Source organism: Erinaceus europaeus, chromosome 17 (assembly GCF_950295315.1).
Source record: "Erinaceus europaeus chromosome 17, mEriEur2.1, whole genome shotgun sequence".
NCBI lineage: Eukaryota > Metazoa > Chordata > Mammalia > Eulipotyphla > Erinaceidae > Erinaceus > Erinaceus europaeus.
In genome coordinates, this window is record NC_080178.1 from 26,718,755 (window position 1) to 26,862,933 (window position 144,179).

Below are 144,179 nucleotides of genomic sequence, written 5' to 3' on the forward strand. Positions count from 1 at the left end.
TCCTCTACTCATGTAATCTCCACTGAACATCATTTTCTCCAACTAAATTTCTAGTGGTTATTGGCGTTAGGGTTATTGGAGTGGTATATACATACATATTAAGGTCATGTAAAATGAATGACTGAGTTTACATGTTAGAGATAAAATATGTGTTAAATATTTATAAGAGAAGCCAGAAGCAAGTAGAAGCTGGTTATAATCAATTATGTGAAAATCTGGTTTCAGTGTTAAGCCTCTGTGGAACTTTGCTCTCAAGTCAAATCCTATACATAATCTTTATAGAAATTTCTGAACCTAATTTCACTTATTTAAATGATAAACTTGGTAACTATATTTCCATGACCTTTGTAAAACAGACACCATGAGCTCCAGGCCTTCTACCTGCAGTGCTACTCAGATTCCCTTAGTGGTAATAACTCAGTAGCTGAGTTTACCGGGGTCCTGGAAAATTGCTCCCCAATTCCCTAGCAACTGCGCACAGATTTGCACTGGGCAAACCACTGAACTTCTCTGTCCCCCAGTGGTTGCAACTACTGATCCTGACTGATAAGGTAGTAAGTATAGAAGATGGGACCCCGGCTGACAGGTGGTCACCACAACGACTGAGCATCTTCTAAATAAAAGTAGAGGTAAGTCCATTTAGCGCTAAACTTGTACAAGACTCAAAGCTATTTCTCAAAAGTAAAATATTCCTTACTACATTTTAATCACTGAGATATTAAATCTCTCATTTTAAGTTTAAATTTCCCAAGTCTTTCATTCAGATATACAAGCTGTAACACTTCAGTATTTCAGGTTAATAACAGTTAACCCACTATGAGAAGAAAATGTACCTAGCACATTCTGGATATATTTACCAGTAGAATATAACAAGAATCACCACAGGGGGAAAAAAAAAACGAATTCAGAGTGGCCATGTACTAAGCTCACTGTAACTAAGAAGTGAAGAAATGCTCTTTGTTAATATGGAATTATATTAGCAAGTAATACAACTTAGTACACCACATTAAGAAAAGCTAGAGCATTTTGGTGGTACACAGACTGAGGTTAAAAAATCCCCCTGCGGCAGTCTGTGTGACATAATCTTGTTCAAATTTTGTATTGCTGAGTTTATTTCCTGATTATACCTCACAATGATGACTGCAAAGTAGGACATGCCCTGTTATAGAAAAGATTAACTAAGATAAGCAACTACTACTGTGGTTAATTTTTGTCCCAGTTATTTCATTTTATAGGTGAATAATTAATTATGCACTGAAGTAAGTTTTTTCCAAGAGTGCAGTGATTTATAATGTGAAAGTGGACCTGAAATATTCCTGTTGTAAATATGCTAACTTGGGAAACAAAGTTATGTATTAAACAACAGTACTTCTATTGAGAAGCATGATAATTTGCTGTCATCCTATATTTTCTGACAACTGCCATTCTTTTTTCTTTAAAGTCTTATTTCTTTATTAGCAACTTAATGATTTATAAGGTTGTAAGATAATAGGATAATAATTCCATACACTTCCCACCACTAGGGTTGCGTGTCCGATCCCCTCCATTGGAAACTTCCCTATTCTTTATCCCTCTGCAAGTATGGACTGAAATTCTTTACGGAAACCAGAAAGAATTCTTTCTGGTTTTTGTAAATGCTTCTCTGCTGGACATGAGAACTGGCAGGTCGATCCATACCCACAGTCTATTTCTATCTTTCCCTAGTGCAGTAGGACTCTGGAGTAGTGAGGTTCTAGTAAGCAACAAATGCTATTCTTTATCAAACATATCACTTATAGATAAGTGACAGTGTGTGAAAGCAAATGTTACATAAGTCAAAGAAATCTAAGGCTGCTCCTAGTAAAAGCTAATCACTTTTCAAAACATCTCTCAGTATTATACTGTCAACTAAATGGCATCTTCAGTATTGTAAATCTAGATAAACCCTACCTGCTGTAATACAACTGTTCTCAAAACCAGTGATCACAGGAAATAAATCTGAAGATTCATGAAACTATTTTAAACTTGTTTGCTCTGTGAAGACTATTGCATTTGCCATTTATACTTAGTTTAAAACACAACATTTGCTTACCTAACTTATCAGAATCCTAAACTTTTGGATGTGAGAGCACCTATTCCATATATTTGTAATATGCTACAGTAATATTCTCCCTTCTTTAAAGCCATCTGACCTAGTGCAAAATCTAATCAACTCACTGTAGCCAAAACACAAGCTTCCAGATGGCTCCAGCTGACTGCCCTCCTCTCTCCCAGTTTTGACCTCCTTTGCATATATTGGCCAGATTAGTCTCAAGTAATACTGCACTTACTCCCTTCTTCAAAAATCAACAAAAGTTCCCATATTTTTAATTAATGATTAATTCTTACCTGCAACACAATGGTTAATTCATTTCTTGAAATTTCCTAAGACAAAGTCCATCAGTGTGTCATCAGAACAAAATTTCCCCTGAAAATCAGGATCTAAATGACATTCTAATTTTTCTTTCATTTGCTAACAATATATTGACACACAGCACCACCTATCTTTCAGAAGGGTAGGAAATTAGATTTACTTCAGCACAACGCTGATAAGCTACCTACACAATTTGCCATGTAATGAAGTCCAATTTAAAAAAAAAGGGGGGGGGGTTGTTGAACCAAAAAATATGTAAATACCCACTAGAAATTGCAACATGTAAAAGCAGAACTGTTCTGATTTATAAATTCCAATATTTACAATATTTTCTTGCCCAACTGTTGATTGGTTAAGTGTATTGAATTTCCCAATATTTTACTCATTTCCCTTGTCGCATGACAAAATAGATAACCGCGTATGAAATTTCATTTTTGTAATATTCTCAGCACCTGCTGGTACTCAAATGTATGTGTTAATAGAGGAGAAAGGAGCCTGCCCAAATAGCAGTGTTTATTCACTATAACAACCCAGACCAAATATTCCACGCACCATTGTGAAGTCAGTGTTCTTTGAGTTTATGGCAAAGTAGAATTCCTTTAGAAATGACAATTTCCTTATACATATGTAATCTGTATAGAAATTAAGCAAAAATGTTTTAGAATGAAATGAGCAATCACATCAACAGTTGGGAAGTTGTGCCAAGAAAAGTCTAACGACAGAAGGAATTGAATACAAAAGAAGTTCTGCTGTGGAGTTCATGAAGAATTAAAATGCTTTCAAATTTATCTAGTATTCCTACTAGGTAGTGCCTAACTCTGTGAAGCAGGCCTGGCAGGTCCAACACGTCGTTTACTTACAGGGAAACAGATGTACTATTGTTTACACACCAGTCTCCAAGCCGAGGCTTTATCTATAGAGGCCTCATATTATATACATGCAGATATGAACATGAGAAAATAAAACCAATAGAAAATCATGCAACTTAAGAAAGGCATTTTGAAGAAAGCAACTGACAACCATTCACTGTGATTGTTAATATGGCAAACGATTTGAAGAATTTTTCTAACTGGCTTGTTAAAAGTTGAATTCTTAAAAAAAAAGCATCTTTCATTTTTATATATGGAAGGCTCCATGAACTTGTATGTCATCTTTGTGTCGTTCACATTTAGTGTAAGTGCTGGGATGCATTGGATCGACCTTCTTGTGGTGCATCCCGTGAGTACCCATTCATTGGGGAAACTGACGATCCTTCCTAGCCGACTGAATCCACATGGATCCCAGTCACTTTCAAAGCCAGCAACAAGCAGACATCAGGCTCAACCTGACGCTGTTGACTGGCTACGGAAGAAGGGCAAACGCTAGAAGAAGAAGTGTAAGTGCTGCTGAACCAAGGACAAATCAAGCATCTTCTTAACAGCCGACATACTGGGGCTCTAATGATTTTAAAAAGGCTCTTTTGTTAGAGTGTAATTCAACAAATTGTACCAGACAACTTGTTCCAGTCTGTTTTTCTGGTGATTCATGCCAACAGACGGAAACACAAATCTTATGCTGACTAGTAAATCACCATCCAGTTTTAGCAGTTATCTCGTCAGCTGTAGCAGAGTTACTATGAGAAATAAGCTTTTCTTCCCTTTTTAAACATTTTTAAAATTATATTTATTTATTTATTTATTGGATAGAGACAGTCAGAAATTGAGAGGGAAGAGGAGGGAGGAGAGGCTGAGAGAAAAGAGACACTTGGCAACACTGCTTCACCACTTGTGAAGCTTTTCCCCCGTCAGCTGGGTCCTTGCACATTGTAACGTGTGCTCAACCAGGTGTGCCACCACTCGGCCCTATACTTAAACTTTTCTAATTTTATTTCTGATAGAGGTGAGAGACACATACACAAAAGGGGGTGGTAGAGAGAGAGAGAGAGGAGAGACACCTGCAGCACTGCTCAACCACTAAGGAGACTTACCCATGCTGCAGGCAAGGACCAGGGGCTTGAACAGATGTCTTTGCGCATGACAACATGTGCATTCTACTGGGTGTGTTACCACCTGGCCCCAGCTCTTCTAACTTTTACACAATTAGTGAAAAGTTCATCTTCCTTATGAAATTAAAGGGGTAGTTCTCACCTGTCCGTAAGACTTCTACTTTTTCCAAAAGTTTTACTTTCTGTATCTGCTATTTTCCTAATGCCATGTCACTTTAAAACTCTTCTTTACTCCAATAGAGGCCCTTAGGGAGATTAATTTACAGTTTCACTAAATTCCTACTTCTAACATTGAAAATACAAAAGAAACTTCTATATTTTCACACACCTTGATATAAAATAACTACATTAGGTCAAAATGTACTAACATTTGTATTTTTAAATATTGGTTTTAACCAGTACTATGTTAAAATGTTCAGTAGGAATTAGTATAATTTATTATATATATTATATATCTATTAGTTATCTAATATATATATATATATCAAATAACTATGAAAGATTTCTGGCAGCTTAGACAGTTTAAGTGAAGTGTATATTGAAACACAACTCTTCTGGTCTCCCTTCATTTTTGAATTTTTTTGCTCTTATAATTTTTTTTATTTTTAAATTTTTTATTTATAAAAAGGAAACTGACAAAACCATAGGATAAGAGGGGTACAGCTTTGCACAATTCCCAGCACCAGAACTCCGTATCCCATCCCCTCCCCTGATAGCTTTCCTATTCTTTAACCCTCTGGGAGTATGGACCCAAGGTCATTGTGGGATGCAGAAGGTGGAAGGTCTGGCTTCTGGAATTGCCTCCCCACTGAACATGGGCGTTGACAGGTCGATCCATACTCCCAGCCTGTCTCTCTCTTTCCCTAGTGGGGAAGGGCTCTGGGGAAGCGGAGCTCCAAGGCACATTGGTGGGACTATCTGTCCAGGGAAGTCTGGTCGCATCCTGCCAGCGTCTGGAATTTGGTGGCTGAAAGGAGAGTTAACTTACAAAGCCAAACAAATTGTTGAACCATTTTTGAATTTTTTAGCCTCCAGGGTTATTGCTGGGGCTCGGTGCCTGCACCATGAATCCACTGCTCTTGGAGGCCATTTCCCCCCCTTTTGTTGCTCTTGTTGTTGTAGCCTTCTTGTGGTTATTATTGTTGTTGTTGATGTCATTTGTTGTTGGGACAGGACAGAAAGAAATGGAGAGAGGAGGGGGAAGACAGAGAGGGGGAGAGAAAGATAGATACCTGCAGACCTGCTTCACCGCTTGTGAAGAGACTCCCCTGTAGGTGGGGAGCCGGGGCTTGGACCTGGATCCTTACGCAGGTCCTTGTGCTTTGCGCCACATGTGCTTAACCCGCTGCCCGACCCCCCATTTTTGAGATTTTTTTAATTCTTCCTCTTTAGAAGGTCAGTGTCATCTACACTAAAAACATGTGGCTTTTATATATAAAAAAAACTCAATGTTGCTACAACCCTATCACAACATGATTCTTATTTATTGATTTGTGTTCAGAATAAATTCTGGTACATAGTAAATTGTTCAAGTATTATCTAGAGCAGTGCTTACAAAAGAGTGAGGCTCCACTGCTGAATTCATAAGCATCTTTCCCTTTGTACACCACTAATTTCACACAATTAAGGAAGAGTTCTAGCACTTTTTTTTTTTAATTTTACAAGTTATCAAACATACTTAAATATTCCAAAGTGCTCAAATAAGCCAATGATAATTTAATTTACATCTAGTTTAACACCTCTTTTAGCACCAGAGGTTAAAAATGGATCTGGCTAACCAAGATTTTACCTTTCTTTTATTAGTTACAGTGTTATCATTTACATAATATTAAATCCAAACTGAAAATGAAGACAACTCAGATCAAACTCTTTTACCTTAAATAGTCGTTTCTTCCACTTCCTACATGAAAATTTAGCTATCTTTCTAGAGTGTGAATGTCTTAGATTGTATTATTATGCTACAAGCCAACTTCTTTGATGATTAAGCAAGTCGGATAGGATTCTCTAGGTTTGCTTTGAAAGTTTCAAGAAACCTCGTAGCGAGTTCATCATCTACCACTCGGCTGTCACTTGACATTGTGACTGTGATGAGATGGTGCTGCTCAAGTTTTTCATTTCCCTCTTCATCCTCAGTGAGTTTCAACACGGGTCGAAATCGTCCAACCGCCAAAATGCAGGCCTGAGGAGGGTTGATCACTGCAGTAAATTCATCGATGCCAAACATCCCCAAGTTGGAAATGCTAGGGGAAAACAAAAAGTTCTGAAATAGATGTGCTTGCTCAATCAAAGAACACTTTCCCAAAACAAATATAGTTACTTTCCTTAAAAAAAAAAAAGTGGCAGAGCCTTATGTTAAACTATTTAAAGATTAAGAATATCATATAAGTATCAAAAGCAAATGTCAACACACAAATATTTAATATCACCTAATCAGTATAGAACTGAATATTCTAGTCAGTGAATAGTGTTAAATTTTTTTTTTAAGGTTCGAGAACAAAAAATGAGAAAAGTCTAACTGTCTTTTTTTCTTTCTCCCCACCAGGGTTACTGCTAGGGCTTGAGACCTGCAGGATGAATCCACTATTCCAGGCAGCTATGTTCTCTTTCTTTCTTTTTTAATAGAAGTGGAGAGGGGAGTGGAAGCTAGAGATCCAGAGAGAAAAAAAGACACCTGCAGCTCTGCTTTACCACCTAAGCATCCTCTGCAGGGAAGGGGTGGGTGTGTATGTGTTGGGGGGGGGGGCAGATAGGGGTGGTCTGAACTCAGGTTCTTGCACATGTTAACGAGTTCACTTTACCTGGTATAGCACTACCTGGCCCTCGTGAAAAATCTTTTTAAAAGCAAAACTGTCTCTTGTTTTTTATAAGCAATTTAATTATTTATTTTTACAAGCGAAACCAGTGTACTATTCAAGTCTGGCATAAGGTGGTATCAGGGATTGAAGATGTAGCTTGTGGGGGCTCAAACTACAGAATAAACTGAATACTCACAAAAAAAGTTCTGTTGTGGAGTTATATGTTTTTACAGGCTGAGCTACTGGCCAACAAGCAGAAAGCACTTTGTTGATTTAACTAGATCTTTCTCTCTCTCTCTCCCTCTCTCTCTATATATAACTAAGATTCTACAAACAAAATAGAAAATGAGTTTATTAGTTGAGATAAAAGGTCATTATAAAACATTTAAAATCTATATATCATATAATTAGAACACAAAATTTATAAGCAATAATAATAATATAAAACAAATATCAAGGAATATATATAATTTATGAATTATATGTATATATGACTTTGACACAGAAAATTACAAAACATAACTGGAAGAAATAAAGAATTGAATAAATAAATGGCACAATATACATATATATCTCAATCAGTGGCTATAAGAATTAATGTTATAAAGATGTCAATTCTCACTAAACTGATCGAAATATTCGATATAATTGGGGGGTCAGGCAGTGGCATACCCAGTTAAGCACACATATCTCTATGCGCAAGGACCTGGATTCAAGTTCCCTCTCCCCACCAGCAAGGGGATGCTCATGAGAGGTGAAGCAGGTTTACAAGTGTCTATCTATCTTTCTCCCTCTCTATCTCTCCTCCTCTTTCAATTTCTCTCTGTCCTATCAAGTATAATAGAGAAGAAAAAAAAAAGAAAGAAAGAAAGAAAAAATAATCCCTGAGAGTAGTGGATTTGTAGTGCCAGCACTGATCCCCAGGGACAACCGTAGAGGCAAAAAAGATTTAACACAGTAAATTTAATTGCAATTAAAATTCCAGCACAACTGGAATGTATGTATGTGTGTGTGTGTTTATCTGTGTACAAAAAAAAAATGACAAAGTGATTCTAAAATTATCTGGAAATACAAAGAGCAAGGAAAGACCTCAACAGTGAATACAATTGGAAGAAATTCATTGCCAGACAGGGAAAAAAAAGTATCACAATTTGTTGGCACTGAACAAAGTATAGATAAATAAGCCAAACGAACAGAAGACACAACACAGAAATAGACTAAACATACAGTATCCCCTCAGTGCCATAGCAGTAGAATAATCTTTATCTAAGTGCCACCGGCCTATTTCATACTCATTAAAGGTAACAAGAATTTGGACCCTTTACATTCATACTATACACAAAAGTGAATGAATTCTACATATTGTTTTCAAATGGAGTTCTGCAGTTAACTAAGGTTCCAAAAAGGTGTTTCACAGAATATGAGTCGTACTCAGAGTAGAATATGTGATCAAGCCTTCAGATTCTTCATTACTGTGCCAGTCAGATCTATATGCTGCCTTATAGGTAGAATTTCTTACACAATATTAATGCAAAAAAAAATCTAATAAAAATGTTCAAAGCTTTCTATAAAAATCTATAAATGAAAAGTTACAAAATATAAAGTATCACAGAAGAATAGCACCTTGTCCTATTCTTAGGCACAAATTCTTAATAAAAATAGTATCCACAGTGAAGAAAAATAGGACTTCAATAGCTGCCTAGGTCAGAAAAAGCAATGCAATTAACTTTTTAAAAACAGACATAAAGAGACCAGGGAAACAGCTCAATTCATGGGATACTGGACTTCTTCACCAAGGATCCCAGTTTTACACCCTGGAAAAACATGTACCAAAGTAATGTTGTGGTTCTCTCCCCATTCTGCATCATGTGAAACTCTCTCTTTTGTAATAATTAAAATATATCTTAAAAAAAAAAAAGACATACATTTTTTCAGAGGTACTTTTATTTGATATGTTACCAGATACCAAAATAACAGGATTTCAACAGTATTCAACACCACTGACCTGATATTTCCTGACCACAGACCAATCAATACTACACAACTCCAGAAACATTAAAATAAAGGGATTCACCTTTAGGCACTGATGAGAATGCTTACATCACATTATATTACAGCACAAACTGAAAATAATATAAATTCCTTACAGAAAAATGGATATCATCTATATGTTTATACAGTATACTGCAATAATAAATAACAGTGTGGCTAATCTGTGATACAGATGTTTATAGAAGCCAGACACTAAAGAATACACATTTCTAGAGAAAGCAAAGCTAACAAAGTAATCAGTAGTGGTAATTTTCAGAATGGTGGTTACTATTGAGAGGTGACAACTGATAAAGGAGGACTTCTGTGATGCTATTAAGGTTTTGTAGCTTGCTTTGTATTTTCACATATCTTTGTATCTAAATAAGGTGTGATATTTAGCTTAAATTTTTCAAAATTAATATGGATTTTGTAAGTCTTATAACTGTCTAATTCTACTACTAATTAAGAGTCAACATTTAGGAGCCGGGCGGTAGCACAGCGGGTTAAGCACAGGAGGCACAAAGCACAAGGACCAGGTAAGGATACCGGTTTGAGCCCCTGGCTCCCCACCTGCAGGGGGGTCACTTCACAGGTGGTGAAGCTAGCCTGCAGGTGTCTATCTTTCTCTCCTCCATTCTGTCTTTCCCTCCTCTCTCCATTTCTCTCTGTCCTGTCCAACAACGACGACATCAATAACAACAACAATAATAACTACAACAACGATAAAACAACAAGGGCAAGAAAAGGGGAAAAAAAAAAAAAGAGTTTACATTTTACCTAAAAGAGCCTCCTTGATATTCTTCAGGTAGCAATTTTCCATCTCTTGCTTTCTTTGATAGAACCTGAGAAAAAAAAAGAGCATGTCAGTGGATTTTGTTACCTGAAAACTCTACATGGTATACATTCATTTCTCATTGATAAGTCTTGACTTTAATGAACTATGTATATGTAAATTTTCTTGTTACATTTACAAATGTAACAAGAGTATGGGTAATTAAGAAGAGAAAGATGTGAGGTTAACTCCAAATACAAATAGAGGGGAAATTGGCTACTTAATGGCACTCTCAAAATGTGTTGTCTCCACTTTTCATAAACCAGTACTGTCAAGAGTGTTAGGAAAGTGCTGTATTTTTATATTCAGTGCGGCAGTGTAAATTGGAATAGCTCATTCAGGAATTGGTTCAATTGTAATATCAAGAACAAAATATATGTACATCCATTTTGTAGTTCTCAGATTCTGTATCTGATATTATATGAAATAATTCAAAAGAAACAAGTAGTAACTCTTGAACAAAAAGTTAAGACAAATGTGATCTTTTGAGTGTAAAGCAGACATTAGAAAACATTAAGGATCATCGCATAGAAGATGCTTGTAATATGGGAAGTGAAATATAAAGTTCCAGTTTTGTTTTTATTACAAATAGCTAGTTCTATACACAGGGTAATCCCAGTATTTGAGGAGTTTTAAAGGGAATTGAGTCTCCTGCAGTTTTGACTTGCATCTTTCTCTTCTTAATTACCCATACTCTTGTTACATTTGTAAATGTAACAAGAAAATTTACATATACATAGAAAGTAAAAAATATGGAGATATTGTAATTTGAATATATGAGATAAATCTGTGGCTTAAAAATATTCTGTATAGTGCCAGGAAGACAGCATAATGGCTCTGCAAAACACTTTCATGCCTGAGACTCTAATGTTTCAGGTTCAGCCCTTAGCACTACCATAAGCCAGAGCCGGCCAGTGTTCTGGGCTCTCTCTGTCTAGTTAAAAAAAAAAAATCTGTATTACACAGCAAACATATACATAGCTAAGGTATGTCCATAAGTAATTTTAAACCATTGGTGATTTAATTCTTGAAAAATAAAACATTCTTTAAAAGTCTAAAAATGATTTCAACATCTCACTGTTTTCACTGCCAACTGAAGCAACATAGATCTATTTGGAAATAGATTCTTATAAAGATATTTGAATCCAACCTGAAAATAGTGACCTTAGTCATGCACAGTTTGTGGCATATCAGAAGTAGAGAAAAACCATCTATAAATGTATTTTCTTTGCCTTAAGCAGAGGCATTTCTGTAAAGGCAGATGATTTTAATATGTACTGATGGGTTACTAAGGGTAAAACAAAAAAAATGTATGTTTAAAAGCCTAGACTCTAAGCACACATAAACATACTTAGAAAATAATCTTTAGGGGGCCAGGTGATGATGGACGTGTTACAATGCGCAAGGCCCTGGTGTTCAAGTCCTTGTTCCCCACCTGCAGGTGGGACAATTCACCAGTGGTAAAGCAGATATATGGGTGTCTGTCTTTCTCCCTCTATATCTGTCCCTCCCCATTTCATTCTGCCCTACCCAATAAAATAGGAAGGAGGTGAGGCCAGGTAGTGGCACACCTGGCTGAGTACACATGTTACAATGTGCAAGGACCCAGGTTCGAACCCCTGGTCTTTACCTGCAAGGGGAAAGCTTTGAGAGTGGTGAACCAATGTTATAGGTGCCTCGATGTTTCTCTCCCTCTCTAGCTCCATCTCCCCTTTCTCAATTTCTGACTGTCTCTAACCAGTAAATAAATAAAAATAATAAAGAAAAGGAAAAAGAAAAAAAAAAAAGAAGAAAGGGGGAAAAAGGGAAGGAAACAATCTCTAGAGACCCTAAATACACCAGTAGGATATACCTATCAGTGAACTCTACTACAAGTTTGGAATGACAGCATTGAATGAATAAGAGCAGATGCCAATGAAGATTACTGGTCCAGAAAAATAAGTCGTGATTCTCAGGGATTTCCTGACAATGTGAACTTAAAACCAAGTAGATTCATGTACTCTGCTGCTGAGCCACCTTACTGATCTAATTCTTTTTTTTCCCCGTTTTAAAAAAAATGCATATTTTTATTATTGGATTAAAACAACAAAAATATAATAGAAAATTGGTAGATAACATAAATAGTACTATTTTTGCCACATATGTGGCATGTAAAGACATCAACATGTAAGAGTGTATTTTTAAAAAATTTTTTAAAATATTTATTTTATTTATTCCCTTTTGTTGCCCTTGTTGTTTTATTGTTGTAGTTATTATTGTTGTTGTCGTTGTTGGATAGGACAGAGAGAAATGGAGAGAGGAGGGGAAGACAGAGAGGAGGAGAGAAAGATAGACACCTGCAGACCTGCTTCACCGCCTGTGAAGCGACTCCCCTGCAGGTGGAGAGCCGGGGTTCGAACCGGGATCCTTATGCCGGTCCTTGTGCTTTGCGCCACCTGCACTTAATCCGCTGCGCTACAGCCCGACTCCCATAAAAGTGTATTTTTTTAAAAAAAAATTTTATTTATAAAAAGGAAACACTGACAAAACCATAGGGGTACAACTTCGCATAATTCCCACCACCAGACCTCCGTATACCAACTCCTCCACTGACAGCTTTCCTACTCTTTAACCCTCTGGGAGTATGGACCCAAGATCCTTGTGGGATGCAGAAAGTTGAAGGATTGACCTAATTCTTGACTTTATAAAATCTGTGTGTGCATGACAGAGAGACGGAGAAAGAGATCAAAGCACCGATGTATTATCCATGGAGTTTCCCTTATCTCTGTCCCAAGGATATTCTTTTTAAACTAGATTAATGTGCATTCATTTGTTTTGGGAAAGAATGTCTGAGATGGTATATTTACAAACTGTCAGCTCCTCAAAGATATTTATCTCTTTTTATCTCCCCTGTAACTTGTTGTACCATACATACATACAACAGGGTCTTGGTGAATGACAACAGAAAATAAATACTTATCTAGAAGAATCTGAATATTTAGTACTAATATTTCAAAATGTGTAACATTTACGCCAAAAAAGGCCTTGAAAATTATAAATTATAAAAATTATAAAAATATAGAAGCTGATGCACTGCTTCTATCCCTTTATTACTCTTGGTAAAATCAAATTCTTTTATTTGGAACTATAAAAACTACTTTTAGGGAATCGGGCAGTAGCGCAGTGAGTTAAGTGCAGGTGGCGCAAAGTGCAAGGACCAGCGTAAGGATCCTGGTTCAAGCCCCCTGCTCCCCATCTGCAGGGGAGTCACTTCCTAAGTGGTGAAGCAGATCTGCAGGTGTCTATAAAAGAAAAAACAAAACAAAACAAACAAAAAAACTATTTTTAAAGAAGCCTAGGAAAAATAACGTAGTTTTGCTCCTGGAATGATAAGTACCCTCAGTGATCTCAATTTTAGAGATGAAATAAATACTCTTCTAAGAATAAAAGACTGGAAAGCTTAAGGGGTGGCACTGTGATGAGAGGTTTGGACTTCAAAGTATGAGGTCCTGAGTTCAATCCCTAGTATGAAGTGTTAATGAGTGATGCTTTGGTTCTTTCTCTCATGTTAATAAAAAACCAAATCTTTAAAAAAAAAAAAAGGGAGTCAGGCGGTAGTGCAGCAGGTTAAGTACATGTGGTGCAAAGCGCAAGGACTGGTGTTAGGGTCCTGGTTCGAGCCCCTGGCTTCCCACTTGCAGGGGAGTTGCTTCACAGTCAGTGAAGCAGGTCTGCAGGTGCCTATCTTTCTCTCCACCTTTCTGTCTTCCCCTCCTCTATCTATTTCTCTCTGTCCTATCCAACAATGACGACATCAGTAACAACAATAATAATTATAGCAACAATGAAAAACAACAAGGGCAACAAAAGGGGGGGAAAGAAGACTAAAGATCAAAAAGAATATTATAGGTTCCTTAGATAGTGCACCTCTTTAACCACGTGGATGATCTAGATTTGAACCTTATTTGAACCCACAATATAATGAGGAAAGTTTCAGTGCTATCTTTTTTCCTCTACCATTCTCCCCCTTGTATCCCCCCCCCTTTGGGGGTGGGGATGGGGGAACCACCCCTGAGCAGTGAAGCCCCTAGAAATAACAAAATAATGGGGAGGAGGAAGAAAGGACTGTTGTAGCTAGGGAGATTATGCATTGGTAGAGTACTGAACTTGCAAACACAAGATTCCAAGTTTGGTCCCTGGTAATGCAAATGTCAGAATAAAGTTCTGGTTTGTTCTTTCTCATAAATCTATTTAAAATATATTTACAGATAAGTTGAATTCTAGCCTACAACTTGAATGCTGTGGGTTCTAATTTACCTGTATATTATTTCTGAATGTTAAATGTCCCTAAGATAGGTCGGACATAGATTACAAATTAAATTTTTTTTATCTATAGTTGTAAAATCATAGTATAAACAGATCACATCAGCATTTTCTCTGCAAGTAAACTTTAGCATTTTGAAAGCAAATTATTTCTTAAGCCATACCTTTACAGAGTCAGCAATTTCCTGTATACCCTTAGCGGCAACATCTTTTATGATCGGGGTAATTAAACCTCTGTCTGTTGCCACAGCCACTGAAATATCAATACAGGGCAGTTGCTTTGGGCCTTCTCCATCCCAGCTTACATTAACACCTGGCATTTGCTAGGAAACAGACATAGAAATAAGTTACTAAAGAAGTAGCTTCAGAGCAAGATGGTTATAGAAAAATTAACATTCTATTGCCTTTATGAAAGTAAGTAACATACCTAGACAGAAGTAAATAAAAATTCACTTTAAGAAATGGTTTAGACATCTATGTCAACTTTTCTGAAGCAAGTTTGCAGAAATTCTGATTGCACCTGTTCTGATTTCTTTTCTGCCTCATGATGACCAACATGACCTTGGGAAGAGGTGAAGGGGCTGGGACAGTGACGGAGAGCCACAACACTTGTTTGGCCTAAAAGAAATATGACTTTTTTTGTTAAGACACAGCACCAGTGGGATATTAGGTGGTCTTAAATAAATAACTCTTTCTCCTTAAATTTCTTAGGTTCAGAAAGGATAAGTAATAGACAACCATATTTAGGCTGAAAACATCCTTAGAAAGATTAAATGTCTGCAAAACAGTATGTATTGACATTGGTGAAAAAAAAAAAACACCAAAAAATGAAACTAAAAAATTTATAAAGTTATTTTTGTTTTACAAAATAACCTCTCAAGATATCATGTAAGTACCATAAATTCACATTTTGTTCCATCTGACCTGCCTGCTTTTTTTCCCTGGCCAGCTAGTTCTATTTGACATTTTTATTTGGTGAACTCTATATAATAAACTACAAGAAATAAAAATCTAATAATGAAGTAGGCACAGAGACTAGAAAGAGGAAAAGTACCCAAATTTACTGTATAAAGCCATTAATATACATGAAAGGAAAACTGAAGAAAGTTAGCATAGTATTGAAATAACAATTATGACCCCTGAATTACTTCATGAATCATGAAATTATGAAAAAAAACAGATATCTAATGGTTAACAGATTCATTTAAAAAAGAATGATTTTCAATTAGAAAATTACAGATTTAATTAACAGTACTATCAGATCAAAAGAAAAAATTATGAATCACCCATCAAAAAAGGTCTGTGTATACCTATGTTCACAGTAGCACAATCTGTAATAGCCAAAACCTGGAAGCAACCCAGGCGTCCAACAATAGATGAGGTGCTGAGAAAGTTGTGGTATATATACACAATGAAAAACTACTCGGCTCGTAAGAATAATGAGCTCACCTTATTCACATTATCTTGGATTGGAGCTCAAAGGAATCATATGAGATAAGCCAAAAAGATGAATATGGGACAGAAGCTGAGAAATAACAACAGAAAAAGGAAACAAAATGTAGAACTTGGACTGGGTTTGGTGTATTGCACCAAAGTAAAGAACTTGGGGCAGGGATGATTCAGGTCCTGGAGTATGATGGTGGAGGAGGACCTACATGTGGGTTTAAAGTTTAAAGTGTCATGCAGAAAACTGAGAAATATTATGTATGCGCCAACTAACTGTATTTACTGTTGACTGTAAACCCCAACACCTGGGGGCCTAGTCAGGGAATCCCTTGGATTCCCCCAGATTCAAGTGGAGAGTCTAAACATTTAATAGACCTCTCTCTCCACCATCACTGGTCACTTCTATAAGGAACAATATTAATCATAAGACTTCTTGTGGACTTCTTCAGGACTGTACCCTCACTATAAATTAGCAATGGTAAAGACTGCCCCACTCTTTGAGTGGAGGTTGCCTCATCCTATTCTGCCACTCCAGGAAGACTGGTCTTGAAATGAGTACAGCTTAGAATGTTCCAAACTGTGTCCATGAATTGCAAGCCCAGACTGACTGGGACTTGGAGGCTGTACAGTTTCCTGTGTTAAACATGAATATATATGGGCCCTGGGTTAGACTGACATGGTAAATAATTACATTTATATGTTTTCTTCAAGTGTAGAAGTTACCATCTGCTCTGATGCAGTTTTCTAGCCCTACTCTCAACTCTGACATCATCTTCCCAGGTAATATTTTTAGACCACTTCCATGTTAGCTATCAAACTACAACAAAAATGACCCAAGTCATGGGCCCTGGGAACATAGCTCAAATAGAATTCCTACCTTTTTTCAACCATAAAAATCTCTATTCCCATCAGTTCTATGCCTACTTTTTGGTTCTTGTTTATTAAACATTTTGTCCTGCTTTATATCTTAACTGCCTTTCAGCCACCAAGTTGCAGAAACCACTATGACTCCATCCTGACCTCCCTGGACAAATGACCTCACCAATGTTTTCCAGAACCCCACCTCTCTAGAGCCCTACCCACCTAGGGAAAGACAGAAACAGGATGATGATATGGAAAGACCTGCCAACACCCATGTCCAGTGGAGAAGCAATTACAGAAGCCAGACCTCTCACTTTTTACACCCTAAAAAGAACTTTGGTCCATACTTCCAGAGAGGTAAATGTTAGGGGAAGATGACCAGTGGGCTCTGAACTCTAATTTCATCAGGACATGGAGAGAGAGAAAGTGAGTGGGCGGGTGAGGAGAAAGGGCACTCAGTAGGTGTGACTTAGAAAGGAAAAGAAAGCAGGACCACAGGGGGAAAAAAAAGGGCAGATATATATATATATATATATATATATATATATATATATATATATATATATAGTTATAGAGATAATGGTCAACCCATATCTGTGATCTTGAGAGACTATGGCAGTTTCTAATAGAGGGAATGGGGACACAGAACTCTAGTGGTGGGAAAGGTGTAGAATTATACCCATCATCTTACAATTTTGTAAATCAACATTAAACCACTAATAATTTTTTTAAGTTGTAAATGTGGAGATACAGAGTGAGAAGACATGCTTGTAATATTCTCTATTATTGTGCTGTTTAAGATATATGAATGCATTCCTTATAAACGTACTTTAAATACAGTACTTAATAAGCAGTGACTGGAAATTATCCTCACTACAGAAGCAGACATTATAGAAAATACTACTCACCAAGTCCATCTCTAACTAGCAGATTCTAGACTAGCAGATTCAGTTTGCCTGACTTCTTGGTGCCTCACCAGGACACAAACTCCTCACCTTCACTACATCTAAAATCAAACTCCAGCTTCCCCGTCTCCAACCTACTCATTTCCCATTTTTGCAATCTTTGTACACTAAGGCCTCCATTTCTGACACTGCTTGGGTCAGATTCTCTGTCGTTTCTCTGTCGCACCCCACAGCAAATCTAAGAAATCCTGTCGGTTACACATTGCTATGTAGCCAAACTCTCCAACACACTCCAGCTCCCCTGCTACTACTACCTTAGCCATCACCAAGAGCCTCACAACAAGACACCCATGCCTGTCCACATGCTGTATTCCATTCAAGTACAGCAGCCTCTCCCTTTTCTTTGTTTTTAACATATGTATTATTTGTTTTATTTTAATGACACAGATACAGAAAGGCCAGAGCATTGCTCATCTCTGGCTTATGGTGGTGAGGGGGACTGAACCTGAGATTCTGGAGACTCAGACACGAAAGTCTTTTAGCATAACCATTATTCTATCTTCTGACCCTTTTCTTTTTAATGTGTGGTATGGATCATATTCATCATCTTCTTAAAACCACCCAAGCCTTTCTTCTCTATCACATGTGAAACCCCTAGTCCTTATCCTGGCCAACAGGGCCTCATGTACAGTGCAAGACACCTACCGAGCATCTTCCTCTTTTAAAATGTTTACTATATGGGTCAGCAAAATAGCTTACTTCATGCGCTGCTTTGCCATGTGTATGACCCAAGTTCAAGACCAGCCTCCATTACAGTGAAAGAAGTTTCAGCACTATGACATCTCTCTCTCTCTTTCTCTCTCTCTCTCACTGTTTGAAAAAGTTAGCCTATAGCAGTGAAACCCTAGAGATGACAACAAATAAAATAAAGTAAAATAAAATAAAATGCTTATTTTCTCCTCTTTAGAGACACTTTGTCCCTGGTGTCAAGTCCTTAAAATATGAATATAATTCACTCCTCAGTCCTTAGATTTGCTGTTCCATCTTTCCAAAGTATTCTCTTCCATCAGGGATCCAAGTAGTTCATTTGCTTTTTTTTTTTTTTTTGGTCTCAATTTATCACTGTGTCACAGATGTCTTCCCTTGTCTAACTCTAGGAAAGCAACATTCTTACTTAATCTTTAACTTGTCTGTATACTTAGCCTGCTTTCATTTTCTTTAATATTTTTGCTATTTGACATGTATTTGTCTCTTCCAGTTAGAACATAGAATATATATGTTCACTATTGTATCTCTAATGTCTAGAATATATTTTGCACAGGTAGGGGGTCAATCAATATTTGTCTAATAGCTTCTACTCTGCTATAGTTGTGAGTTTCTTTGGCTCTCAGTTATTTTATCTATAAAATGTGGAAGTGAGATTAAATGTTAGCCTGTATTTAGTAATAGAGTTGTAAAGATTTTGCAACTTAATGATAAGAGTTCAATTTATTAATATGAAAATTGACATGAGGGTGTTTGAAAAATCAAAATTACCTGGAGTTTGTTACTTACTTTAAGGGTAACTGCTGCTGCCTTAATGATAAAATCATTTACTGATACTTTAATATCTTCTGAAAGAAAAAGAAGCATACTAAAATTAGTCTTTGTAAGTTTGAAAATAGACCATTATTTAAAATTTGTAAATTATGGATTCCAATGACAATGATGAAAAATATGATAGGTTTCTGTTTGTTTAGTCACCAAGGTTCCCTAGTTTCAAAAAAAATTGCAGGATATAATGTCCTACATAAATATTAATACTATTAACCATGATTATAAATGCTTACTTTTAGGTCTCAATTACAGTTCTGCCCAACAGCTTAGATATCATGCACTAGTACATGAAGGATGCATTGTTTCTGTATCTAAAATCATCTCTTAGTCATGAAAGAATCAACTCTTATATTAGCAGAGTGGTGCATGTGGTCATTTAAGATAAACACAGATACTCAGTTGTTCAAAACTTTCCTTTTGAGTCAGAAAGACAGCTCACTCGGATAGCATGCTGCTCTGCTACAGGCACGACCCAGGTTTGAGTCAAGTCCTCACAGCACAGAAGAAGCTTCAGTACTGTGGTCTGCTTCAGTGTTTTTCTTTGTCTCTCTATCTAAGAAACAACACTTTCCTTTTTACTACTGGGGTATACAGTAAGAAACGTTAATATCACTGCATTAAACAAGAGATGCCTTTTAACCAGACAGGATATAGCAAGTGCCAAGGATGAAGCAATGCTGGCTGGCAAAGGTCCTACTGCAATGAGTAAAATGAGATTCACTGTCTAGTTTTATGGTGAATATACTTAAATCAACTTCCTTCTAGTATACACAATGATTTCTAAGATAAAGCTAGTGTTCCCACACTATCCACAGAACTGATCATAACTGAAGAATCTAATTTATATTTTTGCTTTTCCTACTGCATATGAAAGGGTTGGGAAAAAGCAAAGTATACTTGATGTTTTTATTACAAGAGTTTCTAGAAAAAAACTTTAAGATCAAGATCCTGTCAATGGCATGTGGCTGGAAAGACAAATTCTGTTACCACAGTACTGTGGAATTTTCCATAAACAACTCACTGGAAAGGCATGTACAGATTTTAGAAAGGGATTAGATGAATTACCATAAACCTAAATACTGCCAAACTGTCATGCTGTCAGCTGCTGTTCTAATTCAGATTTCCAGAAACCTGTAAACATTATTGTTTGTTTAAAGCTCCTCAAGGAATAGAAATAGAAATGAATTTCCAGTGCTTTGAGATTTTTAATGATAAACACACACAAAATAATTTTTCTGCATAAATTTAAATATGTGGGCATAATAGTTTATGAACTCACTACACTCACCATTCACTGCTCTCTTAGCCTCTTTCTCACTTGAATTTAAGTTGCTTCCCTAAATAAACTTACTCTTATTTCTCCTTTTATTCTTTTATTCTTTTTTTTTTTTTTTTTTTTGCCACCAGGGCTACTGCTGGGAGTCAGTGCTTGGACAATAAATCCACCACTCCAGGCAGCCATTTCTCCCCTCATTTGATAGGACAGAGAGAAACTGCAGTACTTACTTCGTTGCTTGTGAAGCTTCCCCTCTGCAGGTAGAGGTTCCCAAGCATCATAATATATGTTGAACCGGGTGTGACATCACTCTGCCCCCTCTTACTTCTTACAATAAATTTTCTTAACATGCTAGCAGCTTCTGTGCTTAGTGGCCAATCTCATGTTTGGTTAAATCTTTCCACATGAGAAAGAACCTAAACATTCTCATAAAGGGGCCATACATTATTTGATGACAACACCACTCTATAATAACCTTTTGACTTGAAAAATATCTGGGCCACAGGTCAGGCGGTGGCACACCTGGTTAAGTGCACACATTACAGTGCGCAAGGACGTGGGTTCAAGCCCCTGGCCCCTACCTGCAGGGAGGAATCTTCACAAGTGGTGGAGCAGGGCTGTAGGTGTCTCTCTGTCTCTCTCACTAGCTCCCCCCCCCTCTCAATTTCTCTCTGTCCCTATCCGATAAGTAAATAAATTTTTAAAAATAGTTGGGCCATTATAATTCACTGTTTGGAATAGGATGCTTTTCCTCACATTTGATTGTCTCAAAATTCTCACCATTACCAATTTAGCTACATATGCTTATCATTTCTCTCCAAAGAAAGCTGGGTTGGATATATCAGTAACAGGCAAAAGAAGTCTTCCCCTCACCCCAATATATATTTTAATGCCACCAGGCTTATGGTGGGGGATCAGTGCTTGCAAGAAAAATTCACTGTTTCTGGTGGTCATTATCTTTTTTTCCCTTCCTTTCTAGGACAGAGAGAAATTGGGAGGGTAAGAGGAGATATGCATGTGGTGTGGTGTGTGTGTGTGTGTGTGTGTGTGTGTGTTAGGGGCAGGGAGACAGATGCCTAAGGTACTGCTTCCCTCCTCTGCAGGTGGGTCTTGAACTTTCTTTGCACATATGTGTAATGTGTGAGCTCTACCAGGTACACCACCACAGATAAAGAAGTCTTAAGGATAGCTGGCAGGGACATTAAAGGTGGTTTCCACATTTGGAAATTAACCATTATTAACTGATGGATGCAAAGAGAAAAATATTAAATGATGCACAAAATGCATTGGCTAAAATTCAATATCCATCCATGTTTAAAAATTTCACCAAATTAGGCAGAGGAATTACCACAACCTGAAAGAGGAACTCTAGAAAACACCTGTAAGCTAACATTAATGGATGAATAACCCCACCCTTGCCCCAAACAAGGCAAGAATTTCTGATTTACTATTTATATTCATCCCAGCATCATAGGGTGCAGTAAGGCAAGAAACTGAAAAGGCACATGAACTGGAAAGAAAAAAGTAAAACATAAGCTCATACCAATATCTCATGACTTCTGGGTGGAACATTATAAATTCAATACCCTGAACATAACCTTTGAGGAAGAAAGAAAAATTAAAACTTACATAAAGAAACAATTGTTTTCAATACTGCCAACCAGTTTTGTATTTGATAAGTCAACTACTTTTTTTTTCTGACACTAACTCACATAGGTGATAAATTACTACAAAATGTGCATTTTATAAACAGAGGCTTTTATGATACTCAGCATGTGTACTGCATTAATTAAATCTGACTTTACTTACCTCTGACCAGATTTTGTCTAACTTTTAAAACAGCACCAAGGTCACAGTTAGTACTAGCATAGGCATGAGGTACAGTGCTTTTTGATTCTGTTAACCTCTTGGCAATAACTCGTCGAATATTGCTAGCAGGGATTTCAGTGAATGTGCCCTGAAAAGAATAACAATTTGTCCTTCAATTTCTACATGGAACCAAGAAATAAACTTGATATATGAAGTTGAGCCTGCGACTTATGACAATAATTAAAAGTACCATTAAAAACTCCTACACTTAAAAAAAAAAAAAAAAAAACTCCTACTCTATGTAGGAATGTATTTATTTTGAATTAAATATATATATTATATGGGGGGGGTTGGTGGAGCACCTGGTTGAGTGCACATGTTACAATACGCAAGGAACTAGGTTCAAGCCCCTGGTCTCCACTTGCAGGGGGAAAGCTTCAAAAGTGGTGAAGCAGGGATGCAGGTATGTCTCCCCCTTTTTCTCTGAATTTCTGGGTGTCACTATCCAATAAATAAATAAAGATAATTTAAAATTTTAAGAAAATAAAAGACCTTCTTAAAAATATAGTACACATTGCAGAAAATTCATGTTTCAGTTGTAAGTGAATGGGACAGCTCATGCTGCTATATTACAGGTGAATAAAGGAAAATCTGGGTCAGCAAGCTCGCTCACCTGGGAGCACACCTGCTCTGCCATGCGTGTGACCCAGATGTGAACCCCATGCCCATTAGGGCTGGGGAAGCTCTGGTGCCATGGTGTCTCTCCCTCTCTGCCTTTCCCTTCCTATGAGAAAAAAAAAGTAGGCCTGAAGCAGTGAAGTCTTGGCTACAATAACAAGAAGGAAATCTATTGGATACTTATGTTAAGGTGTTCTTGGGCACACAAAGACTGACACCACCTGTAATGTAAGCAACTACTGCTAACAAACATCTTTTTTTAAAAATGAAATTTTTTTATCTTTACTTATTTGCTGGATAGAGACAGTCAGAAATTGAGAGGGAAGGGGGTGATAGAGAAGGACAGAGACAGAGAGACACCTGCAGCACTGTTTCACCACTTGTGAAGCTTTCCCCCTGCAGGTGGGGGCCAGGGGCTTGAACAGAACAAACATCACTTCTTAGTAAGACGTAAAGCAGCCAGTAATAACATCATGCCAGCTAAAAGCAATTCCTACTTATAAAAAAGGCAGGTTCCCGGAAGATGGAGGACTGAGAAGCTGCTAGTGACTTGAGCTCTGATCACATCTTCTGGAAACGGTAGGATTTGGGTTAAGAATTAGAGTAAAGGTGGCACGGACTAGCGGGCGGGCTGCTCCAGACTTCCCAGGCGGCGGTGGGCAAGGCGGGTGCGCCGGGCACTGTCCTCAGCCTGGGAAGGCGGCTCCTCCGCCGGTTGCAGAGCGCTGCTGGGAGGCCGGCAGAGGACCAGGAGGGAGCACTGTAGCTCGGGGCTTTCTCTTGGGAGTCTCCGGGGACCACCGCGACCCCGAGGGCAGATCTGAGGACTTCTTGAGTACAGCTCTCATTGGATCAAAAGGACTTGGAGTTAGTTTTCATTTTTGAGAAATCCTTTAAAAAAGTCTGGAGGGGGGGGGTTTTCCAGGAAGATGGCGGACTGAGAAGCTGCTAGTGGCTGAGCTCCGACCACATCTCCTGGAAACGGTAGGATTTTATGCCTTTAGCAGGCCAGCCAATAAGGGGTCCTAGTGGTGACACCAAGGAGGTGACTATAACTTAATTTGGGTTAAGAATTAGAGTAGGGAAAAAAAGGGGAAAAATTTTTTTTTTTCTTTCTTTTAATTTTCAAGCATACCTCCTTCCCGGCCTCCCCCCAACCCCCATAAGTAGTCCCTGAGGACCAGCTCATAGCAGGATCCCCCATACCACCAAACAGGGTGCTTTTTTGAATTCACTGATACACATTTGGGAATTTCCTTTCACTGCTCTTTAATTACAGCTCTTTTACTTATCTTCTCCCTTTTCTCTCTCTTTCTCTCTCTCTTTTTTTTAATCTTGTCATACACTTCTTCCTCCTTCTTTGCCTTTCTGAATTTGTGAATTATTTTGGGGAAGAAATCTGACTCAGAGTGGACTCTCTATGTGTGTATCTCTGCTCTAGTTCCCTTTCCCCTCTTGTTACCCCTAGAATATACAGTGGATAGTAGATTTGCATAACTGTCTATTCTTGCTATCCTTTCTTTCTTTCTTTTCTCTTTCTTCACTGGGATTTGGTTACTATTTTTTCATGGACTGGAGTACTTCAATACTTACTTCAGTTGCTACTGTAATTCCTGAGGTTGGTGAGTGCAATTGTCATAAAGGTATTTAGTACAGTGTTACTTGTACTCAAGACACAACAACTGAGGAACAACAGAGCATAAAAAAAAAAGAAACACATAAATAAAAAAAATGGGTAGATCAAAAACAAATAAAACTGCTACTCCAATGAATGAAGACAAGAGCCCAGAAGAAACTACAAATCAGCCAGAAGTAACCACAGATAAGAAAAGTATGCAAGCAATAATAAACTTATTAATCACAGAAATGAAAACAACATTGGAGGAAAGGAATGGCAGTATTAGGGAAACAACAGTTGAGACCCCCAAGGAAAATACTGATTATCTTGAGGCAATTAGAGAACTGAAAGCTGAAATAGTTGTAATTAAGAAAGAAGCTGAGGCAAGGGAAAGCAGACTAACAGAAGCAGAGGATGAGTTAGAGAAAAGAAAGAAGTGAAAGAGCTTAAAAAGAGATTGAGAGACACTGAAAACAACAACAGAGACATATGGGATGATCTCAAAAGAAGTAACATTCATATAATTGGCCTGCCAGAGGAAGAGAGGAAGGGGAAGCAAACATTCTAGAAGAAATAATAGAAAACTTCCCAGACCTGAATAACAGAAAGGATATCAAGATTCAAGAGGCCCAGAGAGTACCAAACAGAATCAACCCAGACCTGAAGACACCAAGACACATCATAGTCACAATGAGAAGTAAGGATAAAGAAAGGATCCTAAAGGTTGCAAGAGAGAAACAAAAAGTCACATACAAGGGAAAACCCATAAGATTATCTGCAGACTTCTCCACTCAAACTCTAAAAGCCAGAAGGGAGTGGCAAGATATCTATGGAGCCCTGAATGAAAAAGGGTTTCAACCAAGGATAATATATCTTGCTACACTTTCATTCAAACTAGATGGAGGGATCAAAACCTTCTTAGATAAACAACAGTTAAAGGAGGCAACCATCACCAAGCCGGCCCTGAAAGAGGTTCTAAAAGACCTCTTATAAACAAGAACATTACTATAATACTTGCAATATATCAGAGCAAACAAATTTTTTTTGAACAATGGCACTACAATACATTAAATCCATAATATCAATAAATGTCAATGGCTTAAACTCACCCATCAAAAGGCACAGAGTGGGGGATGGATCAGAAAACATAACCCAACCATATGCTGCTTGCAAGAATCCCATCTGTCACAACAAGATAAACACAGACTTAAAGTGAAAGGATGGAAAACTATCATACAGGCTAACGGACCACAAAAAAGGGCAGGAACAGCCATTTTCATCTCAGACACGATAGATTTTAAATTAAATAAAGTAATAAAAGATAGGCAAGGACATTACATAATGATTAGAGGATCAATCAGCCAAGAAGACTTAACAATTATTAACATCTATGCACCCAACGAGGGACCATCTAAATACATTAAGCACCTACTGAAAGAATTTCAAAAATACATCAATAGTAATACAATAATAGTGGGAGACTTCAAAACCCCACTCTCACACTTCTTCTTCTTGCGTTTGCCCTTCTTCCGTAGCCAGTCAACAGCAAAGCTGTCAGGAGCTGCTTGTTGCTGGCTTTGAAAGTGACTGGGGTCCATGTGGATTCAGTCGGCTAGGAAAGATCGTCAGTTTCCCCAATGAATGGGTACTCACGGGATGCACCACGAGAAGGTCGTTCCTATGCAACTCTCACACTTTGACAGATCAACAAAGCAGAGAACCAATAAAGATACAAGAGAATTAAATGAAGAGATCGACAGACTAGACCTCTTGGACATTTTCAGACTCCTCCAACCAAAAAACTGGAATACACCTTCTTTTCAAATCCACATAACACAAGGATAGACCACATGTTAGGCCACAAAGACAGCATCAATAAATTCAAGAGCACTGAAATCATCCCAAGTATCTTCTCAGACCACAGTGGAGTAAAACTAACATTTAACAACAAACAGAAAATTATAAAGACACAGAATTTGGAAACTAAACAACATGCTCCTTAAGAACCACTGGGTCAGAGACTCACTCAAGCAGGAAATTCAAATGTTCCTGGAAACTCTTGAAAATGAAGACACAACCTATCAAAATATTTGGGACACAGCTAAAGCAGTACTAAGAGGGAAACTTATAGCCATACAATCACGTACTAAACACCAAGAAGAAGCTCAAATGAACGACCTTACTGCACACCTCAAGGACTTAGAGAAAGAGGAACAAAGGAACCAAAAAGCAACCAGAAGGACAGAAATCACTAAAATTAGAGCAGAAATAAACAACATCGAAAATAAGAGATCCATACAAAAGATCAATGAAGCCAAATGTTGGTTCTTTGAAAGATTAAACAAAATTGACAAACCCCTAGCCAGACTCACCAAACAAAAAAGAGAGAAGACTCAAATTAATAGAATTGTAAACGATGGAGGAGATATCACAACTGACACCACAGAAATCCAGAGAATCCTGCGAAACTTCTATAAAGAACTATATGCCACCAAGCTAGAGAATCTGGAAGAAATGGAACAATTCCTAGAAACCAATGCCCTTCCAAAACTGAACCAAGAAGAACTACAAAATCTAAATGCACCAATCACAGACAAAGAAATTGAAACCATTATTAAGAATCTCCCCAACAACAAATGTCCTGGACCAGATGGCCTCACAAACGAATTCTACAAAACTTTCAGGAAACAGTTAATACCCATACTTCTTAAGCTATTCCATAAGATTGAAGAAACAGGAATACTCCCTTCCACCTTCTATGAAGCCAACATCACCCTGATACCAAAAGCTGATAGGGACAGAACAAAAAAGGAAAACTACAGACCAATATCTCTGATGAACATAGATGCCAAAATTTTTTTTTTTTTTTTTTTTTAGATGCCAAAATATTAAACAAGATCTTGGCCAACCGGATACAGCAACATATCAAAAAGATTGATCATCATGACCAAGTGGGATTCATCCCAGGATTGCAAGGCTGGTTCAACATCCATAAGTCAATCAATGTCATTCACCACATCAATAAAAGCAAAGCCAAAAACCACATGATTATCTCAATAGATGCAGAGAAAGCCTTTGACAAAATCCAACACCCGTTCATGCTCAAAACTCTACAAAAAATGGGAATAGATGGGAAATTCCTCAAGATAGTGGAGTCTATATATAGCAAACCTACAGCCAACATCATACTCAATGGACAGAAGCTGAAAGCATTCCCCCTCAGATTGGGGACTAGACAGGGCTGTCCACTGTCACCGTTGCTCTTCAACATAGTATTGGAAGTTCTTGCCATAGCAATCAGGCAAGAGAAAGAAATCAAAGGAATACAGATTGGAAGGGAAGAAGTCAAGCTCTCACTATTTGCAGATGATATGATAGTATACATAGAAAGACCTAAAGAATCCAGCAGAAAATTACTGGAAGTTATTAGGCAATATAGCAAGGTATCAGGCTACAAAATCAATGTACAAAAATCAGTGGCATTTCTTTATGCAAACACTAAATCTGAAGAAGAAGATATCCAAAAATCACTCCCATTTACTGTTTCAGCAAAATCAATCAAATACCTAGGAATACAGTTGACCAAAGAAGTGAAAGACTTGTATGCTGAAAACTATGAGTCGCTACTCAAGGAAATAGAAACTGATACCAAGAAATGGAAAGATATCACATGCTCATGGATTGGAAGAATAAATATCATCAAAATGAATATTCTCCCCAGAGCCATATACAAATTTAATGCAATACCCATCAAAGTTCCACCAAGCTTCTTTAAGAGAATAGAACAAACACTACAATCATTTATCTGGAACCTGAAAACACCTAGAATTGCCAAAACCATCTTGAGGAAAAGAAACAGAAATGGAGGCATCACACTCCCAGACCTTAAACTATATTATAAAGCCATCATCATCAAAACAGTATGGTACTGGAACTAAAATAGGCACAGACCAGTGGAACAGAATTGAAAGCCCATAAATAAATCCCAACACCTATGGGCATCTAATCTTTGATAAGGGGGCCCAAAGGTTTAAATGGAAAAAGGAGGCTCTCTTCAATAAATGGTGCTGGGAAAACTGGGTTGTAACACGCAGAAGAATGAAATTGAACCACTTTATCTCACCAGAAACAAAAATCAACTCCAAATGGATCAAAGACCTAGATGTCAGACCAGAAACAATCAAATACTTAGAGGAAAACATTGGGAAAACACTTTCCCACCTACATCTCAAGGACATCTTTGATGAATCAAACCCAATTGCAAGGAAGACTAAAGCAGAAACAAACCAATGGGACTACATCAAATTGAAAAGCTTCTGCACATCCAAAGAAACTATTAAACAAAGAGACCCATCACAGAATGGGAGAAGATTTTCACATGCCATACATCAGACAAGAAACTAATCACCAAAATATATAAAGAGCTCAGCAAACTTAGCACCAAAAAAGCAAATGACCCCATCCAAAAATGGGCAGAGGATATGAATAAAACATTCACCTCAGAGGAGATCCAAAAGGCTAACAAACATATGAAAAACTTCTCTAGGTCACTGATTGTCAGAGAAATGCAAATTAAGACAACACTAAGATACCACCTCACTCCTGTAAGAATGGCATACATCAAAAAGGACAGCAGCAACAAATGCTGGAGAGGATGTGGGGACAGAGGAACCCTTTTACATTGCTGGTGAGAATGTAAATTGGTACAGCCTCTGTGGAGAGCAGTCTGGAAAACTCTCAGAAGGCTAGACATGGACCTTCCATATGATCCAGTAATTCCTCTCCTGGGGTTATACCCCAAGGACTCCATAACACCCAACCAAAAAGAGGTATGTAGTCCTATGTTCATAGCAGCACATAATAGCTAAAATTCATAATAGCTAAAACCTGGAAGCAACCCAGGTGCCCTACAACAGATGAGTGGCTGAGAAAGCTGTGATATATATACACAATGGAATACTATGCATCTATCAAGAACAATGAACCCACCTTCTCTGACCCATCTTGGACAGAGCTAGAAGGAATTATGTTAAGTGAACTAAGTCAGAAAGATAAAGATAAGTATGGGATGATCCCACTCATCAACAGAAGTTGAGTAAGAAGATCTGAAAGGGAAACTAAAAGCAGGACCTGATCAAATTGTAAGTAGGGCACCAAACTAAAAACCCTGTGGTGAGGGGTAGACATGCAGCTTCCTGGGCCAGTGGGGGCTGGGAGTGGGTGGGAGGGATGGGTCACAGTCTTTTGGTGGTAGGAATGGTGTTTATGTACACTCCTAGCAAAATGAAGACATATAAATCAGTAGTTAATTAATATGAGAGGGGGAAAATCTGTTATATGTCTCAAAGTTTCTCAAATCACAAACTGAATCTTTTTAATATATAGGCTGTGTATTTGATATGCGGACTCTCTCAAAAGCCTAGACCAAGTAGATTAGAAGCATCCAATAGCACAGCTATATACAAGATACTGGATACTGTACAGCAAACCATAACAAAAGGACTTTTCAAAGTTAACCCAATTACCAAATAATGTGATGATAACATTAACTATCGATTGTCTTTTTGAACCCTAAGACAGCAGGAACCTCACATCTCCACTATAGAGCCCCTACTTCCCCCAGTCCTGGAACCCTTGGATAGGGCCCACTTTCCCGTATGCGTCTCCTAATCCATACCAAATAATACTGCATCCGCCAATCACAACGTAACCAACGCAACGATTGCCACCTCAACATGCTTCACCTCAGACTGTGTCCAGAGACTTCACGTGTGGAATGACAACCCTTGAGCTTCATTACTCGGGTGAGACCTTTCCTTTTATAGTACATTCTAATTTCATCTCAGGTGGTTCACTTTCTTGTGCTTTGCACCACACGTGCTTAACCTGGTATGCTACCGCCAGACTCCTAGGTGGTTCCCTTTCTAACAAAGTCCCATAACCTAGATATACACCAGTTTCTGTGAGAGAGAGCTTATGTTCACACGTATCCATAAACTATTGCAAAATATATACCTGAAAGCAGAAGTACACTAGAGTTTGCAGTGAGTACCTCCCTAACACTTCCTCTCCACTATTCCAAGCTTTGGATCCATGATTGCTCAACAATTTGTTTGGCTTCGTATGTTAACTCTCTTTTCAATCACCAGGTTCCAGATGCCACCAGGATGCTGGCCAGGCTTCCCTGGATTGAAGACCCCACCAATGTGTCCTGGAGCTCAGCTTCCCCAGAGACACACCCTACTAGGGAAAGAGAGAAGTAGACTGGGAGTATGGACCAACCAGTCAACGCCCATGTTCAGAGGGGAAGCAATTACAGAAGCCAGACCTTCTACCTTCTGCAACCCTCAATGACCCTGGGTCCATGCTCCCAGAGGGATAGAGAATGGGAAAGCTATCAGGGGAGGGGGTGGGTTATGGAGATTGGGTGGTGGGAATTGTGTGGAGTTGTACCCCTCCTACCTTATGGTTTTGTTCATTAATCCTTAAATAAAAAATTTAAAAAAAAGGCATACAGTAAAAAATAAATAAAATAAAGGATATATGTAATATACCGAATAAGAACAATATATACTGGATTTATGATGCAAAAAAAAAATGACTTAAGAACTTACTTTCTGGGAGTCGGGCTGTAGCGCAGCGGGTTAAGCGCAGGTGGCGCAAAGCACAAGGACCGGCATAAGGATCCCGGTTCGAACCCCGGCTCCCCACCTGCAGGGGAGTCGCTTCACAGGCGGTGAAGCAGGTCTCCAGGTGTCTATCTTTCTCTCCTCCTCTCTGTCTTCCCCTCCTCTCTCCATTTCTCTCTGTCCTACCCAACAACGACAACAACAATAAAACAACAAGGGCAACAAAAGGGAATAAATAAATAAAATAAAATAAAATAAGAACTTATTTTCTATGTTTTATAATATAAAACATGAATGAGATAGTAAAACCCTCGTGTAACTTTACTACAACTTGTTCATTAATTTTTTTCTTTTTGGTTATCACTGGGACTTTAGTGTTCCCAGCAGACTTTCTCAGACAGAGACAGAGTGAAAAACATACCACAACACTGAAGTTTCCCTCAGAGTGTGTGTTTGTGTGTGTGGTGTGTGTGGGGGGGATGACAGCATGATAACACTTAAATTGCATGTAGTTCCTTTCTTTATTTATTCCAGGACTGGATTATAATCATTTCAGGATAATGAATAGAGATAGAAAGTACAGCTGTTTCTTGTTTTATAAGTGCTCTCTTAGGGAATTAAACATTTTATGATAATGAAGTACTTGATCAAACAGAATAATGGTTTCTACATATCATAAGAATCTGAAAGTGAGTCACATCTCTAATTTGAGAAATATCTTATTACACATGCTTTCTATGTATTTCATGAATTATTAACATGCCTTACAAAAAATTTGTCTTGTGAAACTTGTACTGCTTCTAGTCTCTCAAAATATCATATTGGATTATTTCTCTATTATAAAGGTCAGTATAAACTTATTATTTTAAAAATATCCATTCTAAAATTTGATTATTTTGTATTTCTTAATGGAAAAAAAAGTTATGTAGAAGCTATTAGGAGAAGTGAGAGGCAAAATGTGGCAAACTGGAAACAAAAGGGTTTATACTATCTATATCTGAAAAAGAAAACCTCACTATCTATAGTCTCTAAAGCTTTTCAAAGATAAACTAACAATCCTTTCAGTCAAAAAAAATATAAAACATATCCACAAAAGGTAACCAGTAACAGCTTCCAACAAGTACTGCATCTAAAAATGGTGGGGGGTATGGGAGAAGGGAGAATGAAAAGTATTAGGAGTATACACAGCTGTGCTAAATTTACATCAAGTTAAACTTCTGATGTTTTGTTTGGATTGCACAGAGATTTATTCTAGGAAAGTAAAAAAAAAAAACTAAGCATTTACAATAATTTTTCTTGACCACTTTCAGTTATTACTAACAATGGACTGGCAAAAAAGTACATGTCAAACATACAATGGTTCCGATTTAGTTTGTCATTTACATTTGAAAATAGAATGTTCTCAGACATTACCGCAGCATTGGGTTGCCCAGGAGTTGATACTGGTGGGATCACTGGCCGGGGATAAGATGGCATGGCTGTGGCCTGGGGGGCCAAAGGCTCTGTGGGAGTTGTGGGAGTGGTTTGGGCAGCTGGGGTTGGTCTGGATTCAGCGATCTTGCCCATCTGTTTCAACTGGAGGAGTCTGAGAGCATCTCTGGAGATAAGAAGAAATTAGATAATTGTAATTGATAACAATATAAAAAAATCTGAGAAAATGAGGGCATCGTGTCAAAGAATGATGCAGAAATACATAGATGCTGAGGATATCACAAAACAAAACAAATAATTTGAACTATCAGTAGATAAGTAAATACTGTCTTTTATCTGCTCTATTGCTTTGTATTCTTAGTTCAAAGGTTATGACGTTTCTATATTTTCAAAACCCATTAACAATAGTTAGGGATTTTCTTTAAAAATATTAACCTTGTTACAACATACAGCTTATCTCTCTGTGTGTCTTTATGCAGTTTGTTATTTTTGATAGTGAATTTTAAAAGGAAATTACTTTTTTATTTCTTAGGGAGTATCATTTGGTAGATAAGCAATTCATAAATCAAACCATTTCACTATATCTGTGAAATAATTTCCACAGGGCATTCAGATAATGTCAATCCAATCACTGTTTAATCTAGTGCAGATTTCTGATTAAAGACCAGTTAACAATAAACTTAACGTATAAAATGAATCCACTGCACCATCCCAAGTGAAAAATACCTAGTAAGGGGGCCGGGTGGTGGTGCACATGGTTGAGCGCACATATTACAATGCGCACCGACCCGGGTTCGAACCCCTAGTCCCCACCTGCAGGGGGAAAGCTTTGTGAGTGGTGAAGCAGTGCTGCAGGTGTCTCTCTGTCTCTCTCCCTCTCTATCATCCCCTTCCCTCTTGATTTCTAACTGTCTCTATTCAATATATAAAGATTAAAATTTTTTTTTTAAAAGTTAAAAAAAAGAAAAATACCTAGTAATAGACCTGCTTTTGTAGTACTCTTGGCTTCTTTAAAAGATAGAATTATGTTAAATTCTCCATCTATATTAGATTATAACAGGCATAAGGGATGTATTTTCTTAAAACATATCTGAAAATACTAATATCTGGCCATTAATTCAGAATTATTTTTTCCAAAAATATTTTGCATTCAAATATTTTATATCTAGGGGGTTGGCAGGCAGCTCACTGGGTAGAGCATACAAATTACTATGTGCAAGGACCCAGGCTTGAGTTCTGACCTACCACATGGTTAACACCTGCAAGAGGAAGTTTCAGGAGCAGTGGAGCAGGGCTGCAGTATCTCTCCTTCCCTCTGTCTCTTACCCTCTATCTAGAGGAAAGAAACAAAGTAGCTGGCAGGGAGGTGGAGCTGTAGAGGTACTAGGTACTGAGCCCCTGTGACAATCTTGGTGACTACATACATGAACACTTTTTCTAACTTTTTTTTTTGTAATAAAGTCTTTTTCTTTCTTTTTTAAAATAGTATTTATTATTGGACTGAGACAATGAGGAACTGAGAGGGCAGGGGAAATAGAGAGGAGAAAGACAGAGACATCTGTAAAACTGCTTCATCACACATGAAGCTTTCCCCCTGCAGGTGGGAAATGGGTTTGAACCTGGATCCGAGCAGTTAACCAGGTGTGTCACAGCTTGGCCCCTTCTAAATTTTTTTTTTAATTTAATAAAAAATTGAATAACATGACCCTAAAAACTTCAGTGATACAAATCTAAAATCTAAACACTGAATTTTTAAAGTTTCTCAGACACAGTTAATACCTTGGTATTATAAAAAATTTTGAAAGGCAAATCCTAGCACCTTCTGAATATATTTATGATGACAGCCTTCACAAGACAAACATCTTTTTATTTTATCTTACTGAACATGTTTCTGAAATGGCTCCAATATTCTTGAACTTCAGTTTAATAATTCTGGGGCTGAATAAAAAATGTAATATACTTAATCTAAAGGTAAAAGTGGGACCACTTGACAAAGATCTTATACCCATCACACATAAAGCAGGAGCATAATTGGAGGCGATGCTGGTTTTCGAAGGATACTAACAAGGAGCCATCACGTGATGAGTGGCAAAAGACTGAAGGACTGGAAGACGTACATGTCCTTGGGAGTTATGTATTTTTGACAATAAGCTTCCTTTTGTTTTGTTATTGACTTTTCATTTACTTATAATTCAAAATCAAAAGCACTAACGTTCCAGTTAACTGTGATAACATTTACATAAAAAAGTTAATAATTACCAGTATAATCCCTCAGTTTTTATGCCACAAGCCAAGGTAGATGACTGATAAGATAAATATTTTTTTTCTTTAATCAAGCTAGTTTAGATGCAGAAGTGGCATAGAGAAACTCATTTTCTTTCTCTCTCTTTTTAAAAATTTTTATTTATAAAGAGGAAACACTGACAAAAACCATAGGATAAGAGGGGTACAACTCCACATGACTCCCACCCCCAGAACTCCGTATCCCATCCCCTCCCCTGAGAGCTTTCCTATTCTTTAACCCTCTGGGAGTATGGACACAGGGTCATTATGGAATGCAAAAAGTGGAAGGTCTGGCTTCTGTAATTGCTTCCTTATATAAGGAGCACTAGTTTATTCTTAGACATTGGGCAAAGACAAAAAGTAAACCAAAAAATGAACATCTGAGAAGATGAAGAATCTAGAATTTTAATGTCTGGACATCTCTACCCAAAAGTTTTTTTTTTTTTTGGTCACATTAAGTGGATGCATTTTTAAATTTTACATCAGTATAACTATTAGCTACTATTTTCATCAAGAAACAGCATATATTAGTTTCATTATTCAGGTAATTAAGGTTCTAGGGTAAAACATACAAAAGAATTTTTGATAAAGAATAAAAGAAGTCATTAATCATAAACAAGTAATCAGAAAATCAATTCTGGCCACTGTTCACAGAAAACTTTTATTGCTGATTTTATACGCATATGTCTCATAAAGTAAAAATGTTCATTACTGTTTCAGTAACAGCCAACAATTTAATTTCTATAGTACACAGGTAGGCACTGAAAAGCAACAAAAATTGAGGGAAAAAACCCAATACACCTTACACTTCTAGAGAGAAGCAGAGGACACTTCGGTAGTTGATTCGAAGTAGAACTTTCTCCACAAGATCCCATAATGCATTTGGACATGTTATGAATTAGTTTTATAAAGTTGCCACTGAAAACATACTAGACACTTAACTTGCCCACAAGAATTCTGGTACTGTGGTCTCACTACAGACACTAATAGCAAAGAGTTAAGGTAGGTATTCAAAGGTATCAGAATCTAAATTTATTTTGTCTCTGGGATCCTGTTATTTCCATAAAATAATTACATGGAAGGCTAAGGGTAGACAGCATAGTGTTTACACAAACAGCCTCTCATGCCTTAGGCTCTGAAGTCCTAGGTTCAGTCCCTACACCACCATAAGCCAGAGCTGAACAGTGCTCTGCTAACAAAAAAAAAAAGTTATATGTATAGGCAAAGTAAAGTCTATATGCTTTTGAACCTTTATTCAGAGGAAAGATGGCTTTAATTCAACATTAAAATACTGGGGTTTTGGAAAAGTTATGCATAGAAAAACAAAGAATAATGTGACTCAACAACTTAACAGCAAGTATTACCATTTTTCATACATAGATCAGATCAGACACTTCCTCAGCAGTTGTAACTGATTTTTTTCTAGTTTACTTAATTTTTAGTTGACAAGGTAAATTGGGTGGATACCCTTCATTATTTCAAGAATTGATATCACAGTATTTTGAGTCAAAACAGCTTATGCCAAATCCTGCAATTTTTCAATCTTATCAGTAGATAACCTTTCCATACACGGTATCAGGCCAAAATTTCTCCTACATTCACCTTATCATTAAATTTAAAATGTTGGGAGTTGGGGAACAAAAGGGAATAAATAAATAAATATAAAAAAAATTTTAAAAATTTTTAAAAAATTTATGTATTCCCTTTTGTTGCCTTTGATGCTTTATTGTTGTAGTTATTATTGTTGTCGTTGTTGGATAGGACAGAGAGAAACGGAGAGAGGAGGAAAGAAAGATAGACACCTGCAGACCTGCTTCACCGCCTGTGAAGCGACTCCCCTGCAGGTGGGGAGCCGGGGTTCGAACCGGGATCCTTATGCCGGTCCTTGTGCTTTGGGCCACCTGCGCTTAACCCGCTGCGCTACAGCCCGACTCCCCCCCCAATTTTTTTTTTTAATTTTTAATTTTATTTATTTATTTATTCCCTTTTGTTGCCCTTGTTGTTTTATTGTTGTAGTTATTATTGTTGTTGTCGTCGTTGTTGGATAGGACAGAGAGAAATGGAGAGAGAAGGGGAAGACAGAGAGGAGGAGAGAAAGATAGACACCTGCAGACCTGCTTCACCGCCTGTGAAGCGACTCCCCTGCAGGTGGGGAGCCGCCAAAAATTTTTTTTAAGTAGATTTTTTAGTAGTATACAAAGCAAAAATTCTCAATAACACTTGCTTTAAAGGTTCATTTTTCTCAAAAAATCTTTTGTAATTTGCACATTTTGAAGACCAAAGGTTGATTTCCCTATACTGATTCTCCTATACTGTCCTATCCAACAACGACGGCGACATCAATGACTACAACAATAAAACAACAAGGGCATCAAAAGGGAATAAAGAAATATTTAAAAAATAAGTAAGTAAATAGAGCTATCTTTGCTTCTTTTTTCTTTTTTTCCTGATAAACTAGTTTTCTTCCATTATTCTTCCAAATGATTTTTAAACATTTCACCTAGCCCTCTTGGTAGAATTGGGCTGGAAAGGTTCTTTTTTTATTTGTTTATCACATTTAAAAAAAATTTGGAGTGGGGACAGGCGGAGGCACATCTTGTTATATGCACATTACCGTGTACAAGGAGCTGGGTTTGAACCCTTGCTCCCCACCGGCAGGGAAGAAGCTCTGTGAGTGGTGAGGCAAGTACTACAGGTGTTTCTCTGTCTCTCTCCTTCCCTTTCTTCTCCATCGCTCTAATTTCTCTCTGTAATATCAAAGTAAAAAAGGAAGAAATGTCCCCCAGGAGCAGCGGGTTCCTTGTGCAAGCACCAAGTCCGAGCAATAAAATCAATCAATAAATAGATAAAGTCTGGTTGGTGGCATACCTGGTTGAACACATGACACAAGGACCTAGATTCAGGCCCCTGGACCCCATTTGCAGGGGGAAAGCTTCACAAGTGATAATGCTGTGCTACAGGTGTTTCTCCCACTTTTTTTTTTTTACTTTAAATTTTCTAATTGTTTTATTATCTTCATTTTATCTACTGGATAGAAACAGATAGACATTGAGAAGGAAGGGGGTGATCGAGAGGGAGAAAGACAGAGACATCTGCAACACTGCTTCACCACTTGCACAACTTCCCCTCTGCAGGTGAGGACCGGGGGCTTGAACCAAGGACCTTGTGCTTTGTAACATGTGCGCTCAACCAGGTGCACCGCCACCACCCAGCCACAACTCATACCCTTTTTATCTTTTTATCCCCCCTCCCCTCACTGTCTCTATCAGAAATAAATATTTTTAAATTATAAAACATGGGAAGAACTGACATCTTCATATTCAAAAATACTGGTATACCTTTTCTTTTGTTTGTATTTTTCTTTTAAGAATGTACTAAAACATATGTCCCCAGGTGATCTGGGTTCAAGAGAAAGAGTTCTCTGGATAAATTCCCAGATTCAAATCCCAAAACCAACTGGAGTGCCCGGGTCCCCCTTCCCCCCACCCCCGGCCCCCGTCATGCTGTAGTGTCCATCCCTCTCTTCCTAAGTGAAAAAGTCAGCCTGCAACCTGGAAGTGGTAAAATCATGCCAGTTTAGGACTCTCTGGCTCGGCAAGGGGTAAGGGGTGCTGAGGGGGGAAGGTGACCATTTCTTAGTTGAGTAGGAAAAGCAAAGATTAGTCAAGTAAGTTAAAGAGTTGCCTCAGTGACTTTCTTTATAACAAAATAGACTTCCCTTTATTTTTTTGGAGCAACACCATACCATCATTAAGCAGTGAAAATTTGGTAAAATGTGACATAATTATGGGTATAATTTAGAAGGCTCAATTTTTGCAGATTTCTGTTGGATGTATTGAGACAGAAAAAGGAATTGAGGTAAGGAGATGAATTAACAAAATTAACCAGGCAAAGCATTATAAAATGCTTCAGTGTGGACAGAAAAAGTCAAAGGAAATACAGTCAGTATAGTAAGGGACAGAATCCAGAAGTCTTTGTGAAAGACTGAATATTCAGCATAGACTCAGGTTAGCAACACCTCAAGTAATGAATTTGAGATTCTGTTCAAGATGATGACTTTATAATCAGAAATAAGGGATTTGGGGATGCAGTTTTGTTGGGTGGTGAATAGTATGTTTAATATGAAACTTTTTAATCATTGTTGGCAGGCCATCCAGGTATCAGCTATCAGCACAGTGAAGATGCATTTCCGAAAGTAGCTTGAGACTAGAAAAATAGAGTTGGTAGATAATAAAGTGTTAGTTATAATTGAGATCATTAAAAGATAAACTTTCTAGGAGGCAGACATTCCTTGGTTGGGGATACTCAAGAGAGGAATAAAAGTCAAGACAGATGAACTCAAATTCGGTGACCTTTTAGAAGTAATTCACGGGTGTGATAGCAGTGAAGAAGTACAACAGTTTTCCTCTCTGCCCTCTTTATATTTGCATAATACATATATGAGAGAAACAGAGAGAGGAGGGGGAGAGAAAGAGAGACACCTGCAGACCTGCTTCACCACCTATGAAGTGACTCCCCTGCAGGTGGGGAGCCAGAGGCTCAAACTGGGATCCTTACGCTCTGCACCACCTGCACTTAAACCCGCTGCGCTACAGCCTGACTCCCTATTTATTTATTTTGAAAGACTTATTTATTTATTTATTTATGAGAAAGATAAGAGGAGAAAGAACCTGACATCACTCTGGTACAAATTCTACCAGGGACTGAACTAGGGACCTCACTTGAGAGTCCACTGTGCCACCTCCTGGACCACGCTCTATTCAATTTTAAAGTATAAAGTATCTATAATTAAAAGTTTGGTACCATGATGCTGACTGATCTGTGTTGAATCAGTAGAAAAGATAATTCAAGGAAATATTCAATAACATTTAGAAAATGCTTTGATCATATAAATGAATAAAATTCAAATGTGAAAGAGTGAAATTATTTCTAAGAGTATATTTCCACATTCTAGGAATTTATGTGTGATTATATGATTATTTCATACAAGCTTAAAAGAATATGAAGTTTCACCAGTCTGCACTCTAATTTTCTGCATCTTCTATTTTTAAAGATCTGGCTTAGCTACTAATTAGGAATGTTCTTCAGTAATGCTGTAATTATTCAGAAAACAACTCTTGCATAGAATACAATTTTATACAGACAAAAGCAATTAAAAGAACAGAGTACTTCCTTTTAAAACTTAACACTGAATAAGCTCTTCCTGAACAACTTTCAGAAAAAGATGATCATGATAAATAATGAAACTAGTTAAAACACAAAGCACACACACACATACTCTTTAGTGAAAATGCCACGAGGGCCAGTGGCTGTGCCCTGGCTACTGTCCAGTGAATGTTTTTCCAGAATATTCCGAGCAGCTGGACTTAAACGGAACCTACGAAGAAAACATGAAAGTTAATAGAAAAAATTAATACTTTATTTGATATGGCTATAACTAAATGCCAATAGTTTTGTTGATAATTAAAATAGCCTTAATTATGCCAAAATGACTCCCAGTCATAGTAAATTAAGTTTATCTGTCAGATATACTTTTACTATCAAAACATTCTCACAGAAATTAATTTCTTAGACATATTCATATATTTGAAAATCTTTTAATAAAAAGTAAAATCCCTCAGCTATTCCACTAGTGACTTTTCACATGGCACATCACACAAAATCAACAACTATCATTTAATCTTCAATGATAAACCCCCCCACATATATATCCACCATTTAGAGCATTTGGTGACAACTGAGTGACACCAAGCACATTTACAATACTGTGCAGACATTACTACTATCCATCCCAAGAACAGTTTTCTTCTTCTTAAACTAAAATCTTGTACCCATTAAATAGCAATTCCTCTACTCCCCACCCTACCCAGCTCTTGGCAACTATTATTCAACTCTGTCTCTTAGTCTTTACTAGACTTTATTTGACAAAGCAAATCACAGAAGTGGAGTCATATAGCATTTGAACTTTTAATAGCACGATTCTTTCTTTCTTTATTTCTACTGGAGTACTTACTGCTCAACTCTGGCTTATGCTGGTTAACAGTGACTGAACCTGGGACACAGAGCATCAGGCATGAAAGTTTTCTGCATAATCCCTAAGCTATCTTCTCCACCTCTAAGCAGGACTCTTTTACTGACCGATAAGGTCATCAAGGATCATGTATACTGTATAAGTGTATGCCTGCATTTCATTTTTAAAATCTGAGTAATATTCCCGCATATGTACACAGCACACTTTAGATACACGGGGTGCATTTCCATTCTGGCTAATGTGAATAATGCTCTTAAAAACATGGGTACATATATGGCTCTGAGCTCTGACTTCAATTCTGCTGAGTATGTCTGCAGGTGTCTCTCTGTCTCTCTCCCTCTCTATTTCCTATGGCCATCTCAATTTCTGTCTTACAACCAAAAGAAAAATAAGCAAAAGCATTAAAAGAGACAAACATACAGAGAGACTATTCACCTCTGGTCTATGGTAGTGTTGATTAAATTTGGGGAGGAGGGGTCTTGGAGGCTCAGACATACAAGTCCTGTGCTCCAAAGCTGAGCATCTTCCCTCAAAAGAGGGAAGTATGGGATCATATGACAATTTTTATAAAATTTATAAAATGAGGAAGTGCCAGCCTCGTTCCTAGGGCAAGTGTACTATTTTACATTCTCATCAATAATGCACAAGAGCTCTAATTTCTCTGTATCCCTGTCGATGCTTGTTAGGTTGGTTTTTCTTCTTTAAATAAGAGTCTTGCTTGTGCGTATGAAGTGATACCTCACTGTGGCTGTGATTTGCAATTCCCTAATGACAGTGAAGAGCATCTCTTTACATTCTTACTGGCCATCTGTATAATTTCTTTGGAAGGAATGTACATTTTAAACCTTTTGCCTACTTTAATTAGGCTGCTTTCTTTTTAACACTGTTACTGAATTACATTCAAGGTATACTTTTACAGTTGCTAGTTTTTACACAAAAGCATTTTTTACTTTCTGTGTACTACAGAAAATAGACAGGAAAGAACTGTGTTGATTTTATAGACAAGAAAGCAAGCACACCAGGTTGTCATATGACTAGCTGTCTCCTCATCAATTACGAACTCCAAGCAAAACAAAAGACACAAATAACTACAAAGCCAGATAAGGAAAATAAGCAAAATGAACTGAGTCTATATGTTTATAACTAAGAAGTGGAAAAGTGTAATTATTACCTTTGTTGAATTTCAGAAGAACCACTCTAGCTGATATGGGTTCAAATGCTAACAAATGCTCAAGAGTTCTCAAAATAAAACAACTTTCAGATTGTTTTTATTTTTAAGAGATAGACACACAGGGGCAGGGTGGTGGCACACTCTATTGTGAGCACATGCTACCAAGTACAAGGGCTGCAGGTATCTCTCTGTCTCTCTCCCTCTCTATTTCCTATGGCCATCTCAATTTCTGTCTTACAACCAAAAGAAAAATAAGCAAAAGCATTAAAAGAGACAAACATACAGAGAGACTATTCCCCTCTGGTCTATGGTGGTGTTGATTAAATTTGGGGGGGAGGGGTCTTGGAGGCTCAGACATACAAGTCCTGTGCTCCAAGGCTGAGCATCTTCCAAGTCCATGAAATCTTCTGATTCTTACACAAGATTAACTAGTAACAAACCAATCAAAAACTTACCAAAAAAACCCCACATAGGTCAACACTGCACATTCATAGGTTAACTGGTTTCTTACCTACACTGTGGGGTCTACTCACTTATGTTTCTAATGAGAATCTCATTAGAACTACAGAACTCCCATAACTACCTCTGCAGGGAGCAAGAGTATCAGTACAAAGCACCTGTGAGGCTACCTTCTATTTCTCATGGTAATGAAAAAAAAAAAAAAAAGAGGAAGTAAAGGGGTGGCAGGGCAATGAAGGCAGATATACTGTGGGTGCTGATGAGGATCTCAAACTTAGTAGTGGCCAGGGAAGTTCACCTGGGCGACATGCCTGCTTTGTCCTAACCACAATGCAGGCTCAAACCTGGCACCCACTGTGCTGAAGGAAGCTTTAGGGTCGTGTTATTGTACCCTCTCCTTCTGTCTGTTTTTATTTGAAAAAGTCCAGTCCCCCAGGTCTCCAGTTTCTTAAATTCAAAAACTGATCTTAATAGGGTCCTCTCTCTACAAAGGGATGCTTTTGTTTAAAGAAAAAGTACTTTTGTTTAGTCGGGGCATATTAAGTAAAGCAGTCTTGGAGGGGACAGTGACAAAGTACAGGACTTCCATGTATAAGGTTCTGAATTAAATCTCTGGCACTGTGTATGTCAGAATGATGCGCTGGCTCAGTCTATAAATAAATAAATACTACCTAAAAATGAAGTAGTTCAAATTTGTTAAAAATTTCAGAGTCCACACATGCAGAATATAAAAAGTTGCAATTAGACAATGGTAATGCTAAATTGTGACACAATTGATACTGGTTACCTAAAAGAATATAGAGAATAAAAGGTTGAGGGTGGGGAGAGAACATATAAGATAATGGTTATACAAACATATTCTCATGCCTGAAGCTCTGACCTCCCAAGTTCAATCCCCCAGACCACCATAAACCAGAGCTTTTATTAAAGAACAGCTGGACAAAACTGAGCTCTAATCTGCCAGAAATGCCAATGCAGAATAGTGTGTATGTGTGGGGGGAGAGAAGCATATTAAATGTTAATTCCATTTTATACCAGTTATATAGTCAAACACTAATGGGAATACAGTATAAATTTTAGACTACTCAAGCTCAACATAGACAAATAAGCCTCTAGGTCAACAAAGCTTTCACAGTACCTAGAAAATAGCCAGTGGTCAATAATTTATTTGCTTGAATAAACAATGACAGTAAAATAATCATTCCTAGAACTGTTTCCTACATAAAAAGGGAAAATCAATACTTCCTACTTAATGTACAAAGATGTTTTAAACATGATGTTTAATTTCCCTAAAACCTGATGCAACACTGTTTTTTTAAAAGCATCATCACACAAATAAGCATACTCACTGCAGTTTTCCCACTGTGGATTCCATTTTAACAGGGGTAGAAATTTGCACCTCTGGTAAGGGGCCAGGCACTGAAGGTTGTGAAGCTGGAGGTGGACCCATATCTTGGGGAATTTCAACGTGTTTCCAATCTTCCCCCTCCTCAACTAGCAAACCAATTAAAGAGCCCAGTTGCACATTTTTAGATCCTTCTTCAACCTGTAATAGGAAAGAAAAATTTTAAGAGATGGAAAGGCTTATCAGTCCTGTAGTTCCTACCTTTACTCAATGACAACTCAGTACTGGTTAGAGATCTTTTATTTTGAGCTCAAATCTACCTGTAAGTCGGCCTGACTCCTCCTCTTACATACCACCCTCATTTCCTGCTTTTCACCACATATGCATTCACTCTCCATACTCCTTCTAGTTACTAGTGCTACTTCCTGAAATACTAGAGAGATCTCGAGTCACTCCTTATTCTGACAGTCTTTAAATGCATAAAAGCAATAACTAATGTTCATTTTATGCCAATAATTATAAACTGAAAACAGCAAACAATAATTTCAAAAGCTTTCCCAAATGAATTCCATTAATTTGAATACTGATTTAAATTAAATTGTTGAAGTCGGCATAGTCTCTGGAAAAAAGATCATCCTGTTATCTCTGAAGACTTGCTTACCTATTCTGGTTAATGTTAACATTTATAGTTTCAGGCCTTCTCTAGATTTAATTCTTTTTTTTTTTTCAAATTGTGAAATTTATTTTATTTTTTAAAATTTATTGGGGGATTTACATTCAATAGTAAATATAATAGTTTGTATATACATAACATTTCTCAGTTTTCAACACAACAATACAACCCCCATTAGGTCGTCTGTCATTCTTTTTGGACCTGTACTCTCCAACCCCACCCACCCCAGAGTCTTACTTATGGTGCAATACATCAACTAGATTTAATTCTTTATATAGCTATATCTAAGTGTCTTGATAACAGTAACTTGTAAAGGAATTACTGATTCTTAATTACCAGTTAAAAGAAATCTTGAGGAGAAACTTTAGATAGCAATATAAGAAAAAAAATATCAATCCTCTAAAATTCTCTATTACATTCTTTCAATTATTTTAAATAAGGTTCATTACAGATGTAATTTAATAAATAACAGAACGATAGTCTGCAGGATATTCACTAATATAGCAATTATAAGTAAAAGCTTATCTCCTATAATGTGCTTCACATTTCTAAATAACACTAATTTTGTGGCTTATTATGACTCAGTATTCTTGCAATAATAAGACATAAGTTCTGGAATCTAGCGAGATTTCTAAGTTAACAAATTACTGATGGAGAAGAACAATACTTTGACAAAACTGAACATACATATAAGAACTGGATATAAAAACTAAATGAAAACATAAGTCTGATGAATTGCAAGCTGTGGAAAATTAGTAAACTTAATAAATTAACAAATCTAAGAACAACTTGTTTGCTACATACTAAGGAGCCTTACTTTTGTGGACTTTCTCAGAAAGAAAGAGAGAGACAAAGAGACATGTGGAAGGAAGAAAAGACAACACAGCACTGAAGTCTCCCTCAGTGAGGTGGGAGCTAGGTTTGAATCTGGGTCTAGTGTAGAGCAATGCAGACACTCTCACAGGAGAGCAGTCTGGCCCACGACAGTGCATTTCATTAAAATGGAAAAATTTGCGGCTAGTAGAATAGCAGACTTCCTGGTTTGACCCCAAGCACTGTATGTGCTCTGTCCTGCCTCTATCCCTCCCTCCTCTATGTCTCATAGAGTACACTCCTATTTGTAATGAATAAAATAAACCTTTTAAAAGTGAAGATGGAAGAAAAAAAAAGTCACACCAAGACTTTTGAAATTTGAATCAGACACTAAACTCAATCTGAAACTGGAACCTCATTTTCTGTTCATTACCAAAGCATACAAATGATTCCATGATATCGCACTAGTTCGCACTTCCACAAGCAATAATTAACATTTGGTATCATTTCCATTTTCTTGATATCTAAACATCAATTAAAATTTATTTTTAACGAATCACATTTCTTCCTATTAAAAGTGATGCCAAGAAGCATGGCTCCTAAATATAGTGGAAATATAGTGGAAAAGCCTCTAGAATGGGACATGACTGATGAAAATGACTAGTACCAAAAATACAGATATTAGTTGTTCTTTTTTTTAAGATTTTTATTTATTTATTCATGAGAAATGATAGGAGAGAGAAAGAACCAGACATCACTCTGTTACGTGTGCTGCCGGGGATTGAACTCAGGACCTCATGCTTGAGTGTCTAGTCCCTTAGCCACTGCGCCACCTTCTGGACCACAGATGTTAGTTTTTTAAAATAAATTTATTTTATTTATTACCAGTGTTACTGCTGTGGCTTGGTGCCAGCACAACTCCACTGATCCCAGTAGCCTTCCCCCCAACCCCGCCCCTTAGATAGAAGGAGAGACATAGAGAGCTAGAGGGAGAGAAAAATCAGAGATACCTGCAGCACTGCTCCACCACTCCACGAAGCTTCCCTTTTGGAGGTGGGGACTAGAAGCTTGAATATAATGGAGTATGTGTTCTACTGGGCATGCCACCATCCAGCCTAGAATTCTATTTTTGAAAACGTCTTTGCATAGTGGTTTAGCAATAAAATAAAAATCTAGATGCTATATCAGAAGTCAATACATTAAAATTTCAAAAATAACTTTGGAGAGTGATAATATTCCATATCCTTTCACCCTCAAAAGTATCCTGCTTTGTACAATAAATTATATAATTACCCTTACTATATCAGATACCAAACTAGATAATCTCTAACAAACTCTCCAAATATCCTAATATTCTTTTATTAATTTACCATCTAAAATACTGATGAAGTTTTTAAATCAAGCTTGTAAATTAGTGTTGAAAATTTTAAGAATTTCTGCACAACTTATCAATGACTAAATAAAGGATTTGAGAACTTGCCCATTAACTGAAGTGAACTGTGAATCATCTACATTGACAGGAATTGCTCTTTATTAACACTATAAAACACTCCTAAGCTCTTTATGGTTCTAAATGAAATGCTACCTTATCTTATATTTAAAGTGCAACGCAGGTGCAAATTGCAACAGAACAAAGAATAAAACTGTAGGCAGAGAATACAAAAACTTCAAATACTATGGAAATCGATTCCTACAGAGAACAAACTAGCTTGCAATTTGCTAATTTCAAAATGGCAGGCAAATAAAAAGAAGTGCTTCGCATTACCACTTGCAACTATCCAACTCATTGATTGTTAAAGAAAATGTCACCTATGCATTCCTATGAAATAACGTCATTATACGTGCTAATATGAGTATCACTATATAATGAAAGACAAAGATGCAACTCACAAGGAATAGTGTGCTGAATGTACCTAGGGGCCTGTACATGCACAACACTCCTAAATAACCTCCCTGGTCCAATTCCTCTTCATGTCCTTTGAGAGAAAGAGGAGAGAGAGGTAAAGATGCCAAACATTGCTCTGTCATGAGTGGAACTCCTGCTGGAAGGATCTAAGGTGCCCCCATGAAGGGATGGGGACGGAATCCAGGCTAAGATGCACCCATTATGCTAGCTCCTGGCCCCTGAAAGTTTCAAGTTAGAATACAAGCAAAATAAAAAACAGCAATACCACTTTATTATTTTCTTCTATTGCCCCTATGAAGTTGTATATGTCATGATGTGAATATATTCCCATTCTTTTCATTCAAAAAGTGTTTTGAGATGGGTGCAGTGTAAAACTATACCCTGTAATCTTAAACCTTATAACCCAGTATTAATCACACACACGGTGGGGGGGAGTTATAAAGTAGTAACACTACAGATCCTTAAGATATATTATTATTATTATTTTTATTATTTTGGCAAGAAAAGACCAATTCATGCTACTAAAGAAGCCATCACTCCTGTGTCCCAACACCCACATTTTCAGAGTGTTAAAGAGAGATGGATGAACAGATTTATGACACTATTTATGATGCCATACATACAAAGCTGCTGTATGGAAAATGCTAACAAGACTATCACAGGTAAACGATGCAGAACTTGAACCAAGAACACAGGGAGTCTGTCAAATTAGAAGGCCAAAACTTCAAGTGAGTAGGAAAAAGAGAAAAGGTTTTCTAGTAAGAAATATGGATGAAAATCTTTGTATAGATCTCTGATTAGAGTGTAACATTACAAGGGATAATCTTTGGAAAAAAAAATACCCATGCTCAGAGCAGATAACTTGGCAGCTCAGAATTAAAAAACATATCAAGCAGCTACTAATAGGTTGGGGGAGACAACATAATGGTTATGCAAAATAACTTTCAAGCTTGAGGACTCAAAAGCCCCAGATTTAGTCCCCTGTGCCACACTCGAAGTCAGACCTGAGTGGTCCTCTGGTGCAAAAAAGAAAAGGTGGTAGTGCACACAGAACAAAGTGCAAGGGCCTGCACGAGGGTCCCGGGTTGAGCTCAAGGCTCCCCACCTGTGTGCGTGTGTGTGTGTGTGGGGGGGGGGGGGGGACAGAACGATGACACACTTCATAAGCAGTGTCCTATTTTTCTTTCTCCTTCTCTAACTTCCCCATCTCTCTCAATTTCTCTCTTTTCTATCCAATTCAAAAAAAAAAGAAAGAAAAAATGGCCACCAGGAGCAGTGGATTTATAGGACTGGCATGGAGCCCCAGTGATAACCCTTGAGTTTAAAAAAAAAAAAAAAGTAAAAGGAAGGTAGGAAGGAAAAAAGGAAGTGAGAAAAAACAAAAGAAAAAAGAGAAAAGCTTCCAGTGGAGGGGATGGGACGCAGAACTCTGGGAATTATGTGGAATTATACCCCTCTTATCCTATGGTCTTGTGGATCAGTAAAGCAATAAAAAGAAGAGAAAAGAAAAAAAGACTGTAGTACAGCTCATCTGCACAAGTAAAATTACAGATGCATACATGGATACTTACTGTATAACCACAACCCAAAAACTTATTAGGCAAACATACAGACCTGCGTGCTCTTGTCACCAAGGACTATGTGAACACTATAAAATAATGGGAAAAGTAACATTTATTACATGGTGGGTGACAGATCTTGCGATAAGTTTATGTATTATCTCACTTAATGTTCAGTATCATCCAAAGATATAAGTACTTGATTATCTCTATTATAAAAGAAAAGACAGAGGGAGGTTGAAGAATTTGCCAGTCATTATATGACTTTTTTTTTTTTCCTTTTTACCAGAGCACTGTTGAGCTCTGGCTTATGGTGGTATGGGGGATTGAACCGGGGACTTTAGAGCCTCAGGCATGAGAGTCTATTTGCATAACCATTATGCTGTATATCCTTCACCACATTACATGAGTTTTAACTAGCAGAACTTACTACAGTATATATATAAATTAGACAGCAGTAATTTAAGTCTACAATTCTAGCTGACATACCATACTATTATATTATCTATAAGAAACATCCTCCATCAGTAAATATACCACAAAACTCAAAATCATCCCACTTTAAGCATTTTTATCTTCTTTCTTTTCATATAAATATTGCATTACAAGAACAGAATAGTAATTATGCCTTCTTGATGGGTATGCCTGAGTTCACTTCCTGTGTATACTCAATAGTTATCATTTTAGTCTAATCTTTTCTGTATTTTGTCTTTCTTTAAACACCTGTAAGATTGTAATCATAGTCTATAGAAAAATTTAAGAGCACCTTTCCTAATTTTTGAACTATTTAAAAAGTGTAACACACACATATATAGAAAGAGAGGAGGGCTGGGGAGAGGGATGAATCAAAGCCTTTGCTGGAAAAAAAAAAAATTAATGGCTACATGAAATCCTGTAGTTACTTCTACTATTTAAGTAAGCTTCTTTTCACTGCTGCACACCTTGCCTGAAGCCTATGTTAAGGTAAGATTCTAGTAATTCCACTAGAGAATATTTAGGTCAAAGCCATACAGTTTTACAATGCAGATTGCCCAGAGGTATGCAAAATTATTGAATATATTGAAATTGAGATCTAAAAGGAAATAATTTTGGTCTTGCTAGATTCACAAATATACTTTCAAAAGAAAAGATTACTGGGGCCAGGTGGTGGTACTTAAGGTGTACCTGATTAAGTGTACACATTACAGTGCACAAGGACCTGGGTTCCAGCCCCTGGTCCCTACTTGTAGGAGGAAAGCTTCCTGAGTGGTGAAGCAGGACTGCAGGTGCCTCTTTGTCTCTTTCCCTATTTCTCTCTCCTCTCTCAATTTCTCTCTGTCTCTATCCGATGAGAAATAAAGATTTAAAAAAACAAACAAAAAAATAAGTGTTAAATAAAAAAGAAACAAAAAAGATTTCTATGTAAGTACATGATGGTGGAGGATGAGAGGTGAGAACATGTTGCAGAAAACTGGGAAATTTTACACATGTACCAACAACTGTATCTGTAAACCATTTTATTCCCAATTAAAAAAAAAAAGTTAACTGTATTTAAGTATGTAAAATACTGTACATATTTTATAGAAATTTATTTCATTTATTCACTATGTATTATATATTTTAAATTATACAAAATGTTCATACTGTAAGGATGAGTAAGAACTAAATCAGGTTGTCAAGTGTCAACAATGGAGCCTGCAGGTAAGCTGCTGCACAGGGCAATTTAAAACAGTATAGACTACAGAACAGCTCAGCAGATGATACTTTAAGCACACAAATTCTGAAAGTTCTGGAGGCTAGGTAAGGATACAGTTTATCTTACATGCAGTTCAGAGGAGTAAAAAATATTCCTTTTCCTTATTTATTTATTTTACTATCTACACACTTGGAAAATGTTAGCTCTAAACTTGAGCCTGTTGCTTTCACTGTCTTTAAACTGTATCTCAAGGAACCAGGTGACAGTTCATCCGGTACTTTACCATACTGGAGAACCCAGGTTCGAGCTCCCGGCACCACAGGAAGCAGCATGCAAGACTGGTGCTGTGGTGTCTCTCCTTTTCCTGTTTCCTTCCCTCCTTTCCTCTTTGAATATCTCTATCATAAACAAACAGAACAACAGGTCTCTTGGGAGTGGTGGCATCATACAAGAGTGAAGCTGAGGCATACCAAGCAACCAAGTAATTCCACCTCAAGTAGTGGTGTTTTATCCTGCAGACCAGAAAACATCTCATTCTCCACTACAGAACCCAAAAGCCCAAATACCAGTGTCATGGTTGTAACTGTTCCAAGTTGTCTGATCATCACCTGCTCTTATTAGACCTTAACATTAAAATTATTTAAACATCCAGATTAAAAGTACACTTTACAAATAATATTTTTATATTTAAAAATAATATTTTACAAAGAACTAAAAAATAAAAAAGTAACTTTATTCTTTTCAAATTATTTTTAAAAAAATCTTTGTCTTATTGAAAATGATCAAAATGAAAATTTACCACTATTTTGGCCAAGATGCCATCATCACTTGCATCTAAGGTAACCACAGCTTTGTCAGTCTCTATCTCACATAAGGCATCTCCAGCGCTCACAGCTTCACCTGCAAAAAAAAAAAAAAAAAAAAATTGGGTCTAATTATTTCTAATATGAATAGAAGTAGGTATGTTTGGATATATATGCAAAAACATTAATAATAAGCACTAGTACCTATTTCTGAGCTAGGGAATTACAAATAATCCTTATTATAATATGCTTATGCCATATACATTGTTGTGTTTTCTAAAAACTCTATAACGAACATGAATTACATCTATTATGATAAAGGAGTATAAAGATTATTGAGCAAATATTAAAAGAGACTTCAAACCTCTCACATGAAGAAGGTTGCTTATTTACTACCTAGTGAAAAAATTAAATGGAAATTACAGTAGAGTCATGGGAAGTCTGGATGCTATGGGGACATTCAAGAAGAGATGCATCTAATTTAATTTTCGAAAGATGAAAGGAAGCTTCCCAGAAAAGGATTATATCTAATCTGTGCTTGAAAAGATGAGGAGACAATCCCGTATATAAAAGAAGTGATCCAGGCAGAAGACACACATACCCTGGAGACAAAAAACAAAACAAAACAAAACAAAACACTCACTCTTAGGGGGCCTAGGCAGTGGCACACCCGGTTGAGCGCAGATACTATAATGCACAAAACTGACTATTCTTTTATTTTGGGTTTTTGTTTTGTTTTTTGACAAAGAAATTGAGACGGTAAGGGAAGATGTGGGAGGAGAGAAAAATAGATACCTGTAGACCTGCTTCACCGCTTGTGAGGTGACCCCCCCACACACAGGTGGGAGGACGGGGGCATGAACCGGGATCCTTGCACAGGTCCTGGCGCTTCATGTACTGTGTGTGCTTAACCCAGTGCGTTACTGCCCTGCCTCCCTAGTGCTTCACATAGAATGAGTTTGAGATTAAAATACTTCAGAAAACAGCACAATGTCATTAATCTTCATAGTCATTTACATTTCCTTTGGTTCTTTTTTTTAAAATCTTAACTCTTTTTTTGTCCCTTTATTGGAGGATTAACGTTTTACATTTGACAGTGAATATAATAGTTTGTACATGCAAAACATTTCTCAGTTTTCCACATAACAATACAACCTCCACTAGGTCCTCTGTCATCTTTTTCTAGGACCTGTACTCTGCCCCCACCCACCCACCCACCCACCCCAGAGTCTTTGACTCCTTTGGTTCTAATATTTGATTTGTAGCATGTATCAAAGATTGCTTAGGGCTTGGGATGGGAGAAGGAGGTGAGGAAGTAATTGCAATAGCACTCAGCTTATATCTATTTTAAAACAAAAAGTTGTTTGTTTTCTTTTTCTTTTTTTAAACCAAAACACTACTAAGTTCATGTTTATGGTGGTGTAGGGGATTTAGCCTGAGTCTGAGGCATGAAAGTCTTTTTTGTATAAGCATTATACATCTCTCCTGCACATCCTTGATTATGAGACTCAAATATTCTAATACTCACTACACACTACATTTCTAACATTCAATATACCAGAGGTGGGAATAATTTATGCTATGCTACTGCATGTTTCTCTAAAAAAGTAATGAAACTGAGTTACCATGGAATTCTAATAAGACATATTTTAGATTACATCATATTAAACTTATTTGCCAGTATTTCATGGCAGAATGGGAACCCTATCACAAATGCAGGCCAGTTTTTTTTTCTTTCTTTCATTGTACCTTTATCCCTTGATACTCTCTTTCCTTTCCCCTCAGATTTAAGAAATCTTAAAAGTTTCTTAATTCTGAACTACTTCTCACTACAGATGATTGTATCATTCTTTGCTTAAAAATAAACTAGATTCAGAATTAGATATAACACTGTTGTTTTTCATAAAACAATGTCACTCCTCTTAATGTATGGAGATTTAAATTCACTGTTTCTAAATAACAGTGAACACACACTATTAATAAAGATCTCAAGATAAAAATTCTTAAGACAAAACTAATTTTTTTTTAAAAAAAAAGGTATATAAAAATCTTTTCTGCCAAGACATAAGTGTTTTAATATGAAATATCTAAACTCAGTTACAGTATACCCACTTTCTGTATGTGTGTTAAAGAAAGGAAGTTACACTCAAAGGATCATGACTAAATTACAAAGGTGACAAACCGTAGAAGTCAGGGAACTAGTAAGAAGCAAAAATTAAACTATTCTCTATTAGTTATATTATGCACTAGATAACATACATTTCACCACAGCTGGCAGAATACAGAATTTTAAGAGCAACCTTCAGGGAAACGTGTCAGAGTGTTAAAGTACATCCTGGCTTGTCCTTTATGAACATAACACACTGCAATCAAAAGGGGTGGGGGGAGAAAGATGAGACCATGTCTCCAGGCACTTCATCACACTCTCCACATATTCATAGGTGTGAATAACAAATCAGAATGCCAGCAGATTAGAAGTGAGAAAGATAAATGTGATCTAAAGAATTCTTTTTCCTGTGCCTATCACTACTCTGAGTTCTCAAGAAATTTCATCTTTTCATAATAATCTTACTGTTCTGTGCTTGAGTCATTATTAACACCAACACTCGAGGCTCTGTAATTCATCAGGAGAAAGAACTCTAAAAATACATTCTCATTGATCACATCATTTATAAAGCTGAAGCTTTCTTCCATGTTGATAAGTGTTTAAAAAAGATGACAGCAGTTATGAAGAGGAAGAACCATTCACTCAAAGTATTTTGTTTTGTTTTTTGTCAATGCTTGGGACTTCACCACTCCAAGCCATATATATATATATATATATATATATATATATATATATATATATATATATATATATATATATATATTTTTTTTTTTTTTCTCCAAATAGAGAAACAGAAAGAAAGATAACACAATACTGAAGCTTCTTTTATTGTGGTAAGGGTTGGGCTTAAACCTGAGTCCTGAGGATGACACAACAAACTACATTATCCAAGTGAGCTATCTTGTCAACCTTAATAGCTTTTTTTTAATGACACTGGCTCATTTATTTATCTGACATGTATTTCTCAAGTTTTAGAATTTTTTTTAAACAATTTTTCCCCCTTTAACTAGTCTGTAATTCTTGCTCACCTTCCTTTTTCAGCCATTTCACAATGTTTCCTTCTTCCATGGTAGGCGATAATGATGGCATCAGAATCTTAATAGGATCCGCTGAAATTGGAAAATGGAAAAATTAGCCACACACACAAAAAATAATGTGCCTCATGAGGCATCAATACAACAAATATATGAATGTGAAATTCAACCTGAGAAAGAAAAGATTCCGAAGTTTAGATAGAAGATATCCAACTGGTCAAACTAAGTATCTTACAGTATAGTATAGAATCATAAAATTCTCAAATTAAAACAAAAAAACCCACATCCTTCATTTTTCTAACACCCCCCCCCCCACCCGAGTTCCTTGGTCCTCTACAGATGTTTACAAAATTAAAAACAAAAAAAAGAAAGAAATGAAAAGAGAAAAAAATACCTTGTGTTCTATCTTGTTCTCCCTCCCTTTTTGTCACTGGAAAAATATACTTAAGAGTAAAATGACCAAAGGGAAAGACAGTGACGAAAAAAAAAAAAGTTTGAAAGAACATCTATAAGAAAATAACTCCACTCAAAGATTCATAGCATGCGTGAAAGGTTTGCCTTTGTCAAGGATGATCAGGCAAATGTGCCTATATGGTTAAATTGATCTCACATTTGCTCCAAACTGTAATTCCACTAGGGATTCACAAAGGTAGATTCAAACCAAGGTGACTTCAGGGAAGCACAATTACTTTTCCCTTAGACACTGAAAAGGGAGACATTACTTATATTCATATAGACTGTTGTTTATATGATAAAGTGTAACTCATTAATCCCCCCAATAAAGGAAAAAATAATTAAGTGTAACTAATAAAATAGTTAACAGTATAGTCCATGATAACAAATTTATATTCCCTGAAATTTGCCAATGAAACTATTTTCTCTTCAGATTACTGAAATGTCCTCTCAAAGCAAAATGGCTCACATATTTCTAATAAAGGAAAGGGGAATAAACATGACTTTACAAACGAGGTTAATTATTTCCTTTAAGAAATTTACTATAATTCCAAATGAAGAGCTCTGTGGGTTCATGATAAAGGAGTTTCATCTCTTCAACACTGGGAGCAGGTTTCTGTCTTCTCTCCACTTTTATTCATTCCTTTCTAAGACTATGTAAAGGGCCTAAGCACAGAGACCTGTCTTCTCCTTAATCTCTTTCAGCAACTATCTGTTCTACATTTTCTTTCCAGCTCTTTCCTGTACACAGTAGGCATAGGTGGATCTAGCTTTCAAATAGCAGGAAGTAGGAGAGCTGGGTGGTGGTGGACATGGTTAAGTGCATATGCCACCATGCTCAAGGACTTGGGTTCAAGCCCCTGGACCTCACCTGCAGAGGGAAAGCTTCAAGAATGGTGAAGGAGTGTTGTAGGGGGTCTCTCTGTCTTCTTCCGCCTCTCTAGCCCCCTTTCCCTCTCAATTTCTCTGTCTTTTCAAAGGAAGTAAATACACTTAAAAAATAGCAGGAAGCAAATCAGGTTATAGATTTCTCTGTATGTACGTATACATTCTCCTAAAGGACTGTGGTGGGAAAGTGAAGCTGTTTAAGGTCACAGATTTAGTCACTTCCTTAATCTAACAAAACCACCAGCACTAAATTCTACCAGGCTCAGAAGACTGTAGACAACCTATCATTAGCTGATGGATCACTGGTCACTTAGAGTCTGTGCATCCAAAATTCAAATGAAGTAAACCAGGCTTAATATGTCCATGCAACGAGCATTCTGCCAATCACCTGACAAACCGTCTTCCTTCTTCCTACTTTGAGCATAAAGAATTTCTAAAATAAGTTCTTCTTCTAGCGTTTGCCCTTCTTCCGTAGCCAGACAACAGCGTCAGGTTGAGCCTGATGTAAAGTTTCGAGACCTCCTTTGAATCTGGAGAGGTGGCAGTCGTTGACTATGTGGGTCAGTCTGTCTGTAGCCGCAGGGGCAGTTCGGGTCGTCTCTGGCTCCCCAGCGATGGAGCATAGTGGCGCACCGGCCATGGCCTGTTCGACAGCGATTGAGGAGGGCCCAATCATAACATGCTAGGTCAGAGCCGGGTTGATGCTTGCAGGGGTCTGTGATCAGGTGTTTGTTCTTTACCTCAGCTGACTGCCAACTCTGTTTCCAAGAGTTTGGAACAGAGAAGTTCAGTGTAGGCGTAGGGGACCAGATTGGGTGACGAGACGTCAAGCGTTGGACAGGGTGGGCGAAGATATCCACGTATATTGGCAGGTCCGGTCGAGCGTAGACGTGGGAAATGAACTTAGATGATGCCGCATCCCAACGAATATCTGGCGGGGCGATGTTGCTAAGAACTGGCAGCCATGGAACCGGGGTGGAACGGATGGTTCCAGAAATTATCCTCATGGAAGAATATAATTTGGAATCGACCAAGTGGACATGGGGGGCTACGGAACCATACCGGGGCACAGTATTCTGCAGTGGAATAGCATAATGCCAGAGATGATGATCGTAGTGTGGCAGCGCTCGCGCCCCATGAGGAGCTGGCCAGTCTTGCAATGATGTTATTCCTCGCGCCCACCTTTGCTGCAGTTTTTATGAGATGTTCATGAAATGACAGGGTGCGATCGAGAGTAACGCCAAGATAGACTGGCTGGGCTTCATGCCGGATTCTCGTATCGCCAAGCTGCACATTAAGCTCATGTGAGGCCGAGGCATGGTGTAGATGGAAAACAGATGATACCGTTTTTGCAGTGCTAGGGATTAGTCGCCATTTTTTACAGTAAAATAAGTGACCCCTGACAACATACTATGCAGAAAAAAAAAAACCCAGATAATCTTTAAGTTCATTATAGCTTAGAAGGAAAGAAGGGAAAATTGCCACAGTATGTTTCCTAACTTTAGATTTAAATGGATCGCTATCTTGAACATAGGCCACGAACCCTTCTGCACTCCCTCTCAATAACTGGCACATTTCAATTTCCTTTCATTTCAATTTCATTGAATTTCCAAGTTTTCATTAGTTGAAAAGCAAATTCTGACCAGAGTATGGTAAAAGAAAAAACAAAAAACAACACAAAACATCAAGTAAGTACAGCATAAAGCAGCAAACACACACAGCCTCCGCACACTATGATCTATAAAATACTGGAGCTCCAGATTCTTGAGTGATTTTTGATGAGGAAAGCGTCTAACTGATTTATGGTGTGACATTATGATGCAGCTCTAGATCTAAACCATAAAAAGCCTACGCTTAACTGCAAGAATTCCTAAAAAGCACTCAGAGCTTGACACACTAGACACCTTCAGAAATGATAAAATTAGCTTTCTAATCCCCATATTACACGACGTCCCTGCTTTTTTTCATTTTCACATGGCTTGATTAAAAAAAAAAGTTAAGAAAAATTTGCATAAATAATGTATCACATTATGTATTCACAACGGTGTTAAGGAAAAAAAAAAAAAAAGAAAGAAAGAAACAAAATGCTACCTAAGGCCAAGGTTAGAAGGCCAGCTTCATTTGAAAAGCATAGCTTAAAGAACGTTCCAGTATGTTGCTGCTATCAAAATGCTTAAGTTTGGTGTTATAAATATATTTCACACACACACACACACACACACACACACACACACACACACACACACACACACACACACCTATTCACACTAAATTTTTACCAAATAGAGTTCCATATCAAAAAACAAAAAGGCTCCAGTGATTACTTGCCCAGATTCCAATTTATGGCATCTCCTAAACCAAGCCTCTCAAAACAAAATCTCTCTTTAATATTTTTATACCTTGGTACTAGTTGCCATAATACAGTGTGTATTTTATTATTCTATCTCTCTCTTATTATAATCCCTCATTTCCAAGACATTTCCATTATCTCGGATATTGAGGATTATATTGTGAAACATTTAACTACTACACGCCAAAATTTTTCGTATTTTAAAAATAAAAAGGAAATAATCATTATTCATACAGCCACCTTCATGGCTGTACTAAACTGCTTCTCTGAATAATGGCAACAGAATATAAAAACTTTTGCAAGACATGACTGTTTAACGGAAGTCAAGGTGACAGAAAACAATGACAGACATTTAGGATCTCTCCATTACTCAGTACTATGTCTTGACCGATTATGCTAGCTTACTATAGAAAGTCAGAAGTGCAGTGAATTTTCTGATTAATCTAACCAGTCCATCTTCTGCTTCTCAAATTAGAAACAGTATTCTGAAACTTAAGCACTCACTTATTAGCAAAAAGTATACATTTTGTCCTAGTATATCCTCTTTCAATTGGCATGTACATAGCTTTCCAAATGTAGTTTTCCGGTAATTACATAACCGTAATAATAATAATAACAACAACAGTTTTTGAGTGTCATGGTTACACAGTTCCTTCCCTTTATTTCTACTGAGATAGTTAGTATAGGCTCTTCTAAACCCCATGGATGTAACCTGTACCTATACTGTTTTATTTCGAAAGAAAATATATCTGTAGCTCTCCTTGTCATTCCAATACATTCTACCTTTCTCCTGACTCTGACGTGCATGACAATTACTTCCCTACTAAAAACTGGCCACAACTAAGGGTTTGAATAAAGGAAATGTGTTTTCTGCCCCTTCACCGGGCAAAGAGGTGCTTTTATTTAGTACTTCACAAGACACCCTAACTTAACTTAGTAGTCAATTTAGTATCCTTTTTAATTAAGCCAAAAGATTTTATCTAATGACTTAGAGCTTTCTAAAATCATTAAAATTTAAAGATGGCTATGCTAATGTTCAATTGCATTTTATATTTAAACAGCAATTTTAAATGCAGAATTTCACAAATTACAGCTGTTTTAATATTTTTTTGGTCTCAACAGAATAGCACAATAATTGAAAAAAGTCTTTCTTAGTGTATGTATTTGGTGTGGGGATCCTTGATTTTTTTTTTTTTTTTTTAAACCAGAGCACTGCTCAGCCTTGGCATATAGTGGTGGCAGGGGCTGAGCCTGGGACCTAAAGCACTAGACGTGAAAGTCTTTTTGTATAACCACTATGCTATTTCTGTAGCCCATGATCCTTACATATCTTGAAACAGATTTTATTTATTTACATTGAAGAGAAAGAGAGCGAATGAGAAATGGGTTCTGATCAAATTTAGGACCTCTTCCTTCCAAGTTCAGGGCCTTCCTCACTGTGTCGAGTCCTTGGTCCTGATCCTAAGCTTTTAACAGCAGTTTCCCTAAATCACATTTTTCTAAGTCTGTTCTTCAATTGATCTACAACGTAACTCTGTCTGCAATATCAAGTATGGTATACTAATCTAATTTCTTATTCTCTAGTTACTTTATCCTAAAAACAAAACTTTTATACTTCAGCAAAAGCAATTATATCAGCGCTTTAAACTAATGATCTGTACATCAATGCTAAAAGCTCCCCAGATTTGAAAAGTAGAAAAATTAATAAAAAGCAGCCTCTTAAAATATAAATGCAGAGCAAATTGCTTTGTGGCAAATCTGAAGAAGAGTTAAGGCTCCATTATGCTGACTAAAGTGATTAACAAAACCCAGCAGTTCACATATGGTACAACTGGAGTGTTATGCCTGACTAGTGCATTTATACATCTATAATCAAGACACAAAAATTATGAAATGAAGACAGATGAAGAAGTAAATTATTACTTTTCTTCAGTGTGGCTCCCGGTTCCAACCATTAACCGCTTCTTCTCTAATGGAGAGAGTCATTTCTTCTTGCCAATGCAAAGGACTCATTAAATGAAAATGAACTTTTAAAATGGTCTGTTTAAAATGAGACAATAGTGCCACCTGCAGGTGAGATGACATAAAGCAAAATGAAATTCCAGAAATTTAAAAATCAGCACCGGGTCACAGTGGAGTTGAATAAAGGCAGCTTAAACAATTTTTCTGAACCCAGGGCCTCACACATGAAAACATGTACTCTACCAGGGCTGGGTGGTGGCACACCTGGTTAAGCGCACATGTTAACATGCACAAGAACCCAGGTTCGAGCCCCTAGTCCCCATCTGCAGGGGGAAAGCTTCAGGAGTGGTAAACCAGCACAGTTTAGTGGGTGTCTATCTCTCTCCCTATTTCCCCCCTCCCAATTTCTCTTTCATGTTTCTTTTTTTATTAATTTATTTTTTTAATTTTTATTTATTGGATAAGGATAGCCAGAGATCAAGAGGGAAGGGGGTGATAGAGAGGGAAAGAAACAGAGAGACACCTGCAGCACTGCTTCACCACTCACAAAGTTTTCCCCTGCAGGTGGGGACCGGGGGCTCAAACCACATCCTTGTGCATTGGAATACATGCACTCAACCAGGTGTGCCACCACCTGGCCCCTTCTTTCATGTTTCTGTTCAGCAAATAATAAAGTATTTTTTAAAAAGACAACAACAACAACAAAATATATATATAGTGTGCGTGTGTGTATGTAAACAGCATTTGCACGTAACTGCAGGTATATGGTAACACACATATAAAAGATGTTCTATAAACAGTATGTAAGTTACAATCCAATTTTAATTTGTTTAGCATGTAAACCCACAAAGACTGAAAGGATATGCTCCACAAAAAGAATAGTAATGCCTCTGGCAAGTGTTACCATTACAAGTGTCTGTTATTTCTGTTCCTGTTAAAGATAATTTAACCTGTTCACCTCAAGGACTGACTTAGTAATCTGAAGAGGTAGGGGGAGTGAGACATTTATTCTATTCTACAGAATCAGGCACTGGCCCAACCTGAATGAACCATGCTGATGCTCAAAACCCTGAGAGCACAACAAACATGCATACTTCAATGCAAAATCCCTCCTCCAGTTTCCCCACTGGTGATGGAGTTTACAATAATGTCCTAGCAATAGGAAATAATTTTTTTTATTATTATGTTAGGGACCCAGGCTAGAGCAGTTTTAACACATACTTCCTCATTTCTTTGCTACCTAGTTACTAAGAGGGTCTCTGCCTACTGGTCTGAGCTTGAGTAAGGGGGAGTATGACTGATTTTTCTTGTAAAATAAGGTCTTTGTCCAAGTCTGATGAACTCACATCCTGGCTTAGGCACCTGGGTGTATCTGTGTTGTAGGGGGTGGGAAGGTAGGAGACGAAATACTAAGATAACACCTGTCTTTCTCTGACTTTTAATACTTTGACAACAAACCAGTTTTACTTTATACACTCTTTATAATCTACACGAATACTTTCTACACACTTGCCCAATTTTAGTCTCTCTCTGAAACCTACCTAACATTACCTTCTGTTTTGGAATTCAGGAGTAAACCCAAGGACAAGGAGAAAGGAAGGGACAAGGATAACAACTCCGGAAACAGAAAAATAAACAGATAAATAATAATTGACTACAGAGACTCAAGACAAATGAATCCTAAACCAACAGTGAGGGAAGCTAAGCTATTTAACTTTTTTTTTTTTTTTAACTAAAGAATTCCCCAAAGGTCCAGGAGTTGGCAATACTGAGAACCTTTAGAATGGAGGCTGGATGGAGTTGGGCACCAACTTCCACTCATAAACAGATGCTGAGAAAGAAGAACAGAAAGGGAAATTCAAAGCAGGAGTTGACTGATTTTGGAGTAGGGCACCAAAGAATAAACCCTGGGTGGAGGGTGAGGGTGAATGTTCAGTCTCATGGGGTGGGGGGGTGGGGGCAGAGGGGATGGGACACCATCTTTTGGTGGTGGGAATGGTGTTTATGTACACTCCTATCAATTTGTAGCCATATAAATCACTATTTAAGTAATATGAGAGGGGAAAAATTGATTGAATGTCTCAAACTTATTAAATCACAGACTGAGTCTTTTTAATACATAGGCTAAGTCTTTGATATGTTGACGCTCTTAAAAGTTTAGAACAGGGAGAACAGAAGCAACCTGTGGCACAGCTATATATAAATAATGTCAAAGGACATAATTATGGTGATGTTGTGTATGATACAGCAAATCCTAACAAAAGGATTTTTCAAAGTTAACCCAATTGCCAAAAAATGTGATTATAGTAATAACTATCTACTGTCTTCTCAAACCCTAAGATAGCAGGATCCTCCTTCTTCCTCTTTAGAGCCTTTATTTCCCCTAGTCCTGGAACCTCTATGGTGGGGCTCACTTCCCTGCATGCTTCTCTCAACTCATACCAAATAATATGGTATCCGCCGATCCCAACCTTATAAACGCAATGAGTACCACCTCAGCATGCTTCACTTCAGACTGTGTCCAGAGATGTCAGGCATGGGATGTCAACCCTTCACCCTCATTACTAAGGTGAGACCTTTCCTTTCATGGTATTCTCTAATTCCACTCCAGGAGGTTCACTTCCTAAAAAAGTCCCAAAACCTAGATTTAGACCAGGTCCTGTAAGATAGAGCATATGTTAACATGTATCCATAAATTAGGGCAAAATATATACCTGAAAGCAAAAATACACAATAGTCTGTAGTGAGTCAGTATCAAGTTCATGATGAAATAGTGTCTACTTAGACTTAGATACCCTCCTCACCTACTTCCTATTACAGTTCTCTCACTCACTCCAAAGCTAACCTTATCAAAGCAAGGACTGCAAAACCTGAATAAAGGCAAGAGACTGGCATACTTTAACTATGACTCTTCAGTCACTATGAGACCATTCCATCAGCTGGGGCCCTATTCGAGGAGTCCTGAGATTCCCAAACAGACTTGATATGCCTAGACCTCAAAAAAATCCCTCTCTCCATTGTTACCAGTCATTCCTATCAGGAACAACACAACAGACCCCTTTCTGGGGCCCCCATAGGACCTTGCCCTCAACTTGGATCAACAATGGTAGAGAATGTTCTATCTTCCAAAGGGAGGATGGACAACATACTCTATGCTACACCTGAGGAAGATGGGTCCTGATACTGGGGCAGCTTGGAATGTTCCTACTTATGACCACAGAATGTGAGCTCAGATCTACAGGGATGCAGAGGTCACACAGGCTCCTAAGTTGAATATGGGCCCCAGATCACATCAAATCGATGGGGTTTACAGTCAACGATATTTATATACCTTTCCCTTATTAGGGAGCTACTCTCTTCCCTGATCCAGCTTTCTGGTCCTTCTGCCAGCCATGACATCACCTCCCCAGATAATAATTAGGATCCACCTACATATCAGATGTCAGGCTCAGGGGAAAAAAAAACCCAAAAATTAGTATAGCCATAGGCCCTTTGGAATGTAACTTAAATATGCCTACTAGCTATCTACAAAATGGAGGACCCCCCCCAACTTTTCATCTGCACTATTCCAGCCTTTAGGTCCATGATTGTTCAACAATTTGTTTGGCTTTGTATGTTAACTCTCTTTTCAACCACCAGGTTCCAGATGCTAGTATGATGCCGACCAGACTTCCCTAGACAGACAACTCCACCAATGTGTCCTCGAGCTCTGCTTCCCCAGAGCCCTTCCCCACTAGGGAAAGAGAGAGACAGGATGGGAGTATGGATCAACAATACCCACGTTCATCGGAGAAGCAATTACAGAAGCCAGACCTTCCACCTTCTGTATCCCACAGTGACCTTGGGTCCATACTCCCAGAGGGTTAAAGAACAGGAAAGCTATCAGGGGACGGGATGGGATACAGAGTTCTGGAGGTGGGAATTATGTGGAATTGTACCCCTCTTATCCTATGGTTTAGTCAATGTTTCCTTTTTATAAATAAAAAATTAAAAAAAAAAAAGAATGGAGGCTGGAGGGCAGTCTAATACTGGGCAACGGCCCATCCTTATTCACCAGATATGGGATCATTTTCCCTCAAGAGATTAAAAGAACTTTTGAAGAGGGGGTTCAACCTACAAACCTAGAGTGTATAGAAACTGAAAAAAGAAAAAGCTAGCTCCCCATAATGATCCTGGGTCCATACGCCCAGATAAAGAATAGGGAACCTGTAGGGGCCCACAAGAGAGTCCCCTCTGTTGTTCCTGGTGGAGATGACCAGTGATGATGGAGAGAGGGGTCTGCTGGGTCTAGGCCAGTCATGTCTGTGTGCTAATCTCAGAATACCCTGACTAGGGCCCTCGATGATGGGGTGGCCTGGTAATAACCAAAAGAGCCATTAGTGAAGTATGCCAGCCTCTTATCCATATCCAGCTTTTGTTGTCCTTACTTTATCTGACAAGGTTAGCCTTGGAATGATTGAGGGAAGTGAAATAGGAAGTAGGTGATGTAGGTAGCTAGGTCTAAGTAGAAACAATTTGATTAAGTACTTTAAAAACTGTCTTTTTTTTTTTTTTTTAGGGCTTTCTACTTGCTTGCTGCATTTAGCAACTCACTGTAGACTATTTTTCACTTTTACATTATGGTATATATTTTCCCCTAACTTATGGGTACATGTTCACATGTGTTCTATATCATGAGCTCTGGTCTATATCTAGGTTCTGTGGCTCTGTTAGGAAGTGGACCATCAGAAATGGAAATGAGGAGTCCTATGAGCTAAGAACGTCTTACCAGAGTGCAGGTGGTACTGGTTGTACTTGATTTGGTTAAGCTTGTGGTAAGAACTGACCCATTCTCCAAAGGGAGTTGAATCACCATACTCTGCCACTTGAGGAAGATAGGTCCTGCAATGAGTGCAGCCTAGAATGTTCCTAACTATGACCACAGAATTCAAGCTCAGACCTATAGGGATGCAGAGGTTACACAGGCTCCTGTGCTGAATATGGGCCCCAGATCAAATCGATAGGGTTAATAGTTAACTTTATACACTTTCCCCATATTTGGGAGCTACTCTCTGCCCAGATCCATCTTTCTGTCCTACTTCCAACTCTGACGCCATCTCCCCATATGATACGTTTAGCCCACCTGCATGTTAGCTGTCAGGTTCAGGCAAAAATTAGTAAAGTCATGGGCCCCTTGGAATATACCTAAAATAGACCTACTAGCTTTATCCAAAATGGAGATCCCCAAGTATCATCTACTCTATTCTTTTTTTTTTTCCTCCTCCAGGGTTATTGCTGGGCTTGGTGCCTGCACCATGAATCCACCGCTCCTGGAGGCCATCTTTTTTTTCCCCTTTTGTTGCCCTTGTTGTAGCTTCGTTGTGGTTATTATTATTGCCCTTGTTGACGCAATTCGTTGTTGGATAGGACAGAGAGAAGTGGAGAGAGGTGGGGAAGACAGAGAAGGGAAGAGAAAGATAGACACCTGCAGACCTGCTTCACCGCCTGTGAAGCGATTCCCCTGCAGGTGGGGAGCCAGGGGGGGCTCGAACCGGGATCCTTAACGCAGGTCCCTGCGCTTTGCGCCACATGCGCTTAACCCACTGCGCCACCGCCCGACCCCCCATCTACTCTATTCTTAACTTTAGGTTCCTAGTTACTAAACAATTTGTTCTGCTTTATATCTTAATGCTTTTTCAGACACCAAGTTGCAGATGCCAACCTGACTTCCCTGGGCAGATGGCCTCACCGATGCGTCCTGGAGCCCCACCTCTGAAGAGCCCTGGCCCACAAGGGAAAAAGAGAAACAGGCTGGGAGTACAGATCGACCTCCCAATACCCATGTACAGCAGAGAAGCAATTACAGTACCTGCTGCATCCCACAATGATCCTGGCTCCATGCTTCCAGAGGGATAAAGAATGGGAAAGTTTCCAAAGGAAGGGATGGAATATGAAACTCTGGTGGTGGGAATTTTGTGGAATTGTACCTCTCTTATTCTATGGTTTTGTTAATCATTATTAAACAAATACATAAAAATCCTAAGGACATAAAAGGAACTTGCTGTTCCTAGAAAAGGACTTCTACCAATACTGCATTTTTCCCCAGGAACCTCTTAAATGTATATGTAAATAAAATTATATGTCAGCCTGAAAAAAAAAATAGAGAACCTTCCAGTGGAGGGTATGGGATACAGAACTCTGGTGGTAGGGATTTTGTGAAACTGTACCCCTCTTATCCCACAGTCTTGGCAATCATTATTACAATCAATAAAAATTATCAAAAAAAAAGAGGAAAAAGTTAGATAAACAATGATCTGTTGCAATTGACAATACAAAAGACAGTGCTGAGAAGCTACAGTATTAGATGGCATGGAAATAAGTTATATAGAAAACCATAGAAATATGCAAAAGGGTGAGGGTAGGAAGCATAATGGTTACGCAAAGAGAGACTCATCCCTGGGGCTCCAAGGTCCCAGGTTCAGTCCCCTACACCACCATAAAGCAGAGCTGAGCAGTGCTTTGTTAAAAAGAATAAAAATGAAAATAAAAGAAGAGAAAAAAGAAAAATGTAAAAGGTAACAATGTCAGGAAAAGCAAAAAGAGATAAAATGGGACAATACATGGCAATTCTGAGCTGTGCACCTGTTACACATTTAATGTAAACACTGACCTGCAAAGTGTCTCTCCTCTATCTCTTCCTCCTCTCTCAGTTTCTCTCTGTCTCCATTCAGTAATAAATAAAATATTAAAAAAATAAAATAGTAGGGATTTTGGGAGTTGGGCGGTAGCACAGTGGGTTAAGTGCACCTGGTGTGAAGCGCAATGACCAGCGGAAGAATCCAGATTCGAGCCCCCAGCTTCTCACCTGCAGGGGAGTCGCTTCACAGTCGGTAAAGCAGGTCTGCAGGTGTCTTTCTCTCCCCCTCTGTCTTCCCCTCTTCTCTCCATTTCTCTCTAACCTATCCAACAACAACAACAGCAATAACAACAAGAATAATAACAACAACAACATTAAAAAACAACAAGGGCAATAAAAGGGAAAATAGAACCTGAGACGTTAAGTAAAAAGAGGTAAAAAGTTCTAATCTCGCTACATAAACTCTTCCTATTCAGCTATTTACATACAGACAGAAAACTCCCATTAAAAACCAGGTCTACTATAAAGTCTGTGCTTGCTCTTATGTAAAGCATTAGCCTACCCATACAGTCCAGGAGGGGAAACGACACTTGATTTTACCAAGTACAGAAGTTCCACGTGTTCTCTTTTTCTTAGCAAAACAACTACCATACAGTACTTGCCATTTTTAGGTTCCAAACTGAGTATAAAGGGTAAAGACAGATGGCGAATGTAGGATGTAGCTTCCACTTGCTTAGGACTAGTGGTCAACTTTCCCCCACACTGCTGTACAGACTATATCAAGGACCTTTTTTGCACTTGGACCCCACTGGTTTCAGCCAACGGAATCTACAGTATAAACAGTGAGGCCAGAGCATTTACTTCCCCAGCCCCCTCTCTATGGGGTCACAGTGGGCTAGGACACATCTCCATTACAGGTTCTCCTCACAGGTTCCCTCCTTGTCTGTACTGGTTAAAAAAAAAAAAAAAAAAAAAAACCCAACAACTCCTGTTCCATGATTCTTCAAGCCTGGGTTGATAACAAAAGGGTCACGGAGTTTTGCAAGGGTCTTTGCAAACTACTCCTTTTTGCAGTGCCATCTGTTTTTGGTCAGGACCCGAGATTTAGTAGAGTCGCAATGAGCAAAATTTCAAACCACTAGGAAGGTATTCCATTTGATGCAACACTATAAGCAAAAGAAGTACAGATGTTGAGAGGAAGGTGACAGGTCTGATGAGCCTAAAAGCACACATAAATTCAGCCCAAACCCAGATATGACTTAAGCTTTCCGAATTACTGGCTTTGTTGTAACCACTTACATAAATGGACTCACTAATCATGTCTTCACAGTTGGAAACCCTCTGTTAAAAGTGCACCTTGTTTTTGCAATCTATGTAGTGTATTGGATGGCTTCTTTTGTCAGCCTGATCTCCTGTTACCACTGTGTATCTTGTCTCTTCCTCCCTAAAGTGCACTTAAACTTTGCTTTCTTTGGAACAATGTCTTTGGTTGCAAGTCATAAGCCTGAAGCAAATAAAATTCCAGTAATTTCCAAAAAAAAAAAAAAAATGCACCTTTTAGGTTGGGGAGATTTCATAGTGGTTATGCAAAAGACTTTTATGCCTGAGGCTCCAAGGTCCTAGGTTCAACACACACACACACACACACACACACACACACACACACACACGCCAAAACTGTGCAGTGTGCTGGTGAAAATAAATAATAAAAATGCATCTCTTTGATATTGTGTCCTTTGGGGCAAAATGATTGGAAGTAGAGGTATTCATATTCATAAAGTAAGCAAGGAGGTGAAAGACAACTATAAATGGTTTCATTCATATGTGGAGCATAGACAGCTGAAACACATGAATTAGCAAAAAAAAAATATTAAATCACTACTAAAAAAAAAAAAAAAGGATGGCTGTGTGTCTTTGAGAGACCCACTAAACTTCTGAGCCTCAGTACTTTTGTTCAATAAAATGCAGATAATGCCAACTTTGCCAAGCTACTGTGAGAAGGATTACAAGAAGTTTTAAATATATGGTAAATATCACTAATCATTAAGTGCTGCCAACATTTTTCAAAGAAACCAAAACAGCAAGTTCTTCCAACTAGCATATTTTAAAACCCTGGGCAGGTGTGTGAAAGAGAAAAATAGTTCAATAACTGTACTTAACTCACAGTCCAACTACTACCAAATAGTTGGTTAGTCTTATTAAATTACAAATTCCCACTAAGCTTAAATAAAAATGAAATGATAGTTAGGTCTTGTAAAACAAACAGTTCAAAGAATAAAAGTTGTATGTCTAAGAAGAAAAAAAAAAAACAAATTTTGGCTCCACATGGGGGTAAAACAATCCAAGATTTCCAAATAATTTAGCTATCTAACAACACAGTTTCTGTGGCAGGCAGGATAATCTCTCTACTCATCCTGCCTCCTGGATATCCTCCTAAAAGTCATAATCTTTTACTATGCTATGTTACATGGAAAGAGGACATTCAGGATGTTGGGCGGTAGTGCAGCGGGTTAAGTGCATATGGCGCAGAGCACGAGGACCGGAGCAAGGATCCCGGTTCAAGCCCCCAGCTCCCCGCCTGCAGGTTGTTCGCCTCACAAATGGTGAAGCAGGTCTGCAAGTGACTATCTATCTCTCCCCCTCTCCATTTCGCTCTGTCCTATCCAGCAACAGCAGCTATAACAACAATAACAACCACAACAAGGGCAACACCAAGGGCAACAAAATGGGAAAAATAGCTTCCAGGAGCAGTGGATTTGTAGTGCTGGCAACAAACCCTGAGATAACTCTGGAGGCAAAAAAAAAGAGGACATTAAGGTTGACAAGGAATCAAGATGGCTGAACAAAGAGCTGAGGAGAGCATCCTGATGGGGTCAAAGTAATCACAAGGGTCTTTAAATGAAAGAGGGAGGTGACAAAGAATTAACACAATTTTCTATAGTGTCTTTTTCCACATAGAAGTTACCCAAGTCGAAATCAGACAAGTTAATCAAGTATGTGTGGAGGTAGGTAAAATGTCATGATGGCCAGAGAAGAATTGCTTAAGTGATGTGCAAAGACAAGAGTTGTCAAAAATTGGGAGTAAAAAAAAATTCTTGGAACTGTAAGAGCATTTTTGTGTGTTAATACATCTGCCCTTTTCTCTGTATTCAAAGATTCTCAAAAGGGACTGCTTACTTAAGTTTAGCACACTTTTTCGAAGGGGGCAAGGGAAGAGGGACGGTGATGGTGCACCTGATAGGGCAAACATGCTACAATGTGCAAGGACACATGTTCTAGCCCCCAGCCCCCACTTGCAGGGGGAAAGTTTCATGAGCCATGCTGCAGGTATCTTCCTCTTATCTCTACCTTCCCTCTCAATTTCTCTGTCTCAATTGGAAATAAAAATAAATTTAAAAAATTAAATATATTTATAATAAATAAAATAAATAAATAAATAAAAACCATACATTTTTCCTAGATTATTTAGAACACTGAGTTGTTACTATTTCATGACTTTCTGAGGGTACCCAACGAGATAGAGTATTAAAAACCACATAAGGTTATTTATAAAATAGAGTGCTAAGCTCCACCTCAACAGAATCTTTTCTTAAAAACTATCTTTATATTCTATGCTACACCCGAGGAAGATGGGTCGATATTAGGGCACCTTGGAAGGTTCCTACTCGTGACCACACAATGTAAGCTCAGATCTACAGGGATGCAGAGGTCACATAGGCTCCTAAGCTGAATATAGGCCCCAGACCAAATCAAATTGATGGGGTTTACAGTCAACAATATTTATACCCCTTTCTCATATTAGGGAGCTACTCTCTTCCCTGATCTAGCTTTCTGGTCCTTTTCCCAGCCATGACATCATCTCCCCAGACAATAATTAGGATTCACCTGCATATCAGATTTCAAGCTCAGGCAAAAAAAACAAACAAAAAAAAAAACAAACAAAAAACACTAGTATAGCTACAGGCCCTTTGAAATATAACTAAAATATGCCTATTAGCTATCTACAAAATGGAGGAACCCTCCCCCCCAACACTTCATCTGCACTATCCCAGCCTTTAGGTCCATGATTGTTCAACAATTTGTTTGGCTTTGCATGTTAACTTTCTTGTCAACCACCAGGTTCCAGATGCTAGCATGATGCCGACCACACTTCCCTGGACAGATGACCCCACCAATGTGTCCTGGAGCTCAGCTGCCCTAGAGCCCCACCCAACTAGGGAAAGAGAGAGACAGGCTGGGAGTATGGATCGACCTGTCAACGCCCATGTTCAGCAGAGAAGCAATTCCAGAAGCCAGACCTTCCACCTTCTGCATCCCACAATGACCTTGGGTCCATACTCCCAGAGGGATAAAGAACGGGAAAGCTATCAGGGGAGGGGAGGGGATACAGAGTTCTGGTAGTGGGAATTGTGCAAAGTTGTACCCCTCTTATCCTATGGTTTTGTCAATGTTTCCTTTTTATAAATAAAAAAAAAACTATATTTGTTGGATAAAGACAGAAATTGAGAGGGGAGGGGAAAATAAGGAGACAGAGAGACACCTGAAGCACTGCTTCACCACTTGCGAAGCTTTCCCTCTGCAGATGGGGACCAGGGGGCTCAAACCTGGGTCCTTGTGCATTGCAACATTTGCGCTTTCTGCGGTGCAGCACCACCCGGCTCCCTAAGATAGAATCTTTAGGAGATGGAGGGAGGGCAGGGAATTCTTTCTGTTTTAAAAAAACAGATACGTCTGTGGCACTTACAATAATTTTGAAGAAACAAACACAGCTGCAGCACTGCTTCACCACTTTGCAAAGCTTGCCCCATGGGGGCTTGATCCTGCAATATATGTGCTCAACCAGGTACAAGACAAAGAATTCTATACACTATATACAATTACAAAACCATGGATACAAGGAGCGTTTTATGAATTGTTAAGCTAACTTTTAGAAATCTCAGTCACTCATATTACTGTGTGGCTCTATGCCCCCCCCCCCAAATTTGGGTAACTCAGGATGTGTAGGCAATGTCTACTGCGCCAAATTTGTTAGAATAACATTCACTCAGGAGTACTAGAATGATTATGTCACACTCAGAAAATGTTAGTACTATGGCTCCCATTTCTCCCCCAAATAAGAAAAATATCTGGAACACAATAGCATTACATATGGTTGAATTCTGTAAGAACTGAGTTGTGCCCCTACCGTTACTGTAAGTCAGTTGTATGCAATACACTTGGTGGTGTGAATCCTATTCTAAATTTGCCTTCCTCCAGGATGATCTGCTTAAAACATGTCTTTTTCTGACCCACATCTGCAAACCAAGTATCTTTCTTTTAAACCAGAGTACTGCTCAGCGGTGCTTTATGGTGTTGCTGGGACTGAAACTGGAAACTTTGTTGCCTCGGACAGGGAAGTCTTTTTTGCATAACCATTACGATCTCTCCCAAACCCAAATTAAATCCTTCTGAGAGTCACGTTTAGGCTGAGGCCTCTCAACAGAGATGGGTCCAGAGAATGAATCAGAACAGCTCTTCGTGGCTTACAAATCTCAGCAATCTTGAGATTTTTCCCGTTCTAAATGCTTGATGACACCAGAAGAGCGTGAAACGCGAGTGGGAAAGGTCCTGAGAAAAAGGCATTTGAGATCTCTCTCTGCGTCTTACAAACAACCAAATTCCCATGGCAAGGTCATAGAGAAACCGTAACAAGAGAGTCCAGGGACGGAATTAAGTTCTCCCAGTTCCCAATAAACCTTGGCAGTATGTACTAGGTCACATAAGCCAAACGTCCCGCAGAATCAGCTAGTGGAGCAGGGTACCCCGAATATCTTCACACCCAGACACAGGCCCTCCATCAAAACTGCAAGAATATACAAGGGAATAAGATTATATGGAGCCTGAGGATGGATTCCATTTGACGTCTGCTTAAGGAAGAATCGCTCCTGGCCTGGGGCCCATTGCTCAGTTCCAGTGAGGCGGCGGCAACACTGGCCACTCACCCTGTAGCCACTGCGTGCTATGAAGCCATCTCCAACTAGCTCCGCGGCTGACATACCACCCAGCAGACTCCTGAGCCAGCACCCGGCTTCGCACCGCACCGAAACCCAGCAGAGAGCGCAGCACTCGCAGATCACAGCCCACCCTCCAGGAGGCTGCCATCTTGCGGGTCTTTTCGCGGGCTGACCGCAGCACAGCCTGATCGCTCAGTCATCAAAGACCCTCGCAGGCCCCGCCTCCCAGGCAACTCGGCCACGCCTTCTAGACGCCCACAAGCCTGGGGAAGCCCGGAGGACGCACTCGTAGTCCCGCCCACAACCTCGTTTGGCCCCGCCTTCCAGCCCGGAGACAGCGCCTGCTGGGTGTCCAGACTGTGAAGCCCTCCCCGGCCTGGCTTCCGCCTGCTCCTGTCACCCCCGTGCTCGGGCTGCCCTCTGCAGTGCCTGATTGCACTGGCAATCTCGTGGCTCGAGCACAGATCTGAGCACCGAGAGCACATTGTGCAAACGTTCCTAAAGTCCTGGCCACCCCTCGTCCTAGTCATGTCTGACTGTCACGCTCCAGAAGGAGATTGTAGCTCAAGGCCACGCTGCGCGCAGGTAGAGGCGGGGCCCCTGGAGCCTTTAATCCCGGGTAGTGGTTAGCGGGCCGGGCCGGGCCTGGGCTGGGCTGGGCTGGGCTCTGTGCGGATCCTCTTGCTAACCCTGCTGCTGTGCATCCTCAGCTACACACGCTAGAGTCTATGACCCGCTACCCTCAGTGGCGAGAGATGTCGTTAAGAGCCTAGCCTTAACGACAGAGGAGAGTGTTTGACATCATAAGTGTGCATTTCAAAACAGCTTGTCATGTGTGAGTTTTAAAACAACCTGCCAGGTCAAAGAAGGCAACGTGAGCTCTGGAGTGAAATTGGAGCGAAGACTGCGTTCACTCTGCGTTCACCTACTGGAGGTCTGGCAGGACAGTAGGCACTTGGCTGAACTGGAGCTGTGCTTAAGTAACCAGCACTTGAACTTGGAGAAGTTGTTCTTTGCCTGTATCCGTTTATCTAAGTTAGAGAATGAACATAGGAGCGATTCTTTCTTAAGCACAAGTCAAAGGGAGTCCATCCTCAGACTCCATAAAATCTTATTCCCTTGTATATTCTTGCAGTTTTAAGGAACACTTTCTCTGCGCAGCGATACAACGTTGTAGAAAAACTAGAAGAATAAACAAAATGCAATCCTGCTAAGACTCCCAAAGAGTTGGGGGAAGTCCCTTAAAATTAGTTTTTAGTTTTTTTTTTTTAACCTTTTTTTTGTTAATTCCTTCTTCGGGCTGAAGGAAAATTCCAATTAAAAAGTCAATTCCAACTGACAAGACCGTAGGATAAGAAGGGTACAATTCCACAAAATTCCCACCACCGGAGTTCTGCATCCCATCCCCTCCCCTGACAGCTTGCCTATTCTTTACTCTGGACCAGGATCCATATGGGGTGCAGAATGTAGAAGGTCTGTCTTCTGTAATTGTTTCTCCTGTGGATATGGGTGTTGGCAGGTGGATCCATACTCCCAGCCTGTTTCTATCTTTCAAGGAGAAGATTTTATTGGTGCATGCAACCACAGTCATGTGCGAATAAATGACTTCTCCCGATTAACAGAGGCTAGAACACTGGGCAGGCAAGATTGGGCAGGGAGGAGATGTAGTGTTACAGCCAATAATGAGATGGGAGACCAAGGTGGGCAGAAAGAGAAGTTTATTACACCGTGGGCAAGAGCCTGGAATACTATAGAGTAAGTGCTAGGCCCCCAACCTTGGGTTAAACTGCCTTGTATAGTCTATTCCAAGCCTATAAACACAAGCCAGGAAGTCCAGAAGCAAAATTCAAAGCAGTTATCCCCTACAGTTACAATTACAGGGGATTTTGCAACACATCACCATAAATAACAATGATATTTTCAATAGACAGGTGCATTGTTTAGGGGGTGGAATATTTCACTTCATAGACAGAGTAGTCTGACCTAGTTCTGACCTAACTTGTTTTTATACAGCCCAGTTCTCTTTGTTTACTACTTCTTATCTACTTTTAATCTGCTTTCTTATCTGTTTTTGATTACATCTCTACTATAGTAGGATAACTCAAGTTGCTTTCTAGTCAGGTGTGTGTGTGTGTGTAGGATGAGGAGTTGTAAAACAGCTCTTTAGGTGTCACTAAGTTGTCTAATAGCACATGTGTTAATGCCCCCAACAAATAAACCCTGGTGAAATGTAATCTAAGTGAACACCAAAGAGAGCTTTAATCAGAGGATTCTCAAATCATGCATCTCAGATAATTTGGTGGGTGGGTATGCTTACTTTACTATGTAGTTATCAAAAAAAAAACTGAGATAGTCTGTCAAGATCTGGAACCCTCTGGCTTCTTGTTAAACTTAAGAACGTCCCACTCAGCCTGAATTGAGTTGGTAATAAGTACCGTTTTTAATGGTCTGTGTGTTTGCCAGGTCACCCCAGTTCCACTACTCACACAAGCTTTGCATTTGAGGATCTTATTTTTATTTCTTTTTAATTTCTAAATATGTATATATATATTTTGATGGAACAGAGAAAAATTGAGAGGGGAAAGGAGGGTAAAGAAGGAGAAAGAGAAATACTTGTAGTGCTGTTTTAGCACTCATGAAGCTTCTCCCCTGTTGGTGGGGACCAGGGGCTTGAACCCGGGTCCTTGTGCATGGTAGCATATGCACTTAACCAGATATGCTACTGCCCAGCTCCTCATTTAAATATTTCAACCACTCTAGACATTTCTGTTGGCCTGGTTTTAAACAAATAAGCAAATACAGCTGTGGATTTTTTATGAAGTCATAGAAATTTAGTGTAGTGTTGGGGCCCTTTTGAAGAATTAAGAAAGATGATTTCTTTAATCATAAGTAGGGTTTTTTTGGGGGGGAGACTTTTCAATTATGAGTGACTAACCACATTTATGTAGTGACAACGGTATGCCAAGCCTTACGGATATAATAAACTTAAGCTGTTAGATTCTTTCTCCTTTATATGGTTCTTTCCTTCTATATACTGCTGTTCAGTGGGAGATACAAATAATTAGGTAGATAAGGACATGATACCATTGTGTTGTGATGGGAAAGTTCAAGGTAATATGGGAGCAGAGACTTAAATGAGTTAGAGAAAGCCTCAGTGGTATATAAAGTACACAGTAAAACCTAAAGAATCAGGAAGATTGGGAGTTGGGCGGTAGCGCAGAGAATTAAGTGCACATGGTGTGAAGCACAAGGACCAGCGTAAGGATCCCGGTTTGAGCCCCTGGCTCCCCACCTGCAGGGGAGTCGATTCACAGGTGGTGAAGCAGGTCTACAGGTGTCTATCTTTCTCTCCAGCTCTCTGTCTTCCCCTCCTCTCTCCATTTCTCTCTGTCTTATCTAACAACGATGACATCAATAACAACAGCAATAAAAATACAAGGGCAATAAAAGGGAAAACAAATAAATACATAAATAAACAAATAAATTTAAAACAAACAAGCAAAAAACAATCAGGAAGATGTAGCCACATCAAATGGAGGTAAGGGTTTTCCAGGTAGAAGGAATAGTATGTATAGAATGAAGGACAAGAGTGATGTCTCCTATTGAGAGAAAGGTTTGGTGTTGATGGACACAGGATTGGGATGAGAGAAAACTGAAGAGGAGAGGAGGGTCTTAAAAGCCAATCTTACAATACAAATTTTGACACAAAGAGCAATGAGACAGAAAGATGACTGAAGAAAGTGCTGGCTAAAGTTAAAGAGACCAGTAGTTTGAGAACAAACTAGGAGCTATGGCAGTAATTGAAGAAAGAGCTGAAGGTAGCCCAAGGGACTTAAACAATAGTGTCAAGAGGAGCTGGTTATTGACTATACATCCTGTGTGCTGAGAAGAAGCCAGAGGGACATCTAGGTTTGTGATGGAATGATCCAGGCCTGGTGGTCTATATTGCTTTGCTTCATAACTATTACCTTTATTATTATATTGTGAGCTTTTTTTTTTTTATTATATTGTGAGATTTTATATTGGGACTGGAAGATAACTCACCTGCTGCCTCACCATATGCACATCCCAGGCTCCAGCCCTAACATTACATGGCAATGTGGTAGCACCAGGGAAAGCTCCAATTCTGTAGTGTCACTTTTAAAATACATACACACATACATACATACATATATATATATGTTATTGTCTTCAGCGCCTTCAATGAAGTTTTGTTGAATTAATGAATGTGTTGCCCATTTCAGTAAAATTTAGTTGCATGAATGAATGAGAGGACTGTATATGATAGTAAATACCAAAAGAAAGAATAATTGCTGTGATGGCTCAGTTTATTTTTTTATTAGTGATTCAATATTGATTTAAAAAAAAACACGTAAGATAATGGGTATAGTTTCACACTGTTTCTACAACCAGAGTTCTGTGTTCTACTCCCTCCCTTGGAAGCTGTAGTAGTTCTCCCAAGGTTACAGATATGGGTTGACTATTATTTTATTTCTACAGTTATATATATTTTTCCCTCCCCCCCACCCCCGTGGTCCTGCTTTTTCTTTCTTTCTAGGTCACACCTACATCGATTACTACTTCCAAGTGTCCTGCCTTTTTTCCCCTCTTCTGTCTCAGGGTTCTGATGGAATTGGAGTTCAGAGCCCTCTAGGCATCTTCTCCTAATATTTCTCCCCCACTGGGAGTATGGACCAAAATTCTTTTTGGTGTTCAGAAGGTGGAAAGTCTAGCATTTTTACTTCACTGGTTTCTGCGGGCTGCTAAGTGATAATTTTCCTTGATACTATAATTTTGTGGGTTTGAACAATTGAATGAAACTTTAGTAACAACAATTGCCATGTCGTTGTTATTCCTGTAGCATGGGACTTGTTAATGACTATATTTCAGTACTAGAAAAGACAAAAGGGAAGACCCATAACAATAGACCAGTTCCTATAATGTTTGCAATTTGCTGTGCAAATTGATGGTTTTAAGGTTTGGAAACCAGCAGGGGTCTTCTCATTAGCTGTATTTTGATATAAAATATCATTTATATCCCTAAAAAAAAGGAAATAGAAAATTGTACAGACCTTGAATAATTCTGGCTAGATTTTTATATAGCCGGGTCTAACAACCCCCAGCGTAGTTATATTATCAAACTTAAGAATTTTAACTTTAAAAGGAAGCTAATATTGACCATGTCACATATTTTGTTGGGTGGACTGTACCCATTATAGCTCATAATTTTCTCATTCTGTAGCTGACTAAACTGAGACCCAAAGTCATGTAGGCAAGAAATTGTGTAAGGTGAATCAGATTTTATGTCCATTCCTTTTCCTATGCTGAATCAGGACTTCAAAAAAATTTCCACAAATATTTTGCATAATCATATGCTGTTCCCCAGACTGAACTCTTGAGTTTTATACCCTTGCTTAGCTGGGAATATAGAGAAATCAATTCCTAAGCTTACTACTCTGACATTCAAAATGCTTTCTGTTTATGGCTTACAGCTCCACATAAATATTTCATTTTGCCATTCGGTTGCTGCAGCTTGTTTCATAGTGTTAGACTATATGATCTAGTGATTAATCCCAATTTTTCAAGTAATATAATAGATCCACTTTTTTTTTTTTAATCTCTAGGGTCAGGTGCCAGCACTACTAATCCGCTGCTCTTGGCAGCCATTTTTTCCCCATTTTCTTAGATAGGACAGAGAGAAATTGAGAGAGGAAGAGTAGATAGAGAGGGAGAGAGAAAGAGAGACGCCTGCAGACAGACCTGTTTCACCCACCACTCCTGAAGCGACCCCCCCCACAGGTGGTGAACAAGGGCTGGAACCCAGATCCTTGCTCAGCTCCTTGGCTTTATACTATGTGCGCTTAACCAGGTGCTCCCGCCCCACCCCCCTTTTTAATATTTTATTTCATTTACTTTTGCATAGAGACAGAAGGAAGTGGATGGGGGAGAGATAGAAAGAAAGCAGGACACCAGCGGCACTGCTTCACGGCTTATGAAGCTTCCCCCTGCTGGTAGGGACAGAGGACTTGAACCTGTGTCCTTGCACATGACATTATGTGTGCTTAACCAAGTGTGCCACCACCCGTTCTCCCCTCATCCACTTTATTTTTTTTAATTTTACTAGTAATTTAATAATAGATTTACAAAATTACCTTCCCGATCCATTTTCTAAATACTGAAAATGTAAAGTATGTTTTGTAATGATTTTTCTCTACCACTGTACAATTGCCGTAATAGATGTATGGTCAGGGCCAGTCAAATAGCTCGCTTGGATAGTGCACTGCCTTGCTGTGTGTGCAACCCAGGTTTGATCCTGGTCGCCACCACGTTGAAGGAAGCTCTGGTACTGGGGTCTCTTTTCTTTGTTGTCAGGTGGCCTTGTGCCTACCCCCCTTTATTATTATTATTATTATTTTTTAGAATTTATTTATTTATTCATGAGAGAGATAGGAGGAGAGAAAGAACCAGACATCACTTTGGTACATGTGCTGCCAGGGGTCAAACTCAGGACCTCATGGTTGAGAATCCATTACTTTATCCACTACTGTCGTATGCTTTACATTGGTTTGTTCTAGCCCTCCCCCGCCAAGAGTATTGGATGAGTCCTGTTAATTTCGCGGGCCTGCTTGGCCCCGCCCCAAGGAACCCCGGGAGAGGGTTCCTGAGTTCGAGAGTGCCAGAGTTCCTGAGTTCCTGAGTTTGAGAGTTTCAGGGTTTCAGAGTAAGAGAGAGTGCCAGAGAGAGAGAGTTCCTGGGTTCCTGAGTTCGGAGAGTTCTAGAGTTGGAGAGTTCCTGAGTTCCAGAGTAAGAGAGAGAGTGCTTGTGCCGCCGCAAAGAGACAGCAGAGTTCTATTTGGTGATTAGTTTGTCTTAGTTTGTGAATCGTTGTTCGTGAATAAAGAAATACAGCTTCCCTGCCCAGCCATTGTCTCAGCGTCTCTGTTACCCGCCGTGAAGCTAGACCAGCCCAGCAAGAGCCTTCCGAAATTTTAACAACAAATGGCGCCCAACGTGGGGCTGACCTGCGCATCTCTCAGATAAGTAAAGACAATTGGCTACCTATGCACTATGGCCTTCTCTTCTGCTTGTGAAGAGATCTCCAAAGGCCTCTGCTCTTTCTTCACGAGACTGTTTTGCTGTTTCTGGAACATTTATCTCTGGACCACTCTGTGGTTTCCACTCGCTCGGGCGAACTCAGAACAGCCAGCGGGAAGAGCCAGCGGGCTGGAGGCGAGGCACGGAGCTGCTGTTTCCACCTGGTTAAACAGCCAGCCAGCCGGCTGCGCCCAGACTACCCCGCGCACCGCGCCCGCAGCCCCGCAGCCCGCAGGAGGCCTACGCCAGCACACAAAAGCCCCAGGAGCCCAATGCCAACATGCTGGAGCCCTATGCCAAAACGCAAGAGCCCGATGCCTCCACGCTAGAGCCCGAGGCCAACACGCAGGAGCCCGAGGCCAACCCACAGGAGCCGGCTCTCCACCGCGTGGCGCAGGGCACTGGACGCATGATCCCTTCACGCTGCTCGGCCACTGTGAACAGGGCAGCAGACATGGCAGGGCCATGGGGCAGGGCCGCATCATGGCCGCCACCCCTGGGCACCTAGGCCCACGCCATCTACAAAGATGGCCTGCCTGCCCTCTTTCTATGAATTCTGGAACCATCCCGGGCCTCCCGGAACCCCGGACTCCCTGCTGAAACTGGGCACACGAGATCTCCAGCTGCTGGTCCGGTCTGAAGGCAGACAAGCTGGAGTATGCAGAGATTTGTGCAGAGATCGCAACCTGCAATTCCTAAAAGTGAAGCTGCGCGGGAAGCCACCTAAGGATGGTGAACCCCCCCCCCCCAACAACTAAGACAGTATAGATTTAAATTTGTGTTTAAAATGACATGTCTTCGTAACAAAGGTTTCTCTCCTTGTGTATTAATGACCATGTTTATGTGTATGTTTAAAGTTTGGTAAACAGTAGCTTTAAGGCTAAATTCTTACTAGTCAAAGTTAAATGAAAAAGGTTTTCAACGTAATTCTCATAAAGATAAAAATTAACTTACATTTAAAGTATGAGGTAAAAATTAGTTAACAATCAATATATTTTAACTAAGTTGGTCTAAACAAAAGGTTAAATAGACTTGTTGATATGTAAAACACTACCTTCTCTATTAGAAATGGTAGATCGCACAATGGCTATGCTAATTATTCTCATGCCTGAGGTTTCCTCTCAGGCCCACACCTACGGTGTGTCTCCATCTTGAATGGGTGTAACAAAAGGTTTAAAGATGTTGTTGATATGTAAAAGTCTCAAATTCCTTCTCTACTAGAAACGTTGGATTGTGCAGTAGATATGCTAATAAAAAGTTTTGTTTCATAGTAAGTAAGTTGCAGCCAGCTGCCTGTGGGACCCTAGGCCGTTCCCCGCCCCCAGGCAATTGCCTGTCGAGGCAAGTAGCCCCCCAGAGGCAAGAAATGTTTTTTTTTTTTTTTTCAGATATGGCCCCCTCAGGCCTTCCCTTGGCAACATGCTTGTTTTTCTTATATATGTTTCTGTTCACCCCACACCCTTGATACTATAGTCATTTGGTTAAAAAGAAAAGGGGGAATTGTCGTATGCTTTACATTGGTTTGTTCTAGCCCTCCCCCGCCAAGAGTATTGGATGAGTCCTGTTAATTTCGCGGGCCTGCTTGGCCCCGCCCCAAGGAACCCCGGGAGAGGGTTCCTGAGTTCGAGAGTGCCAGAGTTCCTGAGTTCCTGAGTTTGAGAGTTTCAGGGTTTCAGAGTAAGAGAGAGTGCCAGAGAGAGAGAGTTCCTGGGTTCCTGAGTTCGGAGAGTTCTAGAGTTGGAGAGTTCCTGAGTTTCAGAGTAAGAGAGAGAGTGCTTGTGCTGCCGCAAAGAGACAGCAGAGTTCTATTTGGTGATTAGTTTGTCTTAGTTTGTGAATCGTTGTTCGTGAATAAAGAAATACAGCTTCCCTGCCCAGCCATTGTCTCAGCATCTCTGTTACCCGCCGTGAAGCTAGACCAGCCCGGCAAGAGCCTTCCGAAATTTTAACAACACACTACGCCACCTCCCGGCCCACTTTTAATTTTTTTTTATCTTTATTTATTTATTTATTTATTGGATAGAGACAACAGCAATTGAGAGGGAAAGATGTGAGAGAGGGAGAGAGACAGAGAGATACCTACAACACTGCTTCACCACTTGCAAAGCTTTCCCCCTGCAGGTGGGGGCTGGGGGCTTGAACCTGGGTCCTTACACATTGTAATGTGTGTGCTCAACCAGGTGCGCCACCACCCAGCCCCTTTCTTATCCCCTCTATATACTAAGCTTCCTAAAATCGGATTCTTAATAGAGATGTCAGCTCAAAAAGTCACTTGATAAAATATATCATCATCATCTTTTTAAGGACAAGGAGCATCCACGATACCTGATCCCAGAACTTTGCAAACAGTTCTACCATTTGGGCTGGGTTACTGGAACTGGAGGAGGAATTAGCTTGAAGCATGGGTAAGTTTCTGATTGATTTCAATTCAGGGAATTCTTAATATAAGTAGTCCATGAAGAACCTAATACAAAAAAAAAAAAAAAAAACACCAACTGATTTATAGTTATTTGAGAGTAAGGTGTTTAAAATTTTGGATGCATACTTTAAAGTAGATTGAGTACAGATTACTAACCACTAGGAATCCTTAAAAGTATGTTTTACTGAATGAAAAGAAAGATTTTGATGAGTCAAAAGAAAGGGTTCTCCACAGAAGACAAAACAATTAGGCTTATGTTGAGACAGAAATCATGAATATTTACTAGATTTTTTTTCAGTGTCTTTCCAAGTGGATAAAGAAATAACTAATTTACAATGAAATGAAGGCTATAAAATCTTAATCTCTGACATGTTTCTGGAATAGAATTAGTATTTTTCCTCCTGAAAAATAAATTGGCTTAGTACTATTGTCTGGGGGCTGAGTAAACTGAATAACTTGACTTATTCCTTTATACTAACTCACTTTAACAAAACTGGAATAGTACAATATTTATATGCTATTGGTAATGCCCCAAGGGGGAGTGGTATTATGTAGGAAGGAATGGCATGTGAAATATAGGCAGAGCATTTTGAATGAAAAGAATTTTCTGGCATACTGCAAGGTGATGTCATTGTAATTCCATCTGCTTTAAATGACCAAGTAACTCATGAAATATTAAATGGTGGGAGCCAATAGTCTGAGCCTTAGTCAACAGCTATCACAGTTACAGATGTACTCAATCTGAAAGTACCATGTTCCACATGGCACATACATCCAACATTGTTTCATTGAAGCCTCCTCTCACCTTCAAACTACTGCTAATATATCAGTTCTACATTTTACAGATGTTCACTTATTTTGCCAGTTTTTCAGTTGACTTATTTACAACAAAGTACATTGATAACAGCATCTGTCACTGTTTCATGTATCCATACAGGAGTCGAGTTCCAATAATCTGGCTTCTTAGCTGCACTGTTTGCAATAAATCATCTTCTAAATGTTGCTTATGCTGTACTGTGTGTGTGTACAAATGTGCATGAGTGCTGCAGTTTTCCTGCACAGAATAATGTTTCCTACTAAACTGAGTTGAAATACCCCTCCCTCCCTCCCTCCCTTTCTTTCCTTCCTTCCTGCTTTCTCTCTTTCTTTCTTTCTTTCTTTCTTTCTTTCTTTCTTTCTTTCTTTCTTTTTTCTTCCTTTCTTTTGGTAACCAGAGTACTACTCAGCTCTGGTTTATGGTGATGCAGAGGATTGAACTTGAGACTTTTGGAGCCTCAGTCATGAGTCTCTTTGCATAACCATTATGCTATCTACCACCCACCCTGAAATACCCATTTCTATGGCTGAAAGAGGGATCTCTGGGGAAGGTACCTGCATTGCTATGCAAGCAATCTAGGCTCAGGCCCCAGTAACACGAGGGAGGTGCTGTGGTGTCCTTCCCCCCACCCATTCCCTCTGTGAATGATAAAGTCTCCCAGAGTGGTAAGATTATGCAAGTGCAAGACTGGTTGCAGCAAACAGTAGTAGTAGTAACAATAAGTTCTAAGTAACACACACACACACACACACACACACACACACACACACACACACACACACAGCAGTGTCAGGCTGTGGTGCACCCTGTTGAACACACACATTACCATGCGCAAAGACCCAGGTTCAGGTCCCCATTTTCCATCTGCATGAAGGAAATTTCACAAGTGGTGAAGCAGTACTGCAGTTGTCTCTCTCCCTCTCTCCCTCTCTCTCTCCTCTCCTCTCAATTTCTCTCTGCTCCATCAAGAGAAAGAAAAAGAAAAAGGAAAGGAAAGAAAATTTGGCTGCCTGAAACAGTGGTTTTGTGCAGGCACCAAGCCGCAGCAATACCCTGTTGGCAGTTAAGAAGAAAACAGCGGAACTAAAAATAGGAGACCACAGCTAAGAGGCCACAGAAAAAGCCCGAAAAAGTAGTTTATGTGACTATACAAATATAAGTAACTTTGTTTTCTTAGCAGAAATGTACTCATTCATGCTGACATTGTGTGTGGCCACAGTAAAACACTCACGGGCACCTTTTAAAATTAAATGGCTTTTATAGCATTCAATTTATATAAACCAATTTATAGGAAAGTTGCATCATCGGTGTAAAATGCATTTTCCTTAGATTCTTAATAGTTGAGGAGCTCCGCCTGGTGGTCACAGGTAGAAACAGCTTCAATTTTATGGCACTATATTGGGAATCTCATTAAGTTCTTGAATTCTAGAACAAAATGGTTATTTTTGTAGTAAAATGTTGACTTTTTCCTAGTTTTAAATGAATTTATAAGTACAAATCAAATATTTACTAGCATTATTCTCGGATTAATGAAAACTTGCTTTTCTTTTTTTTAAATATTAGGATAGAGACAGAGTAAGAGGAAAGGGAGAGAGAGAGATGTACAGCATTGATTTACTGCTTGTGACGTTTCCTCCCTGTAGGTGGGGACTGGGGCCTTGAACCAGGGTCCTGCACATTCTGCTTCATTGATACCTGGAACAAATAAACTGATGTACCAACCCAGTAGATTGTGTCCCCAGAATAGTATTAACACTACGTGCTTTAAGAACTTGAAGTTCTTATTGTTAAAGGATTCAGGGTTGTACGCATGTGTTGTTTCACCATTCCTAGGTCACTCGTTCATTCAGATAGATACAGAGAAAAATAAAAACAGAGTCAAGCACTACAAGTGTCCTCAGTACTGTACTGCTCCCATGTAGTGCTGGCACTCAAGCTGGGATCATGTACATGGCTAGGCAGGTAGCCCAGCCAGTGAGCTATTTCTCCAACCCCAGAAATGATTTATTAACCCCCCCCCCAGATATGGCAGATAACCATTTCAGCTAATGCTACTGATATGTGTATAAAAGTTGGCTTAAGACCCAGTTGAGAATTAAATAAGAAAAAGGAGACGGAGGACCGAGAGAGTAATAGTAATCATCTGAAGTCATTGTGTACAGGCTGCATCTCAGCCATCCAAATTTAGCATGTTTTGATTTCAGATATTTCTTGTTTCTTGCTAGTTGATAAATATTGAGTCACTAAACCCACTGCATGCTATCAGAATTAAAATTAATAAATTCCAGGACTGGGGAAATAGCTGAAGTTCCAGCTTCAGTCCCTGGTAAAATCATAAGCCAGAGTTGAGCAGTGCTCTGATTAGAAATTAATTAATTAGGGGCTGGGTGATGGCACACCTGGTTGAACACACATGTTACAATGTGCAAGGAGCCCCCAGTCCCCACCTGCAGGAGGAAAGCTTCAGGAGTGGTAAAGCTGTGCTGTATGTGTCTCTGTTTCTCTCCCCCTCAATTTCTGGCTGTCTTTAGATTCAATAAATAAATAAAAGTATTTAAAGTTTAATTAATTAAAAGTAGTTAATGTTCAAAATGCAAGGACCTGCGTAAGGATCCTGGTTCAAGCCCCTGGCTCCCTACCTGCAGGGGAGTCGCTTCACAAGTGGTGAAGCAGGTCTGCAGGTGTCTATCTTTCTCTCTCCCCCTCTCTGTCTTCCCCTCTCTCTCCATTTCTCTCTGCCCTATCCAACAACGATGGCAGCAATAACAACAATAATAACTACAACAATAAAACAACAAGGGCAACAAAAGGGAATAAATAAATATTATTTAAAATCACTCTGTTAAAAAAGTAGTTATGTTATAGACAACTTAAGTGAGGCATAAAATTATGTTATGAAATAACTATGTAGATACATTATGAAATCTTGCATTTAAGGTAGTGCTGGAGATTGAATCTGAGACTTTCAGAGCCTCAGGAATGGAAGTCTTTTACATAATCATATGCTGTTCCCCAACCTGAACTCTTGAGTTTTATCCCCCTTGCTTAACTGGGGATATAGAGAAATCAGTTCCCAAGCTTAATACCTTGACATTCAAAATGCTTTTTGTTTATGGCTTACAAGTCCACGTAAATACTTTACTTTCAGTTGTTGGCACATTTCCCTCCTAAAATAGAAGCTCTTGTCATCTTTGTATTTTATCCAAATCTCTTTCTTTATAGGTATAAGTATACTTTTCCAAAAGCTATTTAGCTAATCTTTTAATTATCCAAAGTTGATCAAACTCTAAACTGATTTTTCATTGTACAAAGGCAGTAGTAAAAGCAGATTTAGCTTACCAAATCACTTGAATAAACAAAATAAATACCCAGGACTTTCCCACTTTGTAGATAGATTCTATTTACCAGCAGACCATTTTGTCTGGGTCTGTCTTTCTCTGTTCCCAGGACTGCATACATTTCTCCCCCCACACAAGAAGACCTGATACCACTGTTCCACTCACCAATGGAAATGATAAGGCTTTGTCCCATGCATGTTATCTTGAGTTTCTCTCATGTTACACAAGGACAAAAGATTTAGCTCACTGGTATGTGTTTGCAAAGGACTCTTTAGGTACCTACCTCTAGTTCCAGAATACACCAATCTATGGTTTTCTAAGTAACAAGTGTTCTAAAGCAGGAGCAATTTTGTGAAAAATAAATGGCTTTAATGAAGGCTTCTCTGTGCTTGGGACTTCCTTCCCATGAGCAGGTGTTTGTGTTGTAGACAGAGCTTGTGTTTTGCCTTAGGTTTATGTCAGTTCCCAGCCTGGAGGCTTATTAATGACACCAATTTTGACAACTTGACTCAATGTTGGCCATCAACCCTGTGCTCAGATTCAGTAAGAAACAGTTGCTATTTATTCAGTGTTCTTACATTCCTGCCTTAGTGGCAGAAGTCAGAGTATGTAAATAGGTGGTCTTGGCATTCATTTTTGCATGTATAGGTGACAACTTTTTAAAAAAAATTTTTTTTTCATTTTGTTTGTTTTGGATAGTGACAACAAAAGTGAGAGAGAAGGGGGAGGGAGAGAGACAGAAAGACACCTGCAGCACTGTCTCACCACCGCTTGTGAAGCTTTCCTCCTTGCAGGTGGGGACCAAGGGCTTGATCCTTGGCCGTTGGGCATTCATTGTAGCTATCATGTGTGCGCTACCAGGGGCGCCACCACCCCCACCACCACCACCCCCCCAGTGGCAGGTGTCTGTTTAATATCCTTTAGTAGCCGCTGAAACTGATCCGTGAGCTGAAGGAACCTTGTTGACAGAGAATTTAGAAAAGTTTTGTGTTTGTTTTGCTTTTCTCTCAAGACCTTGAGAGAATCAAACTGGTGATGAATGGGAAGGTGCGGCATCTCCTTTGTCACAGCATCCTGAAGAAGATCTCCTCATGGAAGCATTGATTTTATAATCTAAATTCCTTCTTCATTTATCTCTCTCCTCCCCCCCCCCTTTCATGTCTTCAGGGTTATTGCTGGGTCTTGGTGCCTGCACTATGAATCCACTGCTCCTGGAGGCTATTTTTCCCCTTTTGTTGCCCTTGTTTTTTTTATCATAGATGTGCTTATTTTTTTTGCTGTCATTGTTGTTGTATAGAACAGAGAGAAATAGAGGGAGGAGGGGAAGACGGCGAGAGAAAGATAAACACCTGCAGACCTGCTTCACTGCCTGTGAAGCGACCCCCTTGCAGGTGGGGAGCTAGGGGCTCCAGCTGGGATCCTTATGCCAGTCCTTGGACTTCACGCCACTTGCGCTTAACCTGCTGCGCTACTGCCCGGCCCCTATAGTCTAAAATTTTGCGGTTCTTACTACTATTGAAAGATATTTTCAAATACATGAGCTTTTCAAATGTAAAGCATACTGTTTTATACAAAAATAAATAAATAATGCTGTCATTTAATTAACTGTCCAGCAGAGGTCTCTGAACTTCATGTTTTATACTAGGCTTTTTCAAATAGTAAAATTAAATCTAATTTCTTGCAAGACAAATCTTCTAGTGAACATGTACTACCAGAGTTGGATTTTTGAGTAACTTGTATTTCACATATAATGAGGTCTTCTCTGTTTATTAGTGGTGCTTAAATCTTGTGTTTTCAGATTTTTCTATTTCCCTAGCTGGGTAAAAACCACTGATATTACACCATAAAATGAAATAATTATATAGGAAAGCATAGGCGATAAAAGCAATTATCAAAATTTTACCGTGTCATCAGCGCTACGGTAATTTGGTATTCATTTTCTACGGCTTAAGCCATTAGTTGAATCAGATGTCTGTTGGAATGACTGTAAAGAGCATTGATGGTTGAATTATAAGGATAAAACTTTCTTTGTGCACTAAGCAGAACATTAGAGTTAAATAAATACTAACATCTATATATTTTTTTATCACCAGCAATGAAATCTACATTGCTCCTTCAGGAGTGCAAAAGGAACGGATTCAGGTATGGAAAAGGAACCTTTTTTTTTTTTTTGCCTCCAGGGTTATTGCTGGGGCTCGGTGCTGGCCATTTAATTAATTCATTGACTAATTAACTAACTAATTTTTACTTATATTTACAGGATAGGACAAAGAGAAACTGAGGGAGAAGGGGGAGAGAAAGATAGACACTTGCAGACCTGCTTCACTGCTTATGAAGCGACTCCCCTGCAGGTATCGAGCAGGGGACTCCGACTGAGATCCTTGGTGCGGGTCCTTGCACTTTGTACTATGGTCGCTTAACCCAGTGCTCCACTGCCCAACCCCCAAAAGAAACCTTTCTTAAACACTAATAACCTTTTCCTCTTTTCTACATTATTGTTTTGTAAACTGGAATCCAATTCTAAATACTATCTTGAATGGCGATTCTATTGCAATGACTTAAGTAACCAATCAACAACACTGTTAGAATTTTGCTAATATGATAAATGCTCTTCATGTAGACAGTAGGTTCTGAAATATCATTCAGCCTCTAGAGGGCAAAAGTCAATAATAAATCTTAAGTATAGTTAAATAACTTTTCAGTGTTTACAGTTATCCTTAGTAAGCTTCTGGGGTAATCGGATTATTAGTTGCAAATGAACTAACATAATTCATATTAGTAATAGCAAAACTATTCCAAGTTAAAGTTGTAACATTTTATTTCAGGTTTTTGAAACAAATTGTTCTGTATGAATGCTAGTGTAATGCTCTAATTCCAGTTAAAACAAGCCACTACTTCTAGGTCATAATGCTTCATTAATAACACATCATATTGTAGTTAGCAATAAAATGTACCAAGTGGTAAAATGTACCAAGTAAGAAGTAGGCATGCATTGTTAGGAAAAAATCTGTGGGTCTACATAATTCGTTAGAACTTTAAGAGTAATTCACATTACTGACTTTAACATTTCTGAATACCAGTTCAGTTTCTCAGGAGATAAAACTTTTCTCTGTTCTTCCTCATGTTACATGTAAAACCAACCCGTCTTAGAATGATACTTTGTCTATATAGTCTCTATGAAATATGACTGTGAAGTGACAGGGCAAAGTTGAGAAGCTTAGTTGATGAAATGGTAGCCATATATGGATATCTGGCGCGCATGTGCATGATTGTGCACGTGTGTATTTTCATTCTCCATAAATTCTAGAAGGAGATTCTTTAAATTCTTGCCAGTATTTTTATCTGTAGAAACCATTTTTATTGGGGCTGGGCAGTGGCACACCTGGTTAAGCGCACACGTTACAATGCACAAGGACCCAGTTTCGATCCCATGGTCCCCATCTACAGGGGGAAAGCTTCACGAGTGGTGAAGTAAAAAGAAAACATTTTCATTTCTCAAAATGACCAGTATATTTGACTAACAATAGTTAGATGAATCTTTTCAAATACCAGCTTAAAGTGTACACATCTAAGTATTCTCTGTGACGGCTCCACTTGATATTTTATAATCCTTTGTTTCTTTTTCCTTCTCTACAAATAGCCTGATGACATGTTTGTTTGTGACATAAACGAAAAGGACATAAGTGGACCTCCACCAGAAAAGAAGCTTAAAAAAAGCCAGTGTACACCTCTTTTCATGAATGCTTACACAATGAGAGGTAGGCAGAGCATGTGATTCAGCATAAAGGATATCTGTATAGTGAGCTTCCCTAAATGTTGTTATTACTGTGTTACCATTTCTTGAATGCCTGTGCTATGTTATGTTCAAGACCTTTAAAGGTGTTCACTTACTTGGTTCTTTGTCAACTTTGCAGAGTATCAATTCCTCCTCCATTTCATATATGAGAGAACAGAGACTCTGGGAAGATTTCTCCAAATCTAACTTGTTGTCTTAAAGGTCAGAGTAGTCTGAGTTTAATTCCAGGATCTGTTACTACTTTGGACAACTGATCTTGCATCTCTGAACCCACATTTCCTTGAACACTAAATGGGGACAGTAGAATTTACCTCTGTGGTTGTTGTGATGCTGCAAAAGAAAAAAAAAAAAAAGCATATTTAAAGAGGAATTGTCCTGTGGTGCCTGGAATATAAGAATTCCTCATTATATAGCAGTATGATTATGATTTCCACAATCACTATAGCTATACTGCAGACTATCTAAAATATATTGCTTAAGGGATGCCAGTGGTACACTTTAAACTTTAGAAGGAGATTCTTTAACTTCTTGTCAGTATTTTTATTTGTAAAAAAATTATTTTATTGGGGCTAGGCAGTGGTGTGCCTGGTTAAGTGCACACATTACAGTGCATGGGAACCTGGGTTGAAGCCCTTGGTCCCCACTTACAAGGGAGAAGTTTCACAAGAAGTGAAATAGTGTTGCAGCTCTCTCTCTCTCTCTCTCTCTCTCTTTTTCTCTCCTTCCCTCCTCCACCCACCTCTCTTCATTTCGTTTCTCTCTGCTTTTCAAGAAAAAAAGATAAAAAATTATGACTGCCAGGATAAATAAGCAGGCATCACATGGCCCCAGAGATAACCCTGGTAGGGGAAAAAAAAAGCTTCCTTGAGTGACTGTATTGTATTGTACTGGGTAAATTAGGTAAATGTTACTTTATTTGCTTTCTAATGCTACTACTACTTAACACCCCTACTACTTTCTCCTTCTCTCCTACCTTTCTTTTCACCAGAAACTTATCATTTTATGCTCAAAAAAAGTTGGTAACCATATGTATTATTAATGGGTGTACGTGTATGTGTAGATGTATTTTTCCCTCTGGAAGGCATGACAGTCTTCACCGAACATGGACTTTTTTTCTCCTGCAGGCGCAGGTGCAGTGATCCATACCCACTCGAAAGCTGCTGTCATGGCTACCCTTCTCTTCCCAGGACGGGAGTTTCGAATTTCTCATCAAGAGATGATAAAAGGAATTAAGAAATGTACCTCAGGAGGATATTATAGGTATTTTTTTTCTTCTGTTTCTGCCTAAAGAACTTGACAGGCATTTTTTTTTTTAATTTTGTTTGTTTGTTCTGTTTTGTTTTTAGCATTTATTGAAATGTGTGATTTAGTGACTTGGGAGATGGCGCAGTGGAGAATGTGTTGGGTTCTCAAATCATGAAGTCCTGAGCGTATGCCAGAATGATGACCTGGTTCTTCTTCCCCTTTCCCACCATCTCTTTCGTTGCTAAATAAATGGAAGCAACTCTTTACGAAAAAAGAAAAAGAAAAAAGAAGTGTTGTGGCATCTCTAGGAAGCACTACCCCACTTAATATGAGACTCCCAAATATTTTCTGAGTAATGTAAATCAGATGCCTCCTCTTCTTTCTAACTCTCTGTCTCTCTGTTTTTTTTTTTTTTTTTTTCTCTTTTGCTTCTTCTTTCTCTCTCATACACACACATGGTAAATTACTAACAACTTGAATAATGAGTTGTTCATTAGAATAAAGTATAGAAAACTTGAACTGTGATTTTAGAAATGGAACGATTATATTCCTGTGCTTAAACTCTCAAAGAGTAAGACTCACCTTTACTTTGTCTTCATGAAATTTAAACCCTAACTAACATTTGTAATGTGTGTGCTTACCCAGGTGTACCACTGTGTGGCCCCCTGACTAAAATTTCACGATGTTTTGATTTAATGTAGTGTTTCTAAACTATTTTTACATTTATACAAGTTTTATAATGATCTTAATTAAGTAGCTCTCTTGGATCTGTACTTTTTTTCTATGTGAAAAATGACACAGATAATAGGACCAGAGAGGCTTTTTAGATAAAATCAGATAAATCCTCCAGCCCACAAAAATGTAGTAATTATTTGTAAATCTAGAATATAAATGGCGTGAAGAAACATGTTCCCGGTGTTCAGGCACAAGCTAAGCACTTCACGTGGATGGGTTGGCATTCTTATTCCTGAGCCTTCACCCTTCTTAATTTCCAAAAGACCTGATTCTTACATGCCTCAGTTTAAGGAAAAGGTGCCAGTTCTTTCTGAAGTGTTCTTACAGCAATATCGTATTGTTACTGCATGTCACAGAGTGTACATGTTTAAACTGGCTTGCTGAGAAATTAATTCAATTTGATTTTAGCCAGTATTTGTTGTGTGCCTAAAGCATTCCTCAGCACTGTGGAACACCTATTCACAAAAGCTAAATATTGAAATTATGAAAGTGTACAAACAGAAGAAAATGAAGCCCCATCTTGCCTTTTCCATATCTGGATCTTAAAGGAGATGTGCTATGTGTTCTATCAGTCTCATCAGCATTGGATCGCTTAGGCAAAGAAAGAAAAGCAGGTCAGAAGAACATGTGAGAGATGGGTGGAGGACTATAGCACATGAATGAACAGAAGCCTCTTGCCATATATAACACAGCATAGATAGTTCATATTTTGAAGGTTTTACAGTTTAAAGAATACAAGCTTTCAGGCTCGGCCTGTGGCACACTGGTAGAATGAGCATGTTACAGTGGTCACAGTTACAGATGTGTGCAGCCTGAAAAGATCATGTTCCACATGGTACTTAGATCCAACTTTTTTTTTTTTTTTTTAACCAGAGCGTTGCTCAGCTCTGGTTTATGGTGATGTAGCACATCGAATCTAGGACCTTGGAGCCTCAGGTATGAGAGTCTCTCTGCATAACCATTATGCTGTCTACCTTAGCACTGTCCAACATTCTTCCAAGGACCCAGGTTAAACCCCTAGTCCCCACCTACAGGAGGACAAATTTCACAAGTGGTGAAGCAGGACTGCAGGTCTCTCTCCTCTCTCCCTCTGTCTACTCACCTCTCAATTTCTCTCTGTCTCTATCCAATAAGTTAATTTTTTTTTTTTTAAAAAAGAATACAAACTTTGAGATACCCTTTGTAACTCTCTTTGAATCTATCTAAAAAAATAAGTAACTAGATCATTTTTACAGCTAAGAGGGTAGTGATATTTTATCAGAATATGGGGTGGCAAACGCTAGAAGAAGAAGAATATGGGGAGACTCCTGGAACAGATTTTCAAAGAAAGGCTGGGTGAAATAGGAAAGGGAAGTTTTGATAGTCTATATTCTTTTTTAAATAAGCCACCTTGAAAAAAGACAAAGCCTCAAACATTTTGTTCTTATGGGGAGACGTATTATATATTTTTATTTTATTTAATTTAGAAAAAGAAAACACTGACAAAACCATAGGATAAGAAGGGTACAACTCGACACAATTCCCACCACCAGAACTCTGTATCCCATACTCTCCCTTGATAGCTTTCCTATTTTTTAACCCTCTGGGAGTATGGACCCAAGGTCATTGTGAGATGCAGAGGGTGGAAAAGGTCTGGCTTCTGTAATTGCTTCCCTGCTGAACATGGGCGGTGACAGGTCACTCCATAATCTCAGCCTGCCTCTCTTTCCCTAGTGGGGCAGGGTTCTGGGGAATTGGAGCTCCAGGACACATTGGTGGAGTTGTCTGTCCAGGGGAGGCATCATGGAACCTGGTGGCTGAAAAGAGAGTTAACATATGAAGCTATATAAATTGTTGACTTATCGTGAATCTAAAGGCTGGAGTAGTGCAGATGAATTATATTTTTATATAACGTCACACACATATACACGCACACGCACCTACGTATGTATATAAACACACCCCTTAGAAGACATATACTTATGGTTGAGTGAGAAGAACGCTGACACTGGTGCTCTTCCACATTGAACTTAATGAGGATTAATTAATGCTATCTGTAAAATGAGAGGCTTGGGTTGAGTTACTTTTCAGATCCTACTTTGATGTAAAATGATTTCGCCAAAAATATGTCTGATTTTCCAGTATGTGCTAGAAAAAAAAATTGAGTTTATGCCTTTTCTGGCCAATACTAGGAAATATTAGGGATTAGTGTTAAATGCCTTATGTACTTAAAAATAGCGGACCAAGTTATATATCACATGAGAGCCGCTTAAACTGTACCTGTGTTAAAGTAGTCATTTCCAGTGTTAATTTTTAAGAGATGGGGAGAGTGAGAACCAAATCACCACTCTGGCACAGGCCATGCGTGGACCTTCTGCTTGAGAGCCAGTGCTTTATCCTCTGTGTCACATCCCAGGCTGCAGTTTTCGGCTTTTTGTTGTTGTTAAGTTTAACCATTACCAAAGCTGGGGGCTGGAAGGGTGAACAGAAGTTGCAAGGCAAGGAAAAAAATCATTCAGAAAAAGAAAATAAGGTGGGGGCTGGACAGTAGCACAGCAGGTTTAGTGCTCATGGTGTGAAGCGCAAGCACCAGCCTAAGGAACCCGGTTCAAGCCCCTGGCTGCCCGCCTACAGGGGGTTTGCTTTACAGGCAGTGGAGTAGGTGTGCAAGTGTCTATCTTTCCCCTCTCTCTGTCTTCCCTTCCTCTCTCGATTTCTCTCTGTCCTATCCAACAACAATGACAGTGATAACAACAACAATAATAATAACCAAATCAACGATAAACAACAAGGGCAACAAAAGGGGTAAAATGGCTTCGTAGTGCAGGCACCGAGCCCCAGTGATAACCCTGGAGGCAAAAAAAAAAAAGGTTTGATTGGCTATAAATGATTTCAGGGCAACTTCATTTTACCAGTAACTAAGTTATTTGTTTAAATACTATTGTGGTTTCATCACACATACTTACCACAAACAGTGACAATAGAATTCTAATGCTGGGAGTCGGGTGATAGCACAGCAGATTAAGCGCAGGTGGCGCAAAGCGCAAGGACCAGCATAAGGATCCCGGTTCGAGCCCCGGCTCCCCACCTGCAGGAAGTTGCTTCACAGCTGGTGAAGCAGGTCTGTAGGTGTCTTTCTCTCCCCCTTTCTGTCTTCCCCATCTCTCTCGATTTCTCTCTGTCCTATCCAACAACAATGACATCAACAATAACAATAATAACTACAACAACAATAAAATACAACAAGGGCAACAAAAGGGAATAAATAAATAAATAGTTAAACAAAAAAAAAGGACTTTAGTGGTCCGGTCTGGGAGGTGGTGCAGTGGATAAAGCATTGGATTCTCAAGCATGAGGTTCTGAGTTCAATCCCCGGTAGCACATGTACCAGAGTGATGTCTGGTTCTTTCTCTCTCTCTCTCCTTCTATATTTCTCATAGATAAATAAATAAATAAATTCTTTTTTTGTTTTTTAAAAAACGGATTTTAAAAAAAAGAATTCTAACGCTACAGCTTTGAAAACATTCTGAAAATATTTTCATACCTTTAATAATTATTTCCAGAAGGCTCTTGCCTGTCCAGTACCACAAGCCACACCTTTATTTACTTATTTGCCTATCTGACATGCTTTGGGGTCCTATGGAAAGAAAATAAAATGATTTTTGCTGCTGGGAAATCCTACTTATCAAGTAGTTCAATAGTTAATCCTTCCAACTCCTCTGATTCTGAGATCTACCATTTCTCATATCCTGTTAAAAATATTATAATTATATCTGCTTCAAGGAAATACTTGTATGATCTTGATATTTTTTTTTTGTTAGGTTTAGTAAGTATCCTATACATATTTCTGCCACATATCGTTAGGATTAGAACAATGCCTGCCAAATTCTCAACATGTATTTGGATACATATGTTTAGGCAGGAACACAGAGTAGTAACCTGCAACATCTTGTTCATAATTGAAAGTGGCTTTTCAGCTATAAAGAGAGTGCCTTTGTTTTTAAAAGAAAATAAATGACGCATCATGTTTTACAGATATGATGATATGTTAGTGGTCCCCATTGTTGAAAATACACCTGAGGAGAAAGATCTCAAAGAACGAATGGCTCGTGCAATGGATGAATACCCAGACTCCTGTGCAGTGCTTGTCAGACGTCATGGAGTATATGTCTGGGGAGAAACATGGGAAAAGGCTAAAACCATGTAAGCATAAATCAGAGAACACCCAGGACAAGTCATCACACTCTCCTTGTCAACAAGAATGAAATATTTTTAATGATTTAAAAGGAAGTATGATTTGGTGTGTGTTATTGGCTACATTTGTTTAAATTTAAATTCAAATATCACTCATCAAATATCAAATATTATATACATATTTCTAGATATTCTATTCATTTATACTGCCTGTCTTTGTGTGTGTATTCATTTATTGGGTAGGCTTATATTTAGCAAGACTGTTTTGCCTTTTTTATTTTTAAATGATTTACTAATGGTTTAGAACTATGTTATGTGCACTTTGATATAAGGCGGACAGCCTTCTTAAAATCTGAGGCTGGATATATATATATATATACACATATATATACATATATAATATTATATAATAATATATTATTTACTATATTTTGTAATGTGACACATAATTAAATTTATATAAGTACTACATTTTGTTCTTTTGTTAGGACAGAGGGAAATTGAGAAGGGGAGATATAGATAGATAGATAGATATAGACAGACACACACACACACCTGCAGCAGTGCTTCACCACTCATGAACTTCCATCCCTGCAGGTGGGGACCAGGGCCTTGAACCCAAGACCTTGCATGTGGTAGCATGTGCGTTCAACCGAGTATACTACTTGCCTTGCCACTCTATGCACTGTCTTTAAAAGTCCTTTTATTTTCTGAAACTTACATACTAATAGTTGCAAACATGATCCCTTTCTATGTTTGAATAATGTTGAGGCAAAATGAAAAACAATCTTGGTCTGAAACTGAAAAATAAAGATATATTAGGAAAGGGTTGATTTGTTGGAGAGAAGTGTGCCTATCGGAATTGAAGTTTTCTGTTACTAAGCATTCTCAGTTTTCTCTTTTTTAATTTCCTTTATAGGTGTGAGTGTTACGACTATTTGTTTGATATTGCTGTATCAATGAAGAAAATTGGACTGAATCCTTCAGACATCCCAGTTTCAGAAAATGGAATTGTATAAGCCAGTTGAAAGTTTATTTGTATACTGAGGCAAAGTTTACCCTAATCAATTGAAAACTTGACTGTTTTTTAAATGAACTACAGATTGCCATGAAGCTATTAATTTGTTACCAAAGATTGCAGATTATCTCCCTGAATCTCTACTGACATTGAATTGTATTTTCTTATATTGCTGTAATTTTAACAACAATGAAATGGAATTAAATTTTTATAATGGTTTATGTCTATTTTAAGTTCTATTTAAGGTATTTCCCCTTTATTTATATTTTTAAAACATTTTTATTATTATTTATTTTCCCTTGTTTTGTTGTTGTACTTGTTGTTGGATAGGACAGAGAGAAATGAAGAGAAGAGAGGAAGACAGAGAAGGGGAGAGAAAGATAGACACCTGCAGACCTGCTTCACCACCTGTGAAGCAACTCCCCTACAGGTGGGGAGCCAGGGGCTCGAACCAGGATCCTTATGCCGGTCCTTGCGCTTTGCGCCATGTGCGCTTAACCCGCTGCGCTACTGCCTGACTCCCCTTTATTTCTTTTTTATATAGCCAAAGAATTCCTCTAATTATATTATCTAGTGATAATGAAATTAATTGGAAAATTTTACTTAGTATGGAATGAATTTTTTTGTCTGAATATCTGTAACATAAATTGATGTGAAAAGGTTAAATATATCCCTCCACGTTGATAATAGAACAGTCTTACAGGTTTCCCATATATGGTACAGTGCTTCTTTATCTCTCATTTTATTTTGGGATTGACTGTGAAATTCAGATCAGGTGATATTAACTCAGACTCTCTTTACCTAGTCAACCCTGAGCCACTCAGTGATATAACCCCAAAATACACCCTTTTGTTGTGGGGGGGGGAGCATTAGGAGTGTGGGGGCACTGTAGCCAAAAAATATCAACTAATCATAAATGTTTTATTTGGTTGATACTTTTTGTTTTTTCCAAAATTGAAAGACAAAACCCAATAATGTATCATATCTGAAATATTAATCACCTATTTATCATCTTCTGCCCTTTGAACTCATTAACTAGGGTTCTTTTTTCCCTTTTCCTTTCTTCTTTTTCTGTCTTTGTCATTTTTTTCTCCCCACCAGAACACTTATTATCTCTGGCTTATTGTGGGGTACTGCAGTTTGAACCTTGGACTTTGGAGCTTCAAGTATGAGAGTCTCCTTGCATAAACATTATGCTATCTCCCCTGCCCTCTTTCTTTCTTCCTCTTTTTCCTTTCTCTTCCTTTCTCTTTCCACTTTTTTTTTCCTTCTTCCTTTCTCTTTCTCTCCCCCTCTTCTTTTTTTTTTTTCTTTTGCCTCCAGGGTTATTGCTGGGGCTTGGTGCCTGCACTATGAATCCACTGCTCCTGGTGGCTTTTTTCCATGATTGTTGTTGCTAAGACTCATCACCCCTCACCTCATCTCTTTCTAACTTTCCTTCTTTCTTCCTCCTTCCCTATCCCCTTCCCACCTCCCCCTCTCTCCCTCCCTCCCTTCCTTCCTTCCTTCCTTCCTTCCTTCCTTCCTTCCTTCCTTCCTTCCTTCCTTCTTTCCTTCCTTCCTTTTTACCAGAACTCTGCTAAGCTCTGATTTATGGCAGTGCTGGGGGATTGAACCTCAACACCTAAGCCATGAAAGTCTTTTATTTATTTTTTTGGCCCATTTTTATTCACGTCTATGGTTCTGCCTTCACTTTCTTTCTAAGTTACACCTATTCCTATTACTACTTCCGAGTGTCCTTCCTTTTTCCTCTTCTCTCTCAGATAAGTGAAATAGTGCCTGACTTCTTCAGGTGGTTTCCAGATTAGCTTCCTTTTCGATGATGGTATAAAAACAAAAATTTCAGCAAAAGCTACAAAAGTCATAGGCCCCTAAGAACATACCTAAATTAAACTTCCTTGCTTCTTTCCACCCTAAGATCTTTATTCTGGCTGTTCTACTCACGCTTTTTGGTCTCCTGTTCATTCATCATTTTTGTCCTGCTATCTAACCACCTTTCAGCCTCCAAGTTGCAGATACTGTCATGATTCTATCCTGGCTTCCCCGGGCAGATGACCTCACCAATGTGGCCTGGAACCTCACCTACCCCACTAGGGAAAGATAGAAACAGGCTGGGGGTATGTATCGACCTGCCAATGCCCATGTCCAGTGGAGAAGCAATTACAGAAGCCAGACCTTCCATCTTCTGCACCCTCTAAAATTTTATTTGGGTCATACACCCCTGGCAAGAGAGAAATGATAGGGGAAGCTGACCAGAGGGCTCAGAACTCCAGCTCCATCAGATTTCATCTTGCCAAGTCATCAGTCCTTGTTAAGCCACTCTTGAGCATGAGGAATTGATGGAAAAGTTAAACAACTGTTAACTTACCTCACTTTAGATTTGTGACCACAAACCTCAGGTAGGCACTTGGTACTACCACACAAACCTTCTACAATCCCCTCATAATTATATTTTCCCACCTTGAGACTTATTTCTCGTCACCTTTTATCATCCATCAACTCCCCAGTATACTCCCCCTCCTACCAATTCCTCCATGATAACACTTCTCAAGCTTGAAGAGATAAAATAGACTCATTGAAAAGAGAACACACTATCTTTTCACTTTGTCCACCAACCTCCCTGCCTACAGCTTTCTTTGCCACATTCTTGCTGTAGAGGTAACTGTGAGACCAGCTCTTCCACTTAAGCCTTGTAGCCAGTGCCCTCTGACATTCTCAAGGGCTCTCCTTCTGTAAAAATCCCCGCATCTCTTCCCTTGCATTGTCGATTTAATACCCCCTTCATGGGGACTTTTTCATGGTTATAAAAATGTATTGTAATGTCTTCCATCTTAAAGTGTACATACAAACTTTGCCTTTAGCCTTCAGCTAATGCCCTTTGGAGCAAAAAGTTTCGACTTGACCATTGTCTGCCAAATTCTGTTCTCTCCCTTGCTCTCTAAATGGGCCACGCTTCATACAAACATCCCCATATCTTCCATCTGTCTGAATGCATCCTTCTTTGCTCTAAATAAGACTTAATTTCCTTTGAAGCTCTCAACTGGTAGTCATTTCCACTTGCTTTCTTTCCACTGGGTCTAGAGTTTAGAGCTAAGATGAATCACTTGAACATCAAATGTCTTTTCCCTTGTTCCACTGTGCTCAGGAAACTTTCAACCACAGTTGAAACCAGGGCTTTTCTGACAGTACCTGTGCACCTTAATGTGACTAAAGGAAAACAATCACGTTGAGGTTAGATGGGCCTTTACTGCTGCCAGCAATTGACTTCAGTGCCTTTGGTCCATTCATGCATGCCCCCACTCTATTTTCTCAATCTTCAGACATCTCCACACTTTCTCTTGACTGCTGACCTTGACTGCTATTTCACTGAAGAAATAGAAGTCATTAAGAGAGAATTTGCACAGGCTTCCCACCAGCCTGTATGTACTCTACAGATGAACTTTCAGTCTTCCTATTAATTGAGCCTTTTGACGTAAACAGTAGATCACCCACCATTCTCATAGTGAAGGACAACACCTACAAATGAATTCCCAAATATCTTGAAATTTCCCCTAGCTCCATTAATGGTAAATTTCAGTCTACAGGTTGCTGAGGCAGATACTCTTGGTGCTTTCTTTCAATTACTGTATCCAGATGACCAACAAATGCTATTCTCTCTATATTCAGAGTATTTGAAGTCTTTAAGTTCACTGTTTACCCCCTGATCTTGGGCCCACTGTTCCTCAGCTAAATCACTGCAATTACCCCCTAACCAGTTTCCCTGATTTGGTGTCTGTTTTTCTCCTCCCATCACCACTTCCAGCCGTCTTCCCAACACAGTCTGTTCCATCTATAAATGTGAAAGTCAGCCAGTGTCACTCCTGCACAAACCCTGGTTTACTGTCTTACACTGACAACTCTACTACACAGTCTTCCCCAGGTCCCTGTTGTCTCATTTAATTCCTCTCCTCACTCTGCTGCAGACACTGGTGTCCTCAAGAGTCTTTAAATGTGTCATATGCTCTGGCACATGTTCTTCCCTCTAAATGTTTTTCCTCCAGACACCTGCAGAGCTCATTCCCTCAGGTCACTGAGGTCTTCAGATGTCACCTTCAAGTGATCTTCCCTCATGAGCCTATTTTTTAAAAATGTTGATTTATTCCCTTTTGTTGCCCTTGTTGTTTTACTGTTATAGTTATTATTGTTGTTGATGTCATCGTTGTTGGATAGGACAGAGAGAAATGGAGAGAGGAGGGGAAAACAGAGAGGGAGAGAGAAAGATAGACACCTGCAGACCCGTTTCACCGCTTGTGAAGCGACTTCCCTGCAGGTGGGGAGCCGTGGGCTCGAACCAGGATCCTTACTCTGGTCCTTGCGCTTGGCACCACCTGCACTTAACCCGCTGCACTACCACCCGACTCCCAATGAGCCTATTTTAAGTCACAACTTTTCCTCTACACTCAGAACTCCCTCCTTCATTTGCTGGAAAGTGCTCCTGACCAGCTAGCATGCTATGATTTAGTTGTTTGTTTGTTTTCCTTACCAGAATACAAATTGCATAAGATTTGAGAGTTTCTTCTATATTTTTCACTGGTACATCCCTAGCCTCTTGAGCAATATCTTGCACGTAGGTTGGTACTCAATAAATATTTGTTAACAAAAGAACATTATTTGCCAGTCAATCACCAGCTATCTTTCTTGACTTCCCAGTAACATTACTAGTGATTACTCACTGTCTCCTTGGAACATTTTTCCTTAGGCTTCCATAAAACCAGAATTGGGCAATTTTTATTCACTTCTGTGGATCCTCCCTTGAATATTTCTCCTCTGTCCAGTGTTAAAGTCGTAGGGTTTTAGGGCCCAACTTTAACCATGTTTGCCATCTATGCCTTTTCCTTACGAAATCTCATCCAATGCAATAGCTTTAAATTTTACCTATGTGCTGGTGAATCACTATATTTTATCTCCAGCCCAGAACTCTGTATTCTAGACTTACCCACTCCACCTCCTACTCAACCCTTGGATATCTCATAGGTATCTTAAGCCTACCTTGGCACCAAACAGTGCTATTGATTTTATTCTCAATTACCTATCACCCTCCCACCCACTCCTAAACATTCTCTGGATACTTACGCCAAAGACCTCTACTTTGTTCACTTAAACCAAGAAAAATGCCTGACACTAAAGCATTCACTAAACACTTGTCTTCTGAATTCATGGTTGAGGTTCCATGTAGAAAAACTTTTGCTCACTTCTGCTTACCCTCATTTTTCTCATTTTATAAAAATGGAAGTAGTGGATGATTTGAAGCATATGAAGAAACATAGTACTTCACCTATAGGTATTCAACAAATATTAATTACCCAGTATCTGTAAGTCCCATTTAGTCCGCATGATGTTTTGAAGACTGGGGAGGTGGCTCAGCAGTAAGCACTTGCCTTCCATACATAAGACCTTGAGTTCAATCCCCAGCACCACTTAAGGATGGAGTGGTCCTTTAGGGCCTCTTTCTCTCTGTTTCTCTCTAATACACACATACATACACATACTTTTTCTGTGTGTGCAGCACCTGAGTCTTACACAAATGGAATTCCACTCCCAGGTTGGTTGTTTTCATTATTTTGATTTCAAATATAGATAGACAAGAGGTAGAGGTAAAGCATAGGAAGGGAGAGACACCTCAATCCTGCCCCATCATCCACACAGCATCTCCAGGTGTTGTGCAGTTCCCAGGTCACACAAAGACTTGAATCCAGGGCTTCTTCTGTAATAAGGATCACACACCCTGTGAAATGAACTCCTGGCTCACACACAAATTTTTAAAAAGTGTTTTGAAGTAGGCATCTCATTTTCTTTTTAAAATTTTTTTATTATCTTTATTTATTGGATAGAGACAGTCAGAAATCAGGGTAGGGGAGAGAGAGAGATAGACACCTTCAGTCCTGCTTCACCACTTGCAAGGCTTTCCTCCAACCTGGGTCCTTGAGCATTATAATATGTGCACTCAACCAGGTACACCACCACCTTGCCTCAGTATCTCATTTTCTTTAGAAAACTAAATTGGATACAGAGATCTGGTGGTGGGGAATTGTGTGGAGTTGTACCCCTCTTATCCTATAGTTTTGTTAGTGTCTCCTTTTTTACATGAATAAAAAAAGAAAGCTAAATTGAAGCTCAGATAGGAATAATAAGTATGTGGAATTTAATCATAAGAGAAATAGACTCAAGATATGGTGTAGAGGGTACAGCACTGAATTCTCAAGCACAAAGTTCCCAGTTTTATCCCAAGTATTGAATGTGCCAGAGTGATGCTCTGGTTCTCTCCCTCTCCCTCTCCCTCTCCCTCTCCCTCTCCCTCTCCCTCTCCCTCTCCCTCTCCCTCTCCCTCTCCCTCTCCCTCTCCCTCTCCCTCTCCCTCTCCCTCTCCCTCTCCCTCTCCCTCTCTCTCTCTCTCACACACACACACACACACACACACACGAGAAAAGTGTGTACATTTCTCACCACCATACCTCTCATATGATAGAAATGCGCTGAAACTGTACATTTTTTCCCCAAGACCTCTCACTTACTAGCCTCCAAATTTAATGATGCAAGTAAACTTTAAGCTGTGCTGCAGTACAGTCTATTCCAACTATGTTTTCTTTTCTTTTTAAAAATATTTTTATTATCTTTATTTATTGGAGACAGCCAAAAATTGAGAGGAGGGGGAGATTGAGAGGGAGAGGGAGAGAGAGAGAGAGAGAGACCTGGAGCATTTCTTCACTTATAAAGCTTTCCTTCTGTAGGTAGGGACCGGGGACTCAAACCTTGGTCCTTGAACACTGTAACATATACTCTCAACCAGGTACATCACCACCTGGCCCCACTGTGTTTCTTTACTATTGAAAATGCACGAAAGGTTGGCAAAACCTGATCTAGAAGGGTAGGAATAAACTGGTGGAGTCTTTATTGTCTAGTTAATTACAAAAAAAAAAAAAAAACAAACAAACTGAAGAATGTGATCTGTACTTGTGATTGTAAGGAAGTGAGTTCTAAGGTAATTAGTAACATCACTTTGTGTGGACTTATTGCCAATTTCTGGCATATTAGTGTTCAGTGAACATTTATGGAAGAGGGAAATGAGCATCCTTTGCATGCCCTTGTGACATCTCTCAATTATTCCTCCTTTAAATGGTGGGGAGGCTGATTATGAATGGTTAAATTGGTGTGAGATCTAGATCAAACACATTTTTTAAATTTTATTAAGTGCATAACATTCCATTCACTTTCCAATTGAATAAGGGATTAAGAGATTTCAGCAGAGAGTATGTCATTTGTTTCTTAGAGCACTGTGGCCCCACCCAGCTTTCTTTTGTGAGAGATGTCCCAGAAAAATAAAGTTCCCCAGAGAAAATCCTAAACAATCGAAAAGGTAAAGTTATAACCTTAGGAGCATTTAATACTATATTTCAATCAGCTCAAATCCTTCCCTCCATGAAGAAAACAAACTGCCATGTCTCATTAGCAATTCTAGTCAAGGTGCTTGGATAGAGAACTAATAATACAGAATTAATACATGTCAAGAAATATCTAGAATTCTTCCACTAAGACTTTTTCAAACAACACTGTGAGACTATGAGACTTTAACTTTCATTTCATCAATCTGTAATCCATACTCATTGAATAATCAAGTTTTGGTTGATGATCATTTAAATATTTTATGGTTATAAGTTATAATGCATGTCCATCTCTTTTTAATTTTTGTGATTTTTGTTGTTGAAAGTATATATATTTGCAAATTAAATAAACTGGACTTAAAATAGCTTTATCTGTTATTTCTTTTAATTTTTTTTTACTTACTTATTTTGGTTAGAGACATAAAAACTGAGAGGGAGAGAAACAGAGACACCAGCAGCACTGCTTCACTACTGTTTGCAAAGCTTTCCTCTTGCAAGTGGGGACCAGGGAATTGAACCTGGATCTTTACACACTGTAATGAGTGCACTCAAATCAGGTGTGCCATGTGTGACCCCTCTCTTTGATATCATTCAAGTTCTTAATGATCAAACTTTTAGGAATGGGGAAGAAGCAAGATAATTCTTATCATAAACGCTGAATTAGAATTTCTTCTTTAGAAATAAAGTGTAAGGTATAGGGAGACACAGTGACCTATTTTTTAGCAGCTTATAAGAACATTTAAATATAATGTATGCAACTTTTACAATAACCCTTGAATGCATTATTACCCCCATTTTGCAGATGAAGGAATCAAAATCTCAGTAAATTACCCTAGTAAAATATGTACCAAATCTATCTACCAAGCCCTTTGCACTTTTCCACATTAATATTGTTTCATCAATATAATATGAACTACTCTTCTGTATAAAAAGAGCTTCCTTCTTTTTTTATTTTATTAGGGACTTAATATTGATTTACAAAACCATAAGATAATAGGAGTATATTCCTCAACGTTCCCACCACCAGAGTTCTGAATTCTGATTACCTCCATAGGAAGCCAAAGTACTTCTTCAAGGTTGCAGATATGGGCTGACTATTCTATCTATAATTATCTATCTATATTGATACATACTTGCCCATTTTTTTCCTATGGTCCTGCTTTCTCTTTCTAAGCCACACACACACACACACACACACACACACACACACACACACACACACACACACACCTATTTCTACTTCCAAATGCACTTCCCCTTTTTTTCAAACAATATTTTTTATTTTTTATTTATTCCCTTTTGTTGCCCTTGTTGTTTTATTGTTGTAGTTATTATTGTTGCCGTCATTGTTGGATAGGACAGAGAGAAATGGAGAGAGGAGGGGAAGACAGATAGATACCTGCAGACCTGCTTCATCGCCTGTGAAGCGACTCCCCTGCAGGTGGGGAGTCCGGGGCTCGAACAGGGATCCTTAAGCATGTCCTTGCGCTTTGCGCCATATGCGCTTAACCCTCTGTGCTACCACCCAACTCCCTTTCCCCACTCTTTTAAGAGAGCTTCCTTCTTTTAATTATCTAACTTCTAACCTAACCACTAGAGATGTAGGCCTATAAAAGGATTTTTTTTATAAAAGGATTTTAATGTACTCATAAAGAAATATTTTGGCTCTGCTAATAGTCACCAAAATTTCTTACAAGGTCATTTATTGGTGATGCATTGGGCTTGCATTTATTATCCCATCATATGACTACTTTTTATCTTTTCTAGTTTTATACTATTTTATTATCCTACTTATAGTTTCACCAAGTATTTTTTGTTTTCCTACTTGTTTTTTTGTTTTTGCTAATAAAATCAGTGAAATTTGTTGTCACTTAATTATTTTTGTTATATAGTAGCATCTTGGAGTTTAAGGTCAGTCAAGTAAAAAATATTCAATAGTCAAAATTACCTTCAAGGGAGTCCGGCGGTAGCGCAGAGGGCTAAGCGCAGGTGGCGCCAAGTGCAAGGATCCCGGTTTGAGCCCCTGGCTCCCCACCTGCAGGGGAGTCGCTTCACAGGTGGTGAAGCAGGTCTGCTGGTGTCTATCTTTCTCTCCCCCTCTCTGTCTTTCCCTCCTCTCTCCATTTCTCTCTGTCCTATCCAACAACAACGACATCAATAACAACAATAATAACTACAACAATAAAACAACAAGGGCAAAAAAAGGGAATAAATAAATAAATATTACAATTTTTTTAAAAAATTACCTTCAAGTGCTTTATGTTTCACCCTTAAAGGACATTATTATGTATAAGCTGTTTGTGAATTTAACCTAGTTTCTTCCAGTTCTTCAACAGTGTTTCTCTATAGCATTTGATTTATCTTAATTTGTTTCCTTGCTGGAGAATATTGCTAAAGTCATGAGTAACTATTATCTTTTACTCGAGCAATGTATTTTGAAACAACTCACTAATTTTTCCATTTTGTTTTTCAGATGTTTATTGTTGGTTTCCAACTTAGCTGCAATGATTGTTTTCAACAGTAATAAGAAAAAAATGATATTTCTCTGGTATACAAGATCTTTAAGTTAACTTGAATGTGGAACAATACTACTGTAATTAGAAGTCAAAACCGTCTGTGTCACAAGATGTCAGGTGTAATTCTGCCCTTTCAATTCTGTCTCTTTTCTTGCTACTGTTGCAATTAATTTAATCACATGGCATCTCTTACACAGTATTATCACACAATGTGATAAATCAGCTGATTTTACTCTACCTTCATCAGTGTCATCTCAGCAGTCAATATCTGTGCTTTATGTAGAAGTTCACTGAATAAGACTTCTCTTAAATTTCAAAACCTGTTGTAATTTTCCCGTTGCTGTTTTCTATCTAGAAAGCAAAAATGAACTTTTTAAATTCTTGATTTCCTTTCTCAATCATGCCATTGTAAAAAGACTTAGGTGTGTTATGAAAGCTGGCAATGTGAAGGATATTGCTTTTGCCCCGGGTAACTTCACAAGAATTAACATTTTACAATGATTTGGACTCACCAAGCTTATAAATAAGTGTGATTTTTAACCAAGGCCTTAACTACTTCTAGCTGCTAATCCTCAATCATTCAATGATATTCACATGTTCTCCAGGCATTTTTCCCAATTTACTTCGAAAACAAATCACCACAGGTAGCTCCAATACAAAATTTACCATCACCCAGAAACTCATGATATTTAACTATCATTTCAAATGTCTTTTAATACTTTGATACCTCAGTAGTAAGGTCTTCCTTTTCTTCAACATCTTTTGCCCATGGATTCTTAGGGATGTTAATTCATTACATTTTTACTATTTGCCCTTTTCTTGTTACTACTCCCTTTTTCTTGAAACATCTATTTTATATGGATTATTTTTATTAGCGATTTAATACTGATCGACAAGATTGTGAAATAAGCAGGGTACAATTCCATACAGTTCCCACCACCAGAGTTCTGTAACCTCTCTCCTCCTCTGGAAGTTTCCCTATTCTTTATCCCTCTGGAAGTATGTACCAAAATTCTTTATGGGGTGCAGAAAGTGGATGTTCTGACTTCTGTAATTGTTTCTCTGCTGGACATGGGTGTTGGCAGGTTAATCCATACTCCCAGCCTATTTCTGTCTTTCCCTAGTGGAGTAGAGCTCTGGAGAAGTGAGGTTCCAGAACACACTGGTGAGGTTGTCTGCCCAGGGAAGTCAGTTTGACGTCATGGTAGCATCTATAACTTGGTGACTGAAAAGTGTTAAGATATAAAGCAGAACAAACTGTTCAGTAATCAGGAACCTAAAGTTAAGAATAGAGCAGATGAGATTTGAGGTCTCTCTTAATCTTTTCTAGTGACTTGTACTTTCCTCTTGTGACACATATATTCTCAGCTTACATGTTAGCACTCTTAATATTTTGACACTAACCTTGAATGGAATCACTTAATTTTATTCCTTTTAAATTTTGTTATATATATGTGTGTGTGTGTGTGTGTGTGTGTGTGTGTGTGTGTATTTACTGGCTGACCTTCCCATATCATTGTTTAACACTCAATATCAACTACTCTTGAAGATTTTCAGTACTTCATCAACACTCAAGTATTAGTATGAATATCGTGCTAAGCAGTTGTCTTGAGTTTGCCCAGTTTCACTTATTCACTGGACACATTTCTGCATCTGTCACCCTCCATCCCATAAAGTTCTGAGTGCCTGTCAGTCAGAATATCTTGTCTGTCCTTGAGCTGCTGGCTTGATCGCGTGACCTGGAGCTGGCCAATCATGATACTTCACTCTGCTATCCATAGGGATTGTTCCAAGTAGGAGGCTTCTCGCTCAAGGATTGCTGCCACACAGAAAACTAGCCTGTTTGAAGATGATGAAATCACATGAAGTATAAAAAGCAAGCTAAGGTCAGGCAGTGGTGCACCTGGTTGAGTGCACACACTATAGGGCACAAGGACCCAGGTTCAAACCCCTGGTCCCCCCACCTGAAGGGGGAAAGATTCATGAGTGGTGAAGCCCGACTGCAGGTGTCTCTCTGTCTCTTTCTTCATTTCCTCTTTCCCTCTCAATTTCTGATAGTCTCTATTCAATAAATAAACAAAGATAATAAAAATTATTTAAAAATAAAGAAAAATGCAGAAGGGGAAGAGGGCGGATGGTGCCACACCTGGTTGAACACACATGTTACAATGTGTAAGGACCCGGTTCAAGCCCCTCCATCCATGTTACAATGTGTAAGGACCCGGTTCAAGCCCCTCCATCCCCACCTGTAGGAGGAAAGCATTGCAAGTGGTGAAGCAGGGCTGCAGGTGTCTTTCTCACTCCCTTTCTTTCTCCCTTTCTTTCTCCCTCTACCATCTTGATGTCTGGATGTCTCTATCTAATAAATAAAGATAATTAAAAAATATTTTTAAAAAGGAAAGAAAGAAATACCTAAATCAGCTTTCTAGGTTTGGGGAACAATCTTTTCAAAACAAATGTCTTTTAAGTCCTACAGATTAAAGGAGGAAGTACAATTACATGGAATTATATGAAAATAAATGATTAACTATGATGCTTGGTGCAAATACTGAAAAAGAAAAAATAAAGAACTGTAGGGCACCAAAGTAAAAACCCTGGGTTGAGGGTGAGGGTGGATGGATGTTCAGCTTCATGGGAGGTGGGGGAGGAGATGGGACACAGTCTTTTGGTGGTGGGAATGGTGTTTATGTACACTCCTATTAATTTGTAGTCATATAAATCACTACTTAAGTAATATGAGAAGGGAAAAATTGATTGAATGTCTCAAACTTTTTAAAGCACAGAATGAGTCTTTTTAATACATAGGCTGAGTCTTTGATATGTTGACTCTCTTAAAAGCTTAGACCAGGGAGAACAGAAGCAACCGGTGGTATAGCTATATACAAATAATGTCAAAGGACATAGAATAGGGTGATGGTGTGTATGATACAGCAAATTCTAGCAAAGGTATTTTTCAAAGTTAACCCAATTGCCAAAAAATGTGATTATAGCAATAACTAGCTATTGTCTTCTTAAACCCTAAGATAGCAGGAACCTCCCACTTCCGCTATAGAGCCTATATTTCCCCCAGTCCTGGAACCTCTGGGGTGGGGCTCACTCTCCTGCATGCTTCTCTCATACCAAATAATATTGCATCCACTGATCCCAACCTAATCAACGCAAGTACCACCTCAGCATGCTTCACTTCAGACTGTGTCCAGAGATGTCAGGCATGGAATGCCAACCCTTCACCCTCATTTCTAGGGTGAGACCTTTCCTTTCATAGTATTCTCTAATTCCATTCCAAGAGGTTCACTTCCTAACAAAGTCCCAAAACCTAGATTTAGACCAGGTCCCATAATATAGAGCATATGTTCACATGTATCCATAAATTAGGGCAAGATATATATACCTGCAAGCAAAAATACACAATAGTCTGTAGTGAGTCAGTATCAAGTTCATAATGAAATAGTGTCTACTTAGACTTAGATACCCTCCTCACCTACTTCCTATTACAGTTCTCTCACTCACTCCAAAGCTAACCTTAGCAAAGCAAGGACTGCCAAACCTGAATAAGGTCAAGAGACTGGTATACATTAACAATGACTCTTTAGTCACCATGAGGCCATTCCATCAGCTGAGGCTTTAATCAAGGAGTCCTGAGATTCCCAAACAGACATGATGGGCCTAGAACTCAAATAAATCCCTCTCTCCATTGTTACTGGTTATTTCTATCAGGAACAACAGAATAGACCCCTTTGTGGTCCCCCATAGGACCTTGCCCTCAACTTGGATCAACAATAGTAGAAAATGTTCCATCCTCCAAAGGGAGGATGGACAACTAATCTATGCTACACCTGAGGAAGATAGGTTGATATTGGGGCAGCTTGGAATGTTCCTACAGAATGTGAGCTCAGATCTAGAGGGATGTAGAGGTCACATAGGCTCCTAGGCTAATTATGGGCCCCAGATCACATCAAATTGATGCGGTTTACAATCAACAGTATTTATACCCCTTTCCCATATTAGGGAGCTACTTTCTTCCCTGATCCAGCTTTCTGGTCCTTCTGCCAGCCATGACATCATCTCCCCACACAAAAACTTGGATCCACTGGCATATCAGATTTCAGGCTCAGGGGCAAAAAGAAAAAAAAAATTGTATAGCCACAGGCCCTCTGGAATTTAAATAAAATATGCCTACTATCTATCTACAAAATGGAGGACCCCCCCCCAACTCTTCATCTGCACTATTCCAGCCCTTAGGTCCACGATTAGTCAAAAATTTGTTAGGCTTTGTATGTTAACTTTCTTGTCAACCACCGGGTTCCAGATGCTAGCATGAAGCCAACCAGACTTCCCTGGACAGATGGCCCCACCAATGTGTCCTGGAGCTTGGCTTCCCCAGAGCCCTTCTGCACTAGGGAAAGAGAGAGGCAAGCTGGGAGTATGGATAGACCTGTCACTGCCCATGGTCAGCGGGGAAGCAATTCCAGAAGCCTGACCTTCCACCTTCTGCACCCACTAATGAGTAACTCCATACTCCCAGAGGGATAAAGAATAGGAAACTATCAGGGGAAGGGTTGGGATATGGAGTTTTGGTGGTGGGAATTGTGTGGACTTGGACCTCTCTTATCCTATGGTTTTGTCAGTGTTTCCTTTTTATAAATAATAATTTAAAAAAGAATATGAAAGCTATCAGGGGAGGGGATGGGATACAGAGCTCTGATGGTGGGAATTGTACCCCTCTTATCATATGGTCTTGTCAGTGTTTCTATTTTATAAATAAATAATTAAAAAATACATGTCATGGAGTCATCAATTTCCATATCAGAAAAAGAAGACCAGAGACAGTTTGCCAACATGTCATATAGGCAGTAGTTATAGTTTTTCACTGAGTTGTATTAGTGCTCACTCTTATAGTACAATGAAATTTGGACTGTTTGTATATCTTATATGAAATACATTATGCTAAATGAGTTAAATGCACAAGAAATAGCTGTCATCAGCTCCAGTGGGTAGAGATGAACCTGGTGAAGATTCAGGGATGTGACACATGAAAAAAAAATTGGTCCATTGGTCAGACTAATGCTAAGATAGTCCATCTGGAGTGGAAGAAAAAGTACATCTTGTACTTCCCACTAGGCAGTAGGAAGCACAATACCGTATAGTCTCTTTTGATTTCTGGAAACAGCATATTCCACACTTGGAAATATGGCTGCCATTTATACACTAGGTACCCTTGGAAGCTTACCAGTTTTTCTTCTTATAACAGGAAAAAATTCTTCCAGATTATTGGCCTGATGTTTGAGTCAAATGGCCCATAAGATAACTGAGAGTCAGGGATGCAAAAAGATACCATGTTTATGGCAAGTCCCAGTGGAAGAATTGTTTTGCAGGTTGTGGACTTCTGTAATAGTGGACTATTGAAAACTAATGAGGGTCTGATCAAAGCCTTTTGAAAATCTCTAGTGTGCTTCCCTACCCGGGTAGAGATTAAAGTGGTCTACGAGCCACCCAGGGAGATGGTTAGTTTTGCATGTCAACTTGGCTAGACCATAGCCCTCAGATGTCTGATTAAACACTAGTCCAACTGTTGCCCTGAAGGTATTTTTTAGGTGTCATTAACACTGGAATATGTAAATTTTGAATAAAGCATACTATCATCTACAATGTGAGCATCACTGAATCAGTTAAGGACCTTAAAAAAAAAAGAAAAAAAAGAACCAGAGTGTTTTGTAACTTGTATGCTCTTTAAAATTTTTTAAAATTATTTTTATTTATTAGACTGAAACAACCAGAAATCAAGAGGGAAGAAGGTGATACAGAGGGAGGGAGACAGAGAGACATCTTCAGCTTTACTTCACCACTTGTGAAGCTTTCCCCCTGCAGGTGGGGACCAGTGACCTGAATCCTTGTGCATTGTAACATCTGGGCTCAACCAAGGGTGCCTCCTGTTTTTGTCCTGTTTTTGGACACCTGGGTTGCTTCCAGATTTTGGCTATTACAAATTGTGATGCTATGAACATAGGTATACACAAATCTTTTTGAATGGGTGTGTTGGGTTCCTTAGGATATATCCCCAGGAGAGGAATTGCAGGATCATAGGGTAGGTCCACTTCTGAGAGTTCTCCAGACTGCTCTCCACAGGGGTTGGACCAATTTACATTCCTGCCAGTAGTGCTGGAGGGTTCCTGACAACCTCTGCAGCACTTGTTGTTGCTACTTTTCCTGTTGTATGACATTCTCACAGGAGTGAAGTGGTGTCTCATTGTTGTCTTTATTTGCATTTCTCTGACAATCAATGACTTAGAGCATTTTGTCATATGTTTCTCAACCTTTCAGATGTCTTTTGTGGTGAATTTTGGGTGGAGTCATTTGTTTTCTTGTTGTTGAGTTTGGCAAGATCTTTATATATTTGGTTATTAACCTCTTGTCTGATGTATGGCATGTAAGGATCTTCTCCCATTCTGTGAGGGGGTCTCTTTGTTTGGACTGTGTATTGCACCAAAGTAAAAGACTGGGATGGGTGAGGGGGTGGGGAGAGTACAGGACCTGGAAAAGGATGACAGAGGACCTAGTGGGGAGTTGTACTGTTGTATGGAAAACTGAGAAATGTCATGCATGTATAAACTATTGTACTTACTGGCAACTGTAAAACATTAATCCCCCAATAAAGGAAAAAAATGTTAAAAGTAAACAAAAATTTTTTTAAAAATTTTCTTTGTATGCATGTGTATATTTTTATATACACATGTATATGTGTAACCACATGTTTATATGTCTACAGGTGTTTAAATATATATATATATATATATATAGATAGATGAATGGATAGGTGGATTAATGGATGGATAGATTCTGATTCTCTTGAGAACACCAACAAGGTGACTGACTACGCATCCGGAACACTCATCATCATCATGAGCTCAGTTTTGTCCATTGTGTCATAGTTATGATAGGCCCTGTCACAGTTCATAATATGGCAGTGGTACACTCAGGGTTAAACATGATCTGGCCCAGAAGTAACAAGCAAATTTCAATAGCAGCTACCTCAGACTTCCATACTGTTGATTACTGTTGCCCAAATGCCTTTCCCTTAGCTCATATCTATGATCACATGGTAGATGGCTCCAATTAACTGATAAAGATGATAAAATCCTGGAACTGATTTATGGATCAGTTAGATGAGTAGGCAGCTGCAAATAAAAAATGGTCAGCAGTTGTATTATGTTCCCACCTGTGGGTGGCTTTAAGAGATAGTGGTGAGGCAAAAATTCTTCTTATGGGCAGAGTATCAGGTCATGAATCTGTTGGCTGCCCACTTCATATGAACAAAAGGTAAGATTCAAGGTTAAAATATATAGAGACTCACTGCCCATGGTAAATTGCCGGAGTGACTAATCAAGTGTCTGAAAGGAAAGTAAACAGAAATTTTGGATTAAACTGATCTGGTGTTTAATTTTTCTGGAGGAAGTGCAAGAGGATAGATAGATGGTAGGTAGCAGGCATGAAGTGTGAAGATAATTTATATCACATATTCAGATTCACAGAAATTATATACTATAGAACAAATGCAGAGTAGTGGAGAAGAAATTAGTCAATAGATGTCAAACAGCCTTTAAGTGTTTCTCTGGCAATCCCTCCCACAAGTCATTTGATTAATTATTTCTCTCTGAACAAATCCTTAGTGGACCACACCCATACTTAAACAGCCACAAATGTAGCTTTCAGAGCCAAATTTTATGGGAGTATTTGAGGATTTGCAGCAGGAACAAGCAATCAAGAGAGAGATCTGAAGGTCCTGATAGAATTGTGAATTTTTATGGTTGGGAACTCATTATTCTTCCATGCCTAGACTTGTCCTGATTTTAAATCTCCTTAGGTTCTCAACACTAGGATACATTTATCAATCTGTGTGAAGATATTACCTGGCTCAAATGAGTTGCCAATTGCTTTAGATATGACAACCTATCTCTACACATGTGTATGAGGAACAGTCCACCCAGCATCTGCATTAGGACCCTCATGGAGAACCTCAAACCTATGTCACTGGGATGAACTATGTAGCTAGGCTCTCCTACAGAAGGCCAGTAGCCACCTAAGTATAGCTGCCTTCACTAGGAAAATATGCTCCCAACTGTTGTGATTTTCCCAACAAACTCTTGAAATATTCATTGCTTCTACCAAACTCTTCCTGCCATTTCATAGCAATGTAAGACACGGGTGGGGATAGCCAGTAAATCACAGAGATATGGATCTAGATATTTTTGGAAAAAGTATCTTAGAAATATCAGTAAGTCGGTGGTTTACCCACATTTTCTTGTATTTAACAATATGTATGGAGCACCTGCCAGGTATAAGGCATTATGAAAGACGATGGAGATTTTCCAATCAGTAAGGGAGGCCTAGTCTCAACTGTCATTATTTTAGAATCTGAGAGGACTGTGAAAGTGTTAACTGAAGCCATGAATATAGTTGATCTTACCAAGGGTGCAGAGAAACACTAAACTTTGTGACATGTTCTACAGTGTAAAGGAGAGAAGAGAAACCAGCAGAGGAAATAAGAGGATAATCAAAGGAACTTAGCATGTAGTTTAAGATCTGAGAGTTTTCAAAGAGAAAGAAAAGACTAACTATCATCTGCTTTAAAAAATTTGAGAATAAGACTGAAAAAAGTATAGTATAATATTATTTAAAATGAGAAATTTAATTGTGTTTGTTGGTAGTATGATTTTGAGCAAACTTTCTTTAATAGAAGTAGAAATGCTTTCTTCAATGGTATATACATGAGACAATGTAAAGTGTTAAGAGTACGGCTTAATAAATTGCAATTTGTTTTTAAAATGCTGTTTTGCATTTTTTATTTGACAAAAAGAAAGAAAAGCATTCTAGAAAGGTTGTTTAAACTTTATTTTATTTTTATTTGATAGGCCAGAGAGAAATTGAGAGAGGAGAGGGAGAAAAAGAGAGGAAACAATAAAGGAGAGATACCTGCAGCACTGCACCACCACCCATGAAGCTTCCTCCCTGCAGGTGGGGACTGGGGACTTGAACCTGGGTCCTTGGACATGGTAACATGTATACTCAACTAGCTGCATCACCTCCTGAATCCCAGTCCTTAGACTTTAAAATACAGCATTTCTTTTCCTTAAACACCCTCATGATAACTATGTTGCTCACAGCAAATATTTCCCACTATGCACCTCTATGATGAGGTAGAAAAAGAGAGCAAATAAAAATGGATGTTTGTGATAACAATCTAAGGCCACTACTTGGTGCCAAGTCTCAATCTTTTAGTTTGGAAAATATGATGCATCAGCTGGAAATGTGAGCAAAATATGCATTTAGGCTCTCACCACAGAAAACATGGAGTTGAGCTGGACTGAGTGTCTTTCACTACCAGTGTAGCATGAGAATAAGTTAAGACCCAGATTCACCTCAAATTAGAAAGCTACAGGGGATTTCTCCAACCATGGTCTTGCTGTGACTTTGGAGGCAAGAATAGAAGCAGAGGATCACGAAGTAAAATATTATGGATATGTATAGAAAGTACTGATCAACCCAGAACCAAATGGTGAAATGGGAACAATTGAATAATGGAAATCAACCATCAGAAGTTCAAGAAGATTACCTTGAGAAGCACACATAGATCATTCACTGGAAAATTTGCTTGTGAAAATAAGTAAACATTTCTGGTTATGCTGCCATCAACTTCAAGCTAAGGTTAGACCAATTACTTTAACTATGTCCTATTTTATAAGCTGATTTTTTTTAAAAAAATTATATTTATTTATTTTCCCATTTGTTGCCCTTGTTGTTTTTTATTGTTGTTGTAGTTATTATTGTTGTTGTTATGTTGTTGTTGTTAGATAGGACAGAGAGAAATGGAGAGAGGAGGGGAAGACAGAGAGGGGGAGAGAAAGATAGACACCTGCAGACCTGATTGACCACCTGTGAAGCGACTCCCTGCAGGTGGGGAGCTGGGGAATCCAACTGGGATCCTTAAGCCGGCCCTTGCTTTGCGCCATGTGTGCTTAACCTGCTGTGCTACCACATGACTCCTGATAAGTTGATTTCTTAGGCAAGCAATCTGTCTCAACTATTTCCTAGGACCTGACTTTCTCATGTTCCACAGAGAGTATCATAATCCCACTGAGATGTCAGTGAAGAAGACTTTATTTTCATGTATACCCAGCCTTCAGATAATCTTGAAAAGATGACTGCAAGGCAGTTAAGAGCGACCATGTGCTAGATCACATTATCCTTTTCCCCTTTTTACTAGAACATTGATCAGCTCATTGATCAGTTTATGGTGGTGTGGGGGATTGAACCTGGGACTTTGGAGCCTCAGGCAAGAGAGTATGTTTTGCATAACCATTATGCTATCTATCTCCCCCACGATCACATTATCCTTATTCCAGCTAGGAAGGATTTCTTATTCCTGTGTCTTGGCTTAGACAAAGTACTCACTGAAGGCTTCATTCTCTTCTCCAGAAATAGCTCACTAGATAGTAAGGCTCCAGGGCTGTGACCCAACCACCTTTCTCTCTCTCTCTCTCTCTCTCTCTCTCTCTGCCTCTTGTCTGTCTGAGTCTGAAATGAAAAAGAGTGAAAAAGTTGGCCAGGGGCAAGTGCATTTACTTAAGATCTCATTGCTGCAAAGAAAAAACGTCTCATTATCTGCAGTGATAGCAGATTTCATGTTGAGTCCTGGAGTGCAACTCTGGAACACAAGTAGGAAAACATCTAAATCTATTCTGTATTTGGATTTGGTCTTCTTGTCCTTCTTTTAAATTGGTGACTTAGTCATGATTGACAAGATTGTGAGATAAGAGGGGTAAAATTTCATACAATTCCCACCACCGGAGTTCCAGATCCCTTCCCCTCCATTGTAAATTTCCCCTATTCTTTATATCTCTAGGACTATGGACTAAAGAAAGATCTTTATGGGGTGCAGAAGGTGGAAGTTGTGACTTCTGTAATAGCTGTTGACAGGTCAATCCATACCTCCAGCCAGTTTGTATCTTTCCCTCTGGGTAGGTAGGATTGCAGGACACACTGGTGAGATCGTCTGCCAGGGAAGTCAGGCTGGCTTTATGGTAGCATCTGCAACTTGGTGGCTGAAAAGCATTAATATATAAAGCAGAACAAATTTTTAATAATCAGGAACCTAAAGGTAAGAGTATAGCAGATGAAACTTGGGGTCTTCATGCTAGAAGGAGCTAGGAAATCTATTTTAGGTATATAAATATCCAAGGGGCCCATGACTTTACAAATTTTTGCCTGAGCCCAACAGCTAACACACAGGTGGGCTAGGCATATTGTCTGGGAAGATGGTGCCGCAGGGAGGCCCGTGGTTCTTACAGCCCAGGGCTTACTTCCAGATCTGTCAAAAGTTGTGCAGCTTTTGCCCTGCACATGTGATTCATGTCACTGGGACCCGCGGGGGCAGGTCGAGAGTGGCAGGGTGACCACACCTGCCCCCTCTCAGGGCTTCCGGATGTAGTGCTGCAGCGCTCTGGGTTCTGCTGACTTCCTGCAGAGAAGCTCCCAAACATGGGGAAAGCATATAAATACCGTTGACTATAAAGCGCACTGATCTGACCTAGGACCCATGTCTATCCATGCTTAGCACAGGAGCCTGTCCAACCTTTGCATCCCTGTTAGTCTGAACTTGCATTCCACAGTCGTAGGAACATTCTAGGCTGCACTTGTTTCAGGACCAGTCTTCCTCCAGTGGCAGAGTATGCTGACCCAGCCTCCCTTAGGAGAGTGGGAACAATTTCTACTCTTGTTGTTCTGCGTTGAGGGCAAGGTTCTACAGAGGCCCACAAGATGGTTTATGATGTTTTTCTTGAAGAGGATGACCAGTGATAGTAGAGAGAGGGATCTGTTAGAGGTCTAGGGCTATCATATCTAAGTGGGAATCCAAAGATTCCCTGACTGGGGCCCCAGATGATTGGGTGGCCTGGTAATGACCAAAAAGGTCATTATTAGAATGTGCTGGTCTCTTTCCCTTATCCAGCTTTTGTTGGACTTGATCTTCTTAAGTCACTGGCATTACATTCAGAAGACAGCAAGAATGCCTGGATGATGCACCTGCTTTATTTATCAGGTGTAGCATCCAGCTATGAATCTGGCCCTCTACCACACTGGAGGATGTTTCAGTGCTATGGTTTCTCTCTCTTTTTCTCTCTCTCTTCTCCTCCTCCTCCTTCTCTATCTTTTTACTTCTGTCTCTGTCTTTCTGTCTGAAAAAAATAAGTAAAGCCCTGATGATGAGAACAAAAAAAAAAATCACATACAGATAATTTTCTCAAAGAGTAACTTGGTAGTGATGGTGGATGAGTGGTTTAGCTTAAAATTCTTAACATCTCTCTCCCATCACAAATCTATTCTACAACATATTTACTATCTCCCAAAGTGGTCCACATTCTGAAATTAATGATTGCTGGAATGTTCACCTCAATGGTTAGAAAGCACAATGACCACAGACAAATGAAAAGCACTCCAAGTCATTGATTGTCAGAGATATGCAAATAAAGACAACAATAAGATACCACTTCACTCCTGTGAGAATGTCATACATCAGAAAAGATAACAGCAACAAATGTTGGAGAGGTTGTGGAGAAAAAGTAACCCTCCTGCACTGCTTGTGGGAATGTAAATTGGTCCAACCTCTGTGGAGGACAGTCTAGAGAACTCTCAGAAGGCCAGTAATGGACCTACCCTATGACTCTGCAATTCCTCTCCTAGGGATATATCTTAAGGAACAAAATACACCCATCCAAAGAGCTTTGTGTAGAGTCATAACAGCACAATTTGTAATAGCCAAAATCTGGAAGCAACCAAGGTATCCAAAACAGATGAATGGCTAAGAATGTTGTGGTATATACACACAATGGAATACTACTCAGCTATTAAAAATGGTGAATTCACCTTCTTTACCTCATCTTGGATGGAGCTTGAAGGAACTGCGTTGAGATAAGCCAGAAAGAAAAACTAAATGTGGGATAGTCTCACTCTTAGTTGAGACAGCAGTTGAGAAATAAGAACTCAAAGGGAAACACAAAACAGAGCTTGGACTGGATTGGGTGTATTGTGCCGAAGTACAGGACTCTGGGGTTGGGGGATGGGCATGATGTGGAAAGGATCTAGGTGAGTGGTTAAGAGTGTTTTGCAGAAAACTGAGAAATTTTACACATGTACCAACAACTGTATTTACTGTTGACTATAAACCATTAATTTAACCAATAAAATTTTTTAAAAAGAAAGCACAATAACCAAGTATTATGGTGATTCTTGCATTTGATGGGGTTTAAAGCTTGCTATTTCAGTATTAAGTTAATTTGCTTACTAGTATAATGGTCATACAAAGAAATTCCAAGAGAAGGCCTTGCCAGAGTCACCCACTAAGAATATTGGTTCCTGGTGAAGAGAATTGGTTGGCATGGGGCTGGACTCTTCTATAGATTTCCACTGTTGACTTTATACTTAAACAAAACATCCCAATAAGTGATGTAGCATTATTGACAGTAAACACCACCACAATAAAAAGCTTGTGTCTTTTGCTCAGGGAGTAGAGCTTAAAAACTTTCATCACAAGAAAAATATTTGTAACTATACATGGTGACTAATGTTAACTAGATTTGTTGTGGTAATCATTTCACAATATGTACACCAATTTAACCATTATCTTGTACACCTGAAACTAATGTAATGTTATATATCAATTATACCTTCATGAAAGACATGCCATGATATCCAAATAAATAGAGCATGCTTTATTAAATATTTAAATATTTAATAGACTGTTCTGATATTAGGAGTGTGAGGTGGTGAGAAGAGGACTAATAAAAAGCATTATTTTGTTCATTTCTTTGTTCAACATGTCTTAGTTGGACACCTACTATGTGATAACGAGTGGGGGTAAAAGTGTAGCATGAACAGAATCAGTCTGTTCCCACCTGGGGCAAGAAGGAATGAGCGAAATCATCTTGTCAAATCACTGTGGATAAGTAGGAGGGTATAAAAGCTACAATATAGAGCTGATGCAATGCTGGAAGAATGCATAACAAAGAAGTCTGACCTGAGTTTAGCAGTCAAAATGGTAGAAATGAGGGATAGCTTAAAGTTTCATTGCCAAGAATAGAGTGAACATTAATATCCCATCACACTTGGCAGTCTTGGGAAAGGCTAAGCTAGGGTTTTCTTCCTCTATCCTCTGAAATTATTTTATGTTTCATTTTGGGAGTAAAAGAAAGAGCAGTAAATACATAGATTTAGGAGATATGTTTAGCTACAGAAATAATCCAATAAGAAGACCTTGCATCTTAGTTTGCTATTAAATTTAATGCATACTATACTAACTACTACTTTGTAAGTGAGACACTATTTAGCAGAATCACAAGAAGTTAACTCTACTCAATCTTTTCGAACCATAATTTTAGAAAATCTATATGGTTTGGACTAACTATAGACCATGTTTAGATCAAGAACTTGGAAGTGTTGATATTGAAGAAAAGAACTGATTGAAACCACACAATGAGGAACAATGTCTGCACAGTGTCTTTTGTAACACAAGGGTCAGTAAAACTGTGGTAACAGAAAAGCTGTTAAAGAAAGGCCACTAAGCTGTGTATAAGGAGATTGTTTTATTTTTTCTTTTTTCCAATTTTATTGGATAAGACAGAGAGAAATTGAGAGGGGAGAGGGAGATAGAGAGGGAGAGAGACAAAGAGACACCTGCAGACCTGCTTCACCACTTGTGAGGTGACCCCCCTTCAGGTGGGGAGCGGGCTCAAACCGGGATCCTTGCACGGGTCCTTGCGTTTCATACTATGTGCACTTAACCTGGTTTGCTACCTCCCGACCCCCTAAGGAGATTTTTTTCCTCTACTTCCAACAATCCCACTGATCTTTACTATGTGATCTGCATAAATTGCTGTGTTTCTGTGGAGCAATAGTCCCTCACTTATGAAATGATGGAGTTTGACTTTAACCCCAATAGTTAAGGTGCCATCCCTTTAGGATTTTTTTTTTTTTTTTTTTTTTTGCCAGAGCACTGCTCACCTCTACTTATGGTGTTGCAAGGGATTAAACCTGGGACCTCAGAGCCTCAGTTTGCATAATTATTATGCTATCTATCCTTTTCTAGTTCTCTTCTTGCTGTTTGCAACTGTAAAACAGCAAGTCTTAGAGTAACAGTTATGTAATTCACAGATCAGAAGAAAAATGCCTCTGATTCCCAATATGTCTCTGTATGGACAAGTCACAAACAAATGACAACACGGGCCATATCTATCACCTGCGTAGGTTCCACGTGAACCAAGACAGACACAGATTCACTTTTCTTTGTTCAGATGATTTATGATTTAAGAGCTCAAGATCCACCTGAACTAGATAGCCTGAACCAATTTACTACCAATGTGGCCTAGGTAACACTATTTTCCCATCTCAATGGTGATGAAAATTATCTCTCAGGTGTGTGCTGTGTCATAATAAATGGGGGAGGCAACTTTGGTTTTATGCTACAATGTCAGGCTCAGTGTGCTGGGTTTGAATCCCCTGTATACCACTTATAAGCCATGTGTCCTTAGTGGCTACTTAACTTTCTTACATTTTAATTTCCACTCTATACAAGGACCATGATAATTGCAGTGGCATGAATCAAATGCATTCAAATAAGCACATAGATAGTATATGACTCTTTGAACTCAGTAAGAGTCAGCTATTGTTATTAACATAAATATAATTGTATATAGATCACATGTTAATGTATATTTATATATAAATTTACATTTAGATATATAGACCACTATACATATATACACATAGATGTGTATATATTTTCAAAATGCAACCATTCAGCAGGAAATTAATATTGAGTACATTACCCACATAATTAGAAAAATAGTTGTCCTAACTACCAGCTAAAGTAAAAAGAGATTAATGAATTAATGGACATGTTGATTTTTATCCCTGATAAAAGTGGAGATAGTGGTGCTGACGATCCTTCCTAGCCGACTGAATCCACATGGATCCCAGTCACTTTCAAAGCCAGCAACAAGCAGCTCCTGACAGCTTTCAACCTGACGCTGTTGACTGGCTACGGAAGAAGGGCAAATGCTAGAAGAAGAAGAAGCACTTAGAAGCTAAATCCAAGAGTCAGAAAGGGGGCTGGGTGGTGGCACCTGGTTGAGTGCACGTATTACAATGCGGTCCTCACCTGCAGGGGAAAAGCTTTGTGAGTGGTGAAGCAGTGCTGCAGGTGTCTCTCTCTCTCTATTACTCCCTTCTTTCTTAATTTCTGGCTGCCTCTATGCAATAAATAAAGATTTTAAAAAATTGAAAAAAAAAAAAAGAGTCAGAAAGGAAGTGATTTATGAAATCTGTAGTGACCAGGGCATCCCTCATCACCACTGGTGTGATCAGACTTCAGCCATTGAATAATCATGTCTTTCAGCAGAAGAGCAAGTGGTAACCACACAGGATTTAGGCCTGTGAGGTCATGATTTAGGGGCTTGACTCCATCAAACAGTGCTGACAAAGACACACTGTTTTCCCTGACAGGACAGAATCATATTACTGCACACACAAGTGTCTCACACCTGGGAAAGATGAAATTACACTGCTTAATCCTCCGAAACCAGCTCAACGAGAAGTCGCTGAAACATTTAGGATAGGAGTTGTCTCCTGGCAAAGAAAATATTGCAAAGCAACTGGGCAGTTGTTGCTAATTAGAAGGGCCTGGCCTTGTCAGCCTAACTAACCTTTGATCATTTCTTCTCTTTATTAGTTACACCTTCAGAGGTCTAAACATGGTCTCCTTTATATGGGTTCTTGGCCCTCCTACACTCATCCTTTTTGACTGAGGGAATCAGTGCTTTGAGGAGGTTACATAAACATATTACAGCAAAGCAAACTGATACCAGAGATGTCACTAAAAATAGACATACACAATTTGCCCTTTCAGCAAAACAAGCTGTTTTGTGTGAAGATTGTGTGCATTCTAGAATGTAATGTACTAGTGAGCACATATCCAGGGTTGTAGCCAACACTGAGGCCAGACAGGAGTTGTGCTGCCTTTATCTCTGGGTTTAGGTAATCAGAAAGCCAGCATTTGGAAAGGTGTTTTAAAAGTCCCCCAGTGAGCTCTGCCATGCACCTTCCTCCCAGACACGATCATATCTCTCTCCCTTCTGAGGTTCCAAAAAGAGGCCAATGACCAGATCTTGCACCAGGAGGTAGACAGAGTAGTCTCTTCCTCTTCTGATCATCTTTAAGATTTTCTCTTGGGTCCAGGGAGCTATTCTAATATTGATACTTATGCAACCAGTTTCCATGTTGAGGTTCTGAGGTCCCAGGTTCAATCCCTAGCACCATAAGCCAGAGCTGAGCAGTGTTCTGGTTAAAAAATAAAATCGGATATACACTTGAGGCAGGGCTATGGAGCAGCAGTAGCTGTGTTTCTCTCCTCTCCTCTCCTGAGTCAACTAGGAATACCAAAGGAGACCACCTGGGACCGCAACAAGACAGAACTAGAACGACTTCAGGAACCCACCAAACTACCGGTGAGTGCAAACACATGTGGCTTATGGACAGGGAAGAGCCTAAAGAGAGACTGAGAAGCTGGTAACAGTCTGGCAGTTTACCAGTTGAGACACCACCTCCAGTCTGCTTTACCAACAAAAAGACTGCTGAAGGGAGGAGAGGACTCCCCTAAGACTCACCAAATGCAACTGTGAGTCTCTATTGCTACTGAAATTAGAAGCTGGAGCAGCAGGGGAGAGGCCCTGTGCTGACATCTGGGAACAGAGAACTGACCAGGAAACTCAGGAGAACTACACCTCGGTGGCTGTTGTTATTTAACTTAAAAAGGGCTGCTGCGGTGTATGAAAGGATACACAGTGGGGAGCTGGGAACTGGTTTAAACAATACAAGGTTTATTTTTATTAGGGAGAAACAGGTAAAAGGCAAAATAAACGCTTATTATCAAGGGTTAAGAGTACGCTAGGTCCATAAAACCTGAGTATAGTTATCAAAGTTTAGTCCCCTAAGGTAAACAATTATCAGCTCTGGTAACAGTTGCTCTTGGCTGTAGAGGGGTCTAAAAGTTACTGGCTATCGGAGTCACACGTGTTCAGTTCCCAGGAGAAGTAGCCATGGCAGATACCTGGTGCATCTCTGTTGAGATGCTTCTGACCAGGAGAAGAAACAGCAGCCAAAGAGCTCAACTTCTGGCTGGCTATGCTTTTAAGTCTATTCAGTTCACCCACAATGCTTTGTACACCAACACAGACTTGACCCACCCACAGTCCACCATGCACCTGTGCAGATCACTGCATACTCTGTTGCCAAGGCTGACGTCAATCTTTGATATCAATAAATGTCAATGGCCTGAATTCACCTATTAAAAGGTACAGAGTAGTACGATGGATCAGAAAAGACAACTCAACAATATGCTGTCTACAGGAAATCCACCTAACTCAATAAGACAAACACAGGCTCAAAGTGAAAGGATGGAAAGCTATCATACAAGCCAGTGGCCCACAAAAATGCAGGAAAAGATATTCTCATATCTGACACATAGGCTTTAAAATAAATACAATTAAAAAGATAGGGCTGGACATTACTTAACGCTCAGAGGATCAGTCAACCAAGAGGACTTAACAATTATTAATGTTTATGCACCCAATGAGAGGCATCTAAATACATCAAACATCTACTGAAAGAGCTACAGCAATATATTAACAGCAACACAGTCATAGTAGGGGACTTCAACACCCAACTCTCTCAACTTGACAGATCATCCAGGCTGGAAAATCAATAAAGGAACACTACAGACCAATATCTCTGAAGAACATAGATGTGAAAATATTGAACAAAATTCTAGCCAACTGGATACAGCAGTATATTAAATAGATTGTTCATCATGACCAAGTGGGGTTTATCCTAAGTATGCAAGTTTGGTTTAATATACGTAAATCAATGTGATTTCTTTCATATCAATAGATGCAGAGAAAACCTTTGCCAAAATACAACATCCCTTTATGATCAAAACACTACAAAATATGGGAATAGATGGAAAATTCCTGAAGATAGTGGAGTCTATATATAGCAAACCTATAGCCAACATCATAATCAATGGTGAAAAACTGGAAGCACTTTCCCTCAGATCAGGTACTAGACAGGGCTGCCCACTATCACCATTACTATTCAACATAGTGTTGGAAGTTCTTGCCATAGCAATCAGGCAGGAGCAAGGAATTAAAGGGATATAGATTGGAAGAGAAGAAGTCAAACTCTCCTATTTGCAGATGATGACATGATAGTATACATAGAAAAACCAAAGGAATCCTCAAGAAGCTTTTGGAAATCATCAGGCAATACAATAAGGTGTCAGGCTACAAAATTAACATTCAAAAGACAGTGGCATTCCTCTATGCAAACATTATGTTAGAAGAAGTTGAAATCCAGAAATCAATTCCTTTTACCATAGCAACAAAACAATAAAATGTCTAGGAATAAACCTAACCAAAGAAGTGAAAGACTTGTATACTGAAAATTATAAGTCACTACTCAAAGAAATTGAAAAAGACACAAAGAAGTGGAAAGATATTCCATGTTCATGGGTTGGAAGAATTAACATCATCAAAATGAATATACTATCCAGAGCCATATACAAATTTAATGCTATCCCCATCAAGATCCCAAGCACATTTTTTAGGAGAATAGAACAAATGCTACAAATGTTTATCTGAAATCAGAAAAGACCTAGAATTGCCAAAACAATCTTGAGAAGAAAGAACAGAACCGGAGGCATCACCCTCCCAGATTTTAAATTGTATTATAGGGCCATTGTCGTCAAAACTGCTTGGTAGTGGAACATGAATAGACATACTGACCAGTGGAGTGGAATTGAGAGCCCAGAAGTAAGGCCCCACACCTATGGACATCTGGTCTTTGACAAAGGTGCCCAGTGGGGAAAGCAGAGTATCTTCAACGAATAATGTTGGAAAAAAAGGTTGAAACATGTAGAAGAATGAAACTGAACCACTATATTTCACCAAATACAAAAGTAAATTCCAAGTGGATCAAGGACTTGGATGTTAGACCAGAAACTATCAGATGCTTAGAGGAAAATATTGGCAGAACTTTTTTCCACATAAATTTTAAAGAAATTTAAAACAAAGACATTTAAAATTTATGTCGGTGGGGGGGGGGGGAGTACAGGTCCAAAAAGGATGACAGAGGATGCATTGGGGGTTTTGTTGTTATTTGGAGAACTGAGAAATATTATGCATGTACAAACTACAGTAGTTACTGTCGAATATAACACATTAATTCCCCAGAAAGAAATAAAAAAAAATATATATATACACTTGAAATCTTACAACACTGATTAATTGTAAAACTGAGTAATCAGTAATATAAAAGGAAGAAGGAAAAAAACAGTGTGAAGGGACAAGGAGATAGGTCATCCATTATAAGGCATTCTTCACTACGTACATCTGATCTTCCAGCCACCTCCTGCCACACAGGGAGACCATACAAGGGGGGAGTTCATAAGCAGTGGGGCAGCACTGTTGGGCTAGTGGCACAGAAGGGAAGTTAACCCAGGAACCAAGTTTGTGGTGGTAGCAATATAAATCTTTACTCATGTGGGTGCCCCAGGGTTGGGTGTGTAGGCACCTGGTTAAAACCAAGTGGAGCCAAAAAACCGAAATGCCATGCCTCAGCCTCCCCTTGCACCCCCCTCATTTTCCCCTCCCCTGGGACCCAGAAGAGCCAAGCCTGCCCCAGAAGTGGCTTCACCATCCATATATAGTAAGGAGAGGGGTGGAGAAAAATGGGAGGGGCTGGAAAGGTAGAACCTTCCCAGCAACCATTGCTAGGGATTCAACTGATGGGAATTAGCAATACCCTGTGGGAACTAAAGGAGACCTTTAGTCATTTGTAAGACAAGGCAGGAGATTGATATGTAAATAATAAAGGAATGGGCCATTAGTAACATGGAATGTAGGGTGCTTTGCAGGGCAAGGAAAGGATACATGTCCCCTCAAGTCAAGCCCTGCCAAGCTCAATCATATGCTCACAATTTCCCAGCACAGCACTATGATCTCTCTTCTCTCTCCCTCTCTATCTCTAATTATCCTTTCTTTCTATTATATTTGATAGGCTGTAAAAAGGGAAATAGAAAAATAGCCATCTGCAGACTTGCTTATTCACTCATGAAGGGTCATGCCTGCAGGAGGGGAGAAGGGGCTCAAACCCATGTCTCAAAATTAAAGTAAGAATCAAGACTATGTCAGGAGCACTAGAATCCCACAGGTGGGAAACCCAAGAAGGGAGTTCAATGTGAGTTACAGCAAATGTGAGCTACAGCTAATCTGAGTTACAGTTCAATGTGAGTTACAGCCAAACTATGGAAAATTATTTAATTCATAGATCTTCTAAAAGCAGGCCAAATTTCCAGTGCCAAGAGTTAGCTCACCTAGGAAAATTATCAGCCTGCATACAACCCAAGTTTGAACCCTGTGCCCACCACACTAGAGGAAGTTCTGCTGCTGTGGTGTCTTTCCCTTTTCTTTTTTTACTCTCTTTGTGGCTTTCTGCCTCTCTTTATCTGAAAAAAACAAAAAAACAAACAAACAAAAAAACAACCAGAGTGGTGAGTCCCTGACAATGGCAAAACCAGGCCCCCCCAAAAAAAAATTTGATGGGGTTTACAGTCAACAATATTTATACACCTTTCCCATATTTGGGAGCTACTCTTTTCCCTGATCCAGCTTTCTGGTCCTTTTTCCAGGCATGACATCATCTCCCAAGACAATAATTTGGGGCCATCTGCATATCAGATGTCAGGCTCAGAAAAAAAAAAAAAAAAGAAGAAAAACATGAGTATAGTCATGGGCCCTTTGGAATATAACTAAAATAGGCATACTAACTAGCTATAAAACGGAGACCTCCAACTCATCATCTGCACTATTCTAGCCTTTAGGTTAATGATTAATCAACAATTTGTTTGGCTTTGTGTGTTGACTCTTCTTTCAGCCACCAGGTTCCAGATGCTAACGTGATGCCAAGCGGACTTCCCTGGGCACATGACCCCACCAATGTTTCGTGGAGCCCCACTTCCCGAGAGCCCTGCCTCACTAGGGAAAGAGAGAGGCAGGCTGGGAGTATGGATTGATCTGTCAATGCCCATGTTCAGTAGGGAAGCAATTACAGAAGCCAGACCTCCCGCCTTCTACACCCCATAATGTCCCTTGATCCATACTCCCAGAGGGATAAAAAATAGGAAAGCAGGGAGTCCAGTGGTAGTGCAGTGGATTAAGCGCACGTGGCGCAAAGCGAAAGACCAGCGGAAGGATCCTGGTTCGAGCCCCCGGCTCCCCACCTGCAGGGGAGTCACTTCACAGGCGGTGAAGCAGGTCTACAGGTGTCTATCTTTCTCTCCCCCTCTCTGTCTTCCCCTCCTCTCTCCATTTCTCTCTGTTCTATCCAACAAGCACGGCACCAATAATAACTACAACAACAATGAAAAACAACAAGGACAACAGAAAGGGAAAAGTAAATATAAAAAAAAATTGAAAAAAAAAAAAGAATAGGAAAGCTATCAGGGGAGATAATGGGATATGGAGATTGGGTGGTAGGAATTGTGTGGAGTTGTACCTGTTAGCAAGCAAAATCAAACCACCATCTACTGTAAGGAAGCAAAAGATGTTTATTTACGAATTCGAATCTGGGCAGAGAGGTGACTGACAGAAGTCCACCAGCTCGACCCCAAACAAGGCCCAAACCACACAATTTATAGGATTTTTGAATACACTCAGGGAGGGGGAACACATCACCTTATCAATCTATATCTAATAACATTTTATAGAAAATGCGGAATCCAATCATTTCAAACCTAGCAAAAGGCATGATCTACTCAAAGCAAAGCACGGGCTAATTTCAAACATTGTAAAACCACACAATCAATAGAACCTAGCCAGGTAGGGTCACTACATCTTCTCGCCATCAGCTTCAGCCTTCTGGTAAACAGCTTCTTTGTGCAAAGGTCTTGATAAGCCTTGCCTGTATGTGGGGTCTTGGTAAACAACTGGTGGCTTAGGTTTTGTTTTTCTAGGGGAAAGGGTAAGGAATTTTCCATCTCACACTATAAGCAGAAAAGCAACTATACTTAAAACTTTAAAATTACTGCATCTAACAGTACCCCTCTTATCCTATGGTTTTTGTCAGTGTTTCCTTTTTATAAATAAAAATTAAAAAAAAAAGAAAAAGAAAAAAAATTCTCTCCCCACCAGCAGGGAGAAAGCTTTGTAAGTGATCAAGCAGTGATGTAGATGTCTCTCTTCTTGCTATCTTCCCCATCCCTCCTGATTTCTCTCTGCCTCTATTTAATAAGTGAGTTAATTAATTAAATAAAATGTAAAAAACATTTTTACCCCCCAAGATAACTCAGTTTGGACTTTCATTAAAATAACAAATCTGTGCTGGAGATGTATCACACAGGATAGAGTACATGCCTGGCCATATTCAGGGGTCCAGCTATGGCGCTTTGATCTTTCTCCTTCTCTGTCTCTGTTTCTTTATCTCTCTCTCTGAATAAAAGTGTTGACTGGGAATAGTGAAATCATTTATGTGCAATACTCCAGTTCTACCAAAACAAAAAGTAAATCCACAAAGTATATATCAATTAATCTTCTACCAAGTGGAGAACAATGCATGGCACTAGGATTAACTCACATTCTACATTTTAAATCTTAACAATTAAAAAAAATCAGGAAGTGCATTGAGGGAAAAACCTAATCAAAATAGAAAACTCAGGGAAAGAAATTCAAACGAGGACAAACATACAATAAAGAATAAACCTTCACAATTCTTCTCCTTCCAGATACCTAGTTTCCTTCCCTAGAGGACAACAGTGTTATCAGTTTTAAACCACTTATTCAGAAATGTTTAAATCATATTCAAACCTATATGTATTATTTTCTTAAAAATATATACACAGGGGGTAAGGCAATAGGTAGTGCAGTGGGTTAAGAGCACATATGGTGCAAAGTGCAAGGACTGGAGTATGGATCTCGGTTCGAGCCCCCGGCTCCCCACCTGCGGGGGGGGGGAGGGAGGCTTGCTTCACAAGCGTTAAATGAAGCAGATATGCAGGTTTCTGCCTTTCTTTCCCCTTCTTTGTCTTCCCCTCCTCTCTTGATTTCTCTCTGTCCTATTCAACCACAATGACAATAATAATAATAATAACAATGATAAACAACAAGGACAACAAAAGGGAAAAATAGTCTCCAGGAGCAGTGGATTATGGTGCAGGTACCAAGTCCCAGCAATAACTATGGAGACAAAAAAAAAGAAAAAGTAAAGAAAAATTAAAAAAGTGTGTGTATATATATATAGATATATAGATATAGATAGATACACACACACACACACACACACACACACACACACACATATATATATATATATCTACTCCACTGTTCAGCCACTTGCCTTTTTCACTATCTGTTGGAGATTGCAAAACACACACACACATATGACAGATTGCTGTTTTTAATATATATATTTTAAACCAGAGCATTGCTCAGCTCTGGCTTATGGTGGTGCTGGGGATTGAAACTGGTACCTTTGATCCCACAGACATAAAAGACTTTTTGCAGAACCAATATGCTACCTCCTCAGCCCAGATCATTCTTTTCAAAGACAGCAAAGGATTCTGTGGTTTTGATATGCCCAGACAGATTTTACTAGTTCATTAGAGAAGGACTCCTGGGTATTTTTCATCAATGTTTCACTAGTATGAACAATGTTACACATATTTCTATATGTACAGTATGATTTGTATGTGTTAATGTAATTTAAGATAAATTCCTAGAAATGATATTGTCAGATTAAAAGATACAAGTGTCGGGGGTCGGGCGGTGGCGCAGTGGGTTAAGTGCCTGTGACATAAAGCGCAGGGACCCGCGTAAGGATCCCTGTTTGAGCCCCCGGCTCCCCACCTGCAGAGGAGTCGCTTCAAAGGCGGTGAACAGCAGGTCTGCAGGTGTCTATCTTTCTCTCCCTCTCTCTGTCTTCCCCTCCTCTCTCCACTTCTCTCTGTCCTATCCAACAACGAACAACATCAACAATGGCAATAATAATAACCACAACGAGGCTACAACAACAAGGGCAACAAAAAAAAAAGGGGGAAAAATGGCCTCCAGGAGCAGTGGATTCATGGTGCAGGCACCGAGCCCAGGAATAACCCTGGAGGGGAAAAAAAAACATACAAGTGTGTAATTTTGACAGATATTCCAAATGCTCACATAGAGGTTGTGCCGACAATCTATAAGAACGACTATTTGCTCAAACCTTGGCCAAGTCAGACTGTTACCATACCTTTTGACTTTAGTCAAGCCAACAACAGCGAATTGTATTTTTGCTCTTAATTTCATTTGCATTTTTCTTATAAGTAGGCAAGGTGACTTTACAAATGTTCAAATGCATTTTCTTTAAACTGTCCTTTGTTGGTCTTTCTTTTCTTTTTTTTAAATGAGATATAATTAATACATTATATTCATTTCAGGTATACAATCTAATAATTTGACACTTGCATGCATTGTGAAACAACGAAAATAATTTGAAACTAATATCTATCAATACACATAGCTCCTTTATTAGTTTATAAACACATTTGGCACATTCAGGGAAAAAAAAGCACAGTGCAGTGCAAATAAATAAAATAAAGCACTGTGCAGTGCAAATATTTTATTCTGATTTGTTGTTTGCCTTTTGGTTTTGAGCTGTTTTCTTCCATGAATCTCACAAACTACTATTTGTGCAATTGAATTCGTCAAGCAGTTTTTTCTTAGTTTGGAAGAGGTGAGAGTACAAATAGATCAATGCTTAACTGACCAAATGTCAAACTCCCCAAATTAAACATTAAGTTTTTTTTTTCTTTTTGCCTCTAGGGTTATTGCTGGGGCTCGGTGCCTGCACCACGAATCCACTGCTACTGCAGATTTTTTCCCCTTTTGTTGCCCTTGTTGTTTTATCATTGTTGTGGTTATTATTATTGTTGTCATCAATGTCTTTGCTGTTGGGTAGGACAGAGAGAAATGGAGAGACGAGGGAAAGACACAGAGGGGGAGAGAAAGATAGACACCTTCAGACCTGCTTCACCACTTGTGAAGCGACCTCCCTGCAAGTAGGGAGCCTGGGGCTCAAACTTGGGATTCCTACTCCTGTCCTTGAACTTTGTGCCATGTGCACTTAGCCCACTGTACTACTGCCCGACCCCCGACAATCAAGTTTTATATATACTCGGATTCTCCTTCAAGCCCTACTTCTACAAAAACTCTCCAAGCACATTAAATTCCATCTCCCCAAACAAATCAACACAGCTGTTTGTTTATATATGTGGATGATAACATGGGTTATCCTTTCTGCTTGGAATACTTTTCTTAATCTTACACTTCACGTCTACTTGTTGGTCAAACTCTTGTTCCATACAAAACAACTTATATGTCGTCTCCTTTCAAAGACTTCCCTGTTTTGTCTTATTTAGCATGATTCACTAAATAGCATTTTCTATGACCCTGCTGCACTGGTACAGAGCAGATGGTTCAGTTCATATCCTAGGAGACCTTACTTAGTGCAAGCTCTAGAGTCAAATAGTCTAGGTTCAAATCCTGACTTGGCTTCTTATTTGCTGTATGGCTGACCTGGAACAAACTATTTCTGTGTGGTTCAATGTCCTTATCTGTAAGATAGTGAAAAACAACAACTCCTCATAGGACTGGTAAGCTTTAAGTGACTTAATATTTGCAAATGAGCTAAACAGTAACTGTGCTGAGAACAGTGCTTGATACTCAGAGAAATGATTATTAAATGAATGAAAATATATTGAGTCTAGTGTTTGCCCAAGCAGCAGAGAGTAAACAGCTGTGCAATAATTAATTTATCAGCTTTTCTGTCTATTTTCTTTCTAGATTGTGAGTGTCTAGAAGCCAGGTGTTGTGCTTTCCTCAACTTTGTAGCTTATGTTCCAAACATATAGTAATTTTATAATAAATTAACAAATAGAAAAATGCTTTCCTTCTAAAGTTCTCCCTTTATTGAAATTTACAAAAAGATATTTTAAAATAAATTTAAGTAAAATAGAGGAATGAAAGTAGTCAACAATGCAAACAAAATCCTTCTCTACATGTGACTGCCCAATAGATACTCAAAGAAAGGAGAAATGAAGGAGGAAACATTCCTTCACTAGGAAACTTCTGGAAATTATTAAGCGATATAGTAAGGTGGCAGGTTATGAAATTAACATATACAAATCTGTGACAGTCCTCTACACAAACACCAAGTTAGAAGAAGAAATTCAGAAATCAATCCCTTTAAAAGTTTAAAGAAGTCCCAGAGGTCTCATGCCAAAACTGAGTGGCGTTCTCATCTCCATCTCTGTCTCCCTCTCTCTCTCCTTTTCCCTCTCTCTCTGAGTAACTCGTTTGATTCATATTTGGTTATGATTTCTCAGTAATCATTGGGTACCAGGAGAAATTTTAAGGGAGAAAGCTAATCCATGAATTTTGTTCTTAACTGGAACAAGATGCTTATGAACATCATATTTAATACTGATAACATTGGCATATGATATAATTTGTAACTATGTCAATAATTTTTTTCCCCCTCCTCCAGGGTTATTGCTGGGCTCGGTGCCTGCACCATGAATCCACCGCTCCTGGAGGCCACTTTTCCCCCCTTTTGTTGCCCTTGTTGTAGCTTCGTTGTGGTTATTATTATTGCCCTTGTTGACGCAATTCGTTGTTGGATAGGACAGAGAGAAATGGAGAGAGGAGGGGAAGCTAGAGAAGGGGAGAGAAAGATAGACACCTGCAGACCTGTTTCACCTCCTGTGAAGCGACTCCCCTGCAGGTGGGGAGCCGGGGGCTCGAACCGGTATCCTTACGCAGGTCCCTGCGCTTTGCGCCACATGCGCTTAACCCACTGCGCCACCGCCCGACCCCCCTGTCAATAAATATTTTTAAATTTTGCATTCGGTTTCCATATTCTGGTAGCTCAGGGTTTTTTTTTGTTTTGTTTTTGTTTTTCTTTCTCTTTCCAAGTCTAAAGTATTTTTAAAAAATATTTATTTATTTATTCCCTTTAGTCGCCATTGTTGTAGTTATTATTGTTGTTATTGATGTCGTCGTTGTTGGATAGGACAGAGAGAAATGGAGAGAAGAGGAGAAGACAGAGAGGGAGAGAGAAAGACAGACACCTGCAGACCTGCTTCTCCACCTGTGAAGCAACTCCCCTGCTGGTGGGGAGCTGGGGGCTGGAACCTGTATCCTTCAGCGGGTCCTTGCACTTTGCACCATCTGCGCTTAAATTCTAAAGTATTTAAAGTGGCCCTTGAAATACTCTTGGGTCCTAGTCTAGGCACTTTGCCTATAGAACCTAATGCACTCAACAGTCCCACTTGTTCAAGAGCCTGTAGGCAAGTGCAATCAGGTTTTATGCTGAATGTGGCAAACAGGTTTTATCTGCTGAAGCCAGGTATTTCTGTGGAGGATTACTTGGGTACATATTTCCTAAGGGAGCTGGCATTTTTGTAAGTCCAGGCCTATTACAAAAAGAATTGAAATATATTTTAGTTGGGAGGTGGTGGCTATAGAGTTGGGGGGAAGACTCATAGCTTTTCTTATCATCTGCCAGGAACATCATGCCCTCATTTCATCTCAAAGTCTATTAACATGCAATACCCGATATAAGAACTGGCATTCTCCCCACCCCCCGCCAAAAAAAAAAACCTCTTTTCCATTATAATTGCAATTCTCACACCTTCCTCAGAACTAATGTCCTTGATGCCTTTTCTTTTTCAGCTCCCACTCAACTACCCTCTCTCCTTTGATCCAGATGTTTCATTTCAAGTCTTGGGACTAGGATTAGATTAAAGGCCCCATCTTGAATGATGAAAAAGAAAAGTTGAAAGTTTAGCATATAACAGATACTCAGAATAACTGTGTCACCCAGCCGAGGAAGGCAATCTGTGTCCTGGGAGGACTCAACTCCTGGGAGAGAACATCCTGGAGTTGTCATCAGACAATATCGCCTTCTTAGCAGAGTTCTGCGGAACATAGTCCCCAGGGAGGCACTCTCAGTCTGTTGAATGGGGTCTTGCTTATCAGGAGTTATGTGCAAACAAGGCAATAAAATCCGCCCCCCCCCAAAAAAAAAGAGAAGTTGAAATTTACCTGGAACTAAAAACACCACATAACCTGAATTAGATGGTAGGAAAGAACACGAGAATGGAGTGTTGGCTACACTGGAACATCATTTTGGCAGATATTGGTATGAATGACCCCATTAAAAAGGAATCAGTGTTTTGCCCAACTCGAGGAGGAACCATTCACAAATGTCATGGTGGACCACTTCATGGATTTGAAAACAGTGGCTACCAGAGCCAGGTGGTGGTGCACCTGGTTAATTATACATAGTACTTCTTCTTCTAGCGTTTGCCATACATAGTACTAAACACAAGGACCTACACAAGGATCTGGGTTTGAGCCCCTGGCTCTCACCTGCAGGGGGACACTTCACGAACAGTGAAGCAGGTCTGCAGGTCTGCAGGTGTCTATCATTACTCTCTATCTCCCTCTCCCCTCAATTTTTCTCTGTCTCTAACCAATACAATGGGAAAAATGGCCGCCAGGAACTGTGGATTAGTAGTTCCAGCACAGAGTCCTAGCAATAAACCTGCCGGCAAGAAAAAAAAAGTTACCTAGCACTCCTTTTTAGGGCAATGAGAAGCAAAATTGTCTAGGAGGAAAGAGAGAGTGTGCTACCAAGCTGCCAGTATGGTACAAACATTCCAAAACTACAGTTGATTTCATGCTCAACTGTTGCTACATCTTAGATTTGCATAACCCAATCCTGGGGAAGACTGGGGGGAAAAACCAGGATTCTACCTCTGAACCCAACCCCAAGGCTAGAGACTGAGAAAACTGCTCTTTAAAAATTTAATCTCATTTCTCTTGCCCAATAACACTTAGAGGAGAGACGTGTTCTGTTCTGTGGCCCTGGAATGGATACTACTTAGAGATAAGTCATTACTGTACGAACTTTACAAGGTTATTGGAAGTTGAGCTTTACAGTAGATGTAGTATGATTTATACCATAAAACACAGTCCCATGCTTAATTACCTCAGCTGCTGGCAGTTTTGCTCATGTCTTAGGTCAAGGTTTTTACTTAAGGCCATAACTGTGGAGTTGACATAGCTATGGAATACTTTTGAATCCCTCCAAACAGGCCTTCTTGACTACACCTAAAGAGCAACTTGCCAAAAACAATGAATGGGGTTTCACAATTTGAGTGGGTGTGTTTCACCTAACTAATATGTAAATAAAGGAGTGGTGAGTTAACAGCTTAGTACTGGAGGGGACTCTCAGGAAAACTCAGCTACTAGAAATCAAGGGCAATTTCACTCCAATCCTGTGACACTGTGGAATTTAGGCAGAGAAAGGTGGTTGGGCCTCCACCAAGGAGAGGACAAAAGGCTCCTTTCTGTCTCTGGAACTCATCCATGTCCACAGAGGTGAGACTTCAGGAGGTGGGACCTCAGTGTTGATTGTGAATCTTCCCATGTAGTTTCTATTCCAGAACTTTGTTTTCTTCCTGTTTATAATCATCAGAGACTTATAGATAGTGGCAGCAAAGAAAAGATCAACGTTGCCTTTCTGTCATACCTCTGGCCATATCAGGGTGAAAGACCATTTGGCCAACCAGACAGAAGGAAGCCAGACCACCCAGATCCAAACAAGTGAAGGATAGTAGGGTCTTGGGAGAGCAGAGATAATATTTGTAGCCACTGTTGGAGTCAGTATAGCAATGATACTATATTCAAATGATGGTAGTTAGCACTTTCTCACGCTTGCTTAAAGCAAGAAACTTCAGACCTTAGTGAGTTCTGCCCATCTTTCAAGTTTTTAGGGAGTCCTCAGATTATGCTCCACAGTCATTTGCAGTGGGACCAACTGTTTCCCATTCCAGCCCTTGTGCTGGAGACTCCATTCCTGAGATTCCCTCCATGACCTTCACGACAGCTCTGTTATCTGGACCAATGCTGTTTCATGCTGCTATCTGAAAGGGGCCAGATTGGCAACTTTCTTTCACCTGTTGTTGAAGCAACCCCCACACAAAGTTCCTTGGGAAAAACATTCCTTTTGCTTCTCTAGCCATTCCCTCTCTCTGGAAGGACCCAGACAGGAGTACCAAGTGGTCAGACTGATATCTGAGATAGATAAGTAGGTAGATAGATAGATACATAGATAGATATTTCCTTCCGCCCCACTTTGTACCTTTCTCTGTTCCTACTCTTCCCCTAACCTTTTCTTCATTCATCCCATTCCACTTTATCAAATGGACTAGAGAAAGCTACTTTTGATGAGTCCCCGGGGACATCAGATACCACCTTCTAGAAATAAATAAATACTGTGCTCAGTAAAAAGCTGCATAGCCTGATGGCTACAGCTACGAATCACACCTAGATCCAAATACAGGCTCTACCAGTTACTTTGTCCTTAAAGAGGTAACTTAATCTCTTTGTGGCCTAGTCTGCTCAGTTACCCAATGGAGGTAATAATAGGACCAAGCTCACAGGGCTGTGGTTAGAATTCCACAAGATCATTCATTTATGTCTTCCTTGTATTAATTTTTGAAGTATTGATGTTAAGGATATGTCAGGAAAAATATGTAAAAATTCTGTCCTCATGGAGCTTAAATTCTAGCTAGTTAGAAAGTAGCAAACAGGAAAATAATCTAACAAATGATGGGCAAAGAGAGAGAAATTCTATCAAGCTTTAAGTCTGGCTAGGCAATGGAGAATGACAAGAAAGCTATTTGAAGCAGGATAGTCAGAAAATCCCTTGAAAGAGGTGACTTGTGAACAAAGATTGGAATTTAAGAGCTTTAATATAGCTCAGGAAATTTTCAGAGACTGAGACTAATAATAATATTACTTTCTAGGTTCTCAGTGTCATCATGATTGCAGATCGTCTGCTTAAAAGTGCAGTTGGTATTTCATTTTCTTTTCACTTTATTTTCTTTCTAAGCATAGATCTAAGCAATACATTGAATGTCAGCTGGCTGCAAAATCATAACCACTTTTATGTTAAATATTAATTCTCCCACTGATGTTCACCTATCTACTTGGTGTCAGAACATGGCCCATAGCTGGGTATTTTGACTGCTGGAATGCTACCCCTCCCCCTCACACACATTCAAAGACCACTGGAATCTGAGAAGGGTAGTGATCTGGTCTAGAACTCTAGAGTGAAGTGTGTGTGTGTGTGTTGCTTGCTTTCCTGAAATCTGGACTTTAAATGGGGAAGGAAGTACTAGAGAGGGGGTTGAACACATTTAGTAAGTAAACAACAACATAGATCACTCCCAAGTATAGTTGCCACTGTGGTAGGGAAGTCACAGGGATGGTGCTTCTGCAGTCTTATCTCAAACTACATACACATAAGCCATTGAAACCTGATCATACTGGAAGGAACTTTCCCCAAGTGTGCTCCTGGAAATAACTCTTCTGTGAGGCTTCCACTTACAAATCTTTAGGGAGGCTAGAAAGATAGTATAATGATTATGAAAAAAAAAAAAAAAAAAAGCTTTGATGCCTGAGGTGCCAAGGTCCCAGGTACAATCGCCAGAACCTTTGTAAGCCAGAACTGAGGAGTACTCTGGTAAAACAAAACAAACAAACAAACAACACTTTTGGAAGACACTGACACTGTAGACTGAATTATGTCCCCCAAAGGCTTTCTAGGTGTGATTTATATTCTAAATTAGAGGACTTGAGATATTCTGGAGTCAGGAAATCTGATTGACTTGAACTAGTGTCAAATTCTCTGACCCCAGGTTCCTCTATCTTTCTTGTTGACACTTACTTACAGGTACTTTGACAGTTACTTGTTTGCGTAAAGATAAAGTAAAGATCTGAAATTTTGAGTGTGGCCATGGCAGACCAGGTAGAGTGCACATGTTACTATGTACAAGAAACCAGGTGCAGGCCTCTGGCCCCCACCTGCAAAAGGGGAGGCTTCATGAGTGGTGAAGCAGTGCTATAGATGTCTCTCTTCCTTTTTCCTCTTATATTTCCCTCTTTTGTCTCAATTTGTATCTCTATGAAAATAATTTTTTTTAAAAAAAGACACTGCATTTTAATCCAGTCATCACAATTTAGACTTCTAGAATTTTAGGAATAAACAAGAGAGTGCGATTGATAAATATGAGAGTAATGACTCCATAGAGGAGATATGCTAAGGGAAGCTTCTTTTAAATATACATCCAAACTACAAAGTCCTTTTTAGAGTTTGAAATTCCCTTTTTTTTTGGGGGGGGGAGGGAAGGGAATTCATTTTCAGAACTGAAAACTTTAGAGGGGGGAAATAATCTTTAAAAGTGTTTTTTATCACCAGTTGTGGACTATGCTGTAAAGTCACTGTGTGATTTAAAAAATTTTTTTATCTATTTATTTATTTCCACTTTTGTTGACCTTGTTTTTTATTGTTGTTATAGTTATTATTGTTGTTGTTATTTATGTCGTTGTTAGATAGGACAGGGAGAAATGGAGAGAGGAGGGGAAGACAGAGAGAGGGGAAGAAAGACAGATACCTACAGACCTGCTTCACTGCCTGTGAAGTGACTCCCCTGCAGGTGGGGAGCTGGGAGCTGGAACCCGGATCCTTATGCCGGTCCTTATGCTTCACGCCACGTGCGCTTAACCTGCTGTGCTACCGCCGGACTCCCGCAATTTCTTAATGGTATTTAATTAAGACACAGGAAAAAATACTACGTATCATAAAAATTTTAATGAGTGCTTTGCAACAGAGACCAGGTTATCCGTATTGTAGTATTGACCCCACTGCATTCCAATATCTTTCTTGAATGTGACAGAGGTGCCATTACTACCACCCTGCTGGGAATTGCACATAACTGGCAGCTTCTCTTGTGGGGCTAAGGGGCACACCCCTGGGAGTGCCATGACTGTCATGCCTGTGAATCTTATCGGTCATGCTACTATCTGATGGAAGAAGGTTAAGAAATGCTGAACCAGCACAAACCCCACAATTTACAAGTGAGAACACAGAGGTCAAGTGAGACAAAACACCATGCTCAGAACTTTCAACCAGAAGAAAATTCAATGTTTCTAAGTCTTCAGGTGCTCTGGGTGCTCAGTGGTAGATTACATACCCTGTATGTGTGAGCTTTTACGTTCAGTCCCTAATCCCACATTAACAACAACATCAACAACAACAAAAAAGCAAAAAGAAAAATCAAGCAGGACATTACAAAATGGTGGAGTGGATGCCCTGTTCTTTCTTTCAGTTGAACAAATAAAAACAGAGACAGGTTTTCTGTCTCCTCATTCTGAACAGCTGAACTCTTCTGAAGCACATGTCTGTGATTCTGGTCTCAGGACCTGAGATGGGCATTCTAGTATGAGAGATTTACTGAAGAAGTGTTCTAGATCCTACTCAGTCCAGGATCCTTTTGTGCCATCCAATAAGTGGATCAGTATTTCACATGGATCTAAAGAACAAATACTTAACCTTTACTTTAGATAGATAAATTCAGCATACCCTGGGTCATAAGACCCTAAAAACTTCACCTATGTGCCAAGTTCCTAAAATTATATATAACTTCTTTTTTAAGCTTTTTTTTTAAATTTATGAATGAGTGAGAAAGAGAGACTAGAGAGATAAACAGACCATCACTCTGGCACTTATGATGCTGGGTTTTGATCTCAGGACTTCACTTGAGAATTCAGTACTTTATCTGCTACATCACTTCCTGGTTTGAATTTTGTAATATTTATAAAAAATATTTTTAATAATTAATGACAGGGTCTGGGTGGTTGAAAGCACATGTTATGCATGCAGACCTGGGCTCAAGCCCCCAGCCCCCACACGCAGGAGAAAAGCTTTATAAGTAGTGAAGCAGGGCTGCAGGTGTCTCTTTGTCTCTCCCCCTCTCTATATTGCCATTCATTTCATTTTCTGGCTATCTCTGTTAAATAAATAAAGATAATTAAAAAATTAAAAGATAATAACAATTAACAAGAGAGAGAAAAAAGAGAGGGAGAGAAAGAGCCAAAGCATCACACTGGCACATACAGTGTTAGAATTCAAACTCAGGACTTTATGATTAAAAGTTCAACATTTTATCTACCATGCTACCAGGGGCCATGACTTTGTTCTTCTGTTCTTTGAAGTACATGAATCTTTCCAATCTTTTCTACCTTTTGTCAGATTTGATGAACATATCATCAGTATAGCAAGCCAAGGTAATATTCTGAAATCATAAGATGATCAAAATTCCATTGTATTCCATTGTAACCAAGAAGGGAAAATAAACATGGCTCTGAGATAAAACTGTGAATGTGTATTGTTCATTGCTTATCAACTGCGACTGACCCTTCTTCCTGATAGGAAAACCAGGTATTTCTGATTAGAAGAGACATATGCACCCCTATGTTCACAGCTGCATTACGCACAAAAGCCAGCGTGGAAGCAGCATAAATGCCCATCAATAGATGACTGGCTAAACATGTATGGGATATATATTCCATGGAATACTACTCTGCAATCAAAAAGGATGACACTGTGTCTTTGGGACAAAATGGAACTGGAGGTGGTTATGTTTAGTGAAATAAGTAAAGAGATGAAAAACAACTACCAGATGGTTTCACTAACATGTGGAATCTAGAGATCTGATTTACATGAACTTGTCAAAATGGAAAATCCAAACAAATCAGAAGCAAGCAAACTGTTTGTAAGACTTGTGATAACTATGGTGGTTATCTTTGGGAGGTAGAAGGGTGGAGATACAGAACTTTGGTGAGAGGGTGTAGTCGAACCTATACATTGTAGTCTTACCATCTTGTAACATACTATTAATAACAAATTAAAAGAAAGAAATTTAAAAACAGGTGTCTTCTAGTTCATAGCTGAATACCATATACATGAGGGCATGCTAGTCGATTCTAGTAAAACAATCAAACATACAGTTTCAACTTGGTTGAATTTGTAGTTGTACTTTGTCTTCCCTTATGATCTATTTTTTTTCCAGGGGGACAGGTTGATAAATTCAATGAAGATGTGATGGGGGCCAATCCCCCCTTTATGTTTTTGAAGGTGACTCCATTCCCTGTTTTGCTCTATTCTCTTAATGAACAGTTGTAGTTCGAAGGACTTACACATGGCCTTCTTGACTGTCATTGCTTTCATCCTACAGACCAAAGAACCAATGTAAGCATTCTGCAAAGGGATAAGCATGTGCATTTTACTTCTATGTATGGGGCCCTGGGGAGAGGACCACTGGGTGAATTTACAGACTTGGTTTACCAAGTAAGCATCTTCAGTTAGCACCTGATTAGCAGATGCCCACACTCTCAAAGAACTCATAATGACACTGTGGGTTCTCATGTGTCAAGATCACCTTGGATCTTGTGCTTAGACAAATTGGGTATTTCCCTTTCCTCAGTGTGTAGTTAATTATAAAAACAGTAAAAGGCTCCTCTGATGTAGGATGCGTGAACTGCGTGAATAATATGTATTTTCTGTGATACTAATGTATTTCCTTACATGTGACTGAATTTCTTTTGTAGTCAGTGTGTTCTGGACCTAAGCATTGACTTGGGTCTGGAACTGGAAAATAGAGTTTTTGTTTTGTTTTGTTTGGATGGCTAACCTTAGTCTTTGGATCATCCCTTATTAATCATTTTTGCTTTTTATATGTTAACCAGATGTCCTTACTGGCTACCATTGGCTTTGGCCTGTGGGATAATGTGACCTATCAGCAAACTCCAAAGATAGTTTCAGACCATTCTTGATGACTGTCATTATGGTAATTTCATCCAC

The 144,179-nt window shown here is 39.0% G+C and overlaps 2 protein-coding genes across 4 annotated transcripts; one reads left to right on the forward strand and one right to left on the reverse strand.

Annotated features, from left to right (window-relative positions):
• Positions 1–5,841: 5,841 nt before the first annotated feature.
• Positions 5,842–72,944, reverse strand: PDHX (pyruvate dehydrogenase complex component X). Of its 3 annotated transcripts, none has more exons than XM_060176610.1 (11): positions 72,695–72,944; positions 54,439–54,519; positions 51,300–51,400; positions 43,879–44,075; positions 40,147–40,245; positions 32,568–32,751; positions 22,230–22,377; positions 19,103–19,158; positions 14,501–14,659; positions 9,980–10,044; positions 5,842–6,616 (listed from the first exon to the last, which is right to left on the reverse strand). In XM_060176610.1, the coding sequence occupies exons 1-11, from the start codon at positions 72,852–72,854 to the stop codon at positions 6,358–6,360; spliced, it is 1,509 nt and encodes a 502-aa protein (XP_060032593.1). In that variant the 5' UTR covers positions 72,855–72,944; the 3' UTR covers positions 5,842–6,357. The 3 variants fall into 3 exon arrangements, with proteins under 3 accessions (XP_060032593.1, XP_007521882.1, XP_060032594.1); XM_007521820.3 differs by having other exon boundaries at positions 19,103–19,161; positions 72,695–72,942; XM_060176611.1 differs by lacking the exons at positions 51,300–51,400; positions 54,439–54,519; positions 72,695–72,944 and adding an exon at positions 47,251–47,732 and having other exon boundaries at positions 19,103–19,161.
• A 127-nt stretch (positions 72,945–73,071) lies between these two features.
• On the forward strand, positions 73,072–97,561 carry APIP (APAF1 interacting protein). Its single transcript, XM_007521819.3, has 7 exons — positions 73,072–73,291; positions 82,106–82,206; positions 88,469–88,517; positions 90,016–90,133; positions 91,296–91,431; positions 96,166–96,333; positions 97,244–97,561. Exons 1-7 carry the CDS (start codon positions 73,235–73,237, stop codon positions 97,341–97,343), a joined length of 729 nt encoding a protein of 242 aa, XP_007521881.1. The 5' UTR covers positions 73,072–73,234; the 3' UTR covers positions 97,344–97,561.
• Positions 97,562–144,179: the final 46,618 nt, after the last annotated feature.

Bases quoted from the DNA above. Each gene is read 5' to 3' on its own strand.
- APIP (XM_007521819.3), top strand. From the start codon at position 73,235: ATGTCTGACTGTCACGCTCCAGAAGGAGATTGTAGCTCAAGGCCACGC. The intron at 90,134-91,295 runs GTAGGCAGAGCA...TTTCTCCTGCAG, and splicing joins GAATGCTTACACAATGAGAG to GCGCAGGTGCAGTGATCCAT. The intron at 91,432-96,165 runs GTATTTTTTTTC...CATGTTTTACAG, and splicing joins ACCTCAGGAGGATATTATAG to ATATGATGATATGTTAGTGG.
- PDHX (XM_007521820.3), bottom strand. From the start codon at position 72,854: ATGGCAGCCTCCTGGAGGGTGGGCTGTGATCTGCGAGTGCTGCGCTCT. The intron at 40,246-43,878 runs GTGAGTATGCTT...TTTTCTTCGTAG, and splicing joins TCCACAGTGGGAAAACTGCA to GTTCCGTTTAAGTCCAGCTG. The intron at 10,045-14,500 runs GTATGGCTTAAG...TTTTTTTCTCAG, and splicing joins AAATTGCTGACTCTGTAAAG to GTTCTATCAAAGAAAGCAAG.